Source organism: Heloderma suspectum, chromosome 2 (assembly GCF_057233095.1).
Source record: "Heloderma suspectum isolate Gila_16-S chromosome 2, 16-S_ref, whole genome shotgun sequence".
Taxonomy (NCBI): domain Eukaryota; kingdom Metazoa; phylum Chordata; class Lepidosauria; order Squamata; family Helodermatidae; genus Heloderma; species Heloderma suspectum.
Genome location: NC_139459.1, coordinates 20,318,504 through 20,446,646, shown reverse-complemented (window position 1 = coordinate 20,446,646; position 128,143 = coordinate 20,318,504). Strand labels below are relative to the sequence as shown.

General features: G+C 46.9%; 2 protein-coding genes across 2 annotated transcripts; one reads left to right on the top strand and one right to left on the bottom strand.

Annotated features, from left to right (window-relative positions):
- Positions 1 to 3,410: 3,410 nt before the first annotated feature.
- On the bottom strand, positions 3,411 to 34,294 carry POLI (DNA polymerase iota). Its single transcript, XM_084832923.1, has 11 exons — positions 33,976 to 34,294; positions 30,933 to 31,061; positions 29,550 to 29,714; positions 23,085 to 23,237; positions 20,262 to 20,498; positions 17,711 to 17,889; positions 16,973 to 17,064; positions 16,318 to 16,451; positions 8,011 to 8,213; positions 4,515 to 5,707; positions 3,411 to 3,551 (listed from the first exon to the last, which is right to left on the bottom strand). Exons 1-10 carry the CDS (start codon positions 34,079 to 34,081, stop codon positions 4,838 to 4,840), a joined length of 2,268 nt encoding a protein of 755 aa, XP_084689049.1. The 5' UTR covers positions 34,082 to 34,294; the 3' UTR covers positions 3,411 to 3,551; positions 4,515 to 4,837.
- An 8,487-nt stretch (positions 34,295 to 42,781) lies between these two features.
- On the top strand, positions 42,782 to 114,735 carry MBD2 (methyl-CpG binding domain protein 2). Its single transcript, XM_084832922.1, has 7 exons — positions 42,782 to 43,330; positions 69,151 to 69,310; positions 80,167 to 80,304; positions 93,602 to 93,692; positions 95,613 to 95,790; positions 111,357 to 111,501; positions 113,717 to 114,735. The coding sequence occupies exons 1-6, from the start codon at positions 43,215 to 43,217 to the stop codon at positions 111,484 to 111,486; spliced, it is 813 nt and encodes a 270-aa protein (XP_084689048.1). The 5' UTR covers positions 42,782 to 43,214; the 3' UTR covers positions 111,487 to 111,501; positions 113,717 to 114,735.
- Positions 114,736 to 128,143: the final 13,408 nt, after the last annotated feature.

Here is a 128,143-nt window from a genome sequence, read left to right as displayed (position 1 = left end):
ATTTTTATATACAGTCAGGGCCAGAAATATTGGAACAAGGATAACTGTTTTGGCAGTTGGCCTCTGTACACCACCACACTGAAGTTGAAAGGAAACACATCCAGATGGGAGCAAAGTCAGGACTTTCAGCTGTAATTCAAGGGGTGTGACAAAAGTGGGGCACTAACCATTCAGGAAGTACAGCCAATGGCATACACACACACACCCATCGTTGGTGGCTCATAAGTAATGGAACAAATGGCTGACAAGCAGCTGCATGGCCAGGTGTGGCCTGTTTCCTGGGTACCCCATCACCAATCAAGCAGATAAAAAGCCTGGAGGTTGTTCTGAGTGTTACATTTGCATTTGGTAGCTGTTCACTGGAACTCCCAACATGAGGCCCAAAGAGGTGTCCATGTGTCCATCCGCTTCATATTGCAGATGGATAATGACCCAAAACATACAGCCAAAGCTACCCAAGAGTTTCTGAAGGCAAAGAAGTGGGATGTTCTTCGATGGCCAAGTCAGTCACCTGATCTCCACCCAATAGACCAAGCTTTTCACTTACTGAAGACGACTGAAGGCTGAAAGACCCACAAACAAGCAGGAGCTGAAGGCAGCTGCAGTAAAGGCCTGGCAAAGCATCTCGAGGGAGGAAACTCAGCATTTGGTCATGTCCATGGGTTCCAGACTTCAGGCAGTCATTGACTGCAAAGGATTTTCATCCAGGTATTAAAGGCGATCCTTAAGTTTGAAATGATGTTGGTTTGTTCCATTACTTATGAGCCACCAATGATGGGTGTGTGTGTGTGCCACAGGGTGTCCTTTCCAAATGGTTATTGTCCCGTTTGTCAAACCCCGTGAATTACAGCTGAAAGTCCTGACTTTGCTCCCATCTGGGTGTGTTTCCTTTCAACTTCAATGTGGTGGTATATAGAGGCCAACTGCCAAAACAGTTAACCTTGTTCCAATATTTCTGGCCCTGACTGTACATATTTGGGAGATTCACACATTTGTCACTAATAGAAATGCTGAGGAGATACTTTTAATCCTACAGGGTAACAGAATTCTAGGTAACTGCCATTTTGCGAGGCCTGTATCTAGAGCAGGGGTTGGCAGCGTCTGGCCCTCCAGATGTTTTGGTCAACAACTCCCACTAGCCCTAACCAGCATAACCAGTGGTAAGGGCTGGTGGAAGCTGTGGCCCTCCAGATGTTTTGGCCTACAAGTTGCCCACCCCTGATTTAGAGCCAGGCAGAAAGGGGTTCTCATAATTACACCACCCTCAGGAATAAAATGGAGGTAGTTCTCTATTATGCAGTTCTCCAAACGCCTTTTCCCCACTTCCACATATTACCCTCAAGTGAGATGTGTATTCAAGCTAATGGGCTTCTGTGAGTGGCAGAGCTTCTGAAGAATGAGGGCAAAACAAATAAGCTGATGAAAAGAACATGAAAGTGTATGCTATGGTAGCACATATTAATGTGGAATGATACAGCGATCATCACGCCAATGATGACATGCAATACAGACAGCATTAATATAAAAAGGCAACAGAAATCTCCCATGGGATTCTGATTAGCTACACTATCTTCCCTTGACTCTAAGGCAAGGACAATATATTTACAGTTACACACTTTTACCTAACATTTCTATAGAACAAAGGCTGAAATCCTATGCACTCAGAGGTCAGGACCACTGAAATAGCACCTCACATCTGAGTGAGTACTTAACATTGTACTGATAGACTTGGGTATCCCCACCGTTGGCTACTCCACCCTCACTGAAGACAAAGTAAGGCAGCCTACCCCAACCTAGTGCCCTCTAGATTTGGATTACAACCTCCATCATCCCCCACCAGCATGGCCAAGGCTTAATGAAATGGGGACAACCTCCCGCCTTTTCCTCAGTGGTGCAGGAGGGCATAGTCCCAGCCCCCACAATTATGCAGAGCCTCGAGCTCAGTGTGATGTCAGAAGGATCTGTGCCCTCTGGAGAGGAGGGATAGGACCATAGAGAGAAAATGGTTTGGCTGGTACCAAGGGAAACTAAGATTTGTTAACTCCCGACTCCATAATTCAGGATCTTCCTCTCTTAAGAGAAAATACCTTTGAAGTAGTGTGACATCAGACCGCACCCCCCGCACCCAATCTGGGACCCAGCCAGTCACAAACATTTGTTCAAGGCTTTCCTGTTAATAGTGGGCTAATGAATATATAGACAGGTCACTAGAAAACACGAAAATGGAAAGGTACTACTTCAAGTCTTTTTTCCTGCAGTTATCATGGCTTAGGGCTTGAAATGTCAAAATAGCGACAGTTCGCACACTCTTATTTTGTCCAGAGAGAGTGCGTGTAAATATTTTGATTCTGCTGTTCAGCCCCAAAATGCTCCCAGGAGTGGCTTTCAGACAATCAGATAAACAACATAGTCCCTGACTTAACAATCTAAAAAGACATTACACACAAGGAAAAATGGAGAGGAGAAAATGAAGGTGGGCTGCTGGAATGGCCCCATCCCATCTCACCTGTTACAGCCTGCTGGAATGGATGCTGGTGGAAATAGTTGAGGGACAAGCCTTCATGGAGGCAGTCTTTCAGCACTGCTGATGGAATGACTCCCCTTCTCATCTCCCTCTGTTATATATGTGTGAGAAGGAATGCCATGAAGAGGCAGGCAGAATGAATAAAATTGTGTTTCTATTCTGGTAAACATCACTATGAAATCAACATTTTAACCTCTATTTGTGAGGCAGGGCCTTCAGAAGAAGAGGGTCCCTGGGATACATGGGGTTTTTGGATGCAGGAAACTTAATATATATACTGCAGGCAGGAACAGAGACCAACCATATACTTCTAGTGCTTCACTTCTGAATTTGGATGGACAAACCTGTTAATTTCAGTTTCTCTGTTTCACATTTTGCACGTCCTCACTTTGTTCCATGTCCACATCAGTTCATGACTTGAAGAAAATCCACGCAAGCGTTTGGAGGCATTTCTGTGTGCATTTCTCCCAATATATGTATTTTTGTACACAATTTTGCCTAAAATACACTTTTTTGGCAAACATTTTCCCCTTATATAACACTTTTTTGTATGTTTTTTTCTTTTTAATATATACATTTATGTGTGCACTTTCCCCTAAGTGCACACATTTTTTGTTCAGAAAACAGCAAAATTTTGAAAAGTGCAAACACCATTCTAGTCCACATACTGATTTGGGAAGTGTGAATTTAAGTTCTTATCAAAGCGTGAACTGAACAAAACCCTCCCCTATACCTACTTCTAAAGACTGTGACAAAACTGTGGCCAGTTTGAGAGGACCTGTGTATGTAACCTCATTTAGTTCAATAGCACTTTAACTACATTTTCCAGGGCATTACAACCCCTTATGTTCATTATTTGCCCCAGTGAATAATGACACTAGCAATTATAAGAATAATATGCAGTGTTTTATCAGGTGGAAAACCCAATGGTCTACTCCCATGGAATATACTTAAGGGTAAAGAAAATAACAGCCCCGCATCACTTATACTGAAAGCTCCCATTACAGCTAATAACGAAGATCAAAACCTACAAAAGGGAAGAAACAAGAGGTTACTACGTGCCATCCTGGGCAAAGCTCGTGTCTTTTTAATAGCCATATTGCAGTCACATACATAGCTGGCAACTATAACTTTTTCCACGACTTAAGGGTGCAATCCTATGCATGTTAGGCAGACAAAAGTACTACAACTCCCAGCATTCCCCAGCCAGGATTTTTGATTGCCTACATGTATAGGATTGCACCCTAAAGCACCCAAGTGGGAACAGGTGGAACTGGAAGGAGCTTTATTTGTTATAAGATTTCACTGTCTTATTATATGGTTCATAGCACATTTCATTTTGTTTAGCACAACCAGGATTTTTCATTTGTATGCCCATTTTAAGATGGAAGTTGAAGTCTCGTTTTCATAAGCTTTTTCTCCCACGGGAGTGTCTGGGTCCAGAAAGTTCTCTATCCACTTGTCTGGGCGCACAAACACACATACACACGCACTTCAAGGCCTGCCCTCACTGCTCCTACTCCCAGAGAAAGAGAAGAGTCAGAATGCAGTCAGGAGGCAGCTGGATACATGTGCAGGCCGGGAGGCGAAACCATGGAACGCAGCCCTTAAAGTGTTGTCCTGAAGGGCCACTCTAGCTGGTTGTATATGTGCATGGCTATCTGTCGTTCTTTTTCGCTGTTGTAGCAGCAGAGGGCGTCATGGCTGGGTGAATGAGTGAGTGTTTGTGTGTGCGCGAGAGAGAGAGAGACAGAGCGCAAGCACACCGTATGTGGCCTGTGGGTTGCTTTCCTCTGGTTTATGCTATCATCATGTGCTCATCCTCCCCACCCCCCATCCCTGTGTTCCTGCTTGTCTGGCTAAAGCAGTGGAGGACAAAGTGCTTGCGGTGGTGGTGTTTTATCTCACCACTCTTCCCCTTTCTTATGCCTCCTTTCAAAATGTTGACGATATCTAAAATTTAGACGGCAAAGGTGGTTTTAAAGGTCACCTACATAATTAGCAATATTTTGTGGTTGAGTTCTCCGGGGATTGTATCACTTCAGCCAACAGGTGGGGGGGGAAGCTGCATTTTTGAACGCTCCCTCGTGTGAAACAAAACCTTGCTGTTGTAGAGAACCGCACGTCAGTGCTAAAGCTAGGCTAGAACCTCTCTTGCTGATGTGACCTTTACCTCTACAGTGGGTTTTTGTTCCTTCTTAACAAGAGGATGAATTCAGAAAAAAGAGGCTAGAACTTAACCATAAGAGTCAGCCCGCGTAGTTTTACACACGTATCTACACCCACAATCTCTACACCAAGTGTATGCAGCAATCATTGTGGTTTAAAGTATCTCAATAAGCTGTTTGCCTGGGAGGGTGAAGGCGGCCCTTTCTTTCGCTTTTTAAGCCTCTCATGGGTTTTACTGGCCCGCATTTCAGAAACAGGATCCTGACCCTTCCATTCCACCAATAGTTCCTTCTGTATCTCTGTAGGTAACTCTGAAAATGTTTTGGGATCAACAGTAGGAGGAAGGACCAGTTTGGGACCTTCTTTCCAGCCTCCATCATGGGTGGCTTCTCCATCCAGGGCAGGCTGTTCTGGGTGTTTCTGCCCCTCCGGAATACAGGTCCAGAGACCAGAAGGCTGAGATGGAGCTAGGGATGAATTTTTAACATCCACAGATCCTGTACAGTCAGTGACCGATGCCTTTTCAGCAACCTCAAGAGGATTGTGTTGAGAAACAGGATGGCTGGGCGCACAACCGTATATATCTGCCTGAACAGCTAGTGGTAGCTCCTCATTGGGGGGTACAATATTACAGAGAGCCAAAGAGCTAATGTTTTGGTGGGTGCTTCCAGAATGCAAAGGAGCATGGCTTGTTTTGCTTTGTGCTTTGTCTGGCAATTCTTCTCTCAAGGCAGGTAACGTCTGGCTCAAAAGAGTTGCTGCGGTAGCTCTTTCCCCCTTTTGGCTAGATATGATTTCCTCCTTAATGTCCTCCAGAAGCTGATTAAACACATCATAATCAATGCCAGCAGGAAGCAAGTGAATTGGGAATTCAAGAATGCCAGTTTCTTTTGGGAGGCCTGGGGTCTCCACTGAAGCTTTTATACTTCCTGCGTTTCTTGCCCCTGGTAAGACTTCACAAGGGTCCATCTGACCTTCTGGAGCTGTATGTTGTTCGTTCATATTTTCCATTTCCTGAAACAATATTTTGCACACAGTTTAAAAGATTTAACAGGCATCCTTCGATCAACTAACTGTAGCACACTGCTGACCAATCACCGAAGTTACTGCTTCTCCATGTTGGCAGTACTTTCATACCACCTTCAAATAAGTCCACAGAAACTACTAGTCCATGAACACTGTTCCTCATTTACAAAAGCTCCCCTGTCTGGTTCCCTGGATTAGATTCTTGTCCACCACCGGTGATCAGGCAAGAGGCTCATCTTGATCCTCCTATAGTACTAGTATTTTTTAATACTAATGGGTAAAAATGGGACTCTATCATATTTTTAATGGATGCCGTTTAATGCGTTTCACTTGGATCAAATAATAGTAAACAGCGAAAGCAATTGTTGCGAGGGCCACTGGTTAATATGGCTTCGAAAGGGGCTTAGACAAATCTATAGAGGAAAGGTCTCTTAACTGATATGGAACCATCAGGTTCAGAGGCAGTATATCTCTGAACACAAATGGCTGGGGAGGCAACCAGCAGGGAAGGCCTGGTGCCTTCATGCCCTCTTTGTGGGCTTCCTGGAAGCATCTGGCTGGTCATTGTGGGAAACCAGATGTTGGAATAGATGGACCTTTGGTCTATTCCAGCAGAGCTCTTCTTCTGTTCAAGCAAATTAGGGAGCAATCCTATGGCCCTTAGACAGTGTCTGAGACCGTGCTCTGACCTCGGAGGGAGAACTGGAAATCCACCATGTCAGCTGGCCTCTGAGGTTGGGAACTCAACCTCAAAGAGGGGGAAAAGGAAGCATTTCAGTAGGCAGGGAAGGGAAAAGACTGGAGAGGCCAGGATACGAACTGCCCTAAGCCTCTGCCTGCCTGCTTCCTTCCCCATCCAAAACGCCTTCGCTAGACAGGCAAAAAAGCCCATCCAGCGAAAACTGCAGGGCGGGAGGATGGCGAGGCAAAGAACATGCACAGGATGATTGTAAGCCTCTGAATTCAGGGGCTTACGATCATCCATCATCCTATCGACTGCGCCCTCACAGTGCAATCCTAAACAGGTATATTCACTGACTTCAGTAGGGCTTGCTGCCTAGTTAATGCGTTCAGGATTGCAGTCTGAGTCATTTTATACTGTCCAGCAGCTCCACTACAGCCAAATCCCACAACCCAGCTTAGTGATATAGTGCATGCTTTGCTCACAGAAGATGAAAGCCATGGCATCTTCAGTTAAAAGGATCAGGTAGCAGATGAATGTCTTCTGCTAAGTCTGCACTGAGGCCCTTGTCAATGTAGAGCTATGGCTTAGAATGTTTAGCCTCTTTCCAAACTTGGGTTTCATCTAAATATCTGGTTACAGTTTTCTGCAACCACTCAGGCATCTCTGATATTTCAGGGCTGCAAGAACTGTCAGTTTCTACAGGATTTTGTCCCCTGGGATTTAGCTCCTGAACTGTATGTTTCTAAAGCATCTGCCATCTTCAGTTGAAAGAATCAGATAGCAGATGATGGGAAACAGCACCTTGTGCCTAAGACCTTGGAGAGCTGCTTCCACTCTAGGGATGCTTGTTTGGTCAGCATTTTGAAGCAAATTGACCTAATCTGCACCTCCTGAACCAACATGTGGATGAGAATGTATTTATCCTACGTATTTCACACTTCTCTGAATTTATTGGTTCAACAAACGTACCGAAAATGCATATAAAATGCATATTTTAGGATACAATGTAATTGAAATGTTGAGAAGTATATTCAAAAATAAGTATTTAAGTATAAATGTTGTGCGTATATATTTAAAAATCACAGATAAATGTGGAAAAAGGACAGAATATACTTGTGAATGAACGCATGCGAAATTGGCATGGAATGGGAAAAGACCAATCTGTCCATTCCTATTGAAATGCCAGGAGAGATGAACTAATACACCAACTGATAGAAAACAGCTTCCTACATTCCTAACAGAATTAATGTACCCATCCCAGTTATGTTCCTGCACCAATTACAGCATGTGGGGGGAAAAGGGAGACTGCGTATAAAACAGAGCAGGGAGTTGGCATTGCAGGGATAGGACAAAAGTATGGCAAAGTACTGGGTTCTTTCTCTTTGCAAAGCTGGGATACATGTAATGCTGTAATTCCAAGGAAGAGGAAAATTCAATTTCCAAAAAAATCTCTGCTATCCTTTTCTTTTTTTTAAAAGCAAGCTTCTGTCTTTTGCAGAGAATTTGAGTACACATTATTCTGTTCTGCTGGGTTCCTTTGGCCTTTGTAATTTGCCCCAAGCCTTTGAGACAGGGGGGGCTGTAAAAGAAGAAGTTCTGAACTTACATGATCAAGTTTCTCACTGTTTGAAGAAGTTGATGGTCGAGTGAAATAAAACCCAATAGACTGCTTGGCAGAAGCAGGAGGGTCCTTGAGGTTGGAGAAACAGACGTTCAAAAGGGTCACATGAAATTGAACTTGTACATTGATCATCTTGCGAAACAGTTTCATAAGGATGGGAACCAGGTAAGTCTTGACACTGGAGTCATCTGGACACAAATGTGTAAATTAAGGAAAAACAATGCAGTTACACATTATACAGTACCCAACAAGTTCTGGGCCAAAATTTCAACAGAGATCATGGAAACGGTATTGTGCTTTTGGTGGTGAAGCCTCCAATACTGATTAGATAAGGGCGAAAACAGACATTACTTTAAAGCCATAGCTAGCAGCTACATGTTTCCCCCCCATTTTAACTTTGGAGTAGGTGCAGGGTCCCCAATCCAGATCTTAAAAGCACATGTACAGTAGGGTCCCGATCCAGATTAGGTCCCCCATGCCAGCTCCAGGGTAAAAATGAAGAAAAGACTTACCTGCTAGATATGGGTTTAAAGTAATGTGTGTTTTGGCCCTGAGCTGGCACGGCATGTTCAGTTGCTCAGAGAACGTTTGGCAGTCCAAGTTTTGGGAGGGAATGCAAAGTTGTCAGTTTGGCTGGGATTTAAAGCCTCATACAGGGGCAGGACGAGGCCTAGGAAAAGATCCTGGGACACAGAGAAGCAAAAAGACAGGGAGCCCAGAGGGAAGGAGGCTGAAGAAAGGGTGCAGAGTAGGTATGCTGCAAGCTTTTGATCAAGGAGTGTCCTCAGTCAAATGCTTTTGAGCAGGATTGGAGCAAACACAGATCTGTGCTTATCCAATCCTGTGAGCCACCAGTGTTGCCACCACCTGTACTGCCCCAAGCTGCTCCCCACCCCTCCCCAGCTTATCCTGGAACAGGGGAAGGACAGAGGTGGTTTTCGGCACTCCCAGTCCTGAGAAGGCCCCTTCAGTAAGCATCATGCACAGAAGGTCATTTTCCCACTGAGGATGCTAGAATGTATAGTCCCAGTCCAGGTGGAAAGAGACTGGGGTGCCCGCATCTACCTCTGCTGTCTGCCTTCTCCCTGCCCCAAACAAGTTTCTTAGGGTGGGTACAGAGTGCTTTGGGGCAGGGGGAAGCGGGCACATGGGAAATGTTCACTTGGGACATTCGCAAAGGCCTCTGGCCTTTGCAAACATTTGCATGGAACACTCACAAAGTCTCACAAAGGCAGAGGGATACTTGAGAATCCCTACTGCAAAGCAGACAATGGGTAGAGGAAGAGGAGCCTGGAGCAAGGGCAGGAGGCTTGGAACAGAGGCAAGAAGGAGCCCAGAGGAGACGAGATTTCCTGCCTATGGGCAGTAGGGGCTGTGTGTTATGGAGGGTGGGAGAAGAAAAGAGGAGTGCTAGGAGGGCTGGGCAGTAAAGAGACAAGGCACATAAGGAAAAACGGTTTATATGTCTCGACCAGCCTTCCACAACCTGGTGTCCTCTAGATGTTACGGACTTCAACTCCCATCAGCTCCAACCAGAAGAGCCAATGGTCAGGAATCCTGGGAGCTGTAGTCTAAAACATTTGGAGGACACCAGGTTGGGGAAGGCTGGCTGGACACTGACAGGGGAATTTGGCCTGGTGTGGCTTCTCCTTTCACTGCAGCATTGTGACCTGGCAATCGAAAAGAATCAGCAAAGGGGAGAGAGAAAGTGTGTGTGTGTGTGTGTGTGTGTGTGTTAGGAAAGGTTCAATGTCACACTTATATGAACTAAGTCAGACAGTTCTTTGGCTGCAGGCTTCTAATCTGCTGAAGATATTGTATGAACATATTAAGGACCCTCCTGGATCAGACCAAAGTCCTATCTAGTCCAGGATTCTGTTTGCACAGTGGCCAGACAGATGCCTGTGGGAAGCCCAAAAGCAAGATGCAAGAGCAAGAGCTTTCTAGTGCTGTTGTCCCCCAGCAACTGGTATTGACAGACATGCTGCTTCTGATCCTGACGGTAGCATACAGCCATCATGACTAGTAGCCTTGCATCTGGGGTGGACATTTTTCCAAAACTGATTTTTCCCAGACATTTTTCCAGTGCTTTGTTTTTCAATTGTAAATACAGTATGAGGCAATCTTGGCAGTTTCAAAGTTGTAATTAACAGGCAGTATGCAATGGGGACGCTGTGCAAGTGGCCCCTCCCGGCGATTCCATCGTGCATGTGGGACCCAGCCCTTGTGCGACAGAGATTTAATAACCCCTTCATGGATCACTGCCTTGTTGTGGCGAAGGGGCTTGCGTAACTCAGTGAAGTCATAAGCTATGCCGTGCAGGGCCACCCAAGACGGTCAGGTCATGGCAGAGAGTTCTGACAAAATGTGGTCCACTGGAGAAGGAAATGACAACCCACTCCAGTATTCTTGCCAAGAAAACCCCATGGAATGTATCACAAGGCTAAAAGATATGACGCCGGAAGATGAGCCCCTCAGGTCGGAAGGTGTCCAATATACTACTGGGGAAGAGCAGAGGGTATTTCCAAGTAGCGCCAGAAAGAGTGAAGCAGCTGGGCCAAAGCCGAAAGGACACTCAGCTGTGGATGTGTCTGGTGGTGAAAAGAAAATCCGATGCTGTAAAGAGCAATATTGTTTAGGAACCTGGAATGTCAGATCAATGAATCAAGGTAAGCTGGAGGTGGTCAAACATGAGATGGCAAGATTGAACATCGACATCTTGGGAATCAGCGAACTAAAATGGACAGGCATGGGCGAATTTAATTCAGGTGACCATCATATCTACTACTGTGGGCAAGAATCCCTTAGAAGAAATGGAGTAGCACTCATAGTCAACAAAAGGGTGGGAAAAGCAGTACTGGGGTACAATCTTAAAAATGACAGAATGATCTCAGTACGAATCCAAGGCAAATCATTCAACATCACAGTAATTCAAGTCTATGCCCCAGCCACTGATGCCAAAGAAGCTGAGGTTGATCGGTTCTATGAAGACCTACAACACCTTCTAGAACTAACACCAAAAAAAGATGTCCTCTTCATCATAGGGGATTGGAATGCTAAAGTAGGAAGTCAAGAAATCACTGGGATAACAGGCAGGCATGGCCTTGGTGTACAAAATGAAGCAGGACAAAAGCTAATAGAGTTTTGCCAAGAGAACACGCTGCTCATAACAAACACTCTTTTCCAACAGCACAAGAGGCGACTCTACACATGGACGTCACCAGATGGTCAATATCGAAATCAGATTGATTATGTCCTTTGCAGCCAAAGATGGAGAAGCTCTATACAGTCAGTCAAAACAAGACCTGGAGCTGACTGTGGCTCAGATCATGAGCTTCTTGTTGCAAAATTTCAGCTTAAATTGAAGAATGTAGGGAAAACCACTAAACCATTCAGGTATGACCTAAATCATATCCCTTATGAATATACAGTGGAGGTGAGGAATAGATTTCAGGGATTAGACCTGATAGACAGAGTGCCTGAGGAACTATGGATGGAGGTCTGTAACATTGTTCAGGAGGCAGCAACTCAATCCATTCCAAAAAAAAAGAAATGCAAGAAAGCCAAGTGGCTGTCTGATGAGGCTTTACAAGTAGCTGAGGAAAGAAGGGAAGCGAAAAGCAAGGGAGAAAGGGGAAGATATACCCAACTGAATGCAGAGCTCCAGAGAATAGCAAGGAGAGACAAGAAGGCCTTCTTAAATGAACAATGCAAGGAAATCGAGGAAAACAACAGAATGGGAAAGACTAGAGATCTCTTCAAGAAAATTGGAGATCTCAAGGGAACGTTTTGTGCAAAGACAGGCATGATAAAGGACAAAGAAGGCAGGGACCTAACAGAAGCAGATGAGATTAAGACGACGTGGCAAGAATACACAGAAGAACTATACAGGAAAGATCTGAATGTCCCTGATAGCCACGATAGTGCGGTCACTGAACTTGAGCCGGACATCCTAGAGAGTGAAGTCAAGTGGGCCTTAGGAAGCATTAGTAACAACAAAGCTAGCGGAGATGACAGTATTCCAGCTGAGCTATTTAAAATCCTAAAAGATGATGCTGTTAAAGTGCTGCACCCAATATGCCAACAAATTTGGAACACTCAACAGTGGCCACAAGACTGGAAAAGGTCAGTTTACATTCCAATTCCAAAGAAGGGCAACGCCAAAGAGTGTTCAAACTACCGCACAATTGCGCTCATTTCACATGCCAGCAAGGTGATGCTCAAAATCCTACAAGCTAGGCTTCAGCAGCATGCGAACCGAGAACTACCGGAAGCACAAGCTGGGTTTAGAAGAGGCAGAGGAACTAGAGATCAAATCGCCAACATTCGCTGGGTCACGGAGAAAGCAAGAGAATTCCAGAAAAACGTCTATATCTGCTTCATTGACTACGCTAAAGCCTTTGCTTGTGTGGATCACAACAAACTGTGGCAAATTCTTAAAGTGATGGGAGTACCAGACCACCTTACCTGTCTCCTGAGAAACCTGTACGAGGGTCAAGAAGCAACAGTAAGAACCAGACATGGAACAACCGAGTGATTCAAAATTGGGAAAGGAGTGAAAGAGGAGAGTGCAAAAGCTGGTTTGAAACTCAACATTAAAAAAACGAAGATCATGGCATCTGGCCCCATCACTTCCTGGCATACAGAAGGGGAAGAAATGGAAGCAGTGACAGATTTTACTTTCTTGGGATCCAAGATCACCGCAGACGGAGATTGTAGCCATGAAATTAAAAGACGCTTGCTCCTTGGGAGGAAAGCTATGGCAAACCTAGACAGCATAGTAAGAAGCAGAGACATCACCTTGCCGACAAAGGCCCGTCTAATCAAAGCTATGGTTTTCCCAGTAGTAATGTATGGCTGTGAGAGCTGGACTATAAGGAAGGCTGAGCACCGAAGAATTGATGCTTTCAAACTGTGGTGCTGGAGAAGACTACGAGTCCCCTGGACTGCAAGGAGGTCAAATCAGTCAATCCTAAAGGAAATCAACCCTGAGTGCTCATTGGAAGGGCAGATACTGAAGCTGAAGCTCAAATACTTTGGCCACCTAATGTGAAGAGAAAACTCTCTGGAAAAGACCCTGATGCTGGGAAAGACTGAAGGCAAAAGGAGAAGGGGACGGCAGAGGATGAGATGGCTAGACAGCATCACCAATGCAATGAATATGAACTTGAGCACACTCCGGGAGACAGCGGAGGACAGGAAGGCCTGGCGTGCTATGGTCCATGGGGTCAAGAAGAGTCAGACACGACTGAACAACAACATAGGAAGCCCCGAAATGAGGGCAAACACTTGTTTCTGGATCACAACAGGCTGGTGGAGCTCCCTTATGCAAGCTCAGCTGACCTGCCCCATTCCAGAAATGAACATTTCTGCTTGTTCCTGGTTGGTCCTGAAGTGCTAAATGTCTGTTGCGCAAGCAGTGGGTCTCAGCTGCACTTATTGGGGGTGCAGCACTCCGCTGGATACTGCCCAATGTTTTTCAGGTAATTATCCCTAGCAAGCATGTAAGAGAATACATATATGCCATAGAAATATATCTATGACTCAAAGCGAAATGGAATTAATAAGTAGTGACAACGAAACTGAAGATGCCCCAACAACTGTAGTGGAGGAGAGTTGAACTCTGTTGAAATAGATGAGTGGTTCTCAGCATATCATACACAGTTCTTCAGGTTCCTAAAATGAATTAGTGTCTCAACATTTTCAGTGTTTTTTTCCCTTAAGTTTAAATAATTTATGGGAAGTACATGCTATTGTCTCTAAAATTTTTACGAGACTTCTAAAAAAAAGTCTACATAATATAACATTTAAATCACATGGAGGGAGCAATCCTACTGAACTCGGAGGCAACTGCCTATCTGATGCAGGGCAGGAGAAGCACAGAGGGGATCGTCCCCTCTGCACTTCAGCCCCCCTGCATTTGTGGCTAGACAGCTGATTGCGGCTGTCTAGCTGCAGGCAGCCAGACGACACTGATGTGTCGTACCAGCATTTCCGAGTTCCCCGCCCCGGCACACCCCCAGGAATGCCCTGTTTGCTGCTCCGCGCTCCTCTTCCGAGCGTGGGGCCGTTCCGTGCTGCTTGCGACGCAGTGCTCAGGGAACCGACCTATCCTATGGCTGTCTAGCTACTGACTAGCGGCCATAGGATTGCACCCTAAGTGTGCTTCATTTTTTCCCCTCAAATATTTCAGGTCAAATATTTGTGGCGTACTGGGGAAAAAATTAACATGGGATACATCTTTAGCTTTGTTGTTTTGTAAATACAAGTAAAATAAACTTGCTAAATTGGATTTCTCTAGGGCATTAGAACATTTTCAATGTGAACTGGACATTTTCTGATGCAAATGACCCAATGTAAATTAATCTAATTTGCATGGGAAAATATTTGATGCAAATGGAATGTTTTCCTATGCAAATGACCCTAATTTGCATTTGAAAATTTTCCTATTCAAATTTTTCCAGAAAACCCACATCATTGCTAGTAGCCTTCGACAGCCTTATTATCCTCCATGAATTTGTCTCATCGCCTTCTAAAGCCTTCTAAGTTACTGGTCATCTCCACATTTTCTGCTAGCAAATTCCATGCACTGTGTGAAGAAGTCCTTCCTTTTGTCTGTCCTGAATCTCCCACCATTCAGCTTCATGGGATGACCTCAGGCTCTAATATTATGAGGGAGAAAAACTCCCCCTATCCACTTCCTCCACACCATGCATAATTTTATACACCTCTGTTGTGTCTCTCCTTACTCACATTTTTTTGTAAGTTGAACACACCCAAACATTGTAACCTTTCCTTGTAGAGGAGTTGCTTCAGCCCCTTGATAATTTTAGTTGCCCCTTTTTTTGCAATCCAATCCAATATCACAGTAACGTGAGGAACATATGGCTTGGTCTTCAAAAGAGCACTCCAAGAGAGTGGAAGCCTTGGGAGAAGGTCACCATCTAATGCTTGCAGACGGCTTGTAGGAATTTATAAACATCCATTGCTATAAATAATTCCTCACCTCCTTCCCCACCTGTCTGAGTTGAAACCCAAAGATCTGGATTTAGGATAAGCTGCAACTGGATCTGGGGGATCCAGTGGGAAAGATAACTGAGCCAAGTCAGGAGTGAGCAGTGAAGCAGCCAGGCAGGTTTATTGCTCAAGTACAGAGAAGGCTAAATATCCAGAAATGCCGGACTTAACCCAGGAATGCGGAGATACAAGAATCAGGTATTTCCTGGAGCAAAGGGTGGGCAAAAGAAAATACAAGGAACAAGACAGGACATCCAGCTGCAACAATGGGAAGATCACAATATTGAAAGGGCAATGGCCAGCTCCTTGCACTGACTGACACATGACTTGTCTAATCTGGAAGTCCATTACGGCCTGCTTATCAAAGAGGCTGATATAAGAAATCCTTGTTCCCTGAGACAGAGTCCTCTTCTAGTCTGAGCCTGGAACAGATGAAAGTTTTGGATAGCTTAGAATTTCAGAGAACTTCTCAGTTGGCAATCCAGCTTCTTTGAGAGAAGGGAAGGTTGTCAAGTTTGCCTGGGATTAAAACCTGACACTGGGGTGTGATAATGTCTGGGAAGAGGTCCCAGGATGTAGACAAGGGACAGGGAGCCTAGAGTGAACGAAGCTGAAGGAAGGATGCAAAGGAGGTAATGGGCTGAGAAAGAGGAGCCAGGCTTGGGGAAAAGAGGGAACTGTGGCAAGAATTTCATTCTACTTTTTGAGCACGAGGGCCTGGACCTGCAGAACTGAGGATTCTGGGTGCTAGGGATGTACAGATTTGATTAAACCTACTCCATCTGTATTTCAGATTGTCAGGCGTCTTTCATTCTGTTGTCCACTCATTGATGGAATTGGATTTTTAAAACCAGAATTTCTTTCTACTTGCGCTAATTTGCATTGGCGCTAATGCAGACTTGTGCAACTCTGCATTAGGTAATGAGAATTAGCACATTAAATAATGCAGATTAGTGCATCTGCGCATTGGTGTTAATGCACAAGCGCAACTTAGTGCAAATGTGAAAAACCAGTCTGCCAAGTCCACGGAACCTGTACGACTCAGAATAAGTCAGTCTGCTGCAGAATCCGCAAGTCGGATTCACAGAAATCCAAACTGAGCGCTGCCCTGCCAAGCACAACGGGGAGCTGTTTGCCTGTTGAACAAGCGTGTAGCTCTATCCTCCTGCCTCCTTCACACTGACATATGGAGGAAAAGCGGACGGATGAGGTTGCCCATTCTGCAAACTATCAGCTGTACCTACTCAAAGCAAAAGCACAATGAAGAGTGATTACCTGTTCCAATCTTCTGGACCACATGGGATGGAATAGGGCATTGACGGCTCTCCCGATTAGGCCATTTATTGATAGGAGGAAACTGCCGAATGGTTAATTTTATTGTATGCGGCTTTCTACCATCCTTGCCTAACCTGACGAAAACACGGAGGCAGACAGGAGAAGCATTTCAACCTTTCAGAAGTGTTAAAAAAAAAACTGCACAAAACCCGGGAAACCACCAAAGAATTAGCGGTCAGGCAAAGCGTGTGTGGCCATCTAGAGAACCCAAGAGGGCCAGATTGGGACCCCAGGAAGGCTGCTTTTGGCCCGCTGGCCTGGGATTGCACCCCTGCCTTCAAGACTGACAAATATATTATGGCATAAGCTTTTGTGGACTACAGCCCTGTTTCAAGAGTATGGGGCGCATTCCATGAAAGTTTATGCCATAATAAATGTGCTAGTCCTTAAAGTGCAAATAAGACTCATTGTTTCTACAAACTGAGAGATGACAGCTTATGCCCAGGCATATCTGTTCCGATAACATACTCAACTGAAGTCAGCAGCAACAGTACTTTTGCTGCTGTTGTTATTCAGTAATTTTGTTGTGATGATGAATATTTATATTCCTCATTGAACAAATCCCGATGTGGTTAATAAGTAAATGTATAGTCACCTGATCAAAAGATTAGCTAGCAGTTTTTCCACTTTCTTTCTCACTTCTGCTTCAGAAGAGCACTTTTTAAAGGAGTCCTCACCACTAAGGGACTGCAAAATATTATTTTAAAAAATAAAACAAAAACTATTATTACAAGCGGGATAACTAAATGCAGAACTCATAAAAAAGGAAGGAAACCACGAATCCATAAATTCCCCATTGGCTGGTTTTTCCAGCCAGCCACCTTTCCTCTTGGAGAGTTCCGGTTTTGTTCACCATGAAATCATCTTTGAAATACTGTGTTGGGTTGACCAAAGGTCAATTTTCTGATGAATCATCTGTCCTTATTCAAACACAATCAAAATGCCTATCATTATGGGGCATGCGTGTGTGTGTGTGTGTGTGTGTGTGGGGGGGAGAGTTGTGTTTATTGCAAGAAACTGGGTTTGCCCATATGCATGCAAGTGTGCATGGAACACACTCCTATATGGGATCCCTGTTAGTTAAATTGGAGCCACTCCCATAGCCGCAGTGGTATGGGAGAAAGTAAAGAAAAAGCTGTTTTGTTGGGGTGGGATCTCAACCCACTTCCGGCACCACAGTGAGCCTAGGTACTGAGAATCAAAGAAGCCCCTCTGAACGTAACCCCACCTGTGTTGTTTCTTGGTCACACTGGAGTGTGACAGAGAATATTGAGAACTAAGGTGGAGAAAGAGATGATCTATTTTCTTGAGAAGCTGTCTCTTTCTTACATACCTGAGGGGCCCCCGATGGGGTGACTGGGGAGTCATCTTCCCCCCAGCTGAGTTTCTGGATATGCTGTGCAGGCAAAACTCCCAGCTCTCTTGCTAGTATTGCAGCTGGACACATCTGGAGATCACACACAGTGCTGAGTCCCAGCATCACAAGGCGCTTTGCAGTCTTAAAGCCAATGCCTGTGCAAGAAAAATTATTACAAGCAGCACTGTACTATTACTAGGGAAAACTGAGGAACCCAAATCTTTTAGTGAGGTAGCATGATGGAACATAGGAAGCTGCCTTATACTGAGCTCAGACCCTTGGTCCATCTAGTCTAGTACTGTCACTATGGACTGGCAGTGGCTCTCTAGGGTTTCAGGCAGGTATTTTTCCAGCCCTACCTGGAGATGCTGGGGATTGAGCCTGGAACCTTCTGCATGCAAGGCGTGTGTTTTACCACTGAGCCACAGACTTTAATACTTGGTGGAGAGAGAGCTGGATGAACTGGGAAAGCTCAGATGTAGGCATAGACAATACAAGCTGAAGTGCATCCCAGCCCCTAAGAGAAGTGCCCCTATTCAGGTCTGCTCAATTGCCTTGGGGTGGGAGAGCAAGGACACATTTTTTTGTTTGTACCCCCTGAAGACTTTCTCTGCTGTGCTGAAAGGTAGCAGGTGATGAGAAAGATCTGTGCCTGAGATCTTGGAGACGCAAAGGCTGGTGAGCATCCAAAGTAGGCCCAAAAAAGGATTGCCCAGTGGGATTTCCATTAGTAAAATCTTTGCATCCTGAGATGTTTCTCTCCTTTTTTGAGATCCTGGCGAGCCTCCGTACTAGGCTAGATCGACCAATAGTCTGACTTGGTAGAAGTCCGATTCTTACAGCAATAGAGGGCTCTGCTTTGGGGATGCCAGCTCTAGCCTGAGCATTTTACAGCTTTTCCTTTCCTTTCTCCTGAAACACAGGAAGCCAACTTATACCAAGTCAGACCATTTGGTCCATCTAGTTCAGTATGCTACACTGGGCCTGTTCAGACATCATGCTAAGCCATGATGGTTAGGGAATTTGTGCAAACCACAGTGGCTTAGTGTGTCGTGCGGGGGGCAAAACCCCTGCTAACTATGGTTCCTAAACCACCCTGGTTAACCACCCCCCTGAGGCAGGGTTAAGGGATCCCAGGGTGGATTACCATTACGTGTGTCATGCTCCCCAGTGGTTAAAACGGGATCTGGGTGGTGTAGAGGCCGCAACCATAGAGACAATGGCCTAGAGCATCCTGCACTTCTGGTGATGCTCTAGCTGGCGCGGACTTTCTCTATGGTCACTGGTGCATCACGACAGATGGAGCAGCCAGTGCGCGCGTTTTTGTGGTGTGAGGGCCACTGGGAACATGGGCGGTGGTGGGAGGGTGGTTACGATAACTATGGAGGAGGGTGGTTATGGGAACCATGCGGCACCATGTGGTTCTCAGTCGTGTGACAGGCATGCGCGTCATGGCCACGCTACCTCCCCCCCGTAGTTACTCTAACCATCCTCACCCTGTGCACATCTGAACAGGCCCACCAACTGGCAATGGCTCTCCAGCGTTTCAGAGAGGAGCTTTTCCCAGAGCAACCTGGACATGCCAAGGATTGAACCTGGGACCTTTTGCATGCAAAGCAGGGGCTCTACCATTGAGCTACAAACCGGTACAGTGCAGGGAGGTGAGCTTTGTTTTTAATTTCATGGTACATGCTCCCATCCCAGTCCAGACACTCATGATAAGCTATTATAATAGCTTATAGAGGGTTGAGCAGGCTAAATTCGTCTTCTCCCTCCCCACTCACCCTATTTCCCCTTTTCTTTATCTCTACACACACCTCAACATTCTGTATATCCTGGAAGCTCATAGGGTCATGTCAGGCTGTTTGGGGTTTTTCGTATTACCATTTAATTTACAAACATATATACTGCTGCACACCTAGAGAGTCCCCTGACTATGTAGAAACGAGCCCATTGATTTTGGATAGCCCCATATCACTTCCAAACTTATTTTTTAAAATATTTCTTGGCTGCCCTTCAGGGCAGAAGCCCTCCCAAAGTAGCGTAGAGCAATAAAACTTATAAAGCTGGTATGATATTAAGAGTGATAAAAACCCAATAAAAACAGTAAGAACACACTAAAAACAGCAATTAAAAACCAACAACAAAACCAGCAATAGAAACAGCAACAAAAGCAATCATCTTTGGAGAAGGCCAGAATAAAATAATATGTTTTCAAGGCCTTCTTAAAAGCCTGCAATGATGGATCATGGCGAATCCCAATGGCAACTTATTCCAGAGGTGTGAGGCCACTGCAAAGAAGGCCCTCTCATGTGTGGTCACCCACTTAACTGCTATAGCCCCATATCACTTCCAAACTGATGAGATTCAGCCATTCAAGTTTGCAATGAGAGGGAATGATGTGTGTATAGAGAACATAGGAAGTTAGAATTTCTGCCTTCACCCCTCTCCCAATGCCCCTTTTCTCTTACAACAGTATAGATAAATGCACACCAAATGTAGGCAGGGGAACCTTCACCCATCTTACCAGGCACTTTACTTATATGGTCAAGGTTGGCCATCAGGTCCTGCCGGCCCTCAGGCAAAAGAACAGTTTGCTGGTTCGGTTTAAAGATCCCAGACACCAGCTTGGAGAGTAATTTATTAGAGGCGACTCCTGCACAGCCAGTAAGGCCCAGCTTGTTGCGCATGGCTTCTCTCATCTCTGCTGCAATCTGCGATCCCACAGCTAATCGTCTATGTGCTGGATCATGTAAATCGACAGCTGCAAAGCGAACGGAGAACATTAGGATGAGTTGTATTAGAACAGCCCAACCATCCCCACTTAGCACACCATGCACTTTTCATTCAAAGAAAACTCTACAATGGAATACAATCAATGGGAAGCCAAGATGGAAAATGCATACCTGGGGATACTAGAAACAGACCATCCAAAATCAATTGGAAAACAACAGGATGCTTCAAGATGTCAGCTGCTACTGAAGTTACTGGAGCAACCAAACCTTCTGGCCCCACCATCATCTCTGTTGGGTTCTGGAACAACCATCACCTATTTTGCATGGCAACTGCTAAGATGCCCATTCTGATCTTACTAGTCCAGAGGCGTAGAACCTTAGGCCTGAGGGCCGAATCTGGCCCTCTGGGGTTCCCAAGAGGGCCACCCCCCTTCCCCTGGCACCAGTACCTTTCCCCTGGCAACCAATTGGTTGGTAGTTTCCTGGCTTTTCAGCAGTTCTTTCTCCCATCCCAAAAGGTTGAAATATTTATTACATTTATATCCCACCTTTCTTCCATCATGGAACTCAAGGTGGCTACATGTGGTTCAAGGTGGTCTCGCCTCCAAGCACTGACCAGACCCAAACCTGCTTAGCTTCAGCCTCATGTACCTTCAGGCTATGCCCTGGGACCATGCATCTCCTAAGGCTTAGTTACTGGCAGTAACAGCTTTAAGATAAAATAAGCTGGTATTTTTGGCCCTGCCTCTTTTGCCCAACCCATCACTGGAATGCGGCCCCTGAGTGTCAGGGTTGCCTCTGAGCATATAGAGTGTCAGAGTAGCTCAGATTCTGAGGAACAGCTGCAACATGTGGGGGAGGAACTTTCCCAGGCTTCAGAGGCACAGCTGCACGGAGAGCCTCCCCCCCTTCACACATTCCTGGGAGTGATAGCGGACAGGGGGAGGCAAGGGAAGAACAACCTGAACTTTTAGACGGAAGATGCAGGCACAAGTGGGAAGTCATAGGGTCTGAACTCCATCACTCTGCCCAATTGGCTCGGCGTCAACAGCTGTGCCTGGAAGTGTCACGGGAGAGGGGGAGATCTTCCCCTCCCACCCCTTAAGGTAAGAGAGCTTGCCGCCTTCTTCCCAAATGGAGATCAACTTTCGTAGTTTCCCTCTGAACTCCCTGAAGGCTGTTTTCTTTTGTAGTCTGTGTGTCTCTAGCAATCTGCATCTGTATGCCTCATTAGGGTAAATAGAATTAAAGCCTTGGAAATGCAGCCTCTGGTCTGAGTGTTGATTTGGCTCTTGGAGTTCTCTGCTGGGCAAAAAGGGAAACCTGACACTGAGAGCTTCTTTGAAATGGAATTTGGCCCTCCAGCTGAAAGAGATTCAACAACCTATACTAGTCGATGTCAACAAATGATCTGAATCTTACTGTGTTGGTCGAGAACATGTGTATAGATGCAAATTTGCACACACGCGTGGACAAGGACATGTGGTAACAACCATACCTACACCACATGCGGACTTAAAACTAATTTAATAATCATTACCAATTCACAGGGAACTCTGGGAATTGCAGGTTCAGGAAGGAGAGGGAAGTGACCTCTAAGCTACAGTTCTCTAGAGTCATTGAGAGAAACCATCGCAACTAAAGTGGCATAAAACTGATATAGAAGCTTGTAGTGTAGATATGCCATGTGAACAGCACCACTTCCCAAACACACCACTGGATGCTGAGTAGAAATAAGTTATCAGGTAGCTTGCACAAATGCTGTTAACTGGCATAGACCAAGTTGATGGATCTTCCCTTGAAAAGCTGTCAGGTTGGCTTGACACAGTGTCCTAATATGCACGTAATGCTAAACCATAGTTTAGTGTTATATGCACAAGACTTGGGCGTTCCTCCCTCCTGTCCTTGAGTGTGGCCATGAGACTGGAAGCATCTGCTGTTTTCAGTTAATGTCAGTCTGTCATTATGTCTAAACCAGGAAATAAGCCAGGATCATTAAGCACAGTTTGAAGTTGGCTTGTTTCAATAAACCATATTAAATGCTAAGCATAATTTGTTTCACTTCAGACAAACCATGGTTAGTCTAAAACTAAAGCGAGTGCTTCCAATCTCACGGCCACACCAGAAGAGAAGGGAGGGGAGTGCTCGAGCCTGAGGCTTGTGCAGATACTGCTAAACTATGGTTTAGCGTTGGGTACAAATCAGGCCAGTGAAAGCTCATTTTGTTGTCGCTGCTGCTGTTGCTTAACAACAGTGAGATTTATATCACCTTAAAGGTATTGCAATGTATTTATTTATTTAAAGTACTCATACCACCCTCCTAAATCTCAAAGATTCCCATGGCAGCTAATAAACCTAAAGGAATTAAAAGGTAACTCAGTTTGCTGTACAATCTGTTAAGATTAGACATTAATATGCAGAACTGTAGGGAAGATGAACCAACATAAATAGCAGATTTGCTATTCCCGTTAAGGCTGGAATACACATTAACCTAGCTTTTGTATTATTCTACATTGTGAAGGCTGTTTGTCCTATGCAATAAAACTAAAGTAGACACAGCTTGATTCGGGTTGCCAGTTTGATATTTTGTCCAAAAAAAAAAAAAAGGTACTTACTCTGACTTTTATATACATGACCAGAGCAAGAGATTGCAGGAAAATCATCTTTTTTCCACTGTTCCAGTCTTATTTCTACCATATCAGTGATGTCCACAAAATTTTCATCACATCCAAACCTTTCTACCAGTGGAGTAAACTCTTCCAATAATGCTGTAAATAAAAAACACACAGATCGTGTAATCGAGTTACTGGCTGGGTTCAGACAACACAATAACCGACACTTAAGGGCTGAGTCACACCGAGTGGGTTTCAGTATGGGCTGAGTGTGGGTTTTCATTAAACCCTGGGTTGTTGTTGAAATCTGGGTTATCATGTTGTCTGAACCCAGCCGCAATAACAAACCACTGTGAACAACCGACAGTTCATAACCCAACAACAAGCCATGGGTTCTTTTCATGGGTTGTTTGTGGTTAACAAACCATGGTTGGTTAGTGGGGCTGGGTTCCACAACACGATAACCTACGTTTCAACGACAACCCACGGTTCAACGACAACCCACAATCAACCCTCGAGTGTAGGTTACTGTGTTGTCTGAACCCAGCCAATGTAAGAATTTGGGGGGAGGGGGAAAGAGAATACAGTGAAAACTTTTCAGACATACACAATCTCCATAGTGAGAAAATCCAAGGTTTCAAGTGGCTGTACTGAGGTCACAGCAAGATGACTGTTCCAGATACGAGAACAACTTACATCCCTCACCCCAGACATGTTCCTCCCCCTCGTCACTTTTGTTTGCAACATTGTTTGTCATGCACTGCCCTTGGGTTTGAAGAGGAAAACACCCTGATGGATTGTACCCACTGCAACCTGAACGATTCATTGACAAGAACTCATTCCAGCCACTGGGAACACCAGCAATGGTGCTCTTTTCCAAAGCTGCACTTCTACCCCCACTTTCCTGGAAGTAAGCCCCACTGAAGATAATGAACCTTACTTCTGAGTAGACAGGCATAAAATTGCACTGTAACATATATGGTTTTATAGTTTGACTCACTACAGGAGGGGTGCAGAACCTCAGGCCTCCAGCCTAAATCTAGCCCACCTAGGGTCCCCATCCAGCTCTCAGGGTTTTCCACATGGCCTCAACCCACTCTTGACCACTGATTGTTTGGTGGTTTCACAGCTTTTGTGCAGTTTTCCCCCATTCTAAGAGGTTGCAGTGCCTCTCTTAAGCTCAGTTACTGGCAGGAAAAGCTTTTAACTAAAATATGCTGGTATTTGTGGCCTTTCAACAGTATCAACAGAAACCAGAAAAAACAGCTGAAAGGCTGGAAACCAAAATCAAAAAAACAGCTGCACCAGTTGAATTCCCAACACGTTTCGACACTGGTCTTCATCAACTGACTTTTTGCTCCTATGGGAAAAATGTGCAAAATGGTGTTCCCAATCATAACTATGGGTGCTGCTTATTTCTTTTATTGTTGTGTTTTAACATATTTATTTTTTATGTTATATTTTAATTAAGATTTGTTTTAATCTGTATTTTATTAACTGGCTTGAGCGGCATTTTTTGGCTGAAAGGTGGAATATAAACCAACAAACAGAAGACTCCCAGCTGGACATAGACCCTTTATTAAGCCCAACACATTTTGAGGAGAATGCTAAGGAATGCATCCATTTCCAGGTCATATCACATCACAATGCAACTCTATGACAACGCCACTACAGAAAAAAGCACTTGGTTGGGTTCCTTGGATAGCTGACTACATACACTACAACAAAGGGAGTGGGGAGGAAGAGAGGAATTGGGGGGAGCTAGGCACCCAAGCTGTTTTTACACCTGGAGTTTGGGGGCCTCACCCTTTTCCTACATGGCACCAGAAGCAAATTAAGAGTACACAATTTGCTTGCAACACTAACATGCAACACCAGCCTTCTTATCTGCTATCACAGGGTGGGTTTCAAATTTTCTACCTTTGGGGAGTCCTTTCCACATCAACATATTTGCCCCTTGCAAATGGCAGAGGATTGTGGAGGGAGGGGCCATAGCTTAGCGGGACAGAGCACATGCTTGGCATGCAGAGGTCCCAGGTTCGATCCCCGGCTTCTCCAGGTAGGGCGAGGAAAGAATCCTGCCGGAAACCCTGGAGAGCCGCTGCCAGTCAGTGTCGACAGCACTGCGCTAGATGGGCCAATGGTCTGACTCAGTATAAGGCAGCTCCCTGTGTTCCTATGAGGGGAGTGTTTTAGGGTGCACACTCAGTTTGTACAGCGTTCACCAGGCTGCTGGGCCACACAGATGCCTTTCATGAACACACCTTTGACATTTCAGAGGAAGATCAGTGGTGGCAAACAAGATGTTTTTCATAGAATCATAGAATAGTGGGATTGGAAGGGGCCTACGAGGCCATCGAGTCCAACCCCCTGCTCAATGCAGGAATCCAAGTCAGAGCATCCCTGACAGATGGCTGTCCAGCCTCGTCTTGAAGGCCTCCAGTGTGGGAGAGCCCACCACCTCCACAGGCAACTGGTTCCATTGTCGTATTACTCTAACAGTCAGGACGTTTTTCCTGATGTTCAGCCGGAATCTGGCTTCCTGTCACTTGAGCCCATTATTCCCTGTTCTGCACTCTGGGATGATCGAGAAGAGATCCTGGCCTCCCTCTCTGTGACAACCTTTCAAGTATTTGAAGAGCGCTATCCTATCTCCCCTCAGTCTTCTCTTCTCAAGGCTAAACATGCCCAGTTCTTTCAGTCTCTCTTCATAGGGCTTTGTTTCCAGTCCCCTGATCATCTTTGTTGCCCTCTTCTGAACTCTCTCCAGTTTGCATCCTTCTTAAAGTGTGGTGCCCAGAACTGGACACGGTACTCCAGATGAGGCCTAACCAGTGCTGAGTAGAAGGGAACTAGTACTTCCTGGGATTTGGAAGCTATGCTTCTATTAATGCAGCCCCAAATGGCTTTTGCCTTTTTTGCAGCCACCTTACATTGTTGGCTCATATTCAGCTTGTGATCGACAACAATTCCAAGATCCTTCTCGCTTGTAGTGTTGTTGAGCCACGTATCCCCCATCTTGTAACTGTGCATTTGGTTTCTTTTTCCTAGGTGCAGAACTTGGCATTTATCCCTAGTAAATGTCATTCTGTTGTTTTCTGCCCAGCGCTTCAGTCTATCAAGATCACTTTGAATTTTGTTTCTGTCTTCCAAAGTATTAGCTATCCCGCCCAATTTTGTGTCATCTGCAAATCTGATCAGCATTCCCTGCACCTCCTCCTCCAAGTCATTCATGAAGATGTTGAAGAGCACTGGGCCCAGGACTGAGCCCTGCGGTACCCCACTCATTACCTCTCCCCAGTTTGAGAAGATCCCATTGATAAGCACTCTTTGAGTCCAATTCTGTAGCCAGCTGTGGATCCACCGGATCGTTGTTTCATCTAGCCCACTCTGAGCTAGTTTGCTCATCAGGATATCATGGGGCACTTTGTTAAAAGCTTTGCTGAGGTCGAGGTATATAATGTCTACAGCATTCTCACAGTCCACAAGGGAGGTTACTTGATCAAAAAATGAGATCAGATTTGTCTGCCAGGATTTGTTCTTGACAAATCCATGTTGGCTTCGAGTAATCACTGCATTGTTTTCAAGGTGCTTACAGATGGATTGCTTTATCATCTGCTCCAGAATTTTCCCAGGGATTGATGTCAGACTGACTGGTCTGTAGTTCCCAGGTTCCTCCTTTTTACCCTTTTTGAAGATAGGGACAACGTTAGCCCTCCTCCAGTCATCTGGCACTTCCCCCGTCCTCCATGATTTCTCAAGAAGAATAGACAGTGGTTCTGAGAGTTCTTCTGCCAGTTCCTTTATTACTCTAGGGTGCAGTTCATCTGGCCCTGGAGTTTTTTACTCATTCAAAGTAATTAGGTGTTCCTTGTCCATATGTCTATCGATCTCAAGCTGCAATCCTGCCCCTTCAGCCTGTACTTCACCTTTGCCAGGGAGGTCATAGATAGACCCTCTTTTGGGAGAAGACTGAGCCAAAGCAGGAATTGAGCACCTCTGCCTTTTCTTTGTCTGTTCAGGACAGTTTGTCTGTCATTTTAATTGAGGGATTTTTCCAGATCCCTTGATATAATATTTGAAGGCTATTGCACTATGGCAGGGGTGTTCCTGGACCAAGTTATTCCAGATGTTATTGGACCAAGAACCATCAATCTGAGCCAGCATGGCCAGTGGTCAAGGATGCTGGGAGTTGTAGTCCAACACATCTGGAGGGCACCAGATTGGAGAAGGCTGCTCCAGAGGATAGGATCCAAACTAATGCGTTCAAATTATGAGGAGGGGCATTTTGACTAAACATTAGGAAGATCTTGATGATATGAGCAGTGTGACATGGGATCAAACTGCCTTGGAAGTTGATGGACTTTCCCTTCATTAGAGGTTTTCAATCAGAGGCTAGTTGGCCACCTACCAGGGGGGCTGTCGCAGTGGGTTTCCTGCATTAGCAGGGGGCTGTTCTAGATAACCTTTGAGGTCCCTTCCAACTGTATGACTCTCTGATGAATCTCATTTTTATAGGTGGAGGAAGCAATCCTATGGCCCCCAGACAGCGTTTGAGGGGCCATAGGATAGTTCGGATTCCTTGCTCCAAGGTCGGAGACAATACCCTGACCTCAGAAAGGGGAACTGGAGCTCCAGCCCCCCTCCCCCTTCCAGCCCAAGTGGAAAGAACTGGCCTTTGAGGTCGAGAACTCAGCCTTGGAGATGGGGGAAAGAAGGCATTACTGTGGGTGGGGAGGGGAGGATATGAGCTATCCTGAGCCAGCCTCCTTCCCTCCCCGTCTGAAGCGCCATTGCTAGGTGGGAAAAAAGGCCTGTCTACCGAAAAATGCAGGGCGGGAGGACGGTGAGGCTAAGATTGTTCATAAGTCTCCGAGTTCAGGGGCTTATGATCACTGAGGGCGCCATAAGCAGTTATCTCAACCTAACCCACCTCACAGGATTGTTGTGAAGGACACAGTAATAAAAGGGAGGAAATTGTGCAATCACACAGAAAAGCGCAGTATAAATAATAATTCTACTAAATGGGCGGGTTGCAGGGGCAGGAGACGGTTCTTCTTCTGGCACAAAATGTGCACTCTTGTTAGATGTGTAGAGTTAGTGGGGAAGCCGGAACAAGAGATTGCATCTTGCTAAAGGAGACCCAGGGACCCTATCACAGGAACATTTCTTTCTTTCTTTCTTTCTTTCTTTCTTTCTTTCTTTCTTTCTTTCTCTCTCCCTCTCCCTCTCCCTCTCCCTCTCCCTCTCCCTCTCCCTCCCCGCCCCCCAATCTCTCTCTCTACACACACACACATATATTGAGACCCTGGTTTTCAGCTAAGATTGGCTCCCAAATCAATGCAAAATCCATAAAAAAGTACAATAGTATGGATCCTAAGATACATTAATTTAGAGCAGCTGGGGAGCCATAGGATGGTGCAGATCTTTTACTTTTTGCATTTTTATTTATTATTCTGTATGTATTTATGGCATTTATATCCCACCTTTTTTTCCTCTTGCAAGGAACCCAAGGTGGCTTTCGTGGTCCTCCTCCTCTCCATTTTATCCTCACAACAGCCCTGTGAGGTAGGCTAGGCTGAGAATCAGTGCCTGGCCGAAAGTCACCCAGTGAACTTCACAGCCATGTGAGGATTAGAACCTGGATCTCTTAAGTCCCAGTCCAACACTCTCACCACTACACCACACTGGCTCTCTTCTCTGCAGCCACGGACAGAGCTACAGCCATGGAGGAAAATATGCAGTCATTGATCTTCTCTCACCCCTGCTCATTGGCTTCTCTTCCGAGGTCTCAGCTATGACCTCAGAAGAGACACTGGGAGAGGGAGAAAAGGGGGCAGGGAGAGAGGGAATAAAGGCTGGGATCCACTTGATCCAAGAGCCTCTCTGTCCCCACCCACTCCCTGAAATGCAAGCTTGACAAGCTGAGAGGGCAGAAAATCTTTTAAATGGTGGTGGTTGGTGGGTGGGTAAGGGCTGTAAAATCCTCCAGCCTCTGGCTCTTGCTGGCAGGCTTTGGATAGACAGAGGACTCAGAGATCAGTTCCCTCTATCGAGCAGCAATTGCACAGGGTTGTATTCTTAAAGAAGTTCACTGAAGGAACTTTTCCATCTTCCCCTCCCATAGGAAGCTGCCTCAGACCAGGTTAGACCATTGTTCATTTGCTGCAGCCTTCTCTACTCTGACTGGCAGCAGGCAGGATGGGGAACACCATCTTCATCTCTGGAAGATGGTGTTCCCCATCACTCACTTTCTGGTCTTTTTAATAGATGGCATGGATTAAACCTGGGACGTTCTGCACACAAAGCATGTGCTCTACCAGTGAACTATGGTCCCTACCCAAATCAAGGAGGTGAGGCATGAACCCACTGCTGAGCCGCTCGGACAAAGAGGGCTAAAAATCCAAACCAAGAAAATAAGCATGAAATTTCCCAATTCCACAGTATTCAAGAACATCAAGGAAATACCTGTAACCTTGTAAGACATTTCTCTGTATTTCGTCAGATCCTCTCCATTTACCAGCACCAAATCCGGGCACTTTTCTTTTGCTTCTTTCACAGACATGAGTTTCTTGACCCCAACATTCCTAGCTTCATAATTACAGGTGACTAACAGGTATTTCTGATGCACACCTGGGAAAAGGTAAACACGCAAGCTGAAAAGAAAAATCCATCTGAAATATTCCACATTCCAAGTATCTTTCAATAACATCCACAGTACCACTTCATTTTTTAATTTACAGAATTTGCAGTACAATCCTATACATGTTTACTCAGATGCAAGTCCCACTCTATTCAATGGACCTTAGTTCTGGCAAATGTCTTTAGGACTGCAGCCTTAGGAACTCACAGGTTGTTTCAGGACAATAGCCAAAGAATGGATTTTTGCCTAATGGAAATCTAATGGCACATTAATGGAACAGCTAAAAATATTTGGCAAATTTAGAAGTCATGTTATGTAAAGCATTGAGTAATAACAAAACCTTAATTTGGAAAAGTGGCAGAATTTTTGTTTAGAAAAAAACTTCCAGAGGGGTAGCTGTGTTAGCTTGTTGCAGCAAAAACTACCAAGAATCTTTAGGGTGCCTCAAGACTCTTTGTTAGTTTAGGTAAGGAAGTCCACGCTGCTGTTTTTGAACTTGATCTTGCAGGCAGTGACCTACAATTAGGCCTCTGAATTACCAAGTTTCAAAGCTGCTATTAAAGGAGAATTCCTGTTTTCCCACCCTGCTTAGTTACCTCCCATGCAACTGGGCTTCTGTCAACAGAAAAGACTCGAGTTCTGTCTAGTACAGCAACCCATCTGATAGTGGCCAAATAGATTAATGAAATGTAAATGCCTACTTGAAAGGACAAGTAAATGTGACTGGCTAAGATTACTATGAATGACGTACTGTGCAAAGCAAAAGTGGAAAGGTCAGGGGTCAGATCCAGACTTAGCCATGCTTAGAGTAGACCCACTGAAATCAATGGGTCTTAAGCTATGCATGAGTATCTTTTATCATTGATTTCAATAGGTCTACTCTAAGTATAAGTAAGTCTGGATCCAACCCCAGGTCTTAGCAGTAGTAGTCAACAAAAGCCACTGACCGGTGCAACGGCGGGTATGGTTTTCTTGCTTTACAGGAAACCTAAAAGTACTTACCATTGGTTTCCACAGGAACAGAGTTAGAGGTAATTACTCAGAGAAAGAGAAAAGTACAAGCACACTCCCAGGGTTGGTTGGATCCAGGTCCTTCATTCCACCAGCAGAAGGTGTCTTTTTGCTGGTGAAACAAAGGATTTAAGGGATCCTACCCCTAGTTTGGATGTGCACCTTGACCAGTATTCAGCAACAAAATGTAAGATCACCTAAAGGTTTGCTTCTTAATGCAGGATTGTAGATCATTTCCACCTGCGCATAAAAACAATCCAGGTCCAAGTGCACAATGATTCGGTGCTGAGTGCTTCCTGTTGACACCACTTTGCCATGATGACAAGCTGCAAAGAAAGGTCAAAGTTCAGATGGCTTGTTTTTCATGTTATGTTTGGTACTGCTGAATCATGTTACTAGTAACCAGATGTAACTAGCGTTGCTACCACTTTATAGAACTTTCTTCTGTGCTTTTAACAGCAGCCAGTCACGCTACAGATCTTGGTCCAAGGAAGTTTTTCCTGGCATGGAGATAATTGGTGAGGGGAAAACTTCATCTTGCTAAATGTGTGTCAATGTGTGTTCAACAGCACAGCAATCTGCGATGCAGAGTTCATAAACAGCTATTCCAACTCAAGCAAACTCTGCACAGCTGTCTGATCGCCAATGGATATTTAAACTGTTGCCCTACCACAACAGAAGGGAGTGATACTATAAATGTGAATTTTAAACTGTTTTTGTTACACGCAGTTTCTAAGGGCACAATCCTATGCATGTTTAGACAGGAAAAAGTCCTACAACTCCCAGCATTCCTCAGCCAGCCCTCCTTGTTGACGAATGCTGGGAGTTACAGGACTTTTTTCTGTCTAAACTTGCATGGGATTGTGCCCTAAAAATGGATCCTAAGTTAAAAAAATAAATCAAATTATCCCATATTACATTTTTTTCTAGAAAATATATCAAGTGTTCAGTTTAATTAGCACCGTAGTGCAGATTGGCCCTACATGACCAAATATGACTCCCCTTCTGTCTAGTAGCAAATAACCCTAGACCCCTTATATCTCAGTCTCTGTTCCTATGATGCTAAAGGTGGTTATTAGTTCCCAGTTCCTTATTTGTGCAAACGTTCTAAACAGAGATCAACCCATACACTAAACAAGGGCATACCCACCTGACATCATTATTTAAGGGCACAATCCTAAGCATGTTTAGAGAGAAAAAAGTCTACAACATACAGCATAGCTGGCTGGGGAATGCTGGAAGTTGTGGGACTTTTTTCTGTCTAAACATGCATAGGATTGTGCCTTAAGACTCTCCTCCAGGTGCCCCACCAAAGGGGGCGATGTGGATTGCTACAAGAAAGGTGGCCTTTTTGGTGGTGTCACTCCAGGTGTGGAATGCGGTCCCCAGAGACTCTCGCCTGGCCCCAACATTATGGTTGTTCTTGCACCAGGTGAAGACCCTTTTTTATACCTCCAGGCATTTTAAGAACTATGTTTAGTGCTTTTAGTATTTTATCCTGCTGCTAGTTTTAATTTGGACTTATGTGCTGGAATGGTTTTATTCTTTGCTGCTGGTTTTATCTTGGTTTTATTCTATACCGTTTTTATTCTTTGTTTTAATGTTTGTATTTTATGTTTTTAATGTATTGTAGCCCGCCAGGTGAACATTGCCTATTGGGCAGTTTAAAAATGTAGTAAATAAACCTCTGCATCCCAAAATAAGCTTTGGACTACCCCATAACCAAATATTGCTGTGACTGGAGATCTCTCCTCTTCAAGTGTTGGGCCACACACAATTTAATTTCATCTCACAGAGGACACTGTCCTGGAAGTGTGAGTACATCATTCAGGGTGGTCCTATTGTTGGGTTCATACCTCCAGTTCCTTATTTGTAATTGTCATTTGTGACCATCACACATGAATGTGCATTAAGCAAAAAACCATTGTTTTGAATTGATAGAATTACTGTTCATCTTGAAGGGGAGACCCCTCCCCCCATCATGGTAATATATATGATATAGGGTAGTTCAAAGCTTACTTTGGAGTGCAGGAGCACATTACTTTTAGGTCCCAATGTAGTTTCTTCCTTGAGCTCTGTTTCGAACATTTGTGCAAATAAGGAACTAGTAACAAATTTCAGCATCATTCTATTCCTGGAGACTTGCCTACCCCCGTTCCTAGGAGATATGTGCTGCACCCTGCACACCGATTCTCAAAAAGTGGAGCGCCCTCTCTGGGTGGGGGCAGATAACACCCAAAGTGAGGGCACAAAGTACCAGGGAAAGAAAGATGCTGAGGAGGTAAAAACCTTTCTCCACATACAAGGATGGGATGAATGCATTCTAGCAAAGGATGCTCACTGGCTTGCGTTGTGGGCCCCTATTTACCCCAATGCTTGCTGCTTTGTTCTAATGGCACAGCCCTGTGCAAGATTTTAGGAGGGGCCATTACTATCCCATTCTACTCCCCTTTTCTAATGCCGGCATCGAGTGAGTGCCACAGATCTCTACATCTGTACACAGCAAAAAGCCAGCCATCTCTGCGCACGTTGATGCAGACAATATCAGGGCCAAAACAGACATGCCTTTAAATGTGTGTTTAGCAGCCAGGCCTTCTTTTCATATCTACCCTAGAGTGGGCACGGGGAGTCTGATCTGGATCTTAAAAGCCCCCCCCCCTTATGGTCCCAATCCGGATCAAGTGCCCTATGCCTACTCTACAGTAAATTTAAAAAGACCTCGGGGCTTTTTGCACACTTTTACAGTGCAATCCTATGCATGGCTACTCAGAAGTTCGCCCCACTAAATTCAGTGGGAGTTACTCCCAGGTAAGTGTTATCGGATTGCAGCCTTAAAATAATGTCTATCTTATGGGGCAGGGGGGAGGGCAGAAGGCATATTAAATTTAAAAGTGGGACCCAGCACCCAAAAGTTAGAGAAACGCCGCCATACAGTAAAAATAAACAACAACGACCCTTATCCCGTGCTGCGTGTTCAACCATGCCCTGCCTTCTCCTGCTAACCTAAAGGATGGGATCGAGCCCCCTTGGTCTTAATCCCACCCCAGTCTTGTCCGGCCTCCCAATACCCCAGGAGGCTAAAGGGAAGTGGATGCGAGTTATTAACGGGTGGGGCTGACCCGCTTTCCAGACCACTTTTGTGTCGATTTCAATAGAAGGCAGGGGCTCGCGGGGGAAGGAAAGAGAGAGGGAGAAGAGCTCTGCAGGATCAGGGCTTTGCTCGATCCGCTCGGTATTTACACGGGACTCTTCCAGCAATAGCAAGAGAGCCCCTGCGAGGTCCGCCGCCGGGCTGCGGGAGAAGCCAATCCGGTTCATCCTCCTCCTCTTCCTCGGAGCCCTCCATTACACGCGGCGTCTGCGCAGCGACCAAGCGCCGCCTCGGTGCGCTCCGGAGTCCCCGCTTGCCGGGGATGGCGAGCGGGCCTGGAAGGCTGAGTTACGAGAGGCGGCTCCGTCGCGATTCCGTTCTCTCTGGGTGCCAACGGGTCTCTGGGGCCGGACGTGTCGTCGGGATGGGCTAGTGCGGATCAGACACTTGCACTTCCTTTTTCTATGTAGATTTCCCCCACTTCCTTCAGTGCCCGGCTGAGAGTAAATTAGTTAAAGAATCCTATGCGCTATTATTTGGGAGAAAGTCCCGTTGAATGTAGCAGGACTTACTTCTGAGTAAGCAAGAGTGCGTGCATAGGGCTGAACGTGGAGATTCCGATCCGGAATTTTGTCCGTGAACCGATCCTGTGGTTAGAACTGGACTTACTCCCTTAGAAGCTTGGTCAAGATTTCAGCCTAAGGAGCTGAAAGCGATTAAGCCGGTGTGAGTGTGTATATGTATCCTTAAGGTGGTTCAGGCCTCCCTCCTGATATGTTGGACTACAGTCTTTATCATCCCCAGCCATTGGGCATGCAGGCTGAGGATTATGGGAGTCAAGCTGAGCACATGCTCAGCACAGGAATTTATTTTCTGTACCAGCTCTAGGTTCACAGTCCTGGCACTCAAGGACCACCTGCACCCATAGCAACCTGCCTGGGCCGTAAGATTGGTTTCAGATACTCTGCTCACAGGCCCAGCACCAATCTCAATTAGCTTGGTGGGCACTAGAAACAGGGCCTTTTTGGTGGCTGCCCCATATTTCTGGAATTTCGAAAGGATTTGGACCCACCTTTATTAGTTTTTAAACATGCCTTGCAACCTTTCTGTTTTGATCTGCTATCTCATAGTTTTAGTTTTAACTGCTTTGATCTGTTTTATGTGATTTGTGTTAAGATGTATAGTGTTTTTAGAATGCTGTTTTAGTTTTGTAATGATAATTAAGGGCACAATCCTATGCATGTTTAGACAGCGTAGCTGGCTGGGGAATGCTGGGAGGTTTTTTTCTGTCTAAATATGCATAGGATTGCACCTGAAATGATTTTAGTTGTATTTTATGTTCTTTGTCAAGTATGTGAGCCGCCTCTGGAGGGCTTTGCCCTGAAAGGTGGCATATGCGCACCAAAAACAAATTAAAAAATCCACTTGTAGTCCCCCACCCTCTGTGTTCTTCATTTTTGCAACCAAATTTAGAAGGTCTGAAGCCTTTCTTTTGCTGCTATTTGTGAAACAATTGGTAACCAAAAGCCCTTGGCAGCTGATCTACTGCAAATCACCCAGAAATCTAGAGCAGACCCCAGTTTACCTTCTCCCTGCCCATGGTTTAGAATACCAGAATAACCCTGTGGGAGGGTGTTTTTTTGGTGGTGGTGGTGGAATAGACCCCTTTCGCTACTGATCATAATCTACACACAGATTTCATGCCACCTCCTAGAAGAAAAAGCTTTCCATATGAGTTGTCTCTCTTCACCTAGTGAGTAGCAAGAGAAAGGCTTTCTGCATGTGCTCAGAGACACTCTTTCCCCATCGCAAGTCACATACTTCAGAGCTGAGCCTAGCACTGACTGTTGGTTCTGGATTGGGGGGGGCAGGGGAGGGCTGCGTGCTGAACTCAAATAATCAAATAATGATGTGATGTGTATTTACTCAGAAGTACCTTTTGCTGCTAACAGTGTGACTTACCTCTCAAATAAAGGTTCACAAGTGGGACCTGGCACAAAAGACTGTAGTGTATCCTCACCCTTCCTGGGTGTGGTCCTTTCCGCCCAGTGTAAATGAAGGAAGGTTTCCTCCCCTCAACCCTAGGTCCCTTTGCCTCTAGGATGTTTACTATAGCCCAGCTTTCTCCCACCTGATGCCCTCCAGATTGGCCATACTGGCTGGGGATGATGGAAGTTGTAGGAAACATGTGGAGATCAGATTGAAGAGGGCTGCTATAGGCTGTCAGGGGCTTCCCTCCTGTCCCCCTCCCTCCAGTCCTCCCCCCCCACTCTCCCCCCTCAAGAGGCCCATCAACACTTGGTAAGCCCTGGAAGCTCACTGGTCCCGGTCATTTCAGGGTTCCTCCCTTTTTTATTTAATTTACAAACATGTTTGTGCATACTTAGGGAGTCCTTCAAGTATTCAGAAACCACTACCATTGGAGTGTGTGTGTGTGTGTGTGGGGGGGCGGGGGGAGGGGTTACTTCTAAACCGACAGACATTCAGCTACCCAACTCTGCTACTGGGGCAGGGGTGTTGAACCACAGGCAAAATTTGGCTGTCTGCGGGTCCCAATCCTGCCCTCTGAAGTTCTCCAGAAGGCCATGACCCCTTCTCTTGGCCCCATGCTCTTTCCCCGTTCTTTCCCTGTTGTGAATGCCTCCCCACAATCCAAAAGGTTGAAATGCCGCTCCGAAGGCTTAGTACGAGACAGAAAACAAGTACAACAGCTCCCAGCATTCCCCAGCCAGCACTGGGGAATGCATCTTTAAGCTCTTTTTAATCTTTTGGCCCTGCCCCCTTTCACCTTCAGCTCTGCCCACTTTTGCTTCCAGTCCTGCCCACTACTGGAACGCAGCCCACTTGAACTGGGCCCTGCCGCTGAAAGAGGTTCAACATCCCTGCATTAGAGGGAATGTTGTGCTTAAGGCCCCATCTCCTGCCCTCCAAAAACCCAAGCCAATGGGAATTGAAAATGAGCATGCTTAGGATCATGTGCTTTCTGCTGCATGTATTGTCACAGGTTGCTTCCAGATGAAGGGCTCCTAGCATCAGAAGGTGTTGGGCAGCTGTTTCATCTTTTTCCTCAATGTTTTTTCTGCGTTAAGGAGAAAGAAGAGGTAAGAAAACACAGGAAGGTCACAAGTAGAAGACAACCTTGCCTGGACCCTCTGAAAACGTCCATGAGTGAGGTGGGGCAATGGCACCATACAAGCCTTGTCTAGAAGCAGAGCCTAGAACTTCTCAGAGCCTACAACCTTCTTACCCTTTTTTCCTTGTCATCCTTTTGCCAAGTGTCCCCCCCCCCCCAGGAGTTGAAATTACGGGAGAAGAGGGATGTTTGCATTTTTAGGGCACCTGTGAAGGCGGAGACCCTTTGTCCTTGGCAAATATGGAGTCTTGGCTTTAGGGCAGCATAATAATACTAAAAGAAAAATAAAGGGTTTAGCATTGTGAGCATCCCATTCAATTTCAGTTTTCATTAAATATAGCTGCATTTACATCCATTTTGAAGTGCTGTTTCGATCCCACAGACTGCGAGTTCTGGGGGATGTCAACGTTCACACTGAGGGCACCTTGACTGGGGTGGCTCAGGATTTCATGGCCTCCATGATGATCATGGGACTGTTCTAATGTTGCCGGCCCAAAGCATGTAGCGGGGCATACTGTAGACTTGGTTTGCTCAACTGGACATGGAGATGGTGGTGTGAAGGTGGGGACTTTGCATCAGTGCCATTGTCATGGTCAGATCATTGTCTGCTGAGGTTTAGACGTAGGGCAGCTTTTCCCTTCTGCAGGGTGGAAGGAAAGGAAAGGTTCCTCCTGTGCAAGCACCGAGTCATTACTGACCCCTAGAGGGACGCCGCTTTCGCTGGCGTTTTCATGGCAGACTATAGCGGGGTGGTTTGCCATTGCCTTCCCCAGTCATGACTACCTTTCCCCCAGCAAGCTGGGTACTCATTTTACCCACTTCGGAAGGATGGAAGGCTGAGTTGACCTGAGCCGGCTACCCGAGACCCAGCTTCCGCTGGGATCGCACTCAGGTCGTGGGGAGGGTTTCGGTTGCAATACTGCCGCCTACCACTCTGCGCCACACGAGGCTCCTATTAAAATGGTCTGCCCCTGCAGGCTAATGGAGCTGGATGGTTTCCAGAGGACTCTGGGGAGGTTTCTGGCTGATATGGCGGGATCTTCTGTCGAAACCGTGGTTGATCTGTGGAATGCAGAAATGGCCTGGGTGGTTGACACGATTGCTCCTGAGTGCCCTTTCCTGAGTAGAGCTTGTACTGCTCCGTGGTATCCCTGCAGCTGAGAGTGATGAAACAAAATAGGAGATGGCCTAAGTGCAGATGGAGAAGAACTCCTAGTGGATGCAATCAAACACTGGTGTGTGCCTATGATAAAGTATATTCAGGGTCAGTGAGGGTGGCAAAAACCCAGCATCTTGCTGCCTCCGTTGCATCTTCTAGCTGCTGCTCAGCAGAGCTCTTCAGAGTCGTCCGGGGGCTATTACATGCCGGCCCTAAGGACACTGTAGACCCCTCTGAGGCCTGTAATACATTTGCTAGGGACTTCCAGGATAAAATCTCTTGCATCTGCCGGGACTTAGATTCCAGTGTTATAGCAGGTAAATATGGTCAGGTATCCAGAGCACAGCCTTGTCCAGTTCTCCTGGATGAGTTCGAGTTGGCACAGCTCGAGGACGTTGACAAGGTGCTTGGACTGGTTCGTGCAACCACTTTCATACTGGATCCTTGCCCCTCTTGGCTTATAAAAAATGGCAGGGAAGGAACAGCTGGCTGGGCTAGGGAAGTGATGAATGCCTCCTTGTGAGAGGGAGTGGTCCCAGGCCACCTCAAAGAGGCAGTGGTGAGACCACTCCTGAAGAAACCCTCCCTGGACCCGGAAAATCTTAATAATTTTAAGTCGGTGGCAAATGTTCCTTTCCTGGGCAAGGTTCCTGAGCAGGTGGCTGCCAACCAGCTCCAGACACTCTTGGATGAGACCGATTATCTAGATCCATTTCAGTCAGGGTTCAGGCCAGGTTTTGGCATGGAAATGGCCTTGGTCGCCCTGTATGATGACCTATGTCGGGAGAGAGATGGGGACTGTGACCTTGTTGATTCTCCTTGATCTCTCACAGCTTTCGATACCATTGACCATGATATCCTTCTGGGATGATTGTCTGAGCTGGGAGTGGGAGGCACTGCATTGCAGTGGTTTTGCTCCTACTTGGATGGTCGGCTCCAGAAGGTGGTGCTTGGGGAATATTGCTCAGCCTTGTGGATTCTCCAGTATGGGTTTCCACAGGGGTCAGTTTTGTCCCCCATGCTATTTAACATCTACACGAAACCATTGAGTGCGGTCATCCGGAGTTTTGGAGTGCATTGTCATCTGATGACAACGCAGCTCTATTTCTCCTATTCATCTTCTTCAGTTGAGGCATGGATGTGCTAAATTGGTGCCTGGCTGTGACAATGGACTGGATGAGGACTAATAAACTGAAACTCAATCGAGACAAGACTGAGATGCTGTTGGTAGGTGGTTTGTCTGACCAGATGGAGGGTGCTCAACCTGTTCTGGATGGGGTTGCACTCCTGCTGAAGGAGCAGGTTCGAGCTTGGGGGTTCTCCTCGAGCCATCTTTGTCACTTGAGGCTCAGGTGGCCTCAGTGGCATGGAGTGCCTTCCACCAGCTTTGGTTGGTGGCCCAGCTATGCCCCGATCTGGGCAAGGATAACCTGGCTTCAGTTTTCTATGCTGTGGTAATCTCCACAGTGGAGATAGCTGCAATGCACTCTACGTGGGGCTGCCTTTGAAGATGGTTCAGAAGTTGCAAGTCATGCAAAATGCGGTGGTCAGATTAGTAACGGGGACCAGAAGGTCTGGACATATAAGACCAACTCTGGCCTGCTTGCACTGGCTGCCTGTATGTTTCCAAGCCTGATTCAAGGTGCTGGTTTTAACCTGTAAAGCTTTACACGTCTTGGGACCACAATATCTGACAGAGTGCCTCTCCTGACACGAACCTACCCATACACTATGCTCAACATCTAAGGCCTTCCTCCAGCTGCCTATTCCAAGGTAAGCTCGTAAAACAGCAACAAAGAAGAGGGCCTTCTCAGTGGTGGCCCCCCAATTATGGAATGATCTCCCCGATGAGGCCTGCCTGACGCCAACATTGTTATCTTTTCAGTGCCAGGTTAAGACCTTTCTCTCCTCCCAGGCATTCAGCAGTGTATGATAAGTTTTAATCGATCCTGGATTGTCTTACGGTTATGGTTGTTTGCTTTTGAGATTGCTTGTTTGAAGTTGTTTTAGATATATGTTCTCTTGTATATATTGTCTGGTCATGTGATTTTAATGTAAATAGCATTTAATCTCGGTATACTGTATTTTTAATGTTTTTAATCTTTGTAAACCACCCAGACAGCTTTGGCTATTGGGCGGTATAGAACTGTAATAAATACTACTACTAGTACTACTTTTTGTTTTCCCTGTTGTAATTTTGCACAACTCTTGCTACTGAACTTCTTGAATGGGTTCATTTCCAGTTGCTTCTTGTGAGTCCAATAGTTTTGGTACTTCAAATGACCAGTTCATTCAGATGGACAAACAGAATGTAACTTCTTTTGGAACATTTGGAAAATTCTATTCAGGGATGAAAAAGAGCATGGGGTATGATCCAATGTCAGTCCTATGTAGAATAGACCCATTGAGATGAATGGGACTTAAGGTAGTTGTGATTTTTATTTCAATGAGTCTACTCTACATACCACCCCATGGATGTACAACTGTACACTGTAGTTGTACAGGTTTTTTATTTATTTATTTATTACATTTCTTAATCGCCCATCTGGCTGGTCATCCAGCCACTCTTTACTAACTACTCTACAAACAAAGTAGCCACTCTGCCATAAGAGAAATCCAATTTTAGTGTAATACCTTTTATTAGGTCAGCCAAAAGACCACCAAAAATGTGCAGGCTTTTGCAATCTCTAGATAATTTCATCAAGCAAGATATTACAAAAAAGCAAGCAGACACTATGATTTCACCACCAAGTCAGCTTTTTTCCTCCCTGTTCCCAGTGCACCTACCCTCCACCCCCAAACCTACTTTTGGAATTATCTTGGCCGATGAAGAGATCTGAAGGTCTTGAAAAGTTGTACATTTCGGTGATCTTTTGGTTCACATAAATATATTACACTAATAGGGATTTTGGAATTCTCTTTTTCCCCTAAGTTCATTCTAGAAAACAGCAACAAGATAGATTCAAAACGAAACCTTTTTAATTAGGAAATGACAACACAAGATCTTAGAAGACGATCTAGGGAATTCCATTTTTGCCCCATGTTCACTATATCCAGTCCCTTCTTTGACACACTAGGACTTTCGAGCCCTTCTCCCTCTGCTGATGTTAAGGTCTAATTGTTGGCCCATGGGGTCAAAAAAACTATTAGAGGTATTTGTAACACACTTGAGCCTTCTAGCGCATGAAGGGGCTTCTTTTTGTTTCTGTTTTTTCATTTATGACACACCCAACTAAAGTTAAGATCTGTTTTAATGCCCAGGACTCCTTTGTATGGATCTACGCCTGGTTGGCACAGAATGGAGCCCCCCCTGCTGGCTCTTCCGCTCCGCCTAGGAAATGCATAACATTACAAATCTCTCTGACAAGTTCTCATCCCTGATTGGTTGTGCATCCCGCCTGAAGCCGGGCATGCTCCACCCAGACAGACAATTCTTCATTTCTAAAATTAGGTGTTCGGGGCGGGCTTTTCATTTTCCTGAAAGTTACAGCTCTCCGAGATGCATGACCACACCCATAATATCCGCTGTGTTCTGGATCTCCTCAATAGCCAGGGGGAGGAAGCGACTCTGCACATGTTCAGAGGCACCACCTGAAAGTTACAACTTCCTCTACCCTTGTAAGACCTCACTAATAAACCCAAATGTGTGGAATCTGGAGTTCCTCAGTAGCCAGGGGGATGATCTGCTTTGCACATGTGCGGAGGCACTGCTGAAAAGCTAAAACCCTCTGTACCGAGCAAGCCCTTGTCCACTGGTGCGGGATCTGTAGCTCCTTAGCAGTAGGGTTGGGAGACCACTCTGCACATGTTCAGAGGCACCACCTGAAAGTTACAACTTCCTCTACCCTTGTAAGACCTCACTAATAAACCCAAATGTGTGGAACTGGAATCTGGAGTTCCTCAGTAGCCAGGGGAACAATCTGCTCTGCACATGCTCAGATATGCTGCTGAAAAGTTGAAACCCTCTGTACCGAGCAAGCCCTTGTCCAGTTCTGTGGGATCCGTAGCTCGCTCCTCAGCAGTGGGGGTGGGAAACCACTCTGCACATGTTCAGAAGGCACTGCCGGAAAGTTTCACCTCTCTCTACCCTTGTAAGCCCTCACTCCTAAATCCCAAACTGTGGGATCTGGAGTTCCCCAGTGGCCAAGGAGAAAGCCACTTTGTACACGCTCAGAGACACCGCCGCTTCTCATCTTGCAAGCCTGGAGCCTCAGCATCGCGCGAAAAAGCCTCGGGGCGTGCGGGGGGCGGTGTTATTCCCGGGCGACCACCGTAGGCGCCTTCCGCTGAACACACCGAGAGACCGGGTTCTGCGTAAAGGCGCGTCGGAGAGCGGCGGCGCCGCCGAGCCTGGCAGTCCGCCCCGCACTTTCCCGCTTGGGGTTTCGCCTCCCCCCCGCCCCCGACGTAGGAAGCCACGTAATGTTTGAAGCGGCCACGGCCCGGGCAGCGCCCGCCCCGCACGTCGCCGCTCCAGCCTGAAGCGGGGAGGGACTGGAGGAGGCGGTCCTACGGGCGAAGCCGGGGACGGCTGGCTGGCTGGCTGGCTGGGGCGGGCGCTCGGCGCTTCGCTCGCTCGCTCGCTCGCCGTCATCCTCCCACCCCTCCTCCCTGGGCTGCGCCGCGCGGGCTCTATGACCCCGAGGTTCCGAGCGCCGATGACACGGATTCCGAGGCTCAGTTACGGAAGCAGCCGCAGCAGGAGAAGCTGCTCCGGCCGCCGCCGCCGCCGCCTCCTCCGGCGCTGCCGCCGTCGCCACCGGGCAAAAGGGAAGCGCTGCGCGCGCAGAGCCAACTCTTCCTCCCCGCGCCGGGCGAGAGTGTTCGACGGCGGCGACAGCGGCGGAGAAGAGGACGGAGCGGCGGCGGCTGCCGCTGCTGACTGCTGCTGGACAGCCGCCCCGACGTGCCCCTGCTAGCGGGTCTCGCTGCCGCGCCTTCGCTCGCCAGCCGAGCTGCGCGCTCGCACCCTCTCCCCTCGCCGCCCCCGGCGAAGGTGCCGGGGAACCGGCCAGCAGGCCTCGGCTCGGGAAGTCCCCAGCTCCCCGCGACCCCCGGCTCCGGCTCCGTCCGCGGGGCGCCGCCGAGCCCCGCGCATGGAGAAGCGAGGGAAGAGGATGGATTGCCCGGCGTTGCCTCCCGGTTGGAAGAAGGAGGAGGTCATCCGCAAATCGGGGCTCAGCGCGGGCAAGAGCGATGTCTACTATTTCAGGTGAGCCCGGCGACGGGGAAACCGAGCACTGGGGTCTCCGATGAGGAAGAGGCGCGGAGGGGTGGGAGATAAGGGGAATCCCCCCTCCCCGCGCTCCTTCTCTCTCCATAGGAGAAGCCCGAGCTACGAGGCTTTGAAGGAAGGCGGAACCCCGGAGGCTCTTTCGTCACGCCTGGGGATCAAACTTTCAAGGGGAGAAGCAGCTGTGCCTCTGAGCATGTGTAGAGTGGCTCCCGCTCTTGGCTGCCGGGGAGTCCTAGATTCCCCCCCCACACACCATCTGGGCAAAAAGTTCAGGCTGCCTCTGAAGGCTTTAGCCCCCTAGTTTCCACAGCTCCGGATTTCAGGTGTCAGGGTTTTAGGAGTGAAGATTTGTGCAGGGTGGACAGTTGTAACTTTCAGGAAAACTAGCAACTTCTCATCTGATTCTAGAAGTAAAGAAGGGCTTGTTCTTTAATTTGTAGTGGCAGAGGTTCAAGGGATGGGGCTAATCCCATGGTTTGGCCTAAACTAGTGTAGGATAGCAGTCTGTTCTCCTCTTTGCTTCCCAGTGCCTCTCCCAGTAGCATCTGACTTGGGTACCTTTTATCCCCCTCTTCTTTCCCAGCAGTTTCATTGAGCTCTTTCACATGGAAAGAGCCACTTCTTCCTCCTTCCACGCCCATGGCAGGAGTGGCCGGGTGGCAGATCCAGTCCAGGCCCTGAATCCATTTTACCTGACCTCTGGTGGTGGCCCTACCACGTTTTATATTTATTATGCTGGTATCTCAGCTTCCCTACGTGGAGCTTGGAGCAGCAGTTGAACCCTCCCAACAACTCTGTGGAGGTGTGATAAAACTTCTGCCCACAGTTTTGTTTGCAAGGTGGAGAAAATGAGTGTTTTCTAAATTCTTCCCAGGAGAAACACGCCTCGCCTGAAGGTGTTGAACGGCTCTCGCTCTCTCTGGGTTTTGTACATCGTACTCTGAGTACAGGTGTTCCATAACTGCAGCTGGTCCCTCAGAGAGGGCTTAGCTTGTTTGCTGGCCTCTGTTTACAACTGTCTGGCAAACAGTGACCCCTGAAAATGAAAAAGTTGGCTGTTCCTGCCCTACAGAGTGAACTTGGGTGTGTCTATGGAGGGACACGGAGTGAGGCCTACTACGCTTTCGCTTCTGCCATGTGTACCTCTGTGACACACAGGCATCACTCCATTGCCCTCCTCCTTCAAACTTTCCTCTCATACAGTGTCTTCTCCAGATTTTTGTGGGGAAAGAGGCCCTCAGTAGGCCCTGCTCCTTGCTGCTGTGGTACCACCTGTTTGCTTCGCCCCTCCCTCTGGGCTTGATATGCTCTAGAAGGTGAGGGTGAAGGAACTGGAGGGTGCTGCTGCCGTTTCTCTTTGCTCCTGGCACTGCTTGGATGGGACTGGTGAACAGACACTAGCAGCAAGCAGGAGGCTCTGGGGGTCATTTGGGGGACCCTGCTGGAATGTGAGCCTTGGCAGATGTCTGCACTGCTGATCCCCGATGCTGCCCTCGTATACTGGAAGGTATAATCCATCCTTCCCCAACCTGGTGCCTTCCAGCTGTTTTGCATGAAGACTCCCAGGATTCTTGACCATTGCCCATGCTGGCTGAGGCTGATGGGAGTTGAAGTCCAAAACATCTGGAGGGCAGCAGGTTGAGAGAAGGGCTAGTATTCTCACTTAGTCCCTTTCGATGGGGGATGACGACGAAGGATGTCTTGCTGATGTCCTGTCCCAAACACCATAATTACTACTGATCCTCAAAACTGTGGGCATCCCACTTCCCAAGCCAGTATACACCCTGCTCCCCTCCTCCACCAATCCCAATATACCATCACTAATCTTCCAGGTTCTGCTCCCCGCTTTTGGGTGGCAAGTTGCACTTGAAACTGTCCTCCACTGATCTCACGAGCCAGACAGCCTGGCATGCACAGTTTCTGCTTGAAGGGAGTCATGTCTGCTCATACGATGATTCCCCTGTTTGTTCCTGAGGGTCAGAGCCCAAGACAGACTGTTTCTCCATGTTTATCACCTGCAGGGAAAATGCCCCAGACTGGAGCAGCTCCCTCCCATGGATTTGATCCCCATATGCTTTCAGCATTTTCCCCATCTCCCTCCCCTGCTCATTTTTTCCCAGGTGACAGAGTAACCACTCTACACGCCCCTTCTTATTTCTGCCGATGCAGCACATTTCCCAATTACTGGCAATACTATTGTTTCTATCACTACTGTATAGCACTTTCAGCTTGCAAGCTGTGTGTGGACATATTTGTTTTTTTTAATTGATGTTGTTGCAAAATCCTTGTGAGTGTAAAGGCCAAGCTACAAGTTGCACGAAGTTTCATGTAACTTTTTCCTGACTTCAGGTACTGGATACTGGATACTTAAACCTTACCAGCCATGGTTGCTCTCACTGCTCCTGCCCCCGCCCCAAACCCTGCTTTTTGCCTCCACTGGGGAAAATACACAATGGGCCAGTTTCTCCCTTGCACCCCCAGTGTGTGTGTGTGTGTGTGTGTGTGTCGGGGGGGGGTGTTGGTTGGGGGTAGCTGCTAGGAGCATAATGTTAAAAATGACCTTCCCCAACCTGGCCCTGTCTAGATGGTTTGGACCACAACTCCCAGCATTCCTGGCCATCGTCCATGCTGGCTGGGGCTGATGGGAGCTTAAGGACAAAACATCTGGAGGGCACCAGGTTGGAGAAGGCTGGTTTAAAGGAAGAATGGCCGGCAGTGATAGGGTTAAACACCCCTCACCAACATTCCTGTCTCTCTTCCTAATTACAGCCTTCAGCAGCTTGTTTTCATTAAAACTTTTTTAAAAGGCAAAACTTTGGGAGAAAGTTACTTCGTACTCCATGTAACATGTAGTTTGGCCTAAATGCTTTTAAAAATGGTAAGCAGATGATTAAAAGGGTCTAAACTGATATAAATTATATTCCCATTTTAGAGGTGGGAAATTAAATTATAAATCACCCTGAGGGCCGGTTCTGGGCTGAAAGCTGACCCAGAAATATATATAATGAGACAGCAAGAGAGTGACTTCCCTGAAGTCACACAGGAAGTCTGTAGCAGAGGTGAGACTCTTTGGATCCAACTTTTTGCTTTCTTTCTTGTCCTGCTCCCTAAAGTCAGGAAAAGGAAGATACTTTTTAAAATGTATTTGTTTCTGATGTTGCACTGGATTTTTGTTTCTCTTGTTTTGTACATTATGCTTTCCTTGGCTTTTACAGATTTGGGAGTTTGTATCATGTGTGAATCAGTCTGATGTATTGTATCCTAGAATTAATCTTAGCATACCAAACTGATGGTGGATAAGACTTGTGTTACATTGCTTTATGATGCATTTCCCCCGTAGATTTTATACGTATGAGACCTTTTTTCTGCATACACAGGAAAACGAGAAACATCAGGCCACCTTTAATAAGAAGACCTTTTCAGATCAGTAGCTAGATATTTGGAGGAAGTAATGGAGACAGGCATAGCCACAGGTCCACACCTTTCTCATGCTAAAGAAGGCATACATACTGCTGATGTAATAACAGCAGCTCTCTTTCCTGTGCATGGCAGGATATGCCCACTCCCAGCTCACTACTTGATCAGCTAGAGCTTCAGCCTAACTTTAGGAACATTAAGAAGTTAAGAAAAAAAAATATATTGTTTACTGCTTTTATGAGTAAACCACACTTCATTCCTATTAATGAATAGTCTTTACTCATTCAGAACTCATATTGTTGGTATTTGAGGTTCAGGCTGTATTTCTTTGATGGTAGTATATTTCATGCCATTTTGAGAAGAGGGCAGTTAGGGGTTAAAGGGCCAGATGCAATTTCAGAGAAGCTGGGGGGGGGGCACATTCCAATGTGGGGGGTGAGGCCAAAGGCAAAGGGGCCAAAAATACAATAAATAACAGCATATTTTTGCTTAAAGCTTTTACTTCCAGTGGCTAAGCCTCAGAAAATGCATTTCAGCCTTTTAGAATGGGGAAAAAACATGCAAAAGCTGGGAAACAACTGAGCTACTGGAAGGGTCGGGGGAACCTGGTGAAATGGGGAAGGGGGTATGGCCCTATGGGGAACCCCAGAGGGCGGGTTTGTTCACCAGGGGAGCTGGATTTGGTGTCTGGGTCTGAGGTTCAACACCCCTGGGTTAACGTCATGCGCTGCCTGAGAGCCAAGTTCATTTTGTAGATTCCTTTGCCCTTTTATGACTCATAGTGACAAAATGGTACTTGTAGGAAGGACGTGTCTCAAACAAGCTGCCTTCTATCTTGCTGTGTGATGCATGCAGATGCAGGTGTGGTTCCCACCCAAAGGGAGAAGGGCTAAGCCTGCTGATGTAGTCCTGCCCAAATTTGGCAGAAGCCTCAGCAGTATTGCATCCACTGAGCACCGTGGCTGGAGTTTGATGCCAGAAGGGAGGTGGGGTGATAGCATACTTGGCTGCAGTTGTTGCTTGATTCCACTCCGCCCGCATGCCCCTGTTTCTGGGATTGTTTTCAACATTTCTTTTAAAATATTTATATTCTGCCTTTCTATCAAAAGATCCGGAACAGGGGTGCAGAACGTCTTTCAGTCTGAGGGCCGAATCCGATTTTGGAAGCTCTTGAAAGCTGTATTCCAGGGGTGGGCGTGGGCAAAGGCAAAAGGGGTGAAAATCAAGCTCCCCGAATACAAGCATAGTTTTGCTTAAAGCTCTTATTGTCAGTAACTAAGCCTTAGGAGAGGCCGTCCAACCTGTTAGAATGGAGGAAAACGGCACAAAATCTGGGAAACCACCAAATGGTCAATGGTTGTGAGACAGAGGATGGGGTCAGGGGAAGTGGATGTGGCCTCCTAGGGACCCCTGGATGGCTGGATTTGACCCCCAGGCCTTGGGTGCTACACCTCTGGTCTACAAGGAGACTTACATCCGATCTGAAGAAAAATACATTAAAAGTCAGCACAGAACAAATTAAGTAAAGGGAGACATGATAGAGGTGAACAAAATTATGCATGGTGTGGAGAATGTGGATAGGGTGACATTTTTCTCCCTCTCTCAGAATACTAGAACCCAATGGGTCATCCCATGAAGCTGGTTGGTGGGAGATTCAAGACAGATAACTGGAAGGACTTCTTCACACAGCACATAGTTAAACTATGGAACTCTCTACCACAGGATGTAGTGATGGCCACCAATTTGGATGGCTTTAAAAGGGGATTGGACAAATTCCTGGAGTAAAAGGCTATCAGTGGCTACTAGTCTTGATTGCTATGTGCTCCCTCCAGTACTAGAGGCAGTGAGCCTATGTACACCAGTTGCTTGGGAACATGGGTGGGGGCGGGTGCTATTGTGCTCATGGTCGACCACTGGTTGGCTACTGTGTGAACAGAATACTGGACTAGATGAATCCTTGGTCTGATCCAGCAGGGCTCTTCTTATGGTCTTAAGCTAGGAACATCTCCTACTGGAAACAGTCTCAAAACAGGTGGCTCCCCCCCCCCCCACTCCTGCTACTTCTCAAGGCAGCTCACATATGATTCTGCCTGTTCTGTGAGGTCATCCATGGAGATTCTTTTTTCAGATACCCTGACGACTAAGGTTAGGCATGTGTTGACTGAGACTCAGGCCTTCTTTATACTGACACCCCCATTCTGGAACATTCTGTCCAGGGCGGGGTGTGTGGCGTGTATCCTTTGAATTTTTGCAGTGAACCCCTAAGCATCTTTCCACAGACATAAGTCCCACCGAGTCTGGTGAAACTTAGGCCGCAGTTCTATATGCACTTACCCAGGATGAAGCCCCACTGAACTCAGTTGGGCTGACTTCTGAGTAGACATGAACAGGACTGCTGCTAGTTTTTGCTTTGGTTTTATACTGTAGTTTTCAACTTTTAAACGTTTTAAGTTATGTTTTATCATGTTGTATTTCATGGTTTTAATTGTTGTGAAGAGCCCAGAGAGTTTTGGGTATTGGGCGTCACAGAAATATAACCAGTCAATTACTCAATCAATCAAACTTGTTGCTAGGTATGAATTGGTAAGTTTCACGTTTGAATCTTGCCTCTGCCAGGAACTTTCCAGAGCCCCCTCCTCCACATCTACAATATGGCATAATAATACTGAGCTACCCTATAGGGTTGCTCTGGGATTATATAGCTAAAAGGAGCTATGTAAATGCGAAGATTATTATTTAAAGCAGGGCTGTTGAATCTCAGACCTGGGGGGCAAATTTGTCTACCTGGGGTCACACACCCTTCCTGTGGCCCACCTCTCTTTTTCTTGACCACTTATTATTGGGTGGTTTCCTGGCTTTTCACTTCCCCTCCCCCTTGTAAAGGGTTGAATTTCCCCTCCTAAGGCTTAGTTACCGGCAGTAAGACCTTTAAGCTAAAATATGCTGGTATTTTTTGGCATGTTGCCCCCCACCTATTTCCCTTTGGCCCTGCCCCTTTTGTCTTTGGCTCTGCCCACCACTGGAATGTCGGAACCAAGAGCTTCTCTGAAACCAAGTTCAGTCCTTGGGGTGAAAGAGGTTCAACTCCCCTGGTTTAAAGAGGCGGCAGTGTGATCAGGCAGCAACTGGGTTCAGAGGGAGGAAAAGTGGAGAGCAGTGTAGTTCGAATGAACAGGTTGGGAGAAGAGAAATGGAGAGCACCTACTGAATAATTATTTCTGGGTACCGCACTTTAAGAAGGATGTAGACAAGGGGTTGGCGACTTTTTTTTTCTGTCGAGAGCTTCCATCACGGGGAACCTTGTCGGGGGTTGCACATTGACAGTGTGCAGAGCCAAAGTTAGCAGTGGGCCGGGCGAGAGAGCTGAAACTGTGTGGGTTGCCCCTTTTCTCTTTCTGCCACCCCTTTTCTCTCTCTTTCCGCCGTCCCATTCCCCCCTCCCCCTCTTATCTGTCTTGAATCTCCCACCAATCAGCTTCACGGGATGACCCATTGGGTTCTAGTATTTTGAGAGAGGGAGAAAAATGTCTCCCTACCCGCATTCTCCACACCATGTATAATTTTGTTCACCTCTATCATGTCTCCCCTCACTCACCTTTTCTCTAAGCTAAACAGACCCAGGTATTGTAACCTTCCCTCATAGGGGAGATGCTCCAGCTCCTTGATCATTGTAGTTGTCCTTCTTCCAGGTCTACAATACCTTTTTTTAGGTGTGGTGACCAGAACTGTACACAGTATTCCAAGTGTGGTCGCACCATAGATTTGTATGAGGGCCGTACGATATTGACAGATGGGCAGCTAGCTGATGGAGGGAGCCAGGCTGGTCTTTCACTTGCCATGTTGTTGTTCTTGGGTGTTGGGGGTGGGAGCAATCTCCCTGCCAGTGGCAGAGGCCACAGTGTGCTTCCCTCCAGCTCTAAGGTCCCAACAAGGCCTAGACGTCCTCCTCCAACTCTATGATTCACTTAGTAAGGTTAGTTTAGTGCAGGGATGTCCTCTTACTAGGAAGCCCTTTGTGAACAACTGACCAGTTGTGAAGGACGCTACATGCAAATCTCCTGAAGAAGAAAATAGTGAGAGAACTGGAGTGAATCTACACATAGCAGTTATACCATTATTATACCATTATTATACCATTATCATAACTATTGGTGCCCACTGGTGTCATGTGTACCAATAGTTATGATAATGGTATGATAATGGTATAATTGCTATGTGTAGATTTCAGCCCTGCTTTTTGTAAAAACAAAAGCTGAAAAATGTGGGGAACAGGCTTGGGAGAACCCCGTGGGGGCTGGGCACCTGTAGAGTGAACCCCAACCCCTCCGTGTGGCCATTGTTTGCCTTGTTTGATGTGGACCTCATGGGACTATTTTGAACTCCACCTTTTGTTTTAGATGTACACTTCGGATAAGTGGATGCTTTCTTTAAAAAGTGAGTGAATGCATAAAATATGTATACCACATCAGGAAGCTGGGATCGGCAGCCTGTTGAGTGACTAAAGTTTGGTTCTGTGTAGCATGTGAAAAAGCCTTTCCCAACCTGGTTCCCTCTAGATGTGTTGGACTACAACTCCCCTAACTTATGAGAGTTGTAGTCCAACACGTCTGGAGAGAACCAGGTTGGGGAACACTGCTTTAGGTCCTGTCAAATCAAAATAATGTAAGCAGGCGGCTCAGTCAGACATCTACCCTTTACCCCAGAGAAGTCAAACTTGGGTGGGGCTGTGCTGGGGCGAGGGTGGCGGGGAGGGGGAGATGTTTGCGTGGCAAGAATTGGGTTGTGACCAGAGTTGCGCTTCCAAGCTCCCTGTTGGGAACAGAGTAGAATGGAAGCAGTTTTACGATCTTAACAGACAGTCAACATTAAATACTGTATTTATAATGTTTCACCCCTCCCTGTCCCCAGCAGTGCAGAAAACATGCTTTATGGTGCTGTTCAGATTGTCTTGATGTCAGTGACGTGACAGTTTCATGATTGTAGCTCATTCCCCCTGCCGACCCTGCCTTATTCTCCTGTAAACTCTGTGTGTGTGTGTGTGTGTGTGTGTGTGTAAGTAAACATAGAAACTACTTGGTGATTTTAAAGTACTGTCTCATTTCATGTTTCCCCTTTTTATTGCCCAAATTCCCTTGCTCTGGCTTGCTGTGAGCCAAAAGACCCCTCACTTTGCTTTTGTTTACTGCGTACTGTTGGCTGTATTTAACAGGCATTTAGCCTCCCCCTGACCAGCTGCCCCTCTGCCTCCCCCCCCCCCGCTTCTGTGCTCTCTTGGGACAAGAAATGTTTAGTCCTATGTGATCTGCAAAACTGTCAAGTTGTCTAAAAAGGTGCCTGTGCTGCGGCCACCGAACGAGAGAGGGCTGGCAGAAATGTCTGTCCATGTGCGGGGAAGAGTAGGTCTTTCGTCTCCAAAATATGTTTTGCCGTCCAAGCCCTCTTCTCCCCCCGCCCGCCCCCCACCCGCCTTTCCAATGAGGGTTCCATCTCAGATCTCATTGTTTCTGCATTACTGCCTTTGTTTGACCCCGTGTGCCACCAGCCCTATGCAAATGTGCTGGCCCACAATTGGCCAGTGCCGGGCACCAATTCTCAACAGCGTTCTTGTTGTGACGCAGGCCGGTTAGGAAGCCCGCCCAGGGGTGGGGGTGGGGTAGCACAGCCTTGTCATAAGCCTGGAGTGATGATAACGGGGTGGTGGTGTGGGGGGGTCGTCTCTTTTTTTTGTAGCATCCTGACGTGCGCTCTGAAGGGAGAGAGAGTCTTCGTGAGTTCAGTGGGTCTCATTCCAAAATAAGCGCACGGGCGATTGCTCTCTTAGGACTGACTGTATTTTCCACCCCTTGATTTATTTTCTCATTTGTGCTCTGAAAACCTTGACCCAGGGGAGAGTTTTCTGAGTTCTGGGGAGTTCTTTTTGATTCTCGACAAATGTGGAACTGGGTGTTGCAAAAAGCGCTGGGCTGTTGCCAAAACTGACAGTTCCATGTTGACTTTCCTCTTCTCCATACAGTCCAGTTCAACTTTACCCTGTCTCCTGACATCACTGGGGCTCTTCAGACAACCTGTAGGCCTCTGTATACCTGTTGCCGGGGAATACAAGCAGCAGGATGCTGTTGGACTCATGTCCTACTTGTGGGTTTTCCACAAGCTGCAAGTTGGCCACGGTGTGAACACAATGCTGGACTAGATGGACCTTTGGTCTGATCCAGCATGGCTCTTTTTATATTCTTAAGCCGCACCCCGCACCCAACACATTTTCAGCAATCACATAAAGCAGGAGCGAGATAGTGCTTGCGAACCACACTCCCTGAAGCCAAAGTGCCCCCTCGTGATGCACCCCTCCCCATATCTGCATGTTTGGCATTGGTGTGAAAGGGGACGTATGTACGTACATCTGTACACGTGTAGCACTCCTCCATGTCAGCAGAAACCATGATTGTTCATTGAATGCTTGGGGGATGGGGTGTATGAGCAGACCTCTTGTGCATCTCCCTCCAGTAGCAGATCATGATGTAGAGCAGGGGTAATGCTCCCCGCCCCCTTAAGGCTGGTTTGAGAAGCTCATGCCATATGACTGGGGAGGGGAGATGTTGTTGTTGGCTTGTCACCTATTTGCTTTGGCCAAGCCACAGTCTTATCAGCCTGGCCTAATTCACAGGAGTGTTAGGGGGAAATGCTGGTGTGAGCTTGGGGAAAAGGGGGGAAGATAGAAATGAACAAATATTTATCTGGCTATTCTTCTCCCTACACTTGTGACTGCATTTGAATAGAAAGTGCCCCCCTCCACTTTGATCATGGGTAGGGAATCCTTTTCAGCCCAAAGGCCACATTTCCTTGGGGCTAACATTCTGGGGGCCAACAGGAAAAATGGGCAGTGTCACCCACTCTCTGTCATACACACCGGGTGCTTCCAGACCAACAGGTCCTACTGCTACCAATCAAAAGGCATTGTGCAGCTATTCTGTCTTTTCATTTCCCCATTAAGAAAAAAGATGGAAGAAGTCTTGGGAAAATACATAAGAACATAAGAAGAGCCATGCTGGATCAGACCAAGAGTCCATCTAGTCCAGCATTCTGTTCACATGGTGGTCAACCAGCTGTTGATCAGGAATCCACAAGCAGGGCATGAGCGCACCAGGACCCTCCCATCCATGTTCCCCAGCAACTGGGGTACATAGGCTCACTGCCTCTGGTACTGGAGGTAGCACATAGCCATGAGGACTAGTAGCCATTCATAGCCTTCTCCTCCAGGAATTTGCCCAACCCCCTTTTAAAGCCATCCAAGTTGGTGGCCATCACTACATCTTGTGGGAGTGAATTCCATAGTTCCATAGTTCCACAGCTCCATAGCTGTGTGAAGAAGTCCTTCCTTTTATCTGTCCCGAATCTCCCACCAATCAGCTTCATAGGATGACCCCATTGGGGTCTAGTATTATGAAATAGGGAGAAAAATGTCTCCCTATCCCCGTTCTCCGCACCATGCATAATTTTGTAGACCTCTACCATGTCTCCCCTTGCATGAGGTCTACAAGTTGAAGACAGTGTCATCTTGTCCCCCGCCCCCAGTGAAATTCTGGAATGAGGCCATGCAATTGCCCAATAAAAGCCTCATCTGGAAGGACTCACCCTTTCGTGCGCATCCATACAAAGCACACACACAGACACCCATCCATTCGTAGCAACATAGGAAGCTGCCTTATTTGAATCGGACCATTGGTGCATCTAGCCCAGTACTGGTGGCACTGACTAGCGGGGCACTCCTGGGCTTCAGACAAGATTTTGTCCTAGCCCTACCTGGAGGTGCTGGGGATTGAACCTGGAACTTTCGTCATGCAAAGCAGGTGCTCTACGGCTGAGCTATGGCCCCTCCCTAAATACACACACGGATTCAACCACATAATTCAGAGACAACACTCCTCTGATAACTATTTGGAGGCTTCCTACTTTTACTGCTTCTAATTTAGCTATCTTGATGACATTTATTCTCACAACAATCTCACTATTATTCTCAGAAACAGGAAACTGAGGGTGAGATGTGATGACTTGCAAAAAGTCTTTAAAAAACCCAAAATTGTAGCAGATGCGGGTCTCCAGGTTTCAGCGTCACACAAGCTCAAAAGCAGGTGCTACAGGTTTGAGCATGTTCCAGATGTCACTGTCCCAGTCTCCTAACCATGCTTAGACAATTGGGACCCTTGGAGATGGGCGAAGGCAGGTGAAACGGAGGAAGAAGTTTTGACAACTGTCTAGTTATGAAGGAAATCTTATGTAAGTACAGTAAATGAAGGCAGACTTCACAAAGTTAATGTGTTGCAATCTGGTATCATCTACATTTTGAAATCCTTTCTTTCAGGATTGCATGACATGATTTTTCTCATTAAAATCGTATATGATCTCATCACATGGATAGGTGTAATTGGCTGGGGATGGAACCCTAAGGCAGTGTAGCACAACATGAATAGAATTTTCCCAGCCTTCAGATGTGAAACACTGAATAGTGTAACAAACCCAAATTGCTGGCTTATCAAAGGCAGTGATCTGACAGTTATTAAAATGTAGATTTGGAATTCTGCTAGGCAAAACTAACTGGGTAGACATCAGCACTGTAAATACATGATTTTCATAGCGCTGAAAGCATTAGTAGATTAATCAACTAAAGCTCTACCTGGTTAATTGCTGGGAGCAAATTTTAATCCATATAGAAAGGGCTGGGGAAGCCCCAGCCATGCTCACCTTTGGTTTCCGCCACACTCATCTCTAGCATGTGGCCATGAACTGCTGCTGCATGCAAGGTTCCCCCTCCCCTGGTTCAGCATTAGAAGAACAAGCCTAGCCTTCCCCTGCATCCGTGTGTTTTCGCTCTGGTGCAGCTGTGAGGGGGTTGGAAGGCTTTGCTTCCATTTTAGATTAACTACAGTTTAATGTGTCATCCAAACCCTAAACTGTGATTAATCTTAATTGTGGTTAGTGAAAACAAGCCAGCTTCATAAACTATGGCTTGAAGTTGGCTTGTTTCCACCAACCATAGTTAAGATTAACCACAGTTTATCTGGGTTCAGATGACATGGCAAGATGTGGTTAATCTAAAATAGAAGCAAGAGTTTCCAGAACTCTGCCTTGCAACTACTCTAGTGGGGGACAACAAGAGAAGACATGCAAGCTCTGGAGGAGGCTAGGCTTGTTCTCGTAATGTTAAACTATGGTTTTGCATTCCATCCAAACCAACCCACTGAGTAATATTGATTTACTTGATATTTAATAGTTTTTGTTGAATAACTCCTGAATCCAAAGCAATCAAAGTTTTGCTAAAACAGAACCTGAATTCTGCGACTTGTATAAATTATGCAAGTTAAGCAAATGTGCATATTTTGAGTATATATTGCATAGTGTATTCTGCTTCTTCCCTTATCTGTGGTGAGCAAGCTGTTGTATTCAGACACACCCATTTCCGTCCTGCCTTGGCAGCCTTGAGGACTAGTGACCTCATTCAGCCAATGTGAAGCACTTTTTAAGTCTTTATTGATTTCATTGGAAGGGAATATATATGTGCTTAGCTCTCCCATGGAAATTAGTTGGAGACAGGGTAGCCAGATGCAAAAGCAGACAAGACTCCTGCACTTTTGTGTGGAAGAGGAGGTTTCAGGAGATTTTTAAAAAAGCATTTCACTTTGGCTTTTAACAATGAAAGAATAAGTTCTCAGTTGAATCCTTCTCCCCAAACCGTATACTGTGCTTGCTCAGAATTGTGGAAGGCACACATGGGGCCATTCATAACCTTAAAAGTGCAACAGTGTAAAGTACTGTAGGACAAAGGCATAATGATACATCCAGATTCAGAGGCAATGTACCTCTGAATAGCAGTGGCTGGAGAATGACAGTGGGAGAATGCTATGGTCAGATGCATCTGGTCAACCACTGTGGGAAACCAGATGTTGAACTAGATGTTTCCTTGGTCTGATCCAGCAGGGATATTCTTCCAAGTGTTTTAAGGCTACAATCTTATACGTACACTCTTACCTGGGAGGAAGTCTCATTGAACTCAGTGGGACTTACTCTTAAATAGGCATTGCATTGTTAGGCTGCAACCCTGTACACAGTTGGTTGGGAGTAAGCCCCATGAAACTGGATGGATCTTACTTCCAAGAGAGCCAGTGTGGTGTAGTGGTGAGAATGTTGGACTGGGAGCCGGGAGATCTGGGTTCTAGTCTCCACTCGGCCATGGAAGCTCACTGGGTGACTTTGGGCCAGTCACAGACGCTCAGCCCAACCTACCTTGCAGGTTGTTGTGAGGATAAAATGGAGAGGAGGAGGATTATGTATGCTGCCTTGGGTTCCTTAGAAGGAAAAAAGCCAGGGTGTAAATGTAATAACTAAATAATAATAAAGATCACTTGCAGTCAGATTGAACTGCAAGGCTGTAATCTGAAACAGTTACTAGGGAGGAAGGTCTGTTGCACTTGGTGAGACTTACTTCTGAGTGAATGTTTAGGATTGCATGGCAAGATACTTTGAGAAGCCACTGCGAAAGCTCGCTGTTGACAGTTCTCAGTGAAGAAGGACATGTTCCACACGAAGCAATTTTTTAACACTTCTTAATATGCATTTTAAATCATGGCAACAAAAGCCACACACCTTCTGATATTCACGTTCCACGTGGGAAAAGAGGGCTGGGAGTAGGTTCAATCCAAGGCCCTTTGCAATGATGTCAGTCTTCTGCCAAAAAATTTGAAATGATATGCAAACCAGGCAGCTTGGGGCTTGTTTGATGTGTTCTACTTTCATAGATGCAAAGCTAAGGTCCTGATCTTGCAGAACATCTCTGTATATATTTAAATTCTAATTGTGGTTTATCCCGGGGAAAATATAGAGAGAGTTTTCTTTAAAAAGAAAAAAATGCCCCACACCATTGTTTTCGCTAGATACACAGTGGCATGGGATGTGCAGACCTAAGGAGTTTGCAGCCGTACTCTGCTCCCGTTTCAGAGCAGGGTGGCCGTTTACACATTGCCAAGAAAGAAGAAATGCATCTATCCCCAAAAGGGGACATGGATTTGCGTAACATCTGCATATGCTAATTTATACGTATATATGAACTTTTAGAAATAATTACTATAATTTCAATAGAAATACAATGAGTCTTTCCAGAGTGGGAAAGACTATGACCAGGTGGCCTGTGTGACTGCTTAGTCTGCTGCTGTCCAGGGGCTAGCTGTTGATAAGAAATCTCATGGCCTCTGCTTTCTCTTCTTATGGTTCTTTATCTTTAAACCACACTTGGATTGGACTGCCCTGCAAATAGAGGACCCCTGTAAAATTGGACACATGGCCACCTTGTTTCAGACCTGGGAGTCTTCTTTAGCTCCATCCCACAACCTGGGACTCACCTTTAATTACTCTTACCTTTTAAAAGAACATCTTTTCAAATAAAAGCCTTAACCAGGCTCCATCAAAATAAACATAAACACCAAAGGAGAGCAAAGAATAAATAGACCATAGATGCGATATTTTCTAAAAAGGAGGGTTAGGAGAAGATGTACATAACAAATATTATTATTTTCCCTTCGGGCTCATGTCAAAATTCTAAAGCGATACCCTTGCTATAACTGCGGATTTTCCTAATGTGTGTTACTGTTTTTGTAATTCCTCTTTTAGGTGCTAATACTCTGCAGCCATTAACAGTTGTGGCTGCGTGTTACTGAATGAGACTGCTCTATTCAGTCTTTTTAAATAGTATATACTAATAATAAAACTAATAATAACTAACATAATTAATAAGATATGATTATTCTTTGTATATCACTTTCAAGTGTTCAAAGTGCTTCATGCGCAGTGCATTATCTAGTTGGAATCCTTCACCAACTGAAGTCCGGTGGCTTTCTCATGTTGCCATTGCTGCTCTTAAAACAATCAACTGTGTTTGCACCATTGTTGCTAGTTGAGGTTGTGATGTGTGTGTTTCACGCTTGTTGCAGTGAAAGGTAATCTCAGTGGGTTACATGGCAGTGAGTGTGTGTTTTGACTGTTAGGTAATGGGATTTGGCAGCGGCGAAGCAAAACTTAAAGAGCCGTTCTACTTGACAAAGTTTTCTCTTTCAAGCTTGGTTCCTTCTGACTGAACAAATCCGTTGTTTTTGAGTATTGGGTTGCACTTTCCTACATGCAAAGGCAGCATCTGAAAGCTGGCCTGGCTATGGAACTGTGGGCGGGGAAGCGGAGTTAGATTGACATGGTTGCCTTTCTATTCCTTTTCTATAGCTTGTTTTGCCTTCTGTTTCAATTACGTTGCACAAACCCATTGAAAAAGATGAGACTGCAGAGGCGTTCTTTAAATAATAAGGTCTATGGTGGTTGGTTTACTAGTGGTGGTTGTAAAATAAGTCCTTCACCTGGAAAGCCCAACGCATCTTTAGAAACTTCCTGAAGTACTTGAAGTGGTGACCTGGTGCCTCAGCTCTAAAACCTGCCACATTATTTTCTTTATAAAAACATGTTTATCCTTCCCTTCTGCCTTTTAAAAGGCACTCACACTTACCTGAGGCAGCTAACTGATCTTGAGAAAACATTAAAAACAAATTGAAATACAATAAATAGTTTACTAGAACAAGAGAACAGATAAAATCAGCTAGCATGGCAACAGTAGTTCACTCTCCTCCTGGTCCTCTTACAAACACTTTATAAAAGAGCCACATCTGCACAGCACATCAGAAGACCAACATCATCAGGACCGGAGAGGGGATCTCACCTTGTGGTGCCATGACCAAAAAGGCGCTGTCCTACACATCTATCTGCTATACCCCCATTGGTGCTGGAATGCAGAGAAGGGCCTGTTAAGTTAATCTTAGTAGTCAAGTAGGTACATGTGGGTAGAAATATCTCAGTCCCAGGTTGGGGAAGGCTGATTTAGGGGCTTGAATTGGCCTGCACTTTAAACTGGGCCTAGAAACTAATTTGGAAACTGGTGAATGTGGTACAATACTGGGAGTAATATGCTCCTTGCGCTTTGTTCCTAGTCCAAACTCTGATAGCTGCATTTTGAACTGAAGTTTCTAAGCACTCTTCAAAGGCAGCTATACATAAAGAGCATTACTGTAGTCCAGCCCGTTCTGTCCCACATTCATTTTAGATTAAGTGGTCTTGACTAGATCCGCCCAGGGAATGAGAGCTGAGAGTTGAAAATGATCCAATAGGCTAGTGGTCGCTAGCTGGAGGCCATTAGCCATACACCTGGATCCTTCAGCTTAGGGCCAAAAGAGGCATGGAGAAAATGGCATATGGGACACCAGACTTTGTTAGCAAGCTACTTTTAGAGGATGGGTGTTAAGGTACTGGCTCACTTCCTTTGCTTCGTCCTCAAAGTGGCTCTCCAGGAAAACCTGCTGACCAGGTTTTCCTATAGGCAATAAACTTAAACCTAATACAGACTCAAAATGTTCCCCCTCTTGAGTGCCTTGGGAGTGTGTGGGGGTGTTGGTAGCACTCTCACTGGTGTGCTATTTTTGAGTATGAACATTGCCACATTGGGACCACGTATGCACCTGCTGTGCATTGCACAGTGGCAGAAACTTGAAAATGCCCCCCTGCGGTAATGCTCATATGCAGTCACCTATTTTTATGTACGGTGCCTTAGTTTTGAGTTCTGCCAGGCTATGATCCTGGTGGTGGACTTTGCAAACAGCCATGGAGTTTGCATGGGGGATGCCGGTTGTCTGAGCTGGCCAAGTGAGTCTCTATCCCTATCCCCACCCCCACCCCTTTTTAAAAGGACTAATAATTAATGTTCAAAATGGAGAAGAACATGATTTCAAACTGTGCTTAACTAGATTTCAGTTGTTGGTATTCAGACCAAAGACAAAAAATTAGTGATGGTGGTGACAAGGACAGTGTTATTAACTAATCTGATGTAATAGGGAGGGTGTTGGACTTGGACTAGAAAGATCTGAATTCAAATCCTCGCTCAGTCAGGGGCCTTTGGCTGGTTGCTAGGACTGAGCCCCTTTATTAAAGTGTCTCCATCAGTCTTCCACAACCTAATGCCTTCCAGATGTTATGGACTTAAACTCCCATCAGCCCCAGCTAGCATGGCCAGAAATTCTGGGAGTTGTAGTCCAGAACATCTGGAGGGCACCAGGTTGGGGAAGGCTGGCCTAGATTTTCAACATACTGTCGAAAAGCAACAACTAATGCATCATTACTTGAAACTGGGGTCGGGAAGTTGCAGCCCTCACCCTAACTTCACGTAGCCCTCAGCATCATCTGCTGCTGGCTCCACCCATTTTTGGTGCTGGCTCCACCCACCGTGTGACTTTTCCCTTGGGTCACAGCTTTTAGGCAAAGGTTTTCCAAAGAAGAAACAGATCAGCAAAAGCCAGAAAGGCAAAACTTAAGAACACCAGTAGAATCCCATTAACTGGAGGTCACTAAAATCACTAACAACCAAAGAGAGATGGTCTTTCCATTGTGGTGGAAAGTGGACCAGTGGTGAAGCAGATCTCTCTGTCATGCTGGTAACTATATTTAATACTGCCATGAAGGAGACTTCCGCTTTAAACCTTCTTTTGAAACAACTGCTTTACTAAGGCAAATAAAATATAAGGAAATGTGTGTGTGTGTGTGTGTGTGTGTTTTTAAATAGGGAAGATTTTTAAAAAACTTGTGAAGTATTTCTACCCATGTTTTATCCAGCTGTCATGAACTTTTTTGATTCTTCCCCCACAGCTTACATCTGTCATACTTCTGAACCTGTTATAAATTATTACCAGGTTCCAGTGAACTATGCATTTCAGTCTATATGTCCATTAGGGCTTGTGTGTCTCCAACAGCAGTCCCTCCCCAAGGCATGGCAAACCTCCTTTGAAACTAAGAAACTTGCAAAGGACCTTGAGAGCTAGTGTGGAGTAGTGGTTAGAATATTGGTATAGTACCAGGGGAGACCCAGGTTCAAATCCCCCTCGTCTAGGCAGCTCACAGGGCCACTCACTTTCTCTCAGCATAACCTACCACACAGAGTGGTTGTGAGGATAAACTGGGGGAGAAGGAAGATGATGTATGGTGCACTGGAGGAAACATGGGATATAAATGCAATCATCATCATCATCATCCATCATCTTGTTGTCATATGGAGTCCTACACTTCAAACGAAAAAAAGATCGATACTCCTACCTGGGATGCCCTTAGGCAAGGCCGGCCCTACTATGTGGCAGAGTGAGGCGGCTGCCTCAGGCAGACATGCTGTGGGACAGGGAATGGCAGTGATGTGTTGGAGATCAAAGCTGTGTGTGCCACACAGTCCGCCTTGCGCCTCCTAAGCTAGTCTGCTGCCCTCAGATGCAGCGGAGCACACCGTCGCATCACAATTGTTGAAATAAAATAGAACTGGCCTTGAGAAGAGAAGGCTGAGGGGAGACATGATAGCGCTCTTCAAGTACTTGAAATGTTGTCCCAGAGAGGAAGGCCAGGATCTCTTCTCGATCATCCCAGAGTGCAGGACACGGAATAATGGGCTCAAGTTACAGGAAGCCAGATTCCGGCTGAACATCAGGAAAAACTTCCTGACTGTTGGAGCAATATGACAATGCAACCAGTTGCCTGGGGAGGTGGTGGGCTCTCCCACACTGGAGGCGTTCAGGACAAGGCTGGACAGTCTTCTGTCAGGGATGCCCTGACTTGGATTCCTGCATTGAGCAGGGGGTTGGACTTGATGGCCTTGTAGGCCCCTTCCAACCCTACTATTCTATGAACTACCAACCCAGTCAGCTTATGTATGTCAACTGTGTGGTGGGGGAGAGGTGCCCTCTTTTCCTTTGCTTCAGGCAGCAAAATGTCTTGGGCCAGCCCTGCCCTTGGGTATGTGTTAAGCAGGTCTTTGGGTTCATATGCTAAAGAAACCAGCAGGCTTTTGAAACAATAGTGGTTTAGTCAGGAAAAAAAAGTGGGGGTTATGGTTAGTTATATATTTGAATAGGCATGTGTCAGGAACTTGCTAGTGCAGTTTAATTTTGAAATATCTATTTTAAGACGCAGCTACTTTCATTCTGACTCTTTTGTGTGAGCCGAAGAATTGTATCGCTTTGCAAAGCTGGACCCCCTTCATTCATACTCTTGTGTATGTAGATTTGTTGAAGTTTCAAAGCTACACTGCAAAGAGAATAAACCATCGTCCTTGGTCTCCGGGCAGTCACTTCTAAAAACGAGCCCTTGAATTGTGTTTTAAAAAGCAGAGTCCTTTTGTACGCTGTATGATGCCTGCACATCTTTCAAGAGCAGTTTCAGCTGAGCTACAGAGACGCTGGAGATAGGCCTTCCCCAATCTGGCCAGGAATTATGGGAGTTGCAGTCAAACACATCTGGAGGGCGCCTGGTTGAGGAAGGCTGCGGTAGACTCATTATGAGAATGAGCATCAAATAGTTTCTGTAGGATGGTTCACACAAACATGAGCCTTGCTTGATCTCTCATCCTTCAATCGCTGTACACTTGGGGGTAGGGTGTGTGTGTAGGGGGGGCTGATTCACATGTGTGTGCTTCCTGCTTAATCATGGCAGTATGTGTGAATGGGCCATCATGGATCTCATGCCACACATGGGGCTCCCAGTTACTCCCATGTTGATTCAAATGCCACATTTTTCAGTGGCAGCATTCCATAGCTCCAATTGCCAGTCATCGAACGCACGGTGATTGGGAGAAAAGAAATGGAGTGGTGTACAAACATGTATGAAGGAGGGCTCAGTGGCTTATGAACATTCAAATGGTCTCCATTGGAAAGTAACTTGTAAATAGCGTGGGATACATATGCGCTTAGATAAGAGGCTCTTGCATGGCTTGCCCTGGGCTTGCCTCCAATGTTGATGCGTAGGCAGTGGGAAAGCCTATGCATGTAGACGTCCCTGGAAGCTGGACCCCGTGTGATCAGTATTTGGGCTTCTTAGAAAGCCTGCATGCCTAGAAGTCTATGTGTATAGGCTTTCCTCTCCGCAGAAGTCCATGTCTTAATGCATGGATGTTGTGGGTAGTGCTCTCAGAAGCCACAGGGGTGGGGCCCCTAATGGGACCCCAATAATTGCTTGTGGGCAGGGCTTGAATGTGTCCCCTGTGTGCGGCTTCCACCTCAAGTCACTTCCATTCCTCTTTACCCTCTCACTAGCTTTCTATCTCTCTTCCATCTTGTGTTCTGTGCATTCCCAAGCTCTATCTTATACAGGTCTTCTCCTCCAAAAATCAGAGTTACAGTTTCCAAAGAATGAACCCCTCCCCCAAGTATGCAGATTAAACAAAAAGATGGAAATAGTGCCTAGTCTACACAATTCAGTTTGTAAAATACCCCAATGCATAGTTGTTAGTGTTGTCTTAAGATCTAGGAGATGCAGGTTCTGATCCCACCTCAGGTTTGAAGCTCACTGGGTGACCTTGGGCCAGTCCCAGTCTCTCAGGCTAACCTACCTCACAGGCAGGTTGTGAGGATAAAATGTGGAGTGGGGAGGAGGGAACCTGAGCCACTTAGGGCATAATCCTATGCACGTTTAGACAGAAAAAAGACCTACAGCTCCCAGCATGCACGGTAGTTGTCATGTTAATACATTCTTTTGGCTTCTGTCTCTGCCCCCCAGCATACATTTACTATAACAGGTGAGGTGGATTAGGCTGAGCGATGGTGGTTTGCCAAAATCCACCCACTGAGTTTCTTAGCTGAGCAGAAATTTGAACTTGAGTTTCTCACATCCTAATCCAACAGTCTGTTCATTGTAACTCTTGGCTGATTGCACATTTTCACAACAGCAAGCCTGTAGCATTTTACACTGGTGTTTTCTGTGAGAAACATAGAAAGTATAAAGGAAAGATGTGTGTGCCCCCAAACACACAAGAGGTGTCTGCCAGGAATTAGCCACAGCTAATAATGGGTCTCCAGACTGTGTGCATCAGTGGTCCTCAAGTCTTTGGAGCAGTGGTGTTGAACCTCTTTCAGCCTGAAGAGCTGAATTCCATTTTGGAAGAGCTCTCAAGGCTGCATTCCAGTGGGGGTGGGCAGCGGCAAAAAGAGGCAGGGCTCAAAACACCCCAAATACCAGCATATTTTAGCTTAACATTCTTATCACCAGTAAGTAAGCCTTCGGAGAGGCATTTCAAGCTTTTAGAATGGGTGGGGGGGAAGATTGTTAGTCTGGTGAAAGGGGGCGGGGCTGGGGAAGGGGTCGTGGTCATCTGGGGAATCCAGGCCGGCCGGATGGGGCCACCTGGTGGGCTGGATGAGGTTCTGCATCCCTGCTCAGGAGATACATATCTTCTCTTCACATTTCCTCTTTGTACATCCTGTTCCTTGTTAGGAAACAAGCACAAGAGTAAACATAGCAAGCATGTCTGATGCTGTTATGAAGTGTGAATTGGCTGCAGTGACCTTGTTTAAATTAGTGCTGTGCCAAAAATTTCTCCCACATTTTTTTGACCATTCTTGTTCAGTTTGATAGAAAAGAAATTACTTTAGAAAAGAAATTCAAAGGAGGAGAAATTTTGGAGAAATTCTGTTGGGTTGGGTTTGGGGTTCTTGCGCTTACCTTACTTATGAGGTGGCTGAGGAGTGTGCATGAGTGTCCTGTCTGTCACTGTACAATAATCTCCGTGGCAGCCTGCAGCCTTCTTGGCTTCCCACACTTCAGTTAAAGCCATCATGAGGCAATTCCTCCCATGGGGATTTATAGTTCAGGAATAGCAGGTGGCCTGGGAGGCTGCAGAGCAATGGGAAGATGTGTAATAGAGAGGGAGAAAGCACACACAGCTCCCTCAGCCACCTTGCAGTGATGTTGTTCAGTCGTTCAGTCGTGTCCGACTCTTCGTGACCCTATGGACCATAGCACGACAGGCCTTCCTGTCCTGCGCTCTCTCCTGGAGTGTGCTCAAGTTCATATTCATTGCATCGGTGATGCTATCTAGCCACCTCATCCTCTGCCATCCCCTTCTCCCTTTGCCTTCAATCTTTCCCAGCATCAGGGTCTTCTCCAGGGAGTTTTCTCTTCGCATTAGGTGGCCAAAATATTTCAGCTTCAGTTTCAGTATCTGTCCTTCCAATGAGCAGTCAGGGTTGATTTCCTTTAGGATTGACTGATTTGACCTCCTTGCAGTCCAGGGGACTCGTAAGAGTCTTCTCCAGCACCACAGTTCGAAAACATCGATTCTTTGGCGCTCAGCCTTCCTTATAGTCCAGCTCTCACAGCCATACGTTGCTACTGGGAAAACCATAGCTTGGATTAGATGGACCTTTGTCGGCAAGGTGATGTCTCTGCTTCTTACTATGCTGTCTAGGTTTGCCATAGCTTTCTTCCCAAGGAGCAAGCGTCTTTTAATTTCATGGCTACAGTCACCGTCTGCGGTGATCTTGGAGCCCAAGAAAGTAAAATCTGTCACTGCTTCCATTACTTCCCCTTCTATATGCCAGGAAGTGATAGAGCCAGATGCCATGATCTTCGTTTTTTTAATGTTGAATTTCAAACCAGCTTTTGCACTCTCCACTTTCACGCTCAACAAGAGGCTCTTGAGATCCTCTTCGCTTTCTGCCATTAGGGTGGTATCGTCTGCATATCGGAGGTTGTTGATAATTCTTCTGGCAATCTTAATTCCGACCTGTGATTCATCCAACCCAGCATTTCTCATGATGTACTCTGCATATAAATTAAATAAGCAGGGCGACAATATGCAGCCTTGTCATACTCCTTTCCCAATTTTGAACCAGTCGGTTGTTCCATGTCTGGTTCTTACTGTTGCTTCTTGACCCTCGTACAGGTTTCTCAGGAGACAGGTAAGGTGGTCTGGTACTCCCATCTCTTTAAGAATTTGCAACAGTTTGTTGTGACCCACACAATCAAAGGCTTTAGCATAGTCAATGAAGCAGAAATAGACATTTTTCTGGAATTCTCTTGCTTTCTCCATGACCCAGTGAATGTTGGCGATTTGATCTCTAGTTCCTCTGCCTCTTCGAAACCCATCTTGTACTTCCGGTAGTTCTCGATTCACATGCTGCTGAAGCCTAGCTTGTAGGATTTTGAGCATCACCTTGGTGGCATGTGAAATGAGCGCAATTGTGCGGTAGTTTGAACACTCTTTGGCATTGCCCTTCTTTGGAATTGGAATGGAAACTGACCTTTTCCAGTCTTGTGGCCATTGTTGGGTGTTCCAAATTTGTTGGCATATTGAGTGCAGCACTTTAACAGCATCATCTTTTAGGATCTTAAATAGCTCAGCTGGAATACTATGATCTCCGCTAGCTTTGTTGTTAGTAATGCTTCCTAAGGCCCACCTGACTTCGCTCTCTAGGATGTCCGGCTCAAGTTCAGTGAGTGCACTATCATGGCTATCAGGGACATTCAGAGCTTTCCTGTATAGTTCTTTTGTGTATTCTTTCCACCTCTTCTTAATCTCATCTGCTTCTGTTAGGTCCCTGCCTTCTTTGTCCTTTATCATGCCCGTCTTTGCACAAAACGTTCCCTTGATATCTCTGATTTTCTTGAAGAGATCTCTAGTCTTTCCCATTCTGTTGTTTTCCTCGATTTCTTTACATTGTTCATTTAAGAAGGCCTTCTTGTCTCTACTTGCTATTCTCTGGAACTCTGCATTCATTTGGGTATATCTTCCCCTTTCTCCCTTGCTTTTTGCTTCCCTTCTTTCCTCAGCTACTTGTAAAGCCTCATCAGACAGCCACTTGGCTTTCTTGCATTTCTTTTTCTTTGGGATGTTGCTGCCTCCTGAACAATGTTACGGACCTCCGTCCATAGTTCCTCAGGTACTCTGTCTATCAGGTCTAATCCCTTAAATCTATTCCTCACCTCCATTGTATATTGCAATGATGAGATAAGCGCAAAACTACCACTAAAAGAAATTCAAAATTCTGCCTCAAAAAGTGGAAGCCTCAACACAGTTGATGCTGTTGTCACCTACAGAAACAGTGCAGTAAACCAAAAACCCTTAGGAAAAAAGGAAGAACCTGTGCTACAACCTCTGCCAATAGTGAGCCCTATCTGTGAGAAACTATTAGAGAATTTCTCTTCCTGTAGGAGGAATTCGGTGAAATTGTCCCCCCAATTTCTCTGCCCACAAATAGGCTGGAGAATTTTGAGAGGCCATTTGTGCACAGCTCTAGTTTAAATACCTAATGATAAAAGCCCAAATGTCCTTTGGTAAGGATGTTATATACCTGCCCAGGCCCTAAGATCATCTTCAGATGTCCTCCTCTGGGAGCCCCCTCCAAATGAAGTGAGGTGGGTGGCTATGAAGGAGAGGCCCTTTTTAGTGGTGGCATCCCAGTTGTGGAATTCCCTCCCCAGAGAGGCTCACCTGGCACCTACGTTGGGGTCTTTTTGATGCCAGGTGAAGACCTTTTTAGTTTCCCAGGCTTTTTAGTCCTTCGATTTTGTTCTGAATTGTGTTACTGTGTTTGTAGATATTTCCCTGCTGCTGTCCTTTACTCTGGTTTTATTTTGTTTTAAACTTTTAAAGGTTTTATATTATGTTTCATCATGCATTTTAGGGTTTTAATTATTTGTGAACCACCCAGAAAGCTTCGGCTATTGGACAGTATAGAAATATAAGAAATATAAATAAATAAATAATAAAATAATAAAATAAAGGTTCCTTTAAAGCCAGGCTGGCCAACTTCCATATTCTTGGCAGCCACAATTCAGATACTAATCCAGGGACCAGCACAATCTGAAACCCCTTATGGATGGTCAGGGTCTATGGTAAAGTTGACGTCACTTGGCAGCAAAGGCTCCACAACTCTGGAGCATGATGATACAACCATGTGTGCAGGTGGTATGAACCACTGTCTGGGATGGGGGAGGGCTGAGGAATGATTCTTCTAGAAGTTCAATCTGCTCAAGAGCTTGGCTGTGGTTCCTCTGACTTTCCTGAATTCTCACAAGAAAGCAGTCCAGTAACATGCACCTTTATATGAAGATGCCTTTTCTCTCTTTTTGAGTGGAAATTCGAGCAAAAGGTTTTTGTCGTGCCCTGATCCAAAGTTGACAGTGCTATCAGGGGCCAGATGAAGTTAAAACGGGCGCCCGGTATGAGCTAGCAACTGGACACCCTGGCATCAAAGTATATGCAATGACATGGTGAGGATTGCAATCAAAGGAGACTATAGCCCTCTTCCATTGTTCCAAAGTGTATTGAATGAATGGGGGGGGGCATTGAGGCAGGCTCCCCCCCCAACCTATGTGAGTCAGTGCCTGAATGGAGCCTTCTATGCAGTTTTATGCATGGGGGATATGGTATTTCCCACTTCTAGGGACATTAGTTGAATGTGCTTTGGAATCTCTGAATAAGAGTTGTATTGCCCTGCATGACAAGGTCATAACCAATCATTTTCTTCTTTTCTTTTTCTTTAAATTTTTAGTCCAAGTGGAAAGAAGTTCCGAAGCAAGCCCCAGTTGGCAAGATACTTGGGGAACACTGTTGATCTCAGCAGTTTTGACTTCAGGACAGGGAAGATGATGCCCAGTAAATTACAGAAGAACAAACAGAGATTAAGGAATGATTCACTCAGTCAAAATAAGGTTGGTTCAGAAGTGCACTTCATGAATGTGCCAGTTCCAAAAACTCTGAAAAAATAAAGAGAGAAAAGGAGCAAACTTCTGTTTATTTGCCACCCCTAGCAGCTCCCTTTGTAATCCTTGCATTTATCTTGCTCAGTGATAGAGGTGTATGCGTTTGTGTGAATGTTTTAAGCAATACTTTGTCAAGAAATAAGTCTGAAATACAAAACGTGATATAATTCAAAAATTATAATTGAAGGTGATAATTGATGGTGACTTATATTATAGAATCATAGAATAGTAGGGTTGGAAGGGGCCTGCAAGACCATCGAGTCCAGCCCCCTGCTCAATGCAGGAATCCAAGTCAGAGCATATGGCTGTCCAGCTTCATCTTGAATGCTTCCAGTTTGGGAGAGCCCACCACCTCCCTAGGTCATAGGTTCCATTGTCGTCTTGCTCTAACAGTCAGAAAGTTTTTCCTGATGCTCAGCCGGAATCTGGCTTTCTGTAACTTGAGCCCATTATTCCGTGTCCTGCATTCTGGGATGATTGAGAAGAGATCCCGGCCTTCCTCTCTCTGACAACCTTTCAAGGACTTGAAGAGCGCTATCATATCTCCCCCCTTCATGGATCACTGCCTTGTTGTGGCGAAGGGGCTTGCGTAACTCAGTGAAGCCATAAGCTATGCCGTGCAGGACCACCCAAGATGGACAGGTCATGGTGGAGAGTTCTGACAAAATGTGGTCCACTGGAGAAGGAAATGGCAACCCACTCCAGTATTCTTGCCAAGAAAACCCCATGGAACGTATCACAAGGCTAAAAGAGATGACGCCGGAAGATGAGCCCCTCAGGTCGGAAGGTGTCCAATATACTACTGGGGAAGAGCAGAGGGTATTTCCCAGTAGCGCCAGAAAGAGTGAAGCGGCTGGGCCAAAGCCGAAAGGACACTCAGCTGTAGATGTGTCTGGTGGTGAAAAGAAAATCCGATGCTGTAGGAACAAGATTGTTTAGGAACTGGAATGTCAGATCAATGAATCAAGGTAAGCTGGAGGTGGTCAAACATGAGATGGCAAGATTGAACATCGACATCTTGGGAATCAGCGAACTAAAATGGACAAGCATGGGCGAATTTAATTCAGGTGACCATTATATCTACTACTGCGGGCAAGAATCCCTTAGAAGAAATGGAGTAGCACTCATAGTCAACAAAAGGGTGGGAAAAGCAGTACTGGGGTACAATCTCAAAAACGATAGAATGATCTCAGTACGAATCCAAGGCAAACCATTCAACATCACAGTAATTCAAGTCTATGCCCCAACCACTGAGGCCGAAGAAGCTGAGGTTGATCGGTTCTATGAAGACCTACAACACCTTCTAGAACTAACACCAAAAAAAGATGTCCTTTTCATCATAGGGGATTGGAATGCTAAAGTAGGAAGTCAAGAAATCACCGGGATAGCAGGCAAGCGTGGCCTTGGTGTTCAAAATGAAGCAGGACAAAGGCTAATAGAGTTTTGCCAAGAGAACACGCTGATCATAGCAAACACTCTTTTCCACCAGCACAAGAGGCGACTCTACACATGGACATCACCAGATGGTCAATATCGAAATCAGATTGATTATGTCCTTTGCAGCCAAAGATGGAGAAGCTCTATACAGTCAGTCAAAACAAGACCTGGAGCTGACTGTGGCTCAGATCATGAGCTTCTTGTTGCAACATTTCAGCTTAAATTGAAGAACGTCGGTAAAACCACTAAACCATTCAGGTATGACCTAAATCATATCCCTTATGATTATACAGTGGAGGTGAGGAATAGATTTAAGGGATTAGACCTGATAGACAGAGTGCCTGAGGAACTATGGACAGAGGTCCGTAGCATTGTTCAGGAGGCAGCAACGAAATCCATCCCAAAGAAAAAGAAATGCAGGAAAGCCAAGTGGCTGTCTGAGGAGGCTTTACAAGTAGCTGAGGAAAGAAGGGAAGCGAAAAGCAAGGGAGAAAGGGGAAGATATATCCAACTGAATGCAGAGTTCCAGAGAATAGCAAGGAGAGACAAGAAGGCCTTCTTAAATGAACAATGCAAAGAAATTGAGGAAAACAACAGAATGGGAAAGACTAGAGATCTCTTCAAGAAAATTGGAGATCTCAAGGGAACGTTTTGTGCAAAGACGAGCATGATAAAAGACAAAGAAGGCAGGGACCTAACAGAAGCAGATGAGATTAAGAAGAGGTGGCAAGAACACACAGAAGAACTATACAGGAAAGATCTTAATGGCCCTGATAGCCATGATAGCGCACTCACTGAACTTGAGCCATACATCCTCGAGAGTGAAGTCAAGTGGGCCTTAGCAAGCATTATTAACAACAAAGCTAGTGGAGATGACAGTATTCTAGCTGAGCTATTTAAAATCCTAAAAGATGATGCTGTTAAAGTGCTGCACTCAATATGCCAACACATTTGAACACTCAGTGTTCAAACTACCGTACAATTGCGCTCCTTTCACATGCCAGCAAGGTGATGCTCAAAATCCTACAAGCTAGGCTTCAGCAGTATGTGAACCGAGAACTACTGGAAGTACAAGCTGGATTTCGAAGAGGCAGAGGAACTAGAGATCAAATCGCCAACATTCGCTAGATCATGGAGAAAGCAAGAAAAACGTCTATTTCTGCTTCATTGACTACGCTAAAGCCTTTGATTGTGTGGATCACAACAAACTTGTGGCAAATTCTTAAAGAGATGGGAGTACCAGACCACCTTACCTGTCTCCTGAGAAACCTGTACGAGGGTCAAGAAGCAACAGTAAGAACCAGACATGGAACAACCGATTGGTTCAAAATTGGGAAAGGAGTACGACAAGGCTGCATATTGTCACCCTGCTTATTTAACTTATATGCAGAGTACATCATGAGAAATGCCGGGTTGGATGAATCACAGGTCGGAATTAAGATTGCCGGGAGAATTATCAACAACCTCCGATATGCAGATGATACCACCCTAATGGCAGAAAGCGAAGAGGATCTAAAGAGCCTTTTGTTGAGGGTGAAAGAGGAGAGTGCAAAAGCTGGTTTGAAACTCAACATTAAAAAAACGAAGGTCATGGCATCTGGCCCCATCACTTCCTGGCATATAGAAGGGGAAGAAATGGAAGCAGTGACAGATTTTAGTTTCTTGGGCTCCAAGATCACCGCAGATGGTGACTGTAGCCATGAAATTAAAAGACGCTTGCTCCTTGGGAGGAAAGCTATGGCAAACCTAGACAGCATAGTAGGAAGCAGAGACATCACCTTGCCGACAAAGGTCCGTCTAATCAAAGCTATGGTTTTCCCAGTAGTAATGTATGGCTGTGAGAGCTGGACTATAAGGAAGGCTGAGCGCCGAAGAATTGATGCTTTCGAACTGTGGTGCTGGAGAAGACTCTTACGAGTGCCCTGGACTGCAAGGAGGTCAAATCAGTCCATCCTAAAGGAAATCAACCCTGAGTGCTCATTGGTAGGACAGATAATGAAGCTGAAGCTCCAATATTTTGGCCACCTAATGCGAAGAGAAAACTCCCTGGAAAAGACCCTGATGCTGGGAAAGACTGAAGGCAAAAGGAGAAGGGGACGGCAGAGGATGAGATGGCTAGATAGCATCACGGATGCAATGAATATGAACTTGAGCACGCTCCGGGAGAGAGCGCAGGAAAGGAAGGCCTGGCGTGCTATGGTCCATGGGGTCACGAAGAGTCGGACACGACTGAACGACTGAACAACAACAACAAATGTATGGCTGTGAGAGCTGGACTATAAGGAAGGCTGAGTGCCGAAGAATTGATGCTTTTGAACTGTGGTGCTGGAGAAGACTCTTACGAGTCCCCTGGACTGCAAGGAGGTCAAATCAGTCCATCCTAAAGGAAATCAACCCTGACTGCTCATTGGAAAGACAGATACTGAAGCTGAAGCTCAAATATTTTGGCCACCTAATGCGAAGAGAAAACTCTCTGGAAAAGACCCTGATGCTGGGAAAGACTGAAGGCAAAAGGAGAAGGGGACGACAGAGGATGAGATGGCTAGATAGCATCACCGATGCAATGAATATGAACTTGAGCACACTCCGGGAGAGAGCGCAGGACAGGAAGGCCTGTCGTGCTATGGTCCATGGGGTCACGAAGAGTCGGACACTACTGAACGACTGAACAACAACAACAACAACAATCTTTGCAAAACCTTTTCATAGAATCATAGAATTATAGAAAAGTAGGGTTGGAAGGTGCCTATAAGGCCATCGAGTCCAACCCCCTGCTTAATGCAGGAATCCAAGTCAGAGCATCCCTGACAGATGGCTGTCCAGCCTTGTCTTGAATGCCTCCAGTGTGGGAGAGCCCACCACCTCCCTAGGTCACAGGTTGCATTGTTGTATTGCTCTAACACTCAGGAAGTTTTTCTTGATGTTCATCCCAGAGTGCAGGACATGGAATAATGGGCTCAAGTTACAGGAAGCTAGATTCCGGCTGAACATCACATACCTTTGTGATGAACAATGATAAGGCTGACAGAACATCTCTGGATAACCTTTTCTGTGACAGGTGATGCCAAGCAATCACCCAGTGCATTTTTAAAATGCTGTCATTGCTGTGCTCATCTTCTGGGGAGCAAAAGTAGGTGTTTGGAGGAAGACTTGCCAGAATGCATCACTTGTGCAATGGAGAGCAGTGCCTGAGCTATTCTTCAAATGGGTAACATGTTCAAGCCAGCGCATGGCTCTATTAAGAGATCCACTCTTCGCTGCAGGGGCAGGGCTTAAAGTAGACTTCAGGATCTGCACTGCTATAGGGCTGAATTCAGTAGGCTGTCAGTGCAAATTGTCTGCCTTCTTTGTGTGTGGGGGGACAAAGTTACTTTTGGCTGTGCTGTGCTCCTCCTGATGGCTGCTGTCCTCTCTGCCCCATAATGCTTTTCTGAGCAACGCAAGCCATCACTCGGGCTCCTAGATGAGGCTTTTACGATGCAATAACCCGGCAGAATTGTGTGGGGGATCCGAACAATGTCACCTTCCTCTCTTGTAACCCTCCAGTGTTTCCCCACTGCTTCTTCCATCTTACTGCAGCAAATCTATTAAGGAGATACACATGGAAGAGCTGCACAAGGTGTTCTAATTAGTAGCACTAGGAAGCCTCCATCTGCAAGCATCCTTAACTTAATTCTGGAGGAAGGGAAAGAGGCAGGGCAATTTTGTTCTGCCTTTGGACCTCAACCTGTCCCTTAAAATTTGCCCAAATGTTCTCATAGGAAAAGCTACTAGTTTCCAGGCTCTCTCTCTCTCTCTCTTTCTCTCTCTCTCTCGGTCACTTTGCTCCTGCTTTCTTATTGCAGCAGGCTCTCTAGTTAGCTGCACCTACCAGCCATAGGCTACCACCACTTCCTGCCTTCTGTTCATCTTCAGGTAGCTTCAGTCAGTCTTGCAGCATTCTGCCCCAGCCCCGGCAAGCGTCAGCTGGCAAAGACAGGATGGTCCTTAAGTACTCTGTTTCTGGTGAACCGGTCGGTCATCTGATGCTAGTTGTGAGCTGCGATCACTGATGCCTGTTCGAAGGGCTATTTTGGGGGATGTTCTCGTGCTGATCGTCACTGTCAAGGGCTCCTTGGAGGCCTCTCTCAGTCTAATCCAGTAGCCAAGTCCAGACACAGACAAAGGAATTCCTTTCAAAGCTTTATTCTTCTTTTACAACTTAACAACTATACTGATTGCAACTAGATCTGAGCAGCACAGTACCTATGCCCTACGTTGGAACAGTTGGTCCCCGTTTGAAAGGGAATTACTGGCAGACCCCTGAACTTAAGGACTAGGGAGAGTCCCTCCCCTTTTCCCTTGGATCCTCTGGGCGCAGCCGTTGTTTGCGCGCCAACCTGGCATTACGCCTCCTTTCCGCGCCCTCCATCTGGCGCCGCTCTCTGCGTCTGCGTCGCACATCCACCAAGTCTGCTATCTGTGCCTGGTCACTCCCTGGACTGCTAACTAAACTAGGAATGCTGGTGGGAGGAATCTCCATCAGCTGTTGGTCCTGGGAAAGAGGAGCGCGCTCCTCTCCCAGGAGCGACTGCTCTTCCTCAGAATCAGAACTACTCTGGGATTCTATGGGCTCAGTGTCCACCCTGACATCCACAGCAAAATGTTATTGAGAAATACTGTCCTGAGAACTTCAAGTTCCTAGTCCTTTACAAGCCAGGAGGTAGGAAGATAGGGGCTGAACAGGATTTCCGGTGGTTTGCAGATACGGCTTCAGTGACTTTGCATAGCTGTCTCTCTTGCTCCACACAAATAAGAGAAATGCAACAAATTACGCAAATTTGCATGATAGAGCACAGTGTTCCTTGACATAGATTTTTTAATCTTTGATTAGTCCATTCAGCAATACCATGTCAAAATGTTTCCGTGGGATTGCTTGACTGCAGTAGATTTCTACACTGTGCAATAGTACCAGGTAGCACCTTCATTGTATCTTTTCGTTTGTGACTTGAGCCTTTGGTCCCCCTCCACCATCTATTGTTGTTTTGTTGTTCAGTCGTTCAGTCGTGTCCGACTCTTCGTGACCCCATGGACCATAGCACGACAGGCCTTCCTGTCCTGCGCTCTCTCCTGGAGTGTGCTCAAGTTCATATTCATTGCATCGGTGATGCTATCTAGCCATCTCATCCTCTGTCGTCCCCTTCTCCTTTTGCCTTCAGTCTTTCCCAGCATCAGGGTCTTTTCCAGAGAGTTTTCTCTTCGCATTAGGTGGCCAAAATATTTGAGCTTCAGCTTCAGTATCTGTCTTTCCAATGAGCAGTCAGGGTTGATTTCCTTTAGGATGGACTGATTTGACCCCCTTGCAGTCCAGGGAACTCGTAAGAGTCTTCTCCAGCACCACAGTTCGAAAGCATCAATTCTTCGGCGCTCAGCCTTCCTTATAGTCCAGCTCTCACAGCCATACATTACTACTGGGAAAACCATAGCTTTGATTAGATGGACCTTTGTCGGCAAGGTGATGTCTCTGCTTCTTACTATGCTGTCTAGGTTTGCCGTAGCTTTCCTCCCAAGGAGCAAGCGTCTTTTAATTTCATGGCTACAGTCACCATCTGCGGTGATCTTGGAGCCCAAGAAAGTAAAATCTGTCACTGCTTCCATTTCTTCCCCTTCTATATGCCAGGAAGTGATGGGGCCAGATGCCATGATCTTCGTTTTTTTAATGTTGAGTTTCAAACCAGCTTTTGCACTCTCCACTTTCACCCTCAACAAGAGGCTCTTGAGATCCTCTTCGCTTTCTGCCATTAGGGTGGTATCGTCTGCATATCGGAGGTTGTTGATAATTCTCCCGGCAATCTTAATTCCGACCTGTGATTCATCCAACCCGGCGTTTCTCATGATGTACTCTGCATATAAATTAAATAAGCAGGGTGACAATATGCAGCCTTGTCGTACTCCTTTCCCAATTTTGAACCAATCGGTTGTTCCATGTCTGGTTCTTACTGTTGCTTCTTGACCCTCGTACAGGTTTCTCAGGAGACAGGTAAGGTGGTCTGGTACTCCCATCACTTTAAGAATTTGCCACAGTTTGTTGTGATCCACACAATCAAAGGCTTTAGCGTAATCAATGAAGCAGAAATAGATGTTTTTCTGGAATTCTCTTGCTTTCTCCGTGATCCAGCGAACGTTGGCGATTTGATCTCTAGTTCCTCTGCCTCTTCGAAACCCAGCTTGTACTTCTGGTAGTTCTCGGTTTGCATACTGCTGAAGCCTAGCTTGTAGGATTTTGAGCATCACCTTGCTGGCATGTGAAATGAGCACAATTGTGTGGTAGTTTGAACACACTTTGGTGTTGCCCTTCTTTGGAATTGGAATGTAAACTGACCTTTTCCAGTCTTGTGGCCACTGCTGAGTGTTCAAATGTGTTGGCATATTGAGTGCAGCACTTTAACAGCATCATCTTTTAGGATTTTAAATAGCTCAGCTGGAATGCTGTCATCTCCGCTAGCTTTGTTGTTACTAATGCTTCCTAAGGCCCACTTGACTTCACTCTCGAGGATGTCCGGCTCAAGTTCAGTGACCACACTATCATGGCTATCAGGGACATTCAGATCTTTCCTGTATAGTTCTTGTGTGTATTCTTGCCACCTCTTCTTAATCTCATCTGCTTCTGTTAGGTCCCTGCCTTCTTTGTCCTTTATCATGCCCGTCTTTGCACAAAACCTTACCTTTTTATCTCCAATTTTCTTGAAGAGATCTCTAGTCTTTCCCATTCTGTTGTTTTCCTCGATTTCTTTACATTGTTCATTTAAGAAGGCCTTCTTGTCTCTCCTTGCTATTCTCTGGTACTCTGCATTCAGTTGGATATATCTTCCCCTTTCTCCCTTGCTTTTCGCTTCCCTTCTTTCTTCAGCTACTTGTAAAGCCTCCTCAGACAGCCACTTTGCTTTCCTGCATTTCTTTTTCTTTGGGATGGATTTTGTTGCTGCCTCCTGAACAATGTTACGGACCTCCATCCATAGTTCCTCAGGCACTTTGTCTATCAGGTCTAATCCCTTAAATCTATTCCTCACTTCCACTGTATATTCATAAGGGATATGATTTAGGTCATACCTGAATGGTTTAGTGGTTTTCCCTACGTTCTTCAATTTAAGCTGAAATTTTGCAACAAGAAGCTCATGATCTGAGCCGCAGTCAGCTCCAGGTCTTGTTTTTACTGACTGTATAGAGCTTCTCCATCTTTGACTGCAAAGGACATAATCAATCTGATTTCGATATTGACCATCTGGTGATGTCCATGTGTAGAGTTGTCTCTTGTGCTGTTGGAAAAGAGTGTTTGCTATGATCAGCGTGTTCTCTTGGCAAAACTCTATTAGCTTTTGTCCTGCTTCATTTTGTACACCCAGGCCATGCCTGCCTGTTATCCCGGTGATTTCTTGACTTCCTACTTTAGCATTCCAATCCCCTATGATGAAGAGGACATCTTTTTTTGGTGTTAGTTCTAGAAGGTGTTGTAGGTCTTCATAGAACCGATCAACCTCAGCTTCTTCGGCCTCAGTGGTTGGGGCATAGACTTGAATTACTGTGATGGTGAATGGTTTGCCTTGGATTCGTACTGAAATCATTCTATCATTTTTGAGATTGTACCCCAGTACTGCTTTTCCCACCCTTTTGTTGACTATGAGTGCTACTCCATTTCTTCGACAGGATTCTTGCCCACAGTAGTAGATATGATGGTCACCTGAATTAAATTCGCCCATGCTTGTCCATTTTAGTTCGCTGATTCCCAAGATGTTGATGTTCAATCTTGCCATCTCTAGACCACCTCTAGCTTACCTTGATTCATTGACCTGACATTCTAGGTTCCTAAACAATATTGTTCTTTACAGCATCGGATTTTCTTTTCACCACCAGACACATCCACAGCTGAGTGTCCTTTCGGCTTTGGCCCAGCCGCTTCACTCTTTCTGGCGCTACTTAGAAATACCCTCTGCTCTTCCCCAGTAGTATATGGGACACCTTCCGACCTGAGGGTCTCATCTTCCGGCGTCATCTCTTTTAGCCTTGTGATACGTTCCATGGGGTTTTCTTGGCAAGAATACTGGAGTGGGTTGCCATTTCCTTCTCCAGTGGACCGCATTTTGTCAGAACTCTCTGCCATGACCTGTCCGTCTTGGGTGGCCCTGCACGGCATAGCTTATGGCTTCACTGAGTTATGCAAGCCCCTTCGCCAGAACAAAGCAGTGATCCATGAAGGGGCCACCATCTATTGCTACTGTTTAAATGCTGCTTCCCGCACCCCACTTTCTCCTTCCTTAGTGATCCCAGCAAATCAGGAGTCACATGACGAATGTGATGACGTCACAATGCTATGTAGCCAACCGGATTTCATGGCATTTGTCACTGGGACTAGACACATGGATCACTGTTTGACCTTACTCTAAATTGACTTTGCAGGCACTTTTGTCTCCTTCTGATGAGATCCCTGTAAATCAACCCAGAAGAGGGATGCTTTTCACTACTTCTGAAAATGTTCACAGAACCCGCCCCCCCAGTTTCAGCTTAGCCTTAGATCAAAAGCATCCCTGCATCAAAATCTATCTGTATCAAAACCTCCCCTGCATCATGGAAAGCTTCCATGTTAGGAAGGCTTCTGAATACCTCACAAATACTGAATGTCTGAACTGGCTCATAAAAAGTTTTAAAAATGGAATATACAGTACAGTATAACGTCTGTATCTTTTGATGTCACTTTGGAGACAAGGGAGTTCCGTGGAGGCTGTGAGTCATTGTGTGTTATACATGCATGTGTAAACTGGTCCATAAATAGCCAAAAACACATTTTTATTGCAGGTGTGGGTGATTGCAGGGGGTCCAGGGGCCAATCTTGCCCCCCAGGCTTCCCCCCCTCCCCGCATGGGCTGCACTCCACAGGGAACTGTGCAGACCATGCCCCCCCCCCCCCAGTTTTGAAAAGAAGCAAAAAATAGCTGGGATTCCGTGGCAAAGCTCCTTAGCACTACAGAGCTTTACAAAGGTTACATTTAGCTTGTTTCAAAGCTAAATTTAATGTTTTTGGAGTTCCATAGCAAGTACAGAGTGCCCTCTTTTTGTTTAAAAATGTTAAATAATTGTTTTTGGGGGGTGACAGGGGCTGCACTGGGGTGGTGGCGATAGTGGGGGCCCTATGTGGCCTGCAGGCTGCATACTGTTCACCCCCATTTAATTAGATTGACTGCTTGTTTAAAACATTTTGTTTTCAGGGTAAAAATGTGGAAAACTAAATTAATTTCCTGTCATGATTACCCGCCATGTGACAACTTCTCATGTTTACCTGTTTGGTATGTCAGCTATACAATAACAAATGCTTTTTCTCCTTTTTCTTTGAATAGGGTAAACCAGACTTAAATACAACGCTACCAATCAGACAAACGGCATCCATTTTTAAGCAGCCTGTAACCAAAGTTACCAACCATCCTAATAACAAAGTGAAGTCTGATCCACAGCGAGTGATTGAACAGCCTAGACAGGTAACTGAGGTGATGGGATGGTGGCATTGGTGTCATCCCTTTAACTGATATGTTCCAGAAGAATAGTGATTAAAAACTACCTAGTAAACTTTCACAGCGAAAGTGCTGCGGAATGCAGCATCACAGTTGGAAGACACTGGTCAGTTGACTGCCTATTATTTGATTGTGGTCAAATGTCCATATTTGCATTTATTAGATTTATATTCTACCTTTCGTCCAAGGTGCTCACAGTAGGATATATGGTTCTCCTCCATTTTATCTTCACAACAGCCCTGTGAGGTAGGTTAGGCTGAGAGAGAGTGATTGGTCCGAGGTGTCAGAACTTGACTTCCCGATGCAAAGACACAAGTCTCAGTAAAACCTTTTATTGCAGTGCTTCTAGTAATTAGCTATAAGCCTTTATGGTCCCAATAAAGATCCACAGATAACAGATTACAATGCAGTTCCTTGACTAGAATCAGTTCATGAGCTTCACAACAAAAAACCCAATCAGCCCTGGGTTCACCACACAAAATAAGTCCAAACAAATTTAAAGTTCCAGGAAAACCAGGAAGCTTTCCAGGTTTCTGAGACGTTGCTTCGAGCACAGTCCATGGCTCTGGTTTAAATACAGCAGGGTGGCTACTAAAGTTCACTATCGTGGCAGGAAAACCTCACTTGTGGACGGTTGCTGCATCTCACCGGATGCCTCTGCAGCACCCTCTTTGGTTGATGATGCGTCTTAAGGACCCCCCCCTCCTCTCCTGTATAGTCCACCTCTTGCAACCCTGTTCCCATGGAAGATATCCCTGGTCAAGAGGAAGTGCCTTGGTCAAGGTCAGGTCTCACAGCTGTAGAAGTTAGGCTGTGTAAGTGTCCTGCATCTTACACCCTCCTGGCTCTTAAGCCAGGAGGAGGCCTGGCAAAACTGAATTCTCAGGTGTCTGGCTTCCATTGGCTGGGCCTCACTTTACATCTTCCCCCTCTGACTCAGAATCCGTGTCACAAGCTATAGCTCCCCCCAGATTAGAGCAAAGTCTCACACAAGCTCACTCAGTGAGCTTCATGGCTGAGTGGGGATTTAAACCTGGGTATCCCTGGCCCTACTCTGATACTCTAACCACTAAACACTGGTCATTGTATCCTGGGCGTTATTTGGTAGCAGGAACACCACTCAGGGCTATACCTCCAAACAATTTTCACTAATATTATGGGGTGTGAACTCTCCATTAAGTATGCTTAGGATTGCAGCCTTAAGACCACTGCTTCTTTCTTTTTTTCTTACTTACTTACTTACTTACTTATAACATTTATATACTGCGCCACATCAGAAGATATTGGCGCAGTGAATAACAAAGATAAAAGAATAAAACACCAGATTAAAACAGTTGAAACTTTTAAAAAAAAGACAAATTCCAATAAGGTTGAATTTAATAAACCGCAGCTGGTCAGTCAGGGAAGGCCTCTCAAAATAACAATGTCTTCAGGAGGCGCCAGAAGGAACACAACATTGGTACCTGCCTGACCTCCAAAGGCAGGGAATTCCACAGGAAGGGGGCCACCACACTGAAGGCTCTTCCCTTCTGTCTTCTCTCAATTTACTTTTTGTTCTTGGCATTTCAAAGATCCTGAAACCCCATACTCTTGAGTCATTAGTTGCGGGGAGGGGTTGGGGGGTGAGTTAAAGGTGTTTCCTAGATGCAGTGCCAGCTCCAGATTTCTGAGGGTCCTTGGGCAAGACACCCTCCATGGGCCCCCTCCCTCAGTGAATCTACCTTCTCACTGCTTTTATCTCCAGCTGCTCTTGCTCCAGAAACCACAAGCAGGGCATGAATGCAACAGCACCCTCCCACCCATGTTCCCCAGCAACTGGTGTACATAGGCATATAGCCTCTGATACTAGCCATCTAGCCATCAGTACTAATAGCCATTGATAGCCTTTTCCTCCAGGAATTTGTTCAACCCCCTTTTAAAGCCATCCAAATTGGTGACCCTCACTACGTCCTGTGGCAGCGAGTTCCATAGTTTAAGCATGCACTGTGTAAAGAAGTATTTCCTCGCCCTTTGCAACACAAGTTGCAAAGGAGAAGAGGAGGAGCATGTACTTGCCAGTGGGCCGCTGCTGAGGGGTGGGCACTTGGTAGGTGCCCGGTCCCACCTGGATGTCTGCTTCCCAGGTGCACAGTGTCGGAAGTCTTCCTTCACTGCTCCTTTTGATCCTTGTGGACGACTAGGCCCTCCTAAAATAGGGTTATCCTTGACGTTGACTTTGAGTACTTGCTGCAGAAGCTCTTTCATTTTCCAGTAGAAGGCAGAGTCTAATATGTTCGGAAGGAGACTCAAGGAGGTACTTGTGATATTGGTTGTCCTTTGGACCCGGCTCTTATCACTTATATTTCTGCAGCACCATTTCTTTGCAAGAAGACATGGTGATTGCAGCTGATGAACACCAGGTGGTGAATCACTTGCTGTGCTGGCCAGTGACTGTTCTTTGAGAACATTGATAAAACTGGACTTTGGTGCGCTTAAGAGCGTTTTGCTTTTCTTTCTGTCTGTGTCATTTGGCTGGAAATAGGAGGGCTGAAAAGAGCATTCCTTTTCTTCCAACCCGCTAAATTTGAATAGGACGGGCCTGGGTCGATCCTGAGTGTGGTTAAAATGGACGATGAAGAGCATGACATCCAGCCGGATGGGCGGGTGAGGCCAGACAGATGAGGCTTGCTGGCAGTGGAGGCTGGTGGCTGCCATGTCAGTGAGGTGGTGAATCTGCTTCCGGTTTCAGTCAGAGCCAGTCAGAACTCCAAAGGAGCTATCCAACGTGCTCTGATGTCAGTCGGATGGTGAATCCGCTCCTGGTTTCAGTCAGAGCCAGTCAGAACTCCAAATGAGCTATCCAACATGCTCCGATGTCAGTCAGATGGTGAATCCGCTCCTGGTTTCAGTCAGAGCCAGGCAGAACTCCAAAGGAGCTATCCAGTGTGCTCCGATGTCAGTCGGACAGTGAATCCGCTCCCGGTTTCAGTCAGAACTTTAAAGGAGCCACCTTGGTTAGCACCCTTACAGTTCTGACCGAAAACGGGAGCGGATTCACCATCCGACTGACATCGGAGCACATTGGATAGCTCCTTTAGAGTTCTGATTGGTTCTGACAGAAACTGGAGCGGATTCACCACCTCAATGACATGTCAGCCACCAGCCTCCACTGCTTGCTGGTACTGCAGTTTGTCTCCTTCTGAGAGAGAGGAGGCATTAAAGCTGGGGGGTGGCACTTGTGACCCTTCAGACGTTGTTGAACAATACAACACCCATCAACCCTGACCATTGGCCATGCTGGCTGGGTAGCATGGAGCCGGTAATGGACCTTGAGCATGTGCGTGCTCAGCACCATACAAATTCACCTTTGTGAATATAGACAGTTTGCTCAGTACGACTGAGGCTTCCAAAGGGCCGTTGGAAGGTACAAAAAAAATTCGGGGCATCCAATGTCGCAATAAAATTGGCATATGGTAACTTACATGTTTAGATGCCAATTTAGAAATATTTATTAGGATTTAAATGTCATAGAAGGCTAGGCGGTTGATTTCCCTTCCAAATCCCTCCAATTAATTCAGTTAATTTGCACTCAGCCACAGATCAACCCTGATAAGTTCCTCTTCATTAATTCTGCCCCCCCATTCCCTGTAGCATGGCCAGTGCAAGATGTAGTTGGACTACAACTCCCATCAACCTTGACCATTGGCCATGCTGGCTAGGGCTGATGGGAGCTGGAGCACCCAGTACTGGTTCCCCATCCCTGCATGAAAGAAGGGCATGAAAGAAGGGAAGGAGGCCGATGAGGAGGGAATTTCTGTGCCCTTGAAGGCTGAGGGTGCTGTAAATCAAGCAGAAGAAGCGAGCAGAAGGAGAAGTCTTGCTGGATGAGACCCGAGTATCATCTAGTCCAGCAGAGTGTTCCACATGCGAAATACGTCTGCGGTCATCGGACACAACTTTGAGACCTCTTTGGGCCCGCTCAAGTGCGGGCATTGAAGCCTCTTTTCCACCCTTTGAAAATCAGACTTGCTACCATGTGTCTCTCATTGCTTTTGAAACTCCCTGGCATTTCAAAAGCAGTTTGCTGGGTGAGGCTGGGTTCCTGGGGGGGTAGGCAACCAGGTCCAAAGGCATGCAGTAGTCTGGAGTGCAGCGTTTATTTGGTCTATCCTTCAGACGATAGAATCATAGAGTTGGAAGGCGCCCTTTATGCCATTGAGTCCATCCCCCCTGCTCAGTGCAGGAATCCAGTTTAAAGCATCCCTGACAGATGGCTGTCCAGTCTCTGCTTGAATGCCTCCAATGTGGGAGAGTCCACCACCTCCCTAGGGAATAGGTTCCATTGTCTGACTGTTAGGAGGTTTTTCCTGAAGTTCAGCCGAAATCTGCCTTCCTATAATTTAAGCCCATTATTTTGTGTCCTACAGTCTTGGATGATAGAGAACAGGTTGTGACCCTCTTCTGTGTCACCTCTTGAAAAGTTGTATCCCCCTGGAAAAGTGCTGTTGTATTGAAGGCACTGGATGTATTAGGCTTGAGATATAGTATATAGTAATGCTGTGACAAAAAGTATGTTTCTACCATTTTTGGCATTTCTGGGGGCGGGGATGAAAACTCTGGTGAAAGAGGCTGGGGAGGAGATAATTTTGTGTAACTTTCTCCTTGTGAAAGAGGACAGGAATTCTGCTTACCTTTTTAAGTGTGGGTGGTGGCTGAGAATCTTTATTTTTTCCCATTTTTTAAACTTTTAAAATGCACCCCACACACACACTTGCAGCTGCCCAGGGCTCTTTAGAGAGAAGCTTCTCCAGCTGGGCAGCTCTTTCTGAACCAGGAGACCAGGTGACCTCTCCCTCCCCTGTAGGCATTCAGCAAGGGCTCCAGGGGTTCAGAAGCTCTGCAAAGCAAGAAAAAATGGGGCCTTTAGAGCTTTAGAAAAATGCTCTTCCTCCTTGCAGCAACATAGAGCAAGCAAGATAGGAGTTTTTCTAAAGCTCCCAAAGTCCCATTTGTTCTTGCTTCCAACAGCCTGGGACTCCTTGCAAAGCTTCTGCAGCCGGGGAATTCTTCCTCAATGCCTATATGAGAGGGCAAGGTCATGTGGTCTCACGGGAGTTCAAGAAGTGGGCTGCAGAAGCATCTCTGTAAAGAGTCTTATGCTGGGGGCATTTTTCAAGTAAAATACAAAAATAAAAGATCCTTCAGCCACTGCCCAAACATAAGAAGGTATGTGGAAATGCTGTCCTGCTCCCCAAGGAGAAAATTCTTTGAACTTCTCCCCCTCCCTGCAAAAGAGGCAGACAAAACAATGCCTTTTTCACAGGGAGAGGAACCCCCCCCCCCAAATAGGAGGCAGGATTTGGCACAGCACTAATATATAGTCATAAAAATGTGCCAAAAGCCGTTCGGTGCCCAAAAGAATGGCGTAAGTTCTCCAAAGTCCAGCACCGTTCTCTGGACCTTCCTTGCTCTTTACTGGATTAACAAATAGGATCACCCTCATTTAGCAGTTGTTTTCTGGGACAAATTCAAGGTGTTGGTTTTGACCTTTAAAACCCTATAGTGTTCCGGCCCAGCCTATCACAAGGAGCGCCCCCAGCAACACCAGACAAGCCGCTCAACAAGATCAGCCTCGGATGGCCTTCTCTCTGTCCCATCAGCCAGGACAGCTAGGCTGGTGAGGATGAGGGAGAGGGCCTTCTTTGTGGTGGCCCCCACTCTGTGGAATTCCCTCCCTAGGGAACTCCACCGTGCCCGCTCTTTAATGAGCTTCCGCCACGCATTGAAAACTTGGTTGTTCCGGCAGGCATTTGGGGTGGGTTAGGGTATTTTAGATGATGTCTTAATGTGTAATTTTACTGTTTTAAATTTTACTGTTGCACATGAACAAACCCACCCATTCCTACTGGCCATAGCCTGTTACTCCTGGCACAAGGATGTCAACATGGATTTTTAAAAGTGTTCTAGAATGGTATAAGCATTATTACTGTAGCCACAGCTACTGCTGCTTTTGGGATGAGCATCCCAGCTCTTCAGAAAAGCTTACAAAGAGGACACTGAACCTGAAAGCCAAGGATTGGACTCAAAGGCTCACATGGAAGCATCTTTAGGTTTCAGGTTAAACAAGTGTCCTTTTTGTTATACGGATGTTTTGAATAGAAAACAGGCCCCATTTAAACCTTCACTGCTGCTGTAAAATCCTTCACATAGCATGGAGCCAAGAGTGGGCCTTGAGAGTGGGCCTGCTGAGCACCACGCCAAGGATATCTTCGTGAGTACAGATGGTTTGCCCAGCATGAATGAGGCTTCCGCCGGGGTGTTGCTAGTTACTTAACAGATCTGGGATACAGACCATGGCCCAATGTTGCATAAAATTTGCCTATGGTAATTTAGATGTATATACGCCAATTTAGAAATATTTATTAGAATTGAGATTTCACAGAAGGCAAGGCAGTTGATTTCTCATCAAATCCTGCCAATAAATGCAGTTGTTCATTAATTTATTAATTTATTTAAAATATTTATTGGCCGCCTTTCAGGGCAGAAGCCCTTCCAAGGCAACGTAAGGCAATAAAATACATAAAACCAATATGATATTAAAAGTGATAAAAACACAATAAAAACAGGGAGAACACAATAAAAACAGCAATAAAACCTAACAACAAAACCAGCAAGAAAACAGCAACAAAACTCCAAAACAACAGCAATCATATTAGAAAGCCAGAGTAAAAGAATATGTTTTCAAGGCTTTCTTAAAAGCTTGCAATGATAAACATTTGTATCCACCCCCAGATCAAGTCATCTTAAATTAATTTAATTTCCCCAAATTAATGTCCTACCCAGAACTCCCCCAATTCAGTTTCCCTCATATTTATTACCCACCTAGATCCTGCTCCACAATTCCTCTGTACTACAGTGTTGACAAAGAGCCTTCACTAATTTGATAAACGTGCAGATGTACGGATAAACATGAGCTGAAAGTAAGTCTGTTTCTGGGGTGTTCTAAACCTGGTAATATCATTCAGGCTGCAATCCTATACCCACTTACATAGGAGTAAGCCACATTGAACTCAATTGGATGTACTTCTGAGTAAATATATATGTGATTGTTCCATAAGTAAGAATAGTGAAATTCTTTCTATCAGTTATATTCATATATCAGGGAGAAGAGCTTCCAGATTACAGGGTGTTATTTCGAGAAGGCTTTAAGACCTGAGCATCTCTTTTTCTAGGAATTCAGTAACTACAAGTGTGTTTCATTTTCACCTGAACCTTGATAATCAAGAATTATACCAATCAATGATGTGGTCAAGATGCCATTGATAACTTAAGAGAATCCGTGACCTCCTACCTGCCTGTTTGGTTGCTGCACTCAACAGGAGATATCCTCTTGGTGGTCCCCCAAATTTTGGAGGTTCAGTCCATCATGGCTCGAAATAGGGCCTTCCGTGTCATATTGCCCACTCTCTGGATCTCCCTACTATTAAAAAAAACCTCCTGGGTTTTTGGTGCCTACTAAAAACATCCTTTTTCCAACAAGCTTTCCCAGGAAGATAATCTTGTCCTCTGTATGAATATTAAGGAAGGAAGGAAGGAAGGAAGGAAAGAAAGAAAGAAAGAAAACATTACAATGTTCTTGGGCATGTATTTGCTAGGGTATTTTTTAAAATAAAAATACGTTTCTCCCTTTCGCCACTTCCCTTTCAGTGTGAATACAAAGGGGAATATAAAATATATGTAATCTGTGGGTCTACTTGAGGGGCAAAAGCACTTTAGCACACTTGACAAAGCCTGTGTTTAAAACTACAGAGAACATGGTGAGGAGAAGACAATTACCTTTCAACATAGCTTGAAAGCAGCCAGTATTAAAAAGTTCTGCTATCTTTAGAAGCCTACTCAGTTTCTCAGTGCCACATTTGAAATACGCTGATGCCTGCCCATAGAGAGGTCACACCGGCCATCGTTTCAAAGTGATTTTTTTTGACATTGGATCCTTTGAAGGGGAAGACCTAAAGTCCCGACAGCAAAGAAGGCAACACTGTGCTATTTAAGCCCACATGTAATGGCTGGGAAGCTGGGAGAAAACCTTTCTTTGAGGGTAGTTCTTAGAAGCATGTCTACTGCAGCTCTGGGGAGGGGGTTTCTCCCCTTACCACAAGAGTCTCCAGAGAGCTGGAATTGACCATGAATATTGCCCGGGGTGGGAGAAATCTGAGGAGAGCCCCTGGCTGTAGCATTCCCATTCTCCCAGGAAGTCGTTGCTCCTTTTTGCAGTGGGACCAGACGAGGCAGAGAGTGTAACGTTCCAGGAAGTAGAAGTCGCATCCAGGGCGACGGGGAAGAGCACGGCCTGCAGAAGCCTCCTATCTGTGGAAGATGATCAGGGGACTGGAAACAAAGCCCTGTGAGGAGAGACTGAAAGAACTGGGCATGTTTAGCCTTGAGGAGAGAAGACTGAGGGGAGATAGGATAGCGCTCTTCAAGTACTTGAAAGGCTGTCCCAGAGAGGAAGGCCAGGATCTCTTCTCCATCATCCCAGAGTGCAGGACACGGAAGAATGGGCTCAAGTGACAGGAAGCCAGATTCCGGCTGAACATCAGGAAAAACTTCCTGACTGTTAGAGCAAGATGACAATGGAACCAATTACCTGGGGAGGTGGTGGGCTCTCCCACACTGGAGGTATCCAAGATGAGGCTGGACAGCAATCTCTCAGGGATGCTCTGACCTGGATTCCTGCATTGAGCAGGGGGTTGGACTTGATGGCCTTGTAGGCCCCTTCCAACCCTACTATTCTATGATACTATGATTCTAGGTCTGCCATCAGTTGGCCCAGTGGCACCCAGTGCAAGAGCTGGGAGTAACACTGTTTCCAAGGGTGGAGCAGCATAAAGGTTAAAAATAATAATCATAAAAAACCCCGGCTCTGCTGTCTCAGCCAAAAGGTTGCACCTCCTCTGTGTGTGTGTGTGTGTCCTCCTCGGCACTTCGCTTCTGGCTCCAGGGTCAAAAAACAAAACAAAACGAGCCCCTCTCCCCAAATCACATCTGCACAAAGAGAAAAGGCAGCCCTCAGATCACCTCACAAATGTAAGCAGCCCAGCCCTGGAGATTTGGGGCAGTGGCAATGCCAGTGAGGCTTCCCCTTTTGTCTGTACAGTTTCCCAGGTCATGTCATGTGTGCGGTTCCAGGCAGGCCAGAAGGGACTCCACAACTCAGTTGTCAAGGACATGCTTTGCATGCAGAAGGTCCCAGGGCCTCAATTCCCAGCATCTCCAGTAAAAAAAAAAAAAAGCCAGTTAGAGCAGATGAGGCTGAGCTATGCAGACAAATAGTCTGACCTGATAATAAGGCCTCTTCCTACCTTCCTAGCATGTGAAAGATGTTGCTGCAGGCCTAAATGTCTGAACCAAGCCATTGATTTCCCCCACCTCCTCTGGCACTTTTAAAATCCAGGCATTTTGTAAAGCAGCAAGCCACTGGTATTTTAAGAAACAGTCTGACGAAGGAAAGCAGGAATGAAATAATTGAGTTGTCCTGCAAAATCTGTAAATAGTGAGTAAAACCGTGGGACCCAAGTGGTCACTGTCGTGATCGTCTTAAAATTGATCTTAATTGGACAACCAAGTATTAATGACTTGCGTGGGAAGTGCTGAAACGAAGCAATTATGTTAACATACGGAGCTCGTCCATCACATTATCAATTCAGGCGTGCTCTGTAGGGATCACCTAACTTATTTGACATAATTGTACTCTAAATTGATATAAAACCAGCTAAATGAGAGCATTTTATAAGGGCTTTACAGTAATCATGCAAATGGCAAATGAAGATATCTCCATCATTTTAGTTTCTAGTTAAACTAAATGAAATAGGTAAAACAATTGCTGTCATTTTCATAATGAACAATTACTGGAGGTTGCACTTTAACAAAAACAAATTTAGGGAGTTGCACTTGAATGCTTTGACTTTCAGAAACAGAGCATGTTTCAATTTGATTAGATGCCATACCTCTTCTCCGTTTGCAGAATCTTTGTACTCTTATTACTAATATTAGTTTTATCTTACCTTTCCTTCAAGATCACCATACTTGACCCTGATCCTCCCCTGGACCACTTTATCCTTCCATCAGCCTGGTGAGGTAGGTTAGGCTGAGAGACAGTAACTGGTCCCAGCTTACCCAGTAAGCCTTGTGACTGAGCATGGATTTGTACTTGGGACTCCCTGGTCTATGTCCATAATTACTTGGCCACCCTGGCTTTCAGTTGGCTGGATCTAGATCTAGATTAAGTTAGTTGAACATAGGCCCCATTGAAATCAATGAGACAGATTGGTCATTCCTTTGTTTTGTGGTAAAAGTCCAAACTGGACTTGGAGGTCTGTGCCCAGCTGCCCTCCAATTAAGCTCTGGACACGCGGGTAAGATTCAACTCGAGTTTATTCGTGTACAACGAAGGCAGCTCTGTCAACCCAGAGGCCGCCCAGATCAACACTCACCAGTTACATTTATAATCATAATGTGGGTAAATAAGTGACATCAGCCAAGCCTAGCGTGCATGTTTGGTCATTATCAATTAAACTTTTACTGGACCATCACCCCCAGCTTCTTCTCAGAGCCCTGCAACTTTTGCATGGACGATGATTCTTAGGTCTGGGGTGAGTTGCTGTGGAGACAAGATAACTTATCTCTACTGTCCTAGCAGTGTCTCCTTCAGTATGGAAGAAACAAAGACAACATTTATGAACTTTTGAGGAATCTGCCACATTGGCACAAAGAAACCGATCAACATGGCCTTGCCTTAGTTATTTTCCACAGTTCCCACTGAAATAAATTGGACTCGAGTTCAACTAACTTGGTCTGGATCCACCCCAGTGATTCTTCATCATGAGCGGATGGACTGCAGCTCCCATAATTCCCAGCCAGTGTGGCCAATGGCCAATGATGCAAGTTGAAGTCCAGCGCATCTGGTAGGCACCAGTTTGGGGAAGCCCCTGTTAGCGACATTGATGGTCGGCTTGCCTTTCTCTTTGCTTCACCCAGCCTTGCCAGGTGAAGCAAGGGGCTGTGGCTCAGTGGCTTTGCATGCAGAAGGTCCCGGGTTCGATCCCTGGCATCTGCAGGTAGGGCTAGGAAAGGATCCTGCCTGAAAACGTCGAGAGCTGTTGACAGTCAGTGTTGGCAGTAATGGGCTAGATGGACCAATGGACTGGCTTGGTGCAAGGCAGCTTCCTATGTTTCCGTGCCTTCCTCCTAGGACCTCGCTCCTGCTTCACCTTGTCAGGCACCAGGTCTAACAGGCCCCCTCTCATACAGTTAATCAGTTCCTTCTTTCGGGGCCAAACTAGACATGTGGTTAAATGTGTGCACCTTTTTGTTTTGTTTTTGAAACGCAGATAATATCAGCTGGGGGTGGTCTGATAATTATCGAGATTGCCATCGGCGTGGAGGGGGATTTAACCCTTTCTTCCCCCATTATGGTCCTGAGGAAAATCCCTCCTCTGAAGCTGGTATTTTCATTGGGGGAAATCCCCCTTTGGCAGCAGTGGGGGATCCCCCCCCCAGGGTGTTTTCTTCTCAGGACTACAGCAGGGGACGATGGGTATTTAACAAGGCATCTAGCCTGCCTGTCAGTAGCCTGTCTTAAAAAATCCCCCCCTTAATTTGAACGTGTCGCTGACAGTAGCACAGGTATATTGAAAGTAGCCAAGCACTCAAGCTGATTAAAATTAAAACTCAAGGATATTAATGATGAAAGAGAACTTGAAGTAGCAAAAAGCAGTTGTAAAGCTGTGTGTGTGTCTGTACATATGAAAGAGGAACAGAGGTGTTTGTTTTGCATACGTTTAAAGGAGCCGGACTAGCTGCTCTAACATTTAGCGACACTGGAGAAATTGGTGGAAAATTAGTCCTGCACGAATCCCATTCGAATGAATGGAAGGCACTTGTGTTCTTGGGCAACCTCCATTCATTTTGCGGCTGTTATGCAGCAGAACATTCCAATGGGTCATTTCTATTTAGTAGCAAAGCTCCAGCAAGACTCAGCATCCAGCATCTGGCCTGGCAGTTAACGTAGTTTTTCTTAATTGATGCTTTGTTTTAGTATTCCTCAGCGGTATAGCAAAGCCTGGGCTTGCAGGGATGGACTTTTTTTTTTTATTAGCAGGGACTCCAGCATCATCTGCCACCCCTCTCAGACTGCCCTGTTTCCTCTGAGCTTAGCTGCGATTCTCACAGCAGCTGGCTGGAGGAAGTGAATTTTCCCAGCAACAAGATTGCTCCCTGTTTAATGCAAAATATTTGGGGGGTTGGCTTGGTTTTGAATGGGCAGTTAAGACCCATTCGCGTCCCGAAAGACCTGCTCCTGGTGGAGATGGAAACTGCTAGAAGTGGATATGTTGATATGGGTCAACACAGCTGCCTGCCTTTTTGCACTCTTCTTGGGGGCGTGGCCATGGGAACTGTTGTGAGGAGTGCCTGCACTTCCAAATTTACCACTGCACCACTGGTATTCCTGTAAACTGCTTTGAGGGGTTGCTTATACCCGAAACATGGCATATAAATATTTGAAATAAATACACAAACAAACAACCCACACCATTCCTTGTGCTCTTAACGGTATGCATTCCCTTGTATGGATATTATACAGTGGAGGCTGGTGGCTCTGATGTCAGTGAGGCAGTGAATCTGCTCTGGGTTTTAGTCAGAACCAATCAGATACCAGTCTGCTGATACTGTATTCTTTAAAACAGGGGTGCACAACCTTTTCAACCTTAAAGTTGCTGTCTTGGGGCCCCACACATACAAACGCCCCTGCGATCCTGGTTCAGTTAGTTCTTTCCTCCCTGCTAGCAATGGCAGGAAATAATGGTCTGTGTGAGGATCTGTGGAGGAGGGAGCGGAGAGCAGGGTGGGATTTGGTGTGTGTGGGAGTCAGGGCACCTGTGGGGAACCAGAGGCATGACCTTGGGTTGTGAACTCTGCCTCCTGCGTGCTGCTGACTTGACTATCTGTAAGCGTTCCAGTGTTTTTGTTGTGCAGGGGTGGGCAACTTGTTGGCCAAAAATCTGGAGGGTCACAACTCCCATCATCCGTCACCATTGGCTATGCTGAGTAGGGCTGATGGGAGTTTTAGGCCAAAACGTTTGGAGTGCCGCAAGCTGCCCACCCCTGTTGTAGTGGGATGAAGTTAATGCTTAATATAATGAGTGTTCGGTCTTCTTTCTGCAATGCTTTGGCATTCGAGATGTTTCCATTTTTTTTATATTAATCAGGCTGTTCAATCTTTCAGCTTTTCTGGGAGAAGAGGCTGCAAGGCTTAAGTGCATCCGATGTGAGTGAGCAGATCATAAAATCTATGGAGCTGCCTAAAGGCCTTCAAGGTACTCTTTGCTTCGGTGACATTCATTGCGCTCTAATAAATCAGTGATTCTCAAACTGGGTGCCATTGAGACGTCTCACACATGCATCTGCATCCCTTGCCTTGGAGGTGATTGTGTGAATGGAATCCAGCGAAAAGCATGTTTGTGTGTGACAATATGAGCATTCTTTCTGTAGCATTTGGTCTGTGTCCCTTAATACTGCAGCTATCCAGTTCTGAATATGCATATGTGAACCAGTCCATAAGAATTGCCATGCTGGGTATTGCAGAGTGGTCTGTCTAGCTTAGCATTTGGTCTACCAACAGTAGCCCATCAGTAACCTTAGAAAGGTTCATCAGCACAGTGTGAAGATGATGTCTGTCTTCTGCTGTTAATCCTCACAACTGGATGTTTGGCAATATACTTCTTCTGAACAGGGACATTATCCTTTTGGTTGTTTTGATTACTAGCCACTGGGCATGCAAGCATCTGGGGGTGGGTGTCAGGGGTGCCTCTGAGCATAGGCAGTGGCAGAGTAGCTCAGATTCCGAAGAGGAACCGCAAAACGTGGCGGAGGAATTTTCCCAGACTCTTCCAGACAGGGAAAGACAAACTCCTCAGGTTTCAATAGTCCAGCTGGATAGAGAGAGCCTCTCTTCACCCCGCTCCCTGTGAGAGATAGTGAACAGGGATTGGTGGGGCTTGGACAGCCTGAATTCTTCAGGCGCAGACGCAGGGCCAAGAGAGAGATGGCAGGGGCAGAGCTTAGGCGATCTGCCCGATGGGCCTGGCAGGAACAGCTATGCGTAGATACCTCACGAGACAGAGGGAGATCCCCTTCCTTAAGTTAGGAAAGCGTGCCCGCCTTTTCTCAAATGGTAGGCAACTTTCAACCTTCCTGGTTTCCCTTTGAACTCCCTGAAGGCTTTTCCTTTGTAGACTGTGAGTTACTGACAATTGGCATCTATATGACCCATTGAAGTAAAAGGATTAAAGAGTCGTGGATAGAAGCCTCTTGTCTGTGTTTTGATTCGGCTATTGAAGTTCAGCAGGGACAAATGGGGTATCTGACAGCGGGGTTTGGGTGCACATTTGCTATAGCACCTTCTCTTGTTTCTTGCTGGTGGCAGAACATTAGAGGTGTGCTTTTGTTTCATAATAAACGAAAAATTGAGTTGAATAGAGCCCGTTCAGTTATTACAAAATGAAAGCTAGGAATAACATATGGGGTTCATTTCTCTTAATCCTACTCATCGTGTGTGTGTGTGTGTGTGTGTGTGTGTGGGGAGCTTACCTTCTCTGCTAGCAGTGGCGGACCTCCTGGTGGCTTCCCTGTTATTTCCCCCAGACTTTGCACTATTCCAGGGCATTATGGGAAAAGAATGGCAGCCATGTTTTGTGTGTTGTTTTGGCCACCATTTCCCCCCTCGTAATGTCCTAGAACAGGGCTGGGAAACTTGTGAGCCTCCAGATGTGTTTGGACTACAACTCCCATTCTCCCTGCCTATTAGCCATGCTGGCTGGGGCTGATGGGAGTTGGGAGTCCAACAACATCTGGAAGGCTCCAGGCTCCCTTGCTTTGCCCTAGAACAATGGAACATTAAGGACATTTTTGGAAAATGAAATGGTGGATGTCAAGAGGCGGAACATCCGCAGCTGCCAGCGGAGGTGGCAGCAAATAATAAGTAAAATGAGGAAAAAGGGAAGGGGCGGGAGAGACTGATTTTAAGGAATGTATAATGAAACAAAAGGACCTGAAAACAAGTTTAATAATGTAATTTTTTTTCTTTGCATATCCTTACAAAATCAACTAACCTGTTCAGAAGTTAGGTATAGGAGGTCCTGCTTTGGGGTCAGAGGTCAGATTTGGTGTCCTTAACCCTGCCCATTGAATTCGAATATGTTGAATTTTAACAGGCACGTCTTGCATTTGTATTCTAGGAGTTGGCCCTGGGAACAACGATAACACCCTCCTGTCTGCTGTTGCCAGTGCCTTGCACACAAGTTCTGCTCCCATCACGGGGCAGCTCTCTGCCGCAGTAGAAAAGAACCCAGCTGTGTGGCTTAACACATCCCAACCTCTCTGCAAAGCCTTCATTGTTACAGATGAGGATATTAGGTGAGTCTGCCCCACCCCTCAGTGCAATGATGGGAAAGGACTTCTCCCCTTCTAATATAATGCTTAGAGCATTTCTACATGAACCTTTAATTTCATGCTCATGATTGGTCACTCATGGAAGTTTGCAGGTCCTTTACATGATATTATCAACTTCCAGGGCGTCTCCCGTGCTTTCTGACCTTTATCCTGGTTTTTAAAAAATATCAGGGATAATGCAGTAATAAAAGTTAATCCGCTTTAATGTGCAGTTCTGCTATAACATATCGCCATCTAGTGGCTGTATAATGAAATAGGTAGAACTTGCAGACAAAGGAAATCCCAGGAAAAAAAGCTGTGTTAGCCTGTGTAAGGAGCCAATCTTAATCCTGCAAAGAATCCTGAAGCAGAAGCTCTGGTAAGTTCCAGGATAAAAAGCCTGGTGAGGATAAGTCCTTATTCCCTGTGAGAGGAGTAATTCCCTATTATTAACTAGCAAGTAATCTGTATATTGGATATGTCCTCTCTTTCATCCTGGGGGGATGTAAAAATGCTGTGACAAGGTTTTTCAGTTCAGACGTTGAACAGTTTCATGGCACTGTGGTTCTCACTGTGACCTGGCTGGAGGTGTGAAGGGACATGGTGAGCTCTGGGAAGTGTAGTTCTTTTAAGAGCTCCTGCAGTTTCAGGTGTCCTTGAATGAACTATATTTTCCAGAGTAAACCTTGCCTGGTGTTACTTTGGGTGATGAGGGGGAGAAAGAGGCAAAGAGAAAGGGTCCTGCTGCCATCTCTCCTGCTGAACAGAATGGAGGGAGTTTAGCGATGGGGGATGGTGGGAGTGGCGCAGAGATGTGAGGGGTGACACTGTCTGAGCCCTCAGTTTGGTTTGGGAACTCTTCCAGAACTCCCCTGATTTTGGCATCAATGGAGGATTTGCTCAGAACCACAGCAAGGGAAGGACGGTTAAACCCCCCTTCCATGTCTGCTGGGATCCCAATAATTTTCACTCCCTCTCCAAGACTTTAGAAAATAAACCCCTATACTTTTTACTGCTGTACTCAAAAAGTGTTGCTCTTATCTGGCTTATTGTGTTAAACATGTGGTTTTAAAATGCTTTTAATCTTTGAAATGTTAGTGTAATGCATTGTTTTTAAATATTATGTGGTTTCTTGTTTTTGTTAGCCTCCTTGATTTCTCTTCTTGGAAATAAGCTGGAATATACATTTTTAAAATAAAGAGACAATTAACGTCATGCCTAGTTTGGCCCTGAGCATGAAGAACTAAACGCCTCCCTCAGACTATTTTAAACTCTCTTCAGGATCATTTTCTGTTTTCTGCTTTAATGTGTTAGTAAATGGACAAAGGCTAAATCGCTTTGAGTTTGAGAAACAAAATGAGGAAGAATATGGGAGTTCACTACTTCCGTCTGTGCTCTCGTATCTCTAGGACACGGTTGCCAGATGTTTCTTGACTTGACCCCAATTCACATGCTGATCTCTAGCTCAGACTGGGACTGACCACAGATGACCGAATCAAGAAATGCCAGACATCGCAGGTTGATGCCTGGCGGCATGAATTGATCTGAGGAAAGGTAGCTTCAAACAAGCTCTTACCACATGTGCAGCTAAGGGCTGGATGCGCCTGATCTCGGCTGATCTTGGCAGCTAAGCAGGGTCAGCCCTGGTTAGTACTTGGATGGGAGACCACCTGGGAATCAGGCTTCCTGCACTGAGCAGGGGGTTGGACTCGATGGTCTTGTAGGCCCCTTCCAACCCTATGATTCTATGTTTCTATGTTAATGTATAACCCTGAGGGTGAATTCCAGGTGCATCTTACCTCCAGAAACAGGTCCTTGTGTATGTTAATAAGAGAATACATGTAAAGTAAGGCCTAGCTTTTGCTGAGGGGGTGAGCCTGTATCTGTGCAGTTCCACTTCACACTATGGTCTCCATATGATCAAATGCTCCTCTGTCCAAAAACATCCCCCCCATACATAAAATGAGCCTCTCAGAGAGAAGAGTTCAGGTTTAATCTCCCCCTTATGTTCTAGTTTTCTCTGGGTGGAGAACTTGCGTTATTTTAATGGAGAGGCGTTTGATTGCATGTGTCTCCAGCCTGCAGTCTGAAGTGTTATAATTTTCCTGCTGCCTACTTATGGCCTCCATGCCAGGCTTCTGCTCATCCCTTCAACCTCAGAAATGGTTGTATAAACTTGGTCTGCTGCCCTGTCCAGAGTATGAACAGGAGTCTGCAGGGTGCGATGGACATCCGAGGGCCGCTTATTTAGGAAGCAAGTAAATCAGGCTATAGTTTGGGGACCTTAAATACCTCCAACTGAGGTACTCAAGGTGTTCCAGCACAGTCTCAAGCTCACTTGAGGCCCCTTATCCTTCTTTGGCCAGACTGCCTTCCTCCCAGGCTCTGCCTCTTTCCTGAAGAGTGGAGAGCCTTGAAAGGGTCAGTCTGGAGCCTGGCATTCTGTCGCTTCCAAGGCAGCTCCCATCTTTTTCATTGGTGAGCAGGCACTGGACAGCGTGAGGCCCCTGGTGTTAAGGGGTTGAGTTCCTCAGTGCAGTCTGGCTCAGGGTGTGCCTTCTCTGCGGATCCCAAAGGACTCCTGGCAGTCCAGCCAAAAAGGGCAACCAAAACTATCAAGGGGCTGGAGCAACTCCCTTGTGAGGAAAGGTTACAGCTGCTGGGGCTGTTTAGCTTGGAACAATGGTGGGTAAGGGGAGACATGATAGAGGTGTACAACATTATGCGTGGTGTGGAGAAAGTGGACAGGGAGACATTTTTCTCCCTTTCTCACAGTACTAGAACCCAATGGGGTCGTCCCATTGAAGGTGCCTTGGGAGCGAAAGGCGACTTATACATTTGCAAATAAATAATAAATAAAAAAACAAAAATAGTCCTTTCTAGTCTCTAGCAGTTGGCGGCACAGTCTGGATTCCAGGCTCTTTCCTCCAGAGGGAGAAGGAGCTGCGGTTGGATCTGGGGGAGGAGAGGAGGGCTGGCCAATTGATGAAGATGCCAACCCATAGAAGTAGTCCTTTCACTGAAGTTCAGTACTGTCTTTTTCAGCAAAGCAGTCTTTCTGGATTCGAGAAAGCCTGCTTCCCCCTCCTACACACACACACACACGGAATTAGCTCCTATTGTCTTTACAAAACACCAAGGAGTTCAAATATAGAGCATCATCAATATTCTTGACAATATTGTAGAGCTGGAAAAATTACAGAAAAGGGCAACTAAAATGTTCAAGGGGCTGGAGCATCTCCGTATGAGGGAAGGTTACAACAGCTGGGATGATATATCTTGGAAAAAAGGAGGGTAAGGAGAAACAGAGGTGTACAAAATTATGCCTGATGTGGAGAAAGTGGAGAGGGAGACATTTTTCTCCCTCTCTCGTAATACTGGAACCCAATGGGTCATCCCGCGAAGCTGATTGGTGGGAGATTCAGGACAGATAAAAGGAAGAACTTCTTCACATGGTGCCTAGTTAAACTATGGAATTCACTTCCAGAAGATGTAGTGATGGCCACCAATTTGGATGGCTTTAAAAGGGGATTGGACAAAGTCCTGAAGGAAAAGGCTATCCATGGCCACTAGTCCAGATGGCTAAATGCTCTCTCCATGGGGAAACATGGGCGGGAGGGTGCTGTTGCACTCATGTCCTGCTTGTGGGTTTCCCATGGGCAATTTGTTGGCCACTGAGTGAACAGAATGCTGGACTAGATGGGCCCTTGGTTGGATGCAGCAGAGCTCTTCTTATGTTCCTAAACTTTGGGCCAGGGTCTGGGTTCAACCCCTCTAGGGCTTATGCTATTGGCCTTCCAGATCTCCCCTGCCTCTGTGTTGGACGCCTGGCTGCTCCTGAGGGTCAGGGTCATGGCAGCTCCTGTCTGGAGTTTAAATCCCATCCCACCCGCCCTCCGCTCCTTCCAGGCCCTTGCATCCTTTCTAGCTCACTGGGACCCGGTCCTGCCAGAACCTGGAACTTTACATCCAAAAGCATTTTGCAGAAAAAGCTGCACTCTGGTTTTGTGTCTGTGTTCTAAAGAAAAGGTGTACCCTTTCTCCTCCTGTTTGGTCCCAGATTTTGTAGGATTATTTTGAGCTTCTGCTACATCAGCAAGTGATGCACTGTTCCCAAAGCTTTGTGCATTTCTGCTGACACAACAGCGTACAGCTGTGCTGGTTCATAAACAAGGAAGTAAATCAAATGGAGCCATGTTGGCCTACGCTGCATGAAATATGAGAGTGGGCACAGTCCCAGTGAAAGTTTACGCCACTGAGTCCAGCTTCATTATGCCTTCATTGTGTCTCCCCGCCCCCGTCCTTTTTAAATGTGGCATTTAATAGCCCTAGCATTTACATGTCGGTTTTGAGACTCAGTTCATACATTATGGAAGCAGTGTGGCATCAGCTTCCCAGTGATCCAATTCCAAATTGCTGCGAGAAGGGTTCAACTGGGTGGGCCAAATTCTGCGATACCCTTCTATCCCCTTGAAAAACATTGATCAGTGGGCTTTGAATCATTCCTAATATTGGGTCCAGGCGAATGGTCCGGGGACCTGAGATGCTGCAGCCTTCCTATAGTTAAGCAGGCATAGACCCATTCAGAAACGTTGACCACGGGAGGCCCATGTGAAAGTGGAATCGCAGCCAAATGCTTGGGAACCAGAGTTCTGTGCAAGAAACGATGTTGCACAAAGACCTTCAACTTGCTGGTCTGGGCACACGCCTTTATCTTGCAGTTTGTCTGTTTTTTCCTGCATAGGCCATGATGCTTTGCAGATCTGAAGCCATCCTAAGATGGGAAGCACCCCATGCCTGTTTTATACCACAGAGATATACAGATTCCAAGAGACCAATGCACGGATAGGGTTGTGGCTGAGAGGCCCAGTGTCAAAAGAATCTTAATGGACAGGTGTAACGAGCAAATATGCTTTTGTTTTCTGGCCCATATTATTCTTTATTTATTCCCCCCCTACACACACACACACACACTTTGCAGCCAGGATTGACTACCATAGTGGCTTAGAATTAAAATCCATATCATGGTATATCTGTGGGTGTACAGCAGTGGAGGCTGGTGGCTCTGATTGTGATGGGGCTGTGAATTTATTCTGGGTTTCAGTCACAACCAGCCAGAACTCTAAAGGAGCTATCCAAGGTACTGAGCCCATTTGGGGGATAGGGTTTAGCAGTTTGGATAGCTCCTTTGGTGTTCTGACTGAAACTCAGAATGGATTTAGAGCCCCACCGAAATAGGAGCCACCAGCCTCCACTGGTGCATAGAACGTTTAAAGTTGTTGCAAGTTTTAACTTGAAGGTGCCTTGGGAGTGAAAGGCGATGTATACATTTTCAAATAAATAATAAATAAAAAACCAAGAATAGTCCTTTCTAGTCTCTAGCAGTTGGCGGCACAGTCTGGATTCCAGGCTCTTCCCTCCAGAGAGGGGAGGAGAGGAGGGCTGGCCAATTGATGAAGATGCCAACCCATAGAAGCAGTCCTTTCACTGAAGTTCAGTACTGTCTTTTTCAGCAAAGCAGTCTTTCTGGATTCCAGAAAGCCCGCTTCCCCCTCCTACACACACACACACACACACGCACGGAATTATCTCCTATTGTCTTTATATTTGAACTCCTTGATGCTTTGTCAAGCATCATCAATATTCTTGACAATATTGTAGAACTGGAAAAAGTACAGAAAAGGGCAACTAAAATGTTCAAGGGGCTGGAGCATCTCCGTATGAGGGAAGGTTACAACAGCTGGGATGATTTATCTTGGAAAAAAGGAGGGTAAGGAGAAACATAGAGGTGTACAAAATTATGCCTGATGTGGAGAAAGTGGAGAGGGAGACATTTTTCTCCCTCTCTCGTAATACTGGAACCCAATGGGTCATCCCGTGAAGCTGATTGGTGGGAGATTCAGGACAGATAAAAGGAAGAACTTTATTTATTTCATTTCTATACCGCCCAATAGCCGAAGCTCTCTTCACTTCTTCTTCACGACGCCTAGTTAAACTATGGAAACTTCTTCACATGACGCCTAGTTAAACTATGGAATTCACTTCCAGAAGATGTAGTGATGGCCACCAACTTGGATGGCTTTAAAAGAAGGTTACACACATTCCTGGAGGAGAAGGCTATCAATGGCTACTAGTCCTGATGGCGATATGCTACCTCCAGTATCAGAGGCAGTATGTACACTAGATGCTGGGGAACTTGGGCGGGAGGGTGCTGTTGCACTCGTGTCCTGCTTGTGGGTTCCTGGTCAACAGCTGGTCAGCCACTGTGTGAACAGAATGCTGGACTAGATGGACCCTTGGTCCAGCATGGCTCTTCTTAGGTTCTAAAGTCTTTAGAACCTTCAAAGCAGAACACACTCATCAAAGAGGTAGGATACAACAGCAGATCATGTGGTCAGGGCTGTTCCCCGACTGTAGCCAAAGCGGAGATGCACTTTTTAATGCTTCTTATTCTTATTCTTATTCTTATCATTATCATTATCATTATCATTATCATTAACCTTGAAAACAAAATAGCTGTTCTGAGGTGGAGGGCCAAATTCTTGCTTAGCCTTCTCCTGGCATGCTACTGTTCTATGTGCAGGGAATTTTTTTGAAATGGGGAAACCATTAGAAATGAAGCCACCTACCACCCCTGCTGTATGAAGCGGTGCAACCCAGGAACAGCTTTGTTTGCATAGACCAGTCCTAGTGCATAACTGTTTCACAAAAGCTTAGAACCTGTTGCTTTATCTTTGGGCGAGCCAAGATGAGAAGGCAACCTTGGTTGACTAAACAGATTTTAAATGAAATAGGTAAAAGATCTTGTTGAATACTGAGCAGTCCTGGAATTGTTTGAACTCAAGAGAAGAACACAGCTGCTTGATGTCATAAATCCCCCAATCCTTTTTTCTTTTCCCCTTTGAAAGTTATTTTGGCAAAATAGTCTCTACTATCTTTTTAAAGTTCAGGACTAAGCATTTTTTCAGCTTTGTGATGTCTTGAATGATGTAATGGAAGCATAAAAAGTTAACACAGCATGGCTTTTCCCCCTATTACTTCTGCCTCCAGCAGGAGACAGCTAACTCATAAAAAGAAATGTTCCAACTTTTTTTTTTTTTTGAACAATTGACTTCCCCACAGCCACCAGCAGAGGGCACTCTTAAATCACAGTTCTCCAACTGTCCGTAGAAACCGTGTTTCTAAGGTTTGCTTGCTTTGGAAATCGCCGCTTTCCCTTCGTTCCTTTGTCCTCCATGTCACACTCCATTTTATTTTATTTTTAATTATGCTGCATTACATTTCCATTGAGTCGGTTGCCTATGGAGAGACCGCCCCCCCCCCCCCCCCCCGGACAGCGCTGCTTGTACAAATTAGCATTCGAAATCAAGCTGAACATTTTAATGGGAAAGTCATTTGCTTCAGGCCTGGAGTTCTTATTCCATTTGTAATGGCGCATTTTCACTTTAAAGTAGTTTGCCAAGTGAAAGTTGGCCGCCATCTTGGTTTTACAGTGCGGAGCCCTTGGGTAAAATTCATGCAATGAGGAGCCCTATTCAGGTGTTCTCTTACTGGGTACAGCAAACATGCGAGGAGAGGGCGCGCTTCAGCCCCACCCTCCTCCGTGGTTGCCTTTGTCACCTTCTACTCGAGGGCGACTGCCTGAAGAGGAGTGCCTCCTGTATTTGTGGAGGCTCTCCGCGTGAGAAAGAACTCTGGAAAATCTGTGTGGAGCTGGAATGCTCCCTCTCCTCTTACCAGGTATGGCAAGCGTGTGAGAAGGCCTGAATAGGACTGTAGTTGTATACAGTCTCAGCCACTCTTGTGGCTCCTGCTGTACAGGCTGAATTATTAATTCAGGGCTGCCATCGGGGGCCAACATTGTTGGGCCCCTGCTCAGGTCTTTGTCAGGGAGGAAACTGAGCCGATAGAACCCCAGAGCAGTTCTGATTCTAAGGAGGATCAGCAATCCGTGGGAGAGGAGCCAGCTCATCCCTCACAGGCACAGCAGCTGGCAGAGATTCCTCCTGCCGGCATTCCTGAGATAGATAGTGACCCTGACAGCGAGAGAGTGCGGGAGGAGGGCTTGCTAGATGCTCGATGCAGACGCAGGGAGCGACGAGCGATGGAGGGCGCGGAAAGGAGGCGTAGCGCCCGTTTGATGCGCAAGCAACGGCCGCCTCCCGTGGACCCAAGGGAAAGAGGGAGGATCTCTCCCTAGCCCATAAATTCAGGGTCTCAAGTGACTCTCCTTCAAATGGGGATCAACTCCCTATTCGGAGCATAGGCCACTCTGCTGTTCCTTGCTTAGTCGCTGGTGATTAGCATCTGAAAGAGTCATTAAGTTGTAAAAGTATTAAAGCCTTGAAAAGAATCCTTTCGTCTGTGTCTTGAGTTGGCTATTGGAGTCTACTGGAAGAGGCCGCTAGGGCGCTCCTGACAGCCTTTATGCCAGCTGGGGGCCCACTGCCAACCCCTGGAGAACCTGGCCCTGCTCTTTCCCCTTGCAGTCACTGCCTGTTCACTGGTCCCTTCTTATCACATGAGCAGTGTCAGGAGCAAGGAGAAGGAGCAGCCATCCCCTCCTGCCTTGCCTTCTCTCTCTGTGTGGCTGTGCGGGTTGGGCTGAATTGGAGAGGGCAAGCAAATGGGAAGCAGTGAAGGAGGACATGGGCCTACTCAGGAGGGCTGTCTTGCCCAAGAGCCCCCACAACCTGAAGTCAGCACTAGGTTAAGTTTGAGGAAACTGCTTTTATCTGAAGGGTCTCTGGAGGCAGTTGACTGAGCTGCTTGGATTCTCAAGAGGAGCAACACAGGCAGAAGGGCCTAGAGAAGGAGGAGAAGCAGAGATCCAGGAATGGGGGTGTCAGGGGTCCCCATATGACCTGGACCTCTTGAGCAACTCCTTAAGGATCTCTTGCCTCCCTAAGAGTCCCACCTTCTTTTAAACTTCCCCTTCCCAATAATGTGGGGTTTAGGCTGTAGATGTGGGGTGACTGACACTCTAGACACCTGGGGTTTAACACAACTGTTTACTGGTAAATTAAAACAAGCAAATTGCAACTAAAGGTATTTACAGAATAGAGCTGAGTGATACAAAAGGCATTAAGAGAAAATAAAGGTTGCGAAAATGCAAATTCCTCTACCCTAGCTGCACTTGGACTTCTCCAGGCTGCTTCTTCCTGCTCTCTCTCCAGGTTCGGGTCTTCCCCTCTCTCTGGTCTGCCTCTCTCTGGCTCTCTCCCCCTTTATATCCCTTCCTTCCCCCAAACTGAAAGTACTGTTTCAAACCTGAAGAAATGAAACCTAACTCAGGAAAATGAAACCTAACTAGGGAAATGAAAGTGCTCAGGGATATCCCCTCCCAACAACAGCAACAACAACAACAACCAGGCCTCTAGGCCTGACCTTTTTACCTTGCCTCTGCAGGCCTCAAAGCTTCATAGGGGGAGACAAGAGGTCTGACGCTTGAGGTAGAGGGCTCAGGGTAAGAAGGTGGAGTTGAGGGGCATTCCCCAAAGCAGGAGTAGGCAACCTGGTGCCCTCCGGCTGTTTTGGACTACAACTTGCAGAAGCCCCAGCCAGCAAGGCCAATGGTCCAGAATTATGGGAGTTGTAGGCCAAAACATCTGGAGGGCACAATGCCCCCCCCCACTCCAAAGGAATGAGCAAAAACGGAAAAGGCTAGGGAAAAGGAGTTGAGAGGCAAAGCAAAACTAGGAAACAGAATGAGTAGAGCAGGGATGTTAGCCTGGCCAGGAGCTGCAGAGGCGAGTAAGGCTGCCATTCACATCTGGAACTGAAAAACCTGCCAGTTCTGCAGCAGACCTCTAGTGCAGGGGTAGGGAACCTCTTTCAGCCTGAGAGCGTAATTCCACTTCAGAGAAGCTCTCAGAGGCCGCAAATGGGTGGGGTGGGGTGGGGTCAAAAATACCATACTATTTTAGCTTAAAGCTCTTACTGCACTAAGCCTTAGGAGAGGCATTTCAACCTTTTAGAATTGTGTGTGTGTGGGGGAGACTGCACAAAAGCCAGGAAACCACCAAACGATTGATGACTGGGGGAAAGGGTAGGAGGGTGTGGGTATCTGGGCACCCCCAAGAGGCTGGATTGGGACCCCAGGAGGGCCAGATTCAGCCCCTGAGCCTGAGGTTCTGCACCCCTGCTCTAGTGTGTATATGAGGCAACGGACCATAGCTCTGAGAGTGCACCTTTTGCAGGCAGAAGATCCCTGGTTCAATCCCTAGTGTCTCCAGTTTAGGTCCAGGTAGCAGACGATGGGAAAGATATTTCTGCCGAAGACCCTGTCAGGCAGAGAAGGAAATACTAGGCTAGAGAGACAGACGGTCTGACCTGGTGTAAGCAGTGGAGGCTGGTGGGTCCGATTTCGGTGGGGCTGTGAATCCATTCTGGGTTTCAGTCAGAACCAGCCAGAACTCTGAAGGAGCTATCCAAGGCGCTGCACCCATTTGGGGGCTGGGGTTCAGCACCTTGGATAGCTCCTTTAGAGTTCTGGCTGGTTCGGACTGGAACCCAGAATGGATTCACAGCCCCACTGAGCCACCAGCCTCCACAGGGTATAAGGCAGCTCCCCATGCACGTTGCATCGTCTTTTCTTCCTAAAGTAATGCTTATTCGTGATTCACACCTAGGGTACTGCATGTTTTCTACCATCCCTCCCTCCCTCCCTCCCTCCCTCCCTCCCTCCCTCCCTCTCTCTCTGCCTCTCTCTCTCTCTCTCTCTCTCTCTCTCTCACACACACACACACACACACACACACACACGTTTACTTAAGCTTACTCTATAAATGCCAGTGGATGATTTGATAATGTGCTCTCTCTGTCTCTCTGTCTGTCTCTCTCTCATGGCTTTTAAAGCAGTGTCCGCCAGCTCTTCCATATTCACAGAGTACCTTTTTGGAGCACCCTGACCTGTACTTTGTGGAACGATCCGTGCATTGCCTGTGTGTTGCTTAAAAATAAATCCCATTTATCAGTGTTGACATTGCTGCCCCCAACACTACTAAAGCCTGACCCAGTGTGATGTACTGAAAGGAAAGATAAAGCAAAAGATCTGTAAACAGCAACATAAAGCATCTTTATTGTTTAGTGAGATGGTTCTCCCCCTTCCCCCCACCAGGCATGTTTGTAGCCTTGGTGCGAACGTGATCCAAGAGTTTTGAAAGAAACCAAAAAGCAGGATTGCATCCTATCTGTGATAAAGACATAGAGCTTTAAGGGCATTATTTGCACGGAAGCCAGATTGCTACTTTAAAAAACAAACAAAAAACTTGACATTTTAAAAGACCTTTGAGGAGGGGGGCTTATAGCATCACTGGGCCTATGCCAGGTAATACTGCACAGTAACGACTACCTGTTTTTTCTTTCTTTCTGATTAGCATAAATATCACACCAGTCAATGATGATCTCCTTTGTTCTAATAACATTAATGCTTTTAAAAACACTTGTCCCACTCATTCCGGTAGATCTCTAGGTGATTTCCTATATATTGGCAAGGGTGTCTGACTCCCAGTTGTTGTTTTATTATTATTTTTATTGAGTTTTTAAGTTACACGTTAACAGCATTATCAGTGAGTATATAGAAAATATTATAACTCTTTCAACTAGCAAATCTCCCGGTTCTTTAATAGTAGCAGTAACAAAATTACTCCTCTCCCACCCTAAATCATACTGCTGAAATGAAAAAAGTTTGGGGTGCACAGGAATGTAGTGTACGTAGGAAGCTGCCTTATACCATTGGGCCATCTAGCCCAGTATTGTCGACACTGACTGACAGTGGCTCTCCAGGAGTTCAGGCAGGGTTCCTTCCAAGCCCTACCTGGAGAAGCCAGGGATTGAATGTGGGATCTTCTGCATGCAAAGCATGTGCTCTACCACTGTGTCAGGATTAGTCCCAAGTTCCCTAGTTTGGTTTCTGACTTGGATTCAGCTTCGGAGATGGAGCTAGAAGAAGCCCAGCCGAGACAGGGAGCCGGGGAGGAAATGTCCCAAGACTCTTTAGGAGTCAGTGAAGAATCTTCTCAGAGGCTTATCGAGCAGTGGGGCCAGAGGGGGAGGGAGCCCCGGAATTGACAGATGCCAGAGCCCACCGCCGAGCTACGTGGGCAGAGGTGGGAAGCGTCCCGCCAGATTGGCTGCCCGTCCAAACTTGGGTCAGAAGGATCCACCCTGAAGGAAGGAATCCAGAAAAAACCTATCTAGCATGGTGGGAAACCCATCCATTAGTCGAAAGGCAGGCAACTGCCCTGCTTCCAGTAGTTCTCTTACAAAAGCGCTATTTAGCTAATTAGGCCTAGAGGACAACTCCCAGCCTTTGTAGTCACTTCAGGTGTGAAAAGGTGCTGTTAACTGACTAAAAGAGTTTGTGGATTGTGGCGTGTGTCTCTGTCGCCTCACTACTCAGCAGGAGGCCTTGGGATCCACGGCACACTGAGCCGTGGCCCTTCCAAGGACTGTAAGCTCCGTTCAGTTCCTGTACTCAGAATGTATTCCTGGGCATAGGATTCTTTAATTCTAGGTACATGCCTTTTGCACCAGGCTCCGGTGGGTGGATCTCAGAGTTCTAGTTGAAAACCAAGTAGATCCTACCAGCCTGAAGTCTGGCTGCCCCTGAACTAAAATATTAAGTAAGATTGCCATCTACTTCAAGAAATTGTAGTTGATTAATGATATGAATTTTAATTGATTTTAAGCAAGCTATTTCATCTGCAGGTTTATGTAGATTTATAAAATAATGCCCCCAATCTGTAGAAAGTTCGTCTCACTTAAGTCCCATGGAAACCAACAGGACAAATTCATTGCAGCTAATTTATGTCCCATGCATTTCAATGGGATATTTGTGTGACTAACTTCCTTGGGATTGTTTCCAATAATTGGGGTAGGAGGAGCACACATACGCTCTTCTCAGATGACAGACATGTATGGCTTAGCAGGCATCATCTTAGGGCCAAGTTATGCATTATGCTGAACGCATAGCATATCGCCACATCTTCACTTTTTCTTTAACTAACGGTAGAGGCAATTCTTACTGGGAACACAGCACACAGGTAAAGAAGGCTTATCTCTTCGTTTCCCAGACACAGTCAGAATGAAAATCTCTCCATGTACTGTATGGCCAGGAGGTCTTTGAGGGTGAAAGTTCTGATCGGCACAGTGGGACCTTTTTTTCTAACCCCCCTAGCCGCATATTGGCAGTGGTGTGTGTGTGTGTGTGTGTGTGTGTGTAGGTTTTAGTCCTGATACTAGTTGGGCTATGAAGAAATAAGCCTTCCTTCCTTTTGTGCTGCATTCCCAGTAAAAATTCCCCCCCCACACACGTAATTAAAGAAAAAACCCCAAAGCTGTAGCTGCATGCTACTCATCCAGGCCTTTACAGGAGACATTCCCTCCTCCGTGAGAGAATCATAGAACCATAGGGTTGGAAGGGGCCTGCAAGAACATCGAGTCCAACCCCCTGCTCAATGCAGGAAGCCTGATTCCCATGTGCTCTCCCATCCAAGTACTTACCAGGGCTGACCCTGCTTAGCTGAGATCAAATGAGATCAGGCACATCCAGTCAAAGCTGGCACCTGTCATCCACAGTTTTTATAAGTGCTTATATTAATTAACTTTTCCTTTAAAAATGTGTTGCCTGTTCAATAGGGAGTGCTTTTTTAAAGTCAGTCTGAACATTTTTAATTGATTAAGGGAGCAATCCTATGCATGTTGAGGTAGAAAAAAGGCCCACAACTCCTCAACATCCATAGGATCGCACCTAATTTAACCAGTTGATTTGGCCATCCCCAACCTGGTGCTCAACAGATGTCTTGGATTCCAAGTCCCAGCATTCTCCAGTGACTATATAAAGCGTCATTGTTAACGGTCAACATTCACTGTGTTTCTGACACTTAACTGTAACATTAGGTAGGTGGATGGATACCTAGAGTCTGCTGAAACCAGTGGAGACTGGTGGCTCTGATGTCAGTGGGGCAGTGAATCCGCTCCGGGTTTCAGTCAGAGTCAGTCAGAACTCTAAAGGAGCTTAGAGTTCTGACTGGCTCTGACTGAAACCTGGAGCAAATTCACTGCCTCACTGACATCAGAGCCACCAGCCTCCACTGGCTGAAACTAGGGCTGGGCCCAGGAATTTTCATAAGTTTCAGGGTGGGTAGGAATGAAGTTTGGATTAGTTTTCATGGGATGGGCCAATTCAAAAGTTTTTCAGGGCATGGTTTTTTGTTTGGCCATCTCTGCTTTAAAGTTAAGACTGCCAACCCACAATTCTTAGAATTTCTTCCCCGCCCCCCAAGTTGCCAAGTATCTCCCCCAACATTTCATGCGGGGGGGGGGATAGTTCCATGAGAGTCGGGGTAGTATTCAGCTTAACTTTAACAGAAACACTTCTTTTGCGCAAAATCCTCCTTCAGAGTTTGTAGTGGGATCAATGGATGTCAGTGAGATTAATGGTGGGCCAATACTGAGTTACCTGCAAAGAGCCTCATTAAAACCATCTCATAATTTGCCACAGCAAGGAGTGTGGATTTTAATTTCTAATAAGAAATATTGTATGCAGACAGTTTTCACGTTGGCCCATCCACAGTAGGCCTTTTGCACGATGTGGGAACTCCCCGTACTTGGACCAGTGATAGTCACTATTTTTCAGGCAGGGGGCACTTTGGCTCCAGGCACTGCCTCTGAGGCCACTCGGGGGCCTTTCCTAGGCTGGGGGGGGGGGCAGCTCTCCTCTTTGCCCCTCCCCCAGTCAAGTGGTGACACTTTGCACCAGACTCAGCTGGAGGCCTTTTCAAGCCTCTCTTCCTCCTCCCCATCATCCAAGCAAGGCCCCATCAGTCACCAGGCAGGCAAATTCTAGCAGGCTCACCTGTTCCTTGGACTGGGATGGATCTTTTCTCGTCACTGGGCGTGTGCTGTGCTCTACTCAGTGCTGCAGAGTCTTCCAGCCCAGGTCCGTATCGCTTTCTCTGTCACCTGTGTGTTCACTTTTCCCTCAACCTCCAGCTCCTGCACAATGCACAACAGCAGCTAGCCATTCACATTGGTCTTTGCCTCTTGGGCTTCTGCCCCACCATAGGTAACTGGCTGATCGCTCCTGTGTTCTCCTCTCCCCCCGCCCCCACCTTATAACTGACAAGCCCCAAGGCCTACTGCAGTAGCCCAGATCATAGCAACCAGCCCATTGCGAAAGCAAACGATGAGGTAAAGCTTGGGAGCCCCTGCCGAAAGTGAGCAACACTGAAAGTGAGCAGCGATCAAAGTGACTGGGAGCCGCCAGTGAATCTTGCAATGACAAACACTGATGTAGATGGATACGAACCTGGGTTCTTTTAGGAAAACTGCCTATCCCAGGTAAAAATCATCCATATGCCCATCATACATACCTCGGTTCCCAGCATGTGGGCTCTCATTTGTCAGTTATGGTATTTCAGCCAGTAGGCTCTTAATTATTTTACCTGGATAGTTTTGGGCTACTGATTTCAATTAGCTATTTTCTTAAGCCATTTTTAAGTTGGAGAGGGAAAGTTTCAATGATGGCTGTCTGAATTATTCCTCAGAAAACAAGAAGAACGAGTGCAGCAGGTACGCAAAAAACTGGAGGAAGCACTAATGGCGGACATCTTGTCACGAGCCACAGACACGCCTGACTTGGATGAGGTTGAGATGGACAATGGAGAAGAAGCATAAGAATCAAAGAATCAGGTACAGTCTGAGCTTCAGAGGGAAACTTTGGGGAGTATTTTTTTCCATTTGGGGAGTATTTTTTCCATTCGCTATCACAGCTGCTGTTGCCATTAAGTATGAAATGCTAGCAATGTGTTTAAGTGCTATACAGAAAAGAGACATGACCTGGTCCCTCTCTTCAGGGTTTGCAGAGTGAGACAGAGTGAAGGGCAAAAAATGAAGAGAAGGAGTAGATCTTGATAAAGGATGATCAAGGACCAGGTGGGTGATAAGTTCTTGACATGGCTGAGAGCAGTTTTAGATGGCCTGTGGCTGTGCTGGAACAGCAGCTGCAGTTTCTTCATACATTTTTTTCCCTGTGCAACACTGTCACACTGGATATACAGCCTCCAATTTCCCTCACCTCAGAGATGCACCAGGTGCTGAATTGGGAGCTGGTGCATTTTCATGGCGTGGGAGGTGTTGGAAGTTTTTATTTCTGACACTGTTGTCAAGGAATAGGATGGATGGGCAACTTGTGCTGTTTGTTCCCTGGGGCTCAGAAAGCCTTTGGACTGTAGTGGGTAGTTTGTTTTTTTAAAAATACCCAGGGAGAGCAATCCTATAGCCACTAGACACTGTCTGGATGGCTGTAGGATTTTTTGATTTCTGGAAACTGAAGTCGTCCGCCCTTGGTTCCCAGAAGCCACGCTCCCTGCCCCCTTCCCCTCGTAGCCAGTGTGTTTCTTTCCACTCCACCGCCATCTCCATGCTCATAAAACAGAGCAAGGATAGGGCGAAAAGGGGGCATTTCCAGGGGCGGGGAGGGGAGGAGACTGTGGAAGCCGTTTTAGACAGCTTCCTGTCGGGTCTCCGGGCCCCTTCCCTCCCTCTCCTTGAAGCTGTGGCTAGACATGCGAAAACGTGCTTCTAGCCATGAAGGCAGGGTGGCTGGAGCATGGAGGAAAGGATCTCCTGCATAGGATAGGCATCAACCTCTGAGTTCGAAGGCTGACATCTATCTTGATAGGATTTGCCCTAAGTGTGGGGCTGGCAGTTTAGCACAGGTAACTCTGCCGGGCTGGTTTGATAGCTGTGAACAGCTGCTAATATTTGCATGTGCCAATGGCGGCACCCGGGGACGTGTGGGGGAACTCCATTTCCCATGTTCTTTTGGTGCTCATGCATAGTTTGATCACTTGTGATGAGTGTTATGGTTTCTCAGAATCATAAGTTTCTGGTGTAGGATGGAGGGAAAGTCTCTTGCCAAACAATTATACAAATGCTTTGCTAATAAATAACTAAACCATACCTGTGCAAGTTTCATGCCTGCACAAAATCTGTCCAGAAACTGGAAGTTTCTCATTATGATATTCATACTGAAGCGGATATTTATTTTGAACTACATTTTGAACAGAAACTGTGCATCGCTTCCTCTTTTCACCTATTCCAAAGCGTGTGCGTGTTCTGTTCTGTTCTGCGGATCCGTTTAAAAATAAGAAGGGATCACTCTCTGGCTGAGTGCCTTAACATGGTGGTTGCAGGGGGTGGATAGAATTGCTCTTCTGATTTACTGCTGGCTCAAACAAGGGTCCCTGATGGACAAGCCTCTATAAGGTCAGAAGCCTCCAGGTGATTGTAGCTGCTGTTGCTTTTAACAGTAGCTACAACCAGCTCCGGAGGCCCCCTTCTAGCTCTTTCCCAGTGCAGTCCATCTGCACGCCCACTCAAGAACATAAAAAGATCCATGCTGGATCAGACACAAGGCCTCTCTTGTCCAGCCATGTCTTCCCACAGTGGCCAATCAGATGGCTATGGGAAGCCCACAAGCAGGACATGGGTCCAAGAGCACCCTTCTACAGTGCTTCACATCTTGCAGCAGGGAGGAACGAGGAAGCTGTTGGGACTTCTTGTTCTTTTCAGTTGCTGTGAGAACTCTTCAGAGGGTGAGTGACTGACAGTTCAGTCTTACACGTGTCTGCCCAGAGGTCGGTGTTGCTGAGATCACTGGGGAGTGGCTGTCAGATTGCAGCTTTAGTGAGCCAATGGTGGGGGGACAGGAGACTGTAGCAAATATCAGTACCAAGAACACTGCTACAGTCACCCTGAGACTTCTGATATCAAGCTTGTTTTAGGGCTCCTGTATGACCCTCTTGCATAGATTTTAACCGTAACAATAACAAATGTATAACACTGTCATTCTTTTTCTTTTTTAAAATCCTGTTTTCCAACTTTCCCTACATTCTGTTTACAGGTACTTTAAAAAAAAATACCCCCAGAGGAAATTCCTAGAAGCTGGAGGCGCTCCCCTCCCCCCCGTTGGTCTTTCCTGATATGAAGAAAAGGACCTGTGCACATTTATATAGCTTTCTAATAGCATTAAAAACCAATGCCTTTTTTGGCTCTTATTTTTTTGATGTATATATCTTATTAAAAAAGAAAGAAAGAAAGAAAGAAAGAAAAGAGGAAACGAAAGAAAAAGGAAAAGCTACACTTTATTTTGTGTTTTATGACTTCAAAAGTCTTGTTTTTATTTTATTTTTCAATTTTTTTTAATGTTAAACAATTCCCTAAGACTGAAACTCAGCTTTTGATGCCAGGTTGCATTCCTACTGGAATTATATGGCTAGCACTAAATATTAGGGTCGGTTCCCCCCTGCCTTCCTTTGTGTGTGTGTGTGTGCTTGTAACAATGGATCAGGCAAACAGAATGTTATCCCAATTTTTAAAAAAAGATATTGTGATATGATGTGTTGTACATATATTATATAAAAGATTTTTATACTGGAGTTGAGTGGAAACATCTGTAGATTGACCCATTATCATTCTCTAAAGAGAAATAAATAATTATATTTGAAGCAACTGACTTTTTAGACTGGCACGCTATAATTTAAGGCAAGTCATTGCGCTTACTGCCATCCAAATCATGCCCAGATCACAATTCTGAGCATTAGGCAGACAAAACATCTGGTGAGTAGAGCTTGTCTGGGAGACCTGGGTTCAAGTTGCTGACCCTGCTGTTGCACTTCTGTGGGCCACGTAAGGGGAGGTGTATCCCCATCAGAGGCAACTATTACGTTCAGTGGGAACTGGATGGACACTGTGATTTGAATAGGGATGCACATCCATGGAGTGTGCAGATTTCCCATGCTACATTTGGGCATCTCTCTCTAACTGCCTCTTTTCTCCATTTGTAAAATGGGACAAAAGTGACCTACCTCACAGGGTTGTTGTGAGGATGAACCTAATAAAGATTGTAAAGCACTTTTCAAATTGAATGGTCTACACAAATAAGTAGAAGTGGGCAAGCAAAAGAAGCTGGATAGTCACTGGTCAGGTGGGGAAAGGCATAGCCAGGTGGTAGGGTCCTCACTTTGCCTACAAAAAGTTACAGGTTCAATCTCCAGTTACAGTATCACAAGTAGCTGGGAAAGGATGTGACACCTTGGATTGCTGCTTCCTAGACAGTACTAGCCCAGATGGACAAATAGTCTGACTCTGTATAAGATGGCTTCATACGTTCGCAGGCTAGACCAGGGATAGGGAACGTGTCACCTTCCAGATATTGTTGGACTGCAAATCCCATCATCCCTCACTATTGGCTATGCTGACTAGAGCTGATGAGAGATGCAGTCCAATAACATCTGGAGGGTGACACATTCCCACCCCTCTGCTGGACAGTCTCGATATTGCAAATATCACACCTCTTTATTTCACTTTACCTTTTTGGATCCCACCCTGTTGTAAAGGCTTGTTGCATATTCTAGCATTTAATCAGGGAAGGAGCAACTAAGTGATCAAAGGGTTGGCAAATCTTCCATGTAAGGAAAGGCTGAATACCAAAGACAGTAAGACCCAAGGGGGAAACGATAGAGGCTTCAGAAGCTAGGGATGGGTAAATGTGCAATGTTCGCACTCACTGAAGTTCTCTGAATTCTTCCTCAAAGCTGATTTCGTCCCTTTCACACTCCCAAACACAAGCATCTTTTTTCCTGACTGGGGAAAATGTGGATTTTCCCCATAGGTGTGAAAATGTGGGTTGGGCAGGGGGGAATGTGCATGTGTGAAAGTACGTACATATGCAAGTGCACATTTTCGAACACAAACGCAAGTTTAGGAAAGAGTACTCACCAATGGGATCTTCTCAAACTGGGGTGAGGTAACAAGCAGGATCCTGCAGAGCTCAGTCCTGGGCCCAGTGCTCTTCAACATTTTAATGACTTGGAGGAGGAGGTGCAGGGAATACTGATCAAATTTGCAGATGACACAAAATTGGGCGGGATAGCTAATACTTTGGAAGACAGAAGCAAAATTCAAAGTGATCTGGATAGACTGCAGTGCTGGGCAGAAAACAACAGAATGACATTTAATAGGGATAAATGCCAAGTTCTGCACCTAGGAAAAAGAAACCAAATGCACAGTTACAAGATGGGGGATGCTTGGCTCAATACTAGAGGTGAGAAGGATCTTGGAATTGTTGTCGATCACAAGCTGAATATGAGCCAACAATGTGATGTGGCTGCAAAAAAGGCAAATGCTATTTTGGGCTTCATTAATAAAAGTATAGCTTCCAAATCACACGAAGTACTAGTTCCCCTCTACTCAGCTCTGGTTAGGCCTAATCTTGAGTACTGTGTCCAGTTCTGGGCACCACACTTTAAGAAGGATGCAGACAAGCTGGAGAGGGTTCAGAGGAGGGCAACGAAGATGATCAGGGAACTGGAAACAAAGCTCTGTGAGGAGAGACTGAAAGAACTGGGCATGTTTAGCCTTGAGAAGAGAAGAGGAGGGGAGATATGATAGCGCTGTTCAAGTAGTTGAAAGGTGGTCACAGAGAGGAAGGCCAGGATCTCTTCTCCATCATCCCAGAGTGCAGGACATGGAATAATGGGCTCAAGTTACAGGAAGCCAGATTCTGGCTGAACATCAGGGAAAACTTCCCGACTGTTAAGAGCAATATGACAATGGAACCCATGACCTAGGGAGGTGGTGGGCTCTCCCACGCTGGAGGCGTTCAAGATGAGGCTGGACAGCCATCTGTCAGGGATGCTCTGACTTAGATTCCTGCATTGAGCAGGGGGTTGGACTCAACAGTCTTATAGGCCCCTTCCAACTCTACTATTCTATGATTCTATTGTCTTGCAACCAAACAGACATAGCCAACATGGCCTGGGTACATTATGAGGTCTTCCCTCTACTTCCTTCAAGGGAATACTATTCAGTCGGCATTTTGTCATAAGAACCCGTAATCAATAGGGATTTGGGTGTACCAGATATTGTGCCGCCTGGTTGAATGTAGCTGGCAACCCAGCATATAATTCATTTGACCTGCAATGAGTCACCTTGGCTGTGTCCATTTGCCACAATGTATCTGCTATACTCTGCTTCATGAGTGATTTGGCCACATCATAACTCTTTGATAAAAGGAATTCATATGAGAAACCAATCTGGGTCACATGCTCTCTCATTGTATCTGACCATGACCCAGCCACATCGTTCATCTCCTCAAAAGCAGATGGAAGCAACGGTGAGGTTAGCTGGAAAATCAATTAGGCATGGCCGAGAATTCTGCCACGGATTTCAGTGAGGCTGAATGCACTGGCATTCGGCCCCCCGAAACCCGTGGCAGAACGGCCTCCCGCCACCCCGCGGAATCCCCCTCGAGATGAAGCTTGCCTGGGGCGGATGTTACGGCGGCGGCGGTTCCGGCGGTGGCTCTGGCGGCTGGTCTCTTGGCTGGCTGCTGTGGCCGCAAAAGGCGGCCGCCGTAGCGGCTGCCATTTGCGTCCTGCCAGGCTGCTGTGATAGGCTATGTAAGTATTTATGTAGCCTATGACGGCAAAGAGCAGGGGCGCAAACGGCAGCCGCTAACCATTTGCGCCGCTGCTCTTTCCATGATAGGCTACGTAAGTATTCACGTAGCCTATCACGGCAAAGGCAGCCATGGAAATTTGCCACGCGTGGCTGCCTTTGCCATGATAGGCTACGTAAATACTTGCGTAGCCTATCACGGCAGCCTGGCAGGACGCAAATGGTGGCTGCTATGGTGGCCGCCATTTGCGTCTGCAGCAGCCGGCCGTGGCCGGAACTCCGGCTGTGGAGGGCCCTGGCCGGCGGCTCCGCAGAGCTGCCTCGGAGCAGAGCTGGCCCAGGGAGGATTCTGGGGGGAGGGACGGAGCGCCCCCCCCCCCGAATCCAAGCTGCGAGAAGGTAAGTGACTTTTGTACATCCCTAAAATCAATCTGAGCCAGATGAGCCGCTGCATTCATTACCGGGCCTGAGATGGGTAAGACCCCCGTTTCAGTTCTTATTATGGGGTCTTACCCTTGGGGTGCTTCTTGCTACATTTAGAGCTCTTGTTAAAAACCCATGTTGAACTGATTCCAACTCAGCCAGGTTTGAATTTGCCCATAGCGCAGCCCCTTGAAGCATTTGTGGCAATAGTTCACAACAATAAAGTTCCAAAAGTGGGGAAATTAAGTGCCCTCCCCTCCCAGCTGAAAACCTTAGGATCGCCCCGCTTGTAATCTTAGCTTTCTCTGCCATCCCTTTTATATGCTTGTCCCATTTGCCAGATTTTGAAAAAATGATTCCAAGATATTTATATTTAGTTGCTGACTCTAGGTTATGGCCATCCAGCGACTGTTGGTGGATCTTTCTAGATCTACTGAATTCCATAACTTTTGTTTTCTTATAGTTCATAGTCAACATTTCTTGCTGGCAAAACTTGGAAAGAGCCACCAGCCATCGTCTCATCCCTATCGAGGTGTAAGACAAGATGACAGCATCATCTGCATACTGGACAGTGCCCCAGAGATGGTGGAAAGAACTGTGGACCAGACAGGGCATTTACCATGTCATTCAGATATATATTAAATAATGTTGGGGCCAGCAGGCATCCCTGTCTTACCCCCCTATTGACCAGGATAACTTTGGATAATGTTCCGCTGGTGTCCAGTCTGACTCGCATGATGGAATTTGTATATAGTCCCTGGATTCTCACTCCCAACCAGGGGTCAATCTGAAGATCTCTGAGTTTCTGCCATAGTCACACTCTTGAGATTGAATCAAATGTGGCTTTCAGATCCACAAACATTTAGGGGTGTACGAATCCCTTACCTGGTTCCGGTCCGGGTCTTCTGCGGTGGGGGGGAGGCTATCCGTCCCTCCCCCGGAATCCTCCCCGGCTGGATCCGCTCTGCAGCGAGTCCACGGAGCTGCCAGCCGGAGCTGCAGCTGGACCACTGTCCACTGCCGGGCTGCGGCCACAAATGGCGGTTGCCGTAGTGGCCGCCATTTGCGTCCCTGCATTAGCCGTGATAGGCTATGTATATATTTACGTAGCCTATCACAAAAAAAGCAGCGATGCAAATGGCGTAGTGGCCACCATTTGCATCTCTGCTCTTTGCTGTGATAGGCTACGTAAATACGTAGCCTATCACGGCTAACGCAGGAAGGGAAATGGTGGCCGCAGACTGGGGCAGCCATCCGCGGCTGCAAACCAGGGGCAGCGGATGGACCGGATGGCCGACGCCAGGTAAGATCCGTCTCAGGCGAGTTTCGCAGGGTGGTGGTGGGGATTGCTCCATTCCACCATGGACTCTGGGGGGGAGGGGATTCTAAAGAATCTGGCCTCACTGGAGTCCGTGGCGGAATTCTCTAACATGCCTACAAATGTTGCAAATAGCAGTTTGTACAGTGGAGAAGTATATTTCCCAATCAGATGGTGTAGGAGAAAACAATGATCTATAGTAGAGCCCTCTGGAAGCCCGCTTGTTCCTTAGCCAGGATTCCAGACTCTTCTAACCAGGGCTCTAATTTCTGTAAAAGGTATTTACTATAGAGCTTGCCAATCATGTCCAGGAGACTAAGTGGTCTATAATTTCTTGGGTCAGATCTAGAACCTCCCTTATGGATTGGGATGACAATTGCTATAACCCACTCCTTTGGGAATACTCCTGAGATCAATAGTTGTAAACAAGGATGCAAGCAATGGGGCCCACCAATTCGATCTTTCAAAAAGTCAGCAGTTACACCATTTAAGCTTGGGGCTTTACCTTTCTTTAAGCCTGTAATTAAGTTAATAACTGTTTCCAGGGTTATGGGGGGGGGGGGCATGCTTGCTGGTTTATCAAGTCCTCTGGACCCACATATGTCCTACCCGACGCCAGCATGTCTGGCTGAAAGGGGGGGGGCATTGTGGGCGGGTGGGGTGACAAGATGTAGGGGCCTCTGATTGGTGCATCCCAGTGGCACCACCATGCAAGGAAGGGCAGGCTGAGTTGCCTTAACTCAGCCCTCCTCCCAATCTCAGCTCTCTGGCTCGACGCAGCTAGAGAGGAAACCACGAAAACACTTGCCTCCTGAAGACCAGCTTCATCGTTTGCCAGCCACCTGGACGCGGCGCGGAATCTACGCGCCCAAAACCTAGCTGGTGCTCACAGCAGGGGCGCGCGCTCTGGCGCGGCTCCATTATGGCCGGCAACTGCCCTGTCGGCTGGAGTGCCGACATTGGTGGCAGGGCGTGCTAAGGCGCGGTGCCTGCCGTCGCCGGCGCTTTCTGTCCTCGAGGGCCCCGGCGCTTGTGGGGGCAGCGCGCCCGACCCCTCCTGCTTCTCGCTTCTTCAGGCGGTTGCTGTGTGCCTCCTCAGCCCTGGAGCTGGTGGCACTCGCGGCGGAGGCGTGTGTGCGCGGGCGCTGCCCCCCCCAGGCGCTGCCCCCCCAGCACAAAGATCAGCGCTTCCTGATCTTTGTGCGCCCACCCCCCCTTCCCTCCTCCTCAGGCGGTGGCCGCGTGCCTACCCCGCCGCGGCCCTGGGATTACCGGCACTCGCGGCGGGGCCGTGTGTGCGCAGGCGCCGCCCCCTCGGCTGGCGCTTGCCGCCCGGCGGGAGCGCCGGCAGCTGTCCTGGTGTGCGCCTGGGCATGGCGCCTGCTGTTTTGGCCTGTTGCCGCGCGCCTGTGCCGCCGCGGCCCCGGAGTTGCCGGCGCTCGCGGCGGGGCGCGGACACCGCCACCTCGGCTGATGCTTGCCGCCCAGCGGGGCCGCCGGCGCCTGTGCGGGCGTGCGCCCTGGCGCGACGCCTCCTGCTTCAGCCTGTTGCCGCGTGCCTGAACTACCGCGCCCCCGGGGTTGCTGGTGCTCGTGGAGGGGGGGCGTGTGCGTGGTCGCCGCTCTGCCGGCTGGCGCTTGCTGCCCCCCGGCGGTGCCGGCCGCTGTGCCGGTGCGCGCGCGGGTGCAGCGCCAGCTGTCCTGCTCTCCTGCGGGGGCGTCTGGCTCGCGCCGGCCAGGCGCCCGCCCCCCTTCTCGCCTTGGGCGGGGGCCGCATGGCCGCGGCCTTGGGATTCCCGGCGCTCGCGGCAGGGACGCATGTGTGCGAGAGTCGCCCCCTTGGCCGGTGCTTGCCGCCCCGGCAGGAGCAGCGGCGGCTGCGCGGCATGCGCCCAGGTGCGGCGGCTGTTGATCCGCTCCCCTGCTGGGGCGGTGGCCGAGCGCCCGCACCCCTTTTTCACCAAAACCCCCCCCACAAACCGGCCAGGGCGCAGAGCTGATTGGCGCTGGCTCTCGCAGCCTCCCATGAGCTTGGGGCTCTCATGGTGGCAGCACGTGCGTCCCCCCAAAAAAACAACAACAAAAAAACAAAATCAAAAAACAAACAAACAAAAACACACACAGCCACAGCTCCCTGTAGTGTGCCCACCGTGGCTCCCCGGTCGCGGGTGCTCTTGGCTGGGGGCGCCCGCGCTCAGGAGCGGTTCCCGTGGCCGAGGGCCCTTGCTGCGCCTCTTGGGTGCCGGGCTTGCGGCAGGCGGCAACCGCACCCCTTTCAAAGCCACTGTGTTGTAGTGGCTACAGTGTTGGACTGGGACGTTAGAGACCTAGGTTCTAGTCCCCTTTCCAGGGGTATAGTTTAGGGATAGAGCCCCTGCGGGGCATGCAGAAAATCCCAGGTCCAGTACCTGCCATCTCCAGGTAGGGCTAGAAAACCCCAATCTTGAACCCCTGGCAGTGCCAGTGGAGGGGGACACAGTTTGTCCACTCCTGCCCTATAAACTAATAAGGTTAACGGTTAGACACACGGTGTCTTAAATGTCAACACACAGAGCCATTCAGAAAGAGGGTCTATGTTTTTTGGCACTCACCTCTCTAGTCGCTGCCAGACATGGAGGGTGCCCCTTCTGTCTGGCGGTAGTGGCGGCACTGCTGCCTGTTGCCTGGGGTGCCCAGTGAGTAGCCCACAGGAACCTCCTTCTAGGTGCTTTGACCCCTGCTGCATTTACTTTTAATGAGTCGTGGTTGGTGTGTTGGACTGGGTCCGGGGTCCTGGGCCCTTGTTTCTTCGTGCCAATGTCGTGCCAAGCTTACCTCACTTTCTACATCTTGCCCTCCGAGAAGGGCCAAGGTTGAAAGAACGGGAGGGGTAGGGCCCCGCCTCCCCTTCCCAACAGATCACTGCCAAGGCCCGATTCCGAGCTTGTTGATGAAATGGACCCGGACAGCAGACCCAATTTTCGCTACTTCTTTCTATTTCAGCTTGTCTCTGGGTTCAGTACACCTGGACGCCATGGAGGCCTCCAACTCGCTTCGCAGGTTCACCATGGCAGCACTCCACCGCTGCAGGCAGTCCACCTTCCTGCGACATCTCTGTCAGCAGTGATCCAAGCAACATCCTCCTCCTTGTGGTTTCGCCCAGGCGATGCACCACAGCTGGAGGCGGTTCGCCCTCATAGGGCATCTCCGTCAGGAGCACTGCAAGTGGCATCGTCTCCCTGGCTCCTGGATATGGGTGAGATGACTGCATCTCGCCCCACTTGTCCAGACGGGCGACCTTCAGAGCCATGGGGTTGCCGCCTTAACTTACCTCCCTGGGGCGGCTGCCCCTCCCAATGTCATATCCCTCTACGTCGCCCGGGCCGCCTGCAGCTCCGTCAGTCACACCCCAGGAACCCCAGCCGCTTAACACAGCATCTTACAGGATTTTGCTGGATTAATTTGGGATCCCTCGCCTGCCCCTGCCCGCGCGGGCGTCCACTTACCTGCGGTAAGTGGCATATCAGATCCCTACGCTAAGCTGGCGAGTTGTAATGTCACCAGCGCTACTCCTTCTCATAATGACTTTCACCTGAGGAGGTGTGTGACTGGCTTATGTTGAGGCCTTTCGCAGGAGGGCCTCCATTGCTCTTCTCGGTGCAGGGACCTGTTGGACCAGGACCTTTCGTTCCAATTTTGACTCCTTCCCGGCCGGGTCCAGTGACAGTTCTGGCAGTGGCCACATTCACCTGGCTGTCTCCTGCACTGGCCCTCGGTCTAGGGTGGGTCCGCTGCTTCAGCACTGCTGTCTGTGCTGGAAATACGGCCCCAAGGGCACATACTCCCAGGACATGTGCAGTTTCCGTCGTGAGTGCTCCCTTGTAGTAGTCAGCCCTCATTCACCTCTTGTCTAATGCCCGGGGATGGTAGGGTTCCCCTCGGAAAGGCCTAGGCAGTAGGAAGCTCGGGTTGGCCATGTCTGGTCAAGTTGGTGCCACTACTCCAGCTTTAAGACGCTACCCCAACTGGGGGAACGCATCTTAACTTGGAACACGGTTTTATGCTAGGTTCTAGGACCCCTCCCCCCTTTCTTTAGGTCAACATATGCCATCCTTACCTTGTAAGTAACATTTTTTCCTCGCCAAGCGTCGACAGGTTCATGAGAGGTTAACAAGGCAGTAGTGGTAGAAGGGTTATGCCACCCCCCTTTTCCACATCCCGTTATCTAGGGATCTCCCTTTTTGAAATGGTGCCCAGGAAATCCTCTAGGGAGTTTATCCTAATTTGTAACCTCTCTTCCCTGAGTGTCAGTCAGTTAATCACGAGATCCCTGATCATCTCTGCTCAGTGCGACACACCTCTTCGTTGAGGCAGCTGTCTTGGTCTGGGATCCCGGCCACAGGTCCCTGATGGGCATGTGCTACATGGAGTCCAAAGATGGTGGTCAATGTTCTGACTTAATGCTTGTATTGCTCCCCTTTCCTGTTACCTCGGTGTTCCTTAGCTCACAAAAGGCTGAGGGCCTGTCTCCCACATCAACATTCGGGGAAGCCAATCCGATACCCTTAGGCATTATTCCCTCCTCCCTCAGGACAACTTTCAGGTCCTTTGGGGACAACTCCAAGCAGTTATACATCTTCCTTGGGTTTTCCTTTAGAGAGCCATGCCAGATTTGGTAGGACATCTTCTTTTCACAGTTAGGGTAGCGGCCCCTGACCGTGCCTTCTCGCGCCGGCTCAGTTTAGGCAGTGCAGGGACTGCGGCTGCCACACTATCGAATCAGGGTCTTCTGCTGTGTGCATGTATCCATAGGCATGGCTTCAATTTAGTAAGGCTTTAATGGCACCTCCTTCCGGATGCATGAGCATCTCCTCAAAGCTGGACTGCGGATTCACATGGTTCCACCGCTACCCCAAGTGTTTCAGATTCTTAGGGCAGGTCCGATCGTACTGTGGGTAACGGCCTGTAGAGTGGAGGCTGCCGCCGCCAAGCACATTTGGGATGACCTTATAGCCTAGTCAGTAACACCCCCCCTTCAGTATGACAACATGACCACGTTATTCATTCTCCGTCCTCCTGAAATTGGAAAGTCATGTCATGTGTCAGTGTGTTTGCGCTCCAGAGTCGGTGTTACAACATCTGGTTCTGGGTCCACCAGGTACCAGGTTAGGCAAATCCAATTGTCAGGAAATTAGGTCAACGTCTTCCGGGCCTTAGCCCTGTGGGTGGTCCATTCCCAGATCCCATCTTTGTAGTACCATGGGAGTCCGGGATACTGAAGCCAGGCATGCCATCCTGCATTCCATGGCTCTTCATATAGGAGCCGCCTGCAAAACAGCAGGTAGGGGGTGCTGCGCACTAGACAAAGCTTCAGCGATAGGACTCATGGCCCTTATCTATAGATCATTGGCCGCAATTTCGTGCCTCCTTAAGGAACAACAGACTATCTGAGACCATGAGTCGCAAGCTGGCCATTTAGCCTTCCGGTCCATAACGGTGGGATTCACTGACTCCATGTCAAATTTTAGGTTTGGCGTGCAATATAGTGCTGGGCACAGATGTTGCCAGCTTTAGTAAATTAGCCACCCTCTCTCCCCAGATACCCCTTTCGGGCTCCAGGGGTAACAGCCCTCCATTTGAGCTTTACAGTAAAATGTTTCCTTCGGAATTCAGAGTTGGTTTGGGCTCCCGAGGCCGACTTTTTCCCGGAGGGCCTTGATATGCTTCAAGATACAGGTCTGGACCAATGTAACCCATTTACGTATTTGGTGATCAAACTGATCGGCATGGCAAGGGCACGGCAGTGGCCCACAGCCAAACGCAAGTCAATGGGTTATGCCCCGTTGGCACCTTATGGGTTTTATGGAATGCTGCGGGTCTGAGGAGGGGCCTCCGTGTTATCACTTCAATGGCTTACTGTTGACTTAAAGGCAATTTGGGGCAGTTTCCACATTAGCTCTTCCCCGCTAGGCCTAGGTAAGTTGCAGTTCAGAACCCACGGTGGTTGCATTGAAGCAGTTTCCTGGTAGCCGCTGGAGGTTTCTCTCTCAAGCATGTTATGACATTTTGATGTGCTTATTCCTTAGACCAGCAGACTCGTCGTACGCCGATATGGGTGCTATTACTTGGGCATGTTATGATGTCTGGAACTGCATGGAGGGCTTGTATGTCATCTTCAGACTTCAGCTTCTGTCACCCTGTCACATTAAGATCCAGTGGCTTCACAGTCGGGGCATACGGTGGGAGCCCCCTGCTCACTCTGTTCCACCAAAGTTTGTCAGTCTTCCTCCACAGGTCCAGGTGCTGCACATTGAGAGGAATGACTCCAGCTGTATGCCAGGCGAGGACCTGATCGAACAGGCCTTGGTTGAGATGTAGGTGGTCCGGCACACCTGGCCGGAAGTAGCCTATAGCAGCCCTCACTGCTCCCATGGCTCAATGGGAAGGAATGGAATGACGTTGTCAGTGGCAGGGCACGTCCGAAAGTGCATAGAGAAATGGCTTATGGCCATGTGAATGAAGTGATGGTTGCACCACCCGCCAGGGAATTCTGTGGACATGGAGGGAGCGTTACAGGTAACTCTGCAAAGGGGCCTGCGGGAAGTTCTTCTGCGCAGGTGGGGGGAGTTTCACAAGCTCTAGGCTTGTGACTCCTGTGGCGGATAGGACAGGCAAAGACAGGAAAGTAGGGATGGTGTGCATGCAGAGGCACCTTATGGTGACAGGTGATGCCTGAGGCCCCCCGAACGGGTTGTGCGGCTCGGCGGGGGGATAAGGGTTGCCTGGGAGACCAACCCTACTCACTCACCCAGGTGTTGTGCGGCACCGGGTTGGGGGTGACACCGGAAGGTCTACCTCCCCCAGAAGGGGCAGTCTGGAGGGATGGCGAGATCACCGCCACCCCACAGGCTGGGTATGTTTTCGCCCAAGAAGTGCCAGCTAGCCGCTGACACAGTTAGATGCCCGTCCTAGTTACCCTTTTGCAGCTATTTCAATAAATGTGGCCCAATTTTCAACCCAAGCTTGTTGTCTGCGTCTTCTTTAACCCATCTCTGCTCGCAAATGCCCTACCCGACGCCAGCTTGTCTGGCTGAAAGGGGGGGACATTGCGGGCGGGTGGGGTGACAAGACGTAGGGGCCTCTGATTGGTGTATCCCAGTGGCACCACCATGCAAGGAAGGGCAGGCTGAGTTGCCTTAACTCAGCCCTCCTCCCAATCTCAGCTCTCTGGCTCGACACAGCTCCCTCCCACCCTCCCCTAAGCAGTGTGGGTTTTTTACCGGTTGCCGTTTGGGAACCATGTAGGAATTTTTTGGCTCACAGTTCGATTGGCCTATTACTGTGCGTCTTTTCTGCCTACGTCACACTGTTTTGCAGGTCGAGTGTGTCCTGTAAGGGAATATGGTCTTTATCATCGGTCACATTCCAGTTGGTGGCTAGGACGGGCAAAGACAGGAAAGTAGGGATGGTATGCATGCAGAGGCACCTTATGGTGACAGGTGACGCCTGAGGCCCCCCGAACGGGTTGTGCGGCTCGGCAGGGGGATAAGGATTGCCTGGGAGACCAACCCTACTCACTCACCCAGGTGTTGTGCGGCACCGGGTTGGGGGTGACACCGGAAGGTCTACCTCCCCCAGAAGGGGCAGTCCGGAGGGATGGCGAGATCACCGCCACCCCTCAGGCTGGGTATGTTTTCGCCCAAGAAGTGCCAGCTAGCTGCTGACACAGTTAGATGCCCGTCCTAGTTACCCCTTTGCAGCTATTTCAATAAATGTGGCCCAATTTTCAACCCAAGCTTGTTGTCTGCATCTTCTTTAACCCATCTCCGCTCGCAACTATCTCTGTACCTACTACATAAAACAGCTTTCGAAAGTGATCATCCCATCTAGATGCACTGTTGGGGGATAAACTTTGTGGAGGAGTTAATAATTACTATCTTGAGGGGGGAGAAATCAGAAATATGTGTCTAAATGTTTATTTAAATGCAAACATTTGTGCAGCTTTTGGGGGAGTAAAATTGCAGATTAATGTGGAAATGAGACAGAATGGACTTAAGGTTGAAGACATGCAGAAAGGGACAGAAACCAGATAGTGACATGGTCCAGAAATAGACTGATTGGTCCCTCCCTACTTTGGGGTGTGGTATTGGATGCCCTTCCTGGCTGCCTGTTCTCCTTTCATAGCTTTGCACTATACTCCCCTCCAAAATAATTGCTACGCTGGGATCCCCCACCAATCATAAGAAGGCTTGTTGGTCGCTAAATTGGCAGCAAAGCTGATTGTGAAAGCCAGTCCACAGGAAGTCATCCATCTAGTGGAGTTCGAACCTGATGAGCCTTTCAAGGCTTCATGGTAGCAGGGAAGATAGGCTCCTTGCATGGTGATTTTTCATAAAAGCCACCTGTGAGACACTCTGGTGAATGGATTCTAGTGGCTTTATAATAATGTGCATTGAACTGCTGCAGCTGGAACCGTTTATCTTGAACTCCGCTGTTTTCAGCAGTCTCTCCTGGCCTGCGTCGTTTCCAAATAAACCATTGATCATCAGGTTCCTCAAAGTCTTGTCGTGCAACCATGCTCCATGGTTTTGCCTCCCCTGTACTGATGATTGATGTATTCTTCTTTAAAAGACAAAATGGAAGCTGGGGAAACACGTGTTGAACAATGACGATAAATACGTTAAACCAGGGCTTCTCAGAAGAGAAATGGGCTGCTATGATGCGATTAGAGCAGAGATGGGGCAGCTCAAGCCCAGGGTCCTGATCTGGCCCTTGGGGTTCCCTAGATGGCTAGCTGGGGAATGCTGGGAGCTGTAGGACTTTTCCCCATCTAAACGTAGCTTAAGGGCGCAATCCTATGCACAATTTGCTAGTCTTTTTTTGTATTTTTGGCCCCATCTCTTTTGCCTTTGACCTCACCCTGTTTGTCTTTAGCCTCACCCACCACTGGAATGTGGCCTGGGAGCTTCTCCAAAATTGAAGCTGAAAGAGTTTCCCCACCCTGGTTTAGAGTATGGCTGCACACTATGTAATCAATTTTTTAAAAAGATATCCGAATCAACCAAAAAGCTGCCTCCAATAAATTGGAATCTTTAAATAAAAGATACATAGAGAGATATTACTTTAATACAAGATTGTATAAAATGCAGG

Coding starts and splice junctions, on each gene's coding strand:
- POLI (XM_084832923.1), bottom strand. CDS start 34,081: ATGGAGGGCTCCGAGGAAGAGGAGGAGGATGAACCGGATTGGCTTCTC. Junction 17,890..20,261: donor CCATATAAGTAAAGTGCCTG/GTAAGATGGGTG, acceptor TTTCTTGCACAG/GCATTGGCTTTAAGACTGCA. Junction 17,065..17,710: donor CCCCATCGGGGGCCCCTCAG/GTATGTAAGAAA, acceptor AATATTTTGCAG/TCCCTTAGTGGTGAGGACTC.
- MBD2 (XM_084832922.1), top strand. CDS start 43,215: ATGGAGAAGCGAGGGAAGAGGATGGATTGCCCGGCGTTGCCTCCCGGT. Junction 93,693..95,612: donor GCTGCCTAAAGGCCTTCAAG/GTACTCTTTGCT, acceptor TTTGTATTCTAG/GAGTTGGCCCTGGGAACAAC. Junction 95,791..111,356: donor GTTACAGATGAGGATATTAG/GTGAGTCTGCCC, acceptor ATTATTCCTCAG/AAAACAAGAAGAACGAGTGC.